The sequence below is a fragment of the Suillus subaureus genome, assembly GCF_016647635.1.
Source record: "Suillus subaureus strain MN1 chromosome Unknown BJ212scaffold_20, whole genome shotgun sequence".
NCBI lineage: Eukaryota > Fungi > Basidiomycota > Agaricomycetes > Boletales > Suillaceae > Suillus > Suillus subaureus.
In genome coordinates, this window is record NW_024538576.1 from 108074 (window position 1) to 246666 (window position 138593).

Here is a 138593-nt window from a genome sequence, read left to right on the forward strand (position 1 = left end):
ATAAAATATTGTACAATACCAGAAATGGTCAGATAATGAGAATAAACAAAAAGGGACTCACTAGGGGACTGGTTGGATGATGGATGGATGCTCTAGGATGCTGCATGACAAAGGGTGACCAAGTGCAGGAATGTGTTGCATAGTGTGGGAAAGTGTCGCGCCTCTGGTGTGTTTTGTGGGACAGTCATTGGAAGTGAGTCATGCACTATACCAATTGTCATGAGTCATAATATGCACGATATACGCCTAGAGGAATCTCATTCTCTACAGCATAATAGGTGATACTGGGTGTCTGGTGTAGTCAAATAGCATAAAGTCTGGGTGTGATGGCTCTGACACATTTCACATGCAATTACACAACACTGGAACAAATAGAGGGCCAGGTTTGATGGCAGCAGTGGCTTTGTCAAATGCAGCTATGGCTTCTTCTCTGGTTCTGTGGTGACTTGTGGGCCTGAGTACCCTGCCGGTTTTCTCAGAAGTGTCCCTTGTGGTGGGCTCCAGTTGAAGGTGAGGACTAGAAACTATGAGAGAAACTGACTACTACCAAGGGAACTCTACAGTAAGACCTGGATGTGAGACAGAACTTGACCCAAAGGACAGCTACTGAGAGAGAGTCCTTGAAATGTCTGAGGGAGACTCTGAAACTGAATGGGCACTAGAGGATGCATGAAGTGTGAACACTGGAAGAAGCATAATCAAGATGTGCATGAAAGTGCACTGGCGCAGTAGAAAGTGAGAGTGCATGCATGGAAACATGGCATGTGCGATGGGAGTCTAAGGCATAGAGGCTAAGGCTACCTGGAAACTAAATCCAGTGAAGAAGGGATCAAACTGGCGCAGAGTGGTCACATCTGGGCAGGTAGCATGCAAATTCAGACTTTTGGGACCTTTAAACTTGGTTCTAATGCACAAACTACTGCTAATACACAGAGGTGGGGAGTGCTAGGATAAGGTGCTCTAAAAAACTATAAGTCCCTTCTCTATATTGAGCACTAGGCGATACTTGTAGTGTGGGAGTGAAGTGAGTAGGGTAGTGATATCTGTATGTAATGGCGCCTAAGTGTGCATGTGTGCACTTACAGCACTGTAATTGGCCCAGAAGATATGTCAAAGTGATAAGAATACAATAAAAATGCACCAGTGGACTTTAGCGAGGACATGGACAGGTGGACAGACTGTAGCAGAGGACCTAGAGCAGGCGTGCAAGACATGCAAGTGCATTTGTGTGTGTGCGACAGTTGCATGATAGCACAAGTAACTTATCCTGAGGATCAGAGCTGGAGTATGTGTAGGAAGGGGTGGTGTATTGTCCTATAATGGCCATATAAAGGTGCAAGTCTCTACACCATGCTCAAGAGAGAGGGACTGATTCAGAGGGGCTTGGCCTCAGCTTATATGCTGTGCCCCTTACCCAAGTATGTGTCCTTCATTTCAAATGAAGTTTAGCAATGGTCCAATGAAATCCAAAGGACTTCCAGAGGCTGGCTACTCTGGTGGAATGCAGGAGGACTGCTGTAGTAGCATGGGAGAGTTCTAGCAGGAAATGCTTGGAGGAGTTCCCACTGCACAGGAAGTGGAGAGACCCCAAGGCAATACCTCTAGAGGAAAATAGATGGAAGGATAGGAGGTATGGACCACATGAGGACAGAGGACAGAGGACAGAGGACAGAGGACAGAGGACAGAGGACAGAGGACAGAGGACAGAGGACAGAGGACAGAGGACAGAGGACAGAGGACAGAGGACAGAGGACAGAGGACAGAGGACAGAGGACAGAGGACAGAGGACAGAGGACAGAGGACAGAGGACAGAAGGTCCAGAGGTCTGGAAGGAATATGGGCTACATTGGACAAAGTCCTATGTAGAAACAAACAGAGGTAGACTACCCTTAGGTAGAGTTGGAGGGACAGGAAGTGGACCAAAGTCCAGAGAGAGTAAGTGCTGCAAAGGTGTCTAGGGAAGCAATTCCTAGACTTGGGACAGAGACATAGGGGACAAATCTGAAGGTCCAGATTTCCAGCCTAGGGAATCCATCCCTAGGCCTTATGAAAAGAACAGAACTCAGATAGACCAAAGTCTGGAAGATGCAAGAGCAATTCTAAGATAATATTTAGACTGAGAACTCTACTGGAGTTGTACAGGGGTTATATACTAGAGAATATCTGAGAGGATCAGTAAGCAAAGGAGTAAGGCTATGTACAAGCATGTGGAAACATATTAGTAAGTGAGAAAACATAAGTAAATGAACTTGGAGATGAAACTAGTACAAGGATTAATCAACAAGACAGAAACAGAGATAACCAAGAACCAGAAAGGCAGAGATGCCTAAATGGGGATAGGTGCAGGATCTCAGACAGAGGGCAGGAATAGGTCTGGAGATCCAGAGATCCAGAAGGCAAGGTAGAAACAGGACTGAGATATGTGAGGAAGTGGATGTAGTCTGGAATCCAAGAGGAGGTAAAGTCCAGATGTCTTGCTGGATGGAATGTGCATAGGGTGGACAGGATAGGGGTATATGGATCAGGCTAGTAGTGAAGATCCAGAGGTCTGGAGCTCAGGGGTAAATCCATAGTGGAACTAATCCTACTGAGGTGTAAAGCACACAGTGAAAGAAGATCTGGGAATGAGTTAGATATGGGGTCCAGACATAGGCTTGGGAGGCATGGGAATATTATGAGATCTAGGTCTAGCATATGGGATATGACAAATGCACAGTGTGTGCAAATTATGTAATCTTTACTGCTCTTATCCTTCTGCAGGGATTGCATTAAGAAAGTATGCTCTACAGAGAGCCCTAGGTCCATAGTTACTAGTCATATGAAGAAGAATTTATGTACTCCAATATATGAGCTGTAAAAGAGTGATTGAAATGAAGAGTATGGTGCAATTCTTTTCAGGAAGTAGTAGGTCTAGGAAAAAAATAGATGTAATGAGTGTAAATCAAAAGATAATGCCATGAAACTTTCTAATACTTAGTATGTCCCCCTGTAGCATCAAGAAGAGCCTTAACACACTCCACTACACTGTCATATAACTTTGTGATGTACTCCTCAACATAACCTCATTCCTCCACTAAAGCCTCTCATAACTCAGTGTAGTTCTGTGGCAGTGGTGTGTGAGTGCAGACATGACAATCCAAATAGTCCCAAACATGCTTGATAATGCTCATATCTGGACTATTTGGAGGCCAGTTCAGTGTATTGACCTTTTTTTCTGGAACGATTCTTGTGCTAGTTTCAAAGTGTGCTTGGGATTGTTGTCTTGTTGAAAATAAATGTTTGTTTTGTTGATTTCAAGGTCAGTAAGGGTCCCAAGGAATGTGTCCTTGAGAATCTCAACATATAAGGCAGCATCCATATTGCCATCAATATAAGAAATTTAGCCCACACCCTCAGCAGTGATGCACTCCCAAACCATGACTCATCCACCATGTTTCACCACCTTTTTGTATGCTGTTGATCAAATTCCTCCTCTGGCCTTCTCCAACACCATGAATGGCCATCTGATTCAAAAAGATTAAATTTAGACTTGTCTAAGAAGATAACAGCCTTCCAGTGATCCACTGACCAATCAGCATGAGCTTTGGCTCACTCTAACTGCCTTGGCTTGTGAGCTGCCATCAAAAGGGATTTTGTACAGCAAATGTAAGCATTTAAGCCACATGTTTTAAGTCTTGTCCAGATTGTTTGGGCATTGATCTCAGGAAAATATTTCCTTTGTAAATTAGCAACATCATGTGCCTTAGTGCACACTAATGCATGGACTGCCACATGAATATCATAGAGTGTGAACTTACAAGGCTGGACTGATTTTGCCTTGATATCATAGTAACCTTCAGTTTAAGTGTACTGCTTGACAATATGGAGCACAGTAGTGTGATGTAGGCCAAAAATTTTGGTGATTTCTGTTTCAAATTGGCCTGCTACCTTGTTGTGGTAAATTAGAGCCTTTGTCATAGGAGTGGAATATCCTGGCATAGATGGGTAGTATGCAGGAGGTCTTTCAATAGATATGTGAGTGATGCAGGGGTGTTCGTAGTCAAGAAAATTGTGGTGGAGGCACTCTTTCATAATGCACAGCATTGTCCTTACAAAAGTCCATGTAGTTAATTCAAATAATCACATTATCTTGAAAAATCACATCTTGCTAATAACCAAGACATGAACCATTATATTGAAATACTCAGAACAGTGATTAATATAATGTTGCTGAAATATGAGGACAAATGGCAGTAATTTATGTTCTGTGCATTACCTTTTTGAGTCACTCTATTATCCAGATGAAAGAGAAGCTACTTGTTAGAGTTTGGTATTTTACCCTTTGTCATTGTTCATTATTTGGATAGTCCCAACTACATATATATACCTACATTGTAGACTGTCCTCTCCTTGTTGTCTCCTATCATGTCATAAATACTTCTTACAGTATTTTTCTTCAGCTCTAATACTATTGATCAGCACAAGTGTGCTTGGTAGACGGCAATAATGAGTATGACAATGGTAGGATGGAGAATAGCAGCACTGACTTGGAAGGAATATGTATGGTAATAGTGGGCAAGTTGAGGGTGATGACAAGCACACTGCAAATGATTACAAACATGCTGAGAATGATAACACTTTGTGGGAAAATTTATGTATTTGATAATGAACAAATAGAATAATACAACTAAAAAAAATCATATTGGTAAAAATCAACCTAATACACATGGTCAATTGTAATAGTAGTGATGTGGGGAGGGTGTGGGAGTGATTGATGTTATGGAGATTCCAAAAGTGGGTGATGTTTGTGGTGCAGTGGGGTACTATAGGTAGCCAAAAATGTGAAATAAAAGGTGTAAAATAAATGTGAGAAGGCCCTGATATGAGGAGCATTCCATTTTTAAGTGTTGTGAAGAAATTCCCACAGTAGGTGGCCAAAAAGTGACAATTAGGGATATGAGATTATTATGAGAATGCCCTGACAGAATCCTCCTCTAATATATTATAAGAAGTGCTTTAAACAGTTGGAATTAATATATACAGAGTTTGCTATAATGAAAGACTATAATACATTATAGTCCCAGGTTGGAAATCTAAGCTAGCTAAGAAACAAGGCTTTTAGAGAATATAGTCTATATATGAGAAAATGGTGTGAAATAATTCTCTTTGTTCTCACTCACATCCATCTGATATCTATCACCATAGATGACATTAGCAATCAGTTCTTATGTTAGACAACCCAAATGATGTAGTCTTGCCTGACTTTGCAACTGGTGAATATGAAGAAGCTAGGACTTGCCTAATTGACAAAGGTATCACAGATGAAGCTTTAGCAGCAGAAGCCCTAACAGCAATATGGACCATGAATAATAATACAGCAAGAGATACCTGGGCAGACTAATGTCAGAAATTTCGAAAATCCATTTAAAGCCATCATAATGGATTAAAATAGACAATTTTGGCAGCACTATTGTAATCCTGATGTAATAAGAGAGTCACATTAAAATGCAATTATTTATTACCATTATAATGTGATTTGTAATACACTGTGCACTCCTCACTCAGGGCTTATTCAAACATCACAAAGCTCATTACAATATCTGCTATAATAACCATTAAATTGGCAATGGAGATTGAGCTTGCATGTCCCACAAGGCTTGTTGTAATACTCCAAATTCAATTGCAACATTGTCTAGCAGATTGTAACTCAGATTATATTATAAATTTTATCATTGAAAGATTATTATTAGTATTAAGTTTTCCTTTCCTAAAGCTGATCATTATCCCAAACTTCATAAAGTGGCCAATGCCAATGAACCCATGATGGTGGGAGTCAAGTCAGCAGCAATGATATGGAGGGTAAACAATAGATAGCTACAGAAGGGGTTTATAATAAGAAGTGGGCAAATGCAATAATAAATAGGACAATGTACTTACTTTCTTGAAACTGAATGATGCAGGGCAGTGTCAGAATGTGGTGATTTAAAGTAACTAAGCTTGATGGTTGGCTGAATCTGACTGCAACCTCAATTATTTCTAAAGTGGATGCATCATTATTGTCATATGCCATTCCAGACTCTGAACTCTAAATCCACTTCTCAAGATATCTGGATCTCCAATGATCTAATCTATCTTTATCTTCCTTCCAGAATCCAAACCCTATATCAGCACCCAACCCCATTTAGACTTCCCCTGTCTCTGGACTCCAGCTAACTATGTTTCCCTTCTGATTATTGATCCATTACATACATTTCATTTCCAATATGCATTATTGGTGATCTGTTGTGACAATCATACTGGCACTAGGCGTGTATGATCACCAGCATGGTTCTTCTCACTACCAGGAAAGGAGATAAAGTGCTGATCATTAATCCATATATATTGACTCATCCACACTTTGGTCTGGTCTTAGGAATCCGTCCTCCCATGTCCTATCCATGTCCACCTATCTCTGCTGGTGTGTTATTTTCCCAAATGTCATTGCTAAATAAGCTACAGGTCTTATTACATGTTACTCACATTCTGCAGTGCATGATGTCTTATTACCTATAGACTCATCACGCGCCCGCTTACTGCACTACAATTCCTACCTACACATTCTGGACCTTCATGCACTATGATAAAATGACCACAGTACATACAATTGAGTAGTTCCCTTCCCCCCAGACTCAGTCCTATAGGAGAGTTGCTCTTGTATTATTTTTGTAGACATTGTGCAATCTAATCTGTTTGCCCATACTTGACAATCTCATGCAATTCAACCACTCTGAAGTTCTGTACCACTAGGACCTTATACTTAGGCTCTTGAACACTTGACCTGTGACTGGTAACTTAGCGCAGTCCATCTCTCACACTATCTCTCTTGTGCTCAGCTGCTCTATCAAGTGCAGTTGATTTTGTGCGTGTTATATCTACTGCACTGGTATCCAGCATTCACTGCACTTGCACATATCCTCTAGTATTCATCTCACACTTGTGATACTAATACTGGTCAATTTTTGCCCGCACTCATGGTCAATTCTCTGACATAGGAATTTGAAGGTATACATACATCCTGCGCTCTAGTTTCTTAGGCCACTATAGATTTTAACTCCTCTACTCACTTGCTTCCCTTGCACATATTCAAAGGAAGTGCTTCAATAGCAGTCCTCTCAGGCTGATCTACTGACTCGTGCCTCTTAGGATAAGTAGTGCTAGTTGCTAACAGCCTAGTACCTATTTCTACTTCACACTGTCCTACTTACTAATAGACTTTGCATATGCTTTGTACATAGCCTTTGTGTTTGCTAACTGATTCCTATATGATACCTACAGTATATAAACCTCCTGTAACTCTCAGAAATACTTTAGTTCAAATATCACCTTAGTTCCTGCTCATTCCTGTATCCTCTGGACTCAAGCCAAGTCTCTTGTCATATTCTGATGTGGGAATCTCAAAACTGCTGGCCAAGCTGCTGAGTAGAGAGCAGTATGTTCAGCCCATGGGATTCTGACTTGGCTTAGTGCTCAGAGGGTAGAAAATATCATCAAAAAGGACTGTCATTCTGACTGGTACTGACACTGGTGAAAGAGATACATGCTTAAGTAAGCAGCAAAAATGCAAACATAAGCTAAAGAAAGTGGGGGTAGGTAAAGGTAAGTAAAGTAAGTAAATCTAAGCCCAAGGAAAACTTGACTGTCACACCAAGTCTTAGGATTGTATCCTAGACTACATCTCTGGCTCTACCTTAGGGTAGTCTATCCCCTGTTAGTTTCTAGTCTGGACTTTGTCCAGATTAGCCTTATCCGCTTGTCTGAATAACATCCAGATGTCCATTGTCCGCCCTAGTCAAATCCCAGAAACTCTAGACGACTATTCTAGCCCTCAGAAATTAAGGGCACATATTTAGGAAAGGGGCACAGCATACAAGCTGAGGCCAAGCCCTCATGATCCGACCCCCTTGAGCACATGACCTTAACAGTTATTCAGTAAGTATGTGCCACTAATAGGCCAGTAATAACAATACTCACCACTAATATCTGAATCCTGTCAACATTGTTCCACTCCTGGAGGAGATGAAGACTGCAACTGTGAGGAAATAATAATTATTGACATGTCTGCATTGAAGTATGAATTGGAATCTCTCACTGTTTATCAATGGGCTTCAGCTTGTCCTGCCAGGGGGCATATTGGTGTCAACTCAGAGCTCATTGACACTTGTGGCAGATTCAGAGGGTTGCCTGGCAATGACAGTAGTAGGAATTTGTCTGATAGTAATAAGCATCAGAATGAAAAGCAAGTTCAAGTTGAACCATGTGAGAGACCTTTTAGTGGGTTGCAAAGCTGATGTAATCAATTGCAACTGCTGGGCCAATGAAAATTGGTGGTTTCAAAGTCATTAACAGATAGTAGACAAAATATAAGCATAAAATTTGTGACATCCTGACAAACTACTTTTTCCTGTGACAATCAGACTTGTGAGTTGCACCATCTGGAACATGCTTCTTCAACCTTTTCTTCGACTGAGATTTACTATTATTACCCTCATCAGCCAGTTCAATAGTTGAACTATTAGTTGATATACTGGCAGTATTAGGTAGTGCCAAACTGGCCACTTGAAGCTTGGTATGAATGAGCACATGTAAATCATCCTCAATTGTAGCCATTGAGGCAAATGGTGGAGTTGAGGGAGCACTAGGAGCTGCATCCAAAACTGTAGGCAATGGAGGAATGGACTGGTCATCTTGGACAGCAGTGATCATGCAAGAAACAGTGCTGATCTCTGAATCTAGAGCAGGGTCTAATAAGTCTGAGTCTTCAGCATCATTAGCTTGTAGACCAGCCATTGCGAGAGTGATCTGCACTGTAGGATCATTACCATCAAGTGTATTGACAGGTAGCTTTGCAGCTCCAAAGATGTGCCCTTCAATGTGTCACCTGGTTTTTGTAAGATATGGAGTACTTCAGCAACAAACCAATATTTTCTTGAAGCTGTAGAATAGATTCCTGTATTGAATCCCTAAGTTCTTCCCTTGGCTGTCTTGAGAGAACACAGTGTCAGGTAAGAGGAGGAAAATGGCCTGTTAATAGACCATGCTTGATGGTGACTCAAACAACAATATTAACCACTTACTATTGTTGCACTCCATGCCATTGGTCCTGGAGTAATTGTCAATACTCCCCAAATTTTCAAGTTCCTGGGTGGCCTGCCCTTCTTCACAGAGGTGAGAGATGCTTCGCTCATCAAAACAGCTTTCAAGATCTGCAATCACACAGTCAGTTATGTATCCACAATGACGCTAAATACACACCTGCACTAGCAGTCTCCAGTTGCTGAAAACAGTTGAATTAGTGGTGTTAGGGCATGTGTTAGGGAAGAGGATGGGTGGAAAGAGTGGATATGAATGGCTTTCAGGTGTGGTGCCCAGCAGATCACAAAGCTCTTTGATTGCATCCTGCTTTGTGGATATTACAAAGTAATCAGAATCCAGATTGAAAATGCAACTTCTGGCTTGTCTCAATTTGATGAGCTTGGATGACTGACCTGCTTCAAGTGATTGCTGCAGCTGGACAAGAGTCAGCATATAGAAGTTAGTAGTATGATAAAGATGTACAATCTTATGAAAATGATTTGAAGCAACAATGTGATGCAAGTGTTGAGGAAGCATACTATACAGCTTGGACAATAGTGCATCATCTTCAGCAGCAGAGTTTGCATATCAAGCAGCTTGTTCAAATGGTGGAGCAGATGCTGGCAAAGCCTCCTTGAGTAGTTCAGTATTTGGCAGGAACATCTCATACATAACACCATATTTCTTTGCAAATATCTTCACTTCTTCATCAAATGCAACAAGATCCAAGGGTGGCTTAGAAGATTTGTGAGTGGGCTGGTTAGCCTCCAGAATTGTGTTTTGTTCTTCCAAGATTTGGTTCTGCTACTTGATAGCATCTAACTGGAGCTGTACCTGCCTAAGAGTCTGTTGGGACAGATCAGTAACTCCTCAACATAATGGTACTGTTATTTAACTTACCACACTGACATGACCTTCTTTACAGGAGTGGCTAACATGGTTGGAGCCTGTTGTGTTAGTTCTGGGGGTTGGTTTGGAGATAGAGGGCTGAATATGACCACATTGGTGCAGTTGAGTGCTGCTCTCAAAGTCAGAGTCATTTGACTCAAGGTGACATGGTGCACTTATGATAGCAGGGTATGAGGTGTGAATGCGACACTGGCACAGAAGAATCTGAATTATCTGACAATGCTTCAAATTGTTGTCAATTTTATATATCTGAATCATTCACCCACCTGTGGTGCATTTCGGATCAAAGAGTCACAAAAAAGATGCACAATTACATCAACATCTTTTTAGAACAGTCTACGGGCCATGAGAAGCATCATGTTGAGGTCTGAATCAAGTGTTGAACTGAGTATTAATGAACCAGTCACCAATAGACACATCTGTGATTGCATTATTACTGTTTTTGAGTCCTATAATAACATAATACATCAGCATGTTGAACTAATAGAGAATTAAGGTGGAGATACATGTAATACAACAGGCTGCTATTACCTCAGAGGGCAACTGAACCATTGTCATCCTATGCTTGCAAATGAAGGGTTAAGAATCACAGGATAATGTTAGGAATACATATAACTTCTGCTGCCCTATTATGAGATACAGAAAAGTAAGGTGAGGTGAGGTCATGGTCTGCCATATTGGGGGAAATTTGAATTCAGAACTCCAGAGTATTGTTTGAGGAAGTTGTCATGGATTCATCAGAGGCATGTCAATGTAACAGTCCTGGACCTTGCATCAATATTATTACTTGATCAAGCACAAATAGTCATCTGAACCATCTCCCAATGATCAGACAAGGTCCAGGCTATTTGTATTGTTAGCCTTGGAGAGGTAATAGTCCTGCACAGCATCCTGCTTGCTTCAAAAAGACTTAAAATTCCCTCTGCTAAAACCCTGCACTAAATGCCAAGCTGCAAGCCTGACACAATTTTCCATCAATTTTCAGAAAAATAGTTATGCTGATGAGCTTTGAAATTGCCATACCCTGATGTGAACACTCCTGTGAACTGGCCATGTCACACAAAATAGAATTTTCAGGCAGTGTGAGACTCAGTGCTGGTGATTGATGACATACTAATAAGTGATTCTGAAGACCAATGTGCTGTGTGCAGCTGGGCCATTGCAACTTGAGTAGATGTGATGATATGATGTTGGGGCTCAGAGAACCCCTTCAATTTGGTTAATTGATTGAATGAGACCATGCATTATAATAAAGTAAATTGAGATACCTGCATATTTAAGCCGCTTCCCTGACCACTAGTGTGCTGATTCAGATGCATCTCAGATTCAGAAGAGGATGTTTTGACCTCAACATGAATGCCCTCCATACAAGGACCAGGCAACACTCTGTGTCTTTGTGACCATGGATTGACAGATTCATGATAGAATGGTCCAGGTGTAGTTAAGGATTGAATCAGGACAGGTCCAGAACTGTCAATGGAATATTGTGAGTTTGACTGATGATTTGTTGGCATCTGATTCAGAATCTGTCCAGTGGCACTGGGACCTGTCAATGGACCATCAGATGATCATATCAACAGGCTGCATGACTTCTATTATTATAATAATCAATACCTGTCAGACCAATGTCATCTATGTTATCCTCCAATCCCTGGGCCATCTGAATCTGTGCATCATTTCTTCTGAGAACCATCATTGTGCATTCTGAATGTCACTGGAGAGATATTGATATTTGAATGGTCTATTGATTCAGAATACAAGGGGAAAAGACATATTATTAAGAGTCCAAGAGTCATTGAAACAGTGTCACTATTGATATCAAACAAACACAAACATCACAACCAATCTGAATCAAAGTATAATACACATCAAAGAGTGATTCAGATAGCAATATTATGGTGAAGTTTCTGCATGCAAAGAAGCATATCAGTGTTGATGGAATAAACAAGAAGGAAATTGCCAGGCCAAGAGCCATCTTCAATCAACAGTGCTCCCCTGATTATTGAATCAACAAAAACAAACTCACTCTTATGCCGAGGCTGTGCCCTAACCCACCAGAAACCCAGGTGCCTATCCTTCAAGGGTTTATTTTGTACTGCAACATCACAAGCTTGAATGAGTGCAATGGGGTGACTTGCATCTCCTATGATGCATGTGAATATGAAGATTAACTAAGCAAACATGGTGCTGCCCTGCATCCTGATCATAATGGAATCGTATCATGGAGTGTTATGGAACATGGGGGAATGTTAAGTTCACATGCTCAAGGGGGTCGGATCACAAGGGCTTGGCCTCAGCTCATATGCTGTGCCCCTTTCCCAAGTATGTGCCCTTAATTTCCAGGGGCTAGAACAGTTGTCCTGGAGTTTCCGGGATTTGATTAGGGCAGACAATGGACATCCGGATCTGAAACATGAGATAAATCTGACAGATGTCCAGATGTTACCTGGGCAAGCAGATAAGACTAATCTGGACGAAGTCCAGACTAGAAACTAACAGAGGATGGACTACCTTAAGGTAGAGTCAGAAATGTAGTCTAGGATGCAATCCTAAGACTCGGAATATGACATGAGACTTATCTCGAGTCCAGAGGACACAGGAATGAGCAGGAACTAAGATGATATTTGAACTGGAGTATTTCCGAGAGTTACAGGAGGTTTATATACTGTAGGTATCATATAGGAATCAGTCAGCAAACATAAAGGCTATGTATGAAGCATATGCAGAGTCTATTAGTAAGTAGGACAGATCACAAATAATGAACACTGGAAATGAAATGTATGTAATGGATCAATGATCAGAAGGGAAACATGGTTAACTGGAGTCTGGAGACAGGGGCAGTCTAAATGGGGTTGGGCGCTGATATAGGGTTTGGATTCCAGAAGGGAGATAAAGATAGATCAGATCATTTGAGATCCGGATCTTGGATCTGGATATCCGGAGAAGTGGATTTAGAGTTGAGAGTCTGGAATGGCATATGACATCCTTGAAGCATCATTGAATTGAGTCTTGCCAGTTAGCCATCAATGTAACAGTTGCAGTGAAACATCAGGTGAATCAACCTGGTTGAACCCATGTCAGAAGCAATTGGACCAATTGGAACCTTGGCAAAAATATTATGTCAGCTTATTACATAATGGGCACGTGGTATAGTGCATGTGGGGGAATTGTGATATATGCAAACAAGAGAGTGCAATGACACATCTAGAAGTCCTCTTCCAGAGAAACATTCAAGGAAGCAGCACCTACTCACAACGTTTTGCTTGACACCTGGTGGTTGATTCAGATGCCCACCTTTGAGTATCAGTCTGACTCCGCTGTCTGAGGTGCTGTTGCTGCATTTGATGCTGTTCAGAGGTCACAGTCAGTACAATGCTAAGAACATTGCATCCCACATACCTGTGTATAGACAATTGCATCATCTGTTCCTGTTCCATTGTTTTTTGCTGTGAAAAGTACCCAAAAAATGCTCTGCCATCTGGAGTGCCACATATTGAGTTACCAAGCACTTAAGGAATAAGTCAAGTAGGATGTACTCAAAAAATAGACCCTGATGTGTGTTGATAGGAGGAGCAGAGTCTGGTGGTATGTCAGTCTCTACCAGCAGCTCACAAGCTATTTTACAGAATCTGCACTTATTGCAATAGTCATAAATGTAAATGTTGAACCTGGATGAGGAGCCAAGGAATTAAGTTGAGGCAATGGAATGAGATATGCAATGACAAACATCGTGTCCCCTTCCCAAGATGGATCTGATGATGGGGGAGAGGGTTCACCTGCAGGATGTTGTGCAGGCATTGATCCGGGAGGGCCAGAGGCCATGTATGACTCCAATACAGGTTAATGAAGGAAAGTAGAAGCACAAGAAGGGGTTTAAAAGATCAGCAAAAGAGAGCACACATATTGCATTTGATGAATGGAAAATAGAGGTGATGGCAGAGACTTGAGCTGTGTATACAAGACACACTTTTCAAAGAAGTTGGTCTTCCCCTGCAGTGAGATCATGTCCATGAAGTTGAAGGGGTTGGTGGCATTGTACACCTTCTCATTGCCTAGCGATACCAGCAAGCAGTCTACAACGAACTCGATGTGCTGACACATGAGCTTGGCATTCATGCCAATAACACCAACAGGGAGAGCATCTGGAAAGACAGTCAGTGTAAGAATAGTGAGATTGTGGTCATGATGAACCAGTCAGGAACAGGGTGTGGGTGATGCTTGAGGTGGCTAAAGAGCAAGCAAGCAAAAGTCAGTGTGCATATCCTCACCATGGCTGATGAGCTCATTGGAGAGTGTGAGACCAGGTATCAGACTGTGTTTCTTCAGCCAAAAGATGGACATGAAGGAGCCAGAGAAGAAGATGCCTTCAACAGCAGCAAATGTGACCAAGTGATCACCAAAGGTGGAACACTGATCAGATATCCACTTGAGTGCCCAGTCAGCCTTGTGCTTGAGCAAGGAATAGTCTCTGTGATGTCAAAGAGGTATTCATGCTGGGCAGAATCCTTGATGTAAGTGTCAATGAGGGGTGAGTAGGTCTCAGCCCAGGAGTGAATGCCCACAGTCGCCAATGAAAGTAGGAAGGGTGTCATTGTCAGATGGCTTGGTTGGCAAGTCTAGTGAGGTACCGAATGATTCAAGGTACGTTAGTTGGAACATTAAGTTGAAAATGCACAAACCTTCTTGCCTGGTGTTGGAGCAGGTGATGGTACACAGTGGTACATGAACTGGTGCAAGATAAAGGATCAGTGACAGTCAGCAGTCAGCCTCATTGCAGCAGTGCTGGGCCACATTGACAGCTGACATGTAGCTATTCCAGCTGTCACCTCTTCCTTTGGAGTTTGAGCTTGCTGTTCTGTCCATTGAGTGTATTATGAAGCACATTATTTGATGGAGTCATTGTAGAGACTCGCTCCTCTATATCACCACCATAGGATGATATACCATCCCTTCCCACTGATACTTTGGTTCTGATCCTCTGGATAAGTCACTCGTGCTATCGCAAGCTGATGTGCAACCGCTGCATGCATGTGAATGCACTTGCACATCCTGCGTGCCTGCTCTACATCCTCTGCTACAGTCCATCCACCCATCCATGTCCTCACTAAAGTCCACTGGTGCATTTTTATCATACTCTTATCACTCTGATGTACCTTCTGGGCCAATTATAGTGCTATAAACGTGCAAGCGTGTGTTTAAAACACTATTACATACAGATATTGCTACCTACTCACTTTGCCTCCATGCTAAAAGCGTCACCTAACGCCCAATATAGAGAAGGGAGGGGGAGTTTTTTAGAGTACCATATCCTAGCACCTCCTACCTCTGTGTAGTAGCAGTAGTTTGCGCATTTGAGCCAGTTTGAAAGCACTAAGAATTGGAACTTGCATGCTACCTTCCTAGACACAATTGCCTCTAGTCAGCTCAATTCTCTCTCCACTGGATTTCACTTCCAGATAGCTCTAGCACCTATGCTTTAGACCCCCATTGCACGCACTGCATTTCCACTGCGCGTGCTCTTGCTTTCTATCGTGTCAGCATGCTTTCGTGTGCATCTTCTTCATGCTTCTTCTAGTATTCACGCTTCATGCATCCTATAGTGCCTGTTTGGTTTCGGAGTCTCCCTCAGTCATTTCGAGGACCTTCTCTCAGTAGCTGTCCTTAGGGTCAAGTTCAGTCTCACATCCAGGTCTTGCTTTAGTTCCCCCCATAGTCCAAAGTCCTCACCTTCATCATGAACAAGCTAAATAAGTCAACCACAAGTAACCTACTAACCAGCTGCAGTATCAGTATGGATTTCCTTCATGTGAAGGAACATATCTGTATCAAGAGTGTCAATGACCAGAGCCTCATTAGGTCTGCTACTGTCCTTGACCAGTACACAACTGCAGATGATAGATTGCACCAAAAAGAATTCCGCAGAGACTCTAGGCTTTGCCTTAACTCACCAGAAGTTGAAATCTTTATCCTTCTGTGGACAAGCGCCAACAGGTTGATCATATGGGAGAGTTAGCATGATAGGATATTGAACATCCCTGACCATGTAGGTGAAGACCAACAACAATTGTGTGAAGATGACACAAGCTTCTGTCTGCAGGATAATGAAATCATATCAAGGTGATCCATGAAACATTGGACTGCATCAGAGATAGTCAGTGGATACCTGCCAGTCAACTAGTGATTCATAGTTGACTTTGACAAATCGGTACTCAGTGATCTGTCAATGGTTCAGATTAATGTGATATTAGTAATAATTTGCCAGTGCTGACACACAATGTCATCAGTGGCAAGTTGGATTTGTCTCCCATTGGGAAATGGTATGTTGTTGGCATTGAATGTGTGGTTTAAAAAATCATTCAGCTTGATCCAAAATTGAACGAAGGCTGGATTGCCTGTTTTACTTGCTTTGACATCCACAAATGACTGTGTTGCCTGCTGTGAGCCAAGGCTGAAATGTAGCCCATCTATTTGTTCAATTTCATCAGCCTCTGGATCAGGCAGATCTGACTCAGGTAGGCTGAGATTTTGCATGTCAAGAGAATGCAACTTCCCACGAATGTATTCCACTATAAGGCTGTCATGATTATATTGGAGAATCTTCGAATTCCATCAGCACTCCATCAATTGACACATATTGATATGCAGCATCATATTACCTGTTCAGTGAAGTTCTTGAAGTTTGTATGATCCTGATAAGCATCCTTCAGTGGGCTGTGCATTTTTTTGTTTGGTTTTGTGCTATAGTTTCAGGTGACACCTTTTGCCTCAATATTGTTAAAGAGATGTGCAGAAAGATGCTTCTTTGGGAAATTCCACAACTTGTCACTTAAGTCTAATGTGTCTTGAATGTATTTCTGACTCACAAAATTTCAATGTCATTGGTTGAGAATATAGTATACAATGAAACATACATCTATCAGTTTGGTCAGATTTGCCAGAGCTTTTCAGCCATCATTGATAGTGTCTTCAGTATGGACCTTGAACAAAGCATACATGTTGAATTCCACATAGCTGCGAACACAATGGAGCAGAAGATAAGCCTCCAGATCTTGATTGTGATCAAATACATTATGAGCTGCAAAGACAATAAGCTAGATTCACATTAATTGATCTAATGAAAAATAGTCTAGAGTAATATATAACCTGCCTTTGATATATCTTCATACTTTGTTCCATCAGAAAAAGATATTGATGTAACCTGGCTGAAATGATTGAGATTTCGCCATCATGGAAACAAGTCAAAGCTGGAAATCTAAATTAGTGTCTGAATCTCTGTAAAATAGACAAAAATTACGCACAAGCTATCAATCAGCACAGCAGCTTGTTGACCTGAACATTCAATCCACTTCTGTAGTTTGGTCCACTGGTGATCACTGAAAAGGCCCCCATCATTAAAGTGGAGTTTGTCATATGAGAGAGCCCAATGAACATCAGTATGCTCCATGATATCAAAAGAATTCTAATCACAAATTTTAAAATTTGAGTCAGAACCAAAGGAAAGACTTACATCAACATCATGAAGGCTCTCAGAGCTCAATATTTGTTCTCTTGCTTCCAATGTTGCAGACTCTTGGGTCTGAGCATGTAATGCCTTCACATCTGCAGATATGCAAAGAGGATAGACATTAGATGTCTTGAAAAGCTTGTCACGAGGTACAAGACATATAGGGCAAGGGAATTTTCCCATCAGACCCCGAATCAATGCCATCACAGACCTGTAAGGGTATCAGGGATATTACTGAGGGTTCATTAATTAGACTAAAATTGACACTAACTGTTCTTCATAGTCTGCAGAGAGTATGAGTATGATTAGGATAGAAGATATGAACAAGGTCATCCCAGCATTTAATGGTGGATCCAATCATCAACAGCGGTGCAAGGCAGGTGAGCATTTTCAGAACTGATTGATGCCATACCGTGTTTTTGAAGTTCACAAATGCTGGCTTTCCAGAGTGCTTCTTGTCCTCCTTCACCTGTCAAAGTGCTGTTAGTTAACAATGTTTGCAGTCATCAAGCGGAGTGCAGAATTAACAATTGGTAACCATCCCACTACTCACCCACCATCCAAGCCATCTCCATTATGAATCGCAACAGGAATATTAGTGCACCTGTGCAATGACAGGATAGCCTTTTGCCTGGCCAAACAACAATAATTTAGCCTTATCTGCATAAAGAATGAAGGCAAGAGGCTTGGCATCTGAGGGTATTTTTGACTATTATAGTACTAAATTTAATACATGACACAGACTTGTAAAACAATAGTGTTGCATACTTGATACTCCCAGAATGCATTGGTGGTCCAAGGCTCATGAATGAACTGAACAAATTTGTCACTGTCAAACTTTGAAAGTCATTCAGCATCAAAGACAAAGTGCAGACCAACTTGGGGATCTTGAAGGAGATCCACTGCCCAGTCCCATATCAAGCAATGGAATAGTTGAAATGTCTGATCATTACCCTGGAAAGGCACTACCACCTCTTCCCTTACAACTATTATTGTGGAGGGAAAAAAAAGACTTAGATTGGTTCACACTCAAAACAATTGAATACAAACAGGTGTTAATTTATATGAAGCAGCATCCCACGTATCTTGTACGTCTTTGTGGTTCCAAAGCATGACTTGTTCATACTTGCTGTGATGGATGAGGTTGAGAAGGCAATCCATCTGCTGGTGAGTCAGCACTGCTTCAAGGGCAAGTTCCACAACTTCGAAGTTGATCTGAGTTCGGAATGGATGCCATGGCTCAGGTTCAACTGGCAGGACTGCTGTGGGGGCACCAGGACCATGTCCATATTCCTCGAAATGATGAACCTGCATAGGGCACTAACTACTGGGATGATACTCCACTCAGATGTCATCCTCCTCAAATGGCTGAGGTGGTGGAGATTCTGAAACAAAGGTTGCAAGCTGAGTAGATGGGAAAAGTAGAGAAAAGAAATGTACCATTCATATGACTGATATCATCATCATCAGGATAGTCTGCAAGGCCATTGAAATCAACAGCACCATTATCCTGTGAACAATGGTAGGCAGTGGCTTGAATCAATGGTAGTCAATTTAAAGGCTGCAAGATATGTAAGCCACATGTGACCTACAAAGAACTGGGCTAGATGACAGTCATTTGCCAACAAATGCAGACTCAGACACATTATTTTCTCTTTCTGTGAGTTGGTTGATTAGTGACATCAACTGAAACTGTTGTCATGACATACCTTGGCAAATCTCTCAAGCAAGCTCAATATCCTCCCTTCACTGCTCTGATCACTTCTGGCATGCATTTTTGTGCGTCCGGAAACCTTGTCAATGGTAGGAACTGCCACAAAATGAACACAGGCGATACTGATCTACAGGCATATCATGAATCTGTGTAGACTTGAGCAAAAGATTTAATAGACATTAAGATTATTAGTACTGATAGGTGAGCAAGATGGAAAAGATACCTTCTGGGGGTCGTCATTGATGGAATTGTTGTAAGGGTTGTGTTGCAGGAGGCAGTGTTGACTCAATCAGACAGCACCGCAGTGCATGCTGGAATCAATGCTGCAGAAGATTATGTCAATGCAGTATCAATAATGTGACTCACCAAGAATGATGCAATGTCACTATCAATATGGCAACTTTGGTATACATGTTCCTACTAGGTATGAATAATGGAATATAGGTACAAATATCTCAACTCGGTATCAATACAGTTGATACCAAGTCTCAAATGCACGTGATTGCAACCCACTTAGGAAATTTCCGACACCAAACAAACAGGGCATGGAAATTTGCCCATGACTCCATAGATGAGCAACATAACACATCTGGGAATGTGTAAAGTTCATGTTAAGTATTAGTAAGAATATATGATGTTTGATGTTTGAATGCACTGCTCCTCATAGTCAGCAGACAATACTAGCTTTACACCCATTGTACCTTCAGCATAGGAAGCAAATGGAGTGCTTCACACTCCTTGTTGGCTTCCTGGCCTTGGCTGCATCCTAGCATGTGCAATAAATAATTGATGAAAAATTGAATGAGAGAATGGGGGAATGGGCCAAAGGTGTGAGCAGAGTGATTGGTCTGTTCCCCCATTCCCCTGTTCTCTCATTCAATTTTTCATCAATTATTTATTGACATGTGCTGCACTCAAATGGGCAACAGTATTAAGTTGGAGCTTGAAAACCCATGACCAGGCCATGTGGGAAAGCCACACAAGATTCCCAAAAAGAGGTTTAAGCAAGCTAAGTGAAAACACATGGCATTTAGCAAAAACCACATGCCCCTATGTAAAAGCCACATGAGCTGGCAAGACACTTCCCACACCATTGCACCTTACTTTATAGATTGGCACAAAGGGAAACAGATGACATTGAGATTTGTCCCAACATTCAACCCATCCACCATGTTTCCTTTTCGATCTAAGACACTTCAGCAAGATCTTGAAGGATTCATGCCAAACTGCTGCCTTGAAATCCATGAACTTCTGTTTTCCCAACTTTGCAGGATCATCTTTGACCTAGAGAAAAACCAGTATTAGTTCAGCATTAGTAGTGTCATAATACAATCAAGATAGTACAATTGGCAGCCATCCCACAACTTGACCACCACCAACTCCTTCACCATTTTGGACTGAGACTGGGAGGTTCATGATCCAAGCAATAACAGGGTAACCTTTGGCATGGCCAAAAGACAACAACTTCACTTTGTCTGTGTATAATATGAATGCAAGAGGCTTCCCATCTGCAGGCATGGCTGACTAGATGTGATAAATTTCAGTGCATTGTTCCAACTTGAACTTGTTTCATATTAATATTTACCTGAGTGTCCAAAAATGCATCTGCAGTCCAGGGCTCATCAACAAATCACACAAACTTCTCCCCATCATATTTCAACAGCTGTTGAGCATCAAATGTAAACTGTGGGCCAATATAAGGGTCCTGGAAAAGGTCACATGCCCAATCCCACAAGTCCCAGTAGTGAAGTGTGAATTCTTGATCAACTCTGTCATATGGCACTTTGATGATTTGTTGTTGAAACTGAGATTCACACATCAGAACAACAAAACTAAATCAACAAGATCCTTACCAGTGTGAGATGATGAGATACAGTATTCCATGTCTTGCAAATATTGTTGTAGTTTTGCAGTGTGAAGGACTCCTGCCTCAAGCAATGCAGGATGTTGATCAGTCATTCAATTTGAGGCTTGCTTAGGGCAGTTTCATGAGCAAGCTCAGCTACCTCAAAGTCCAGGTAGCTTTGAAATGGCTCCCAGGGTCACTTGTTGGGAGTTGGTGGGTCCTGTGAAATATTGCATTGAAATGCTGACAAATTTTTTGGCTGTGTTGGGATTTCAGAGTTGGGGTGATATTCTGTTTGGATGTCATCAACATTAAATGCAGTTTCATGCTGTCCAGATTCATCTAGAGATGATTCATGTGGTGGAATCACCCTATGAATACCTATCATGCTGTAAGCTATAGTGTTGGAGGCAGAAATGATTTATTGTGCACCATCTAAATCCTGATAATCATCCATATCTACCCACTTGTCAACATCTAAGTTTGGCTCTTCTAAAATTGTACACTTCAGGCTGATTCAGATCATTAGCATGATTGGTGCCATATGCATCGACTTGAACATCTAAATCAACCATGGCTGAGTGGTTCAGGAAGTTCAGCAACTGCTAAGAACCATGCTCAAAGGAGAGAGAGACTGACTTAGAGGGGCTTGGCCTCAGCTCATACACTGTGCCCCTTACCCAAGTATGTGCCCTTCATTTCATATGAGGTCCAATGATGGTCCAACAAAGTCTGGAGGACTTCCAGAGGCTGGCTACTCTGGTGGAGTGCTAGAGGACTTCCAGAGGAGCATGGGAAACATCCAGAGGAATGCAGGAAGTGCTCAGGAGAGTTCCCACTGCAAGGTAATACTTCTACAGGAAACAGGATAGAAGGATAGGAGGTCTGAAGGTCTGGAGGACAGGAGGACAGGAGGATGAGGATGAGGACAGAAGGACAGGAGGGCAGGAGGGCAGGATGATGGAGGACAGAAGGACAGGATGTCTGGAGGTACAAAGGACAGGATGTCCAAAGGTACAGAGGGCAAGATGTCCAAAGGACAGGAGGATAGGATGTCTGAGGGTTAGGAGGACAGGACATCTGAAGGTATGGAGGGCAGGATGTCTGAAGGACAGGACACCCAGAGGTCCGGAAGGAATAGGAACTACATTGGACAGAGTCTGATGTAGAAACAAACAGAGGTAGACTACCCTAAGGTAGAGTCAGAGAGAACAGGGATTGGACCTAAGTCCAGAAAGAGGGTAAGTGCCAGAAAGGCAAAGCTCTGGCCTAGGGAATCAATCCCTAGGCCTGATGGGTAGGACAGACTTAGGTGGACCAAAGTCTGAGAGAGGATTTGGCAAGTAAAGCAAAGTCTAAGATGATATTCAAACTAAGGAAACTACAGGAGTATGTACAGGGGTTATATACTGGAGAATATCTGAGGGGATCAGTAAGCAAAGGAGCAGGGCTATGTATGAGCATGTGGAAACACATTAGTAAGTAAGATGGAATGTAACTAAATGAACTCAGAGATGAAGACTCATACAAGGATCAATCAGCAAGACGGAACAGGAGGTAACCAAAAGCCAGAAAGGCAGAGATGCCTAAATGGGGATAGGCGCATGATATTGGACAGAGGGTGGGAATAGGTCCGGAGTTAATATCCGGAGGTCTGGAGATCTGGGATCTGGAAGACAGGGTGGATATAGGACTGGAATATGACAAGGTGAAGTCCAGATGTCTTGCTGGATGGAGTGTGCATAGGGTGGATGGGATAGGGTGGTACAGATCAGGCCAGCAGTGAGGATCCGGAGCTCCAAAGCTCAGGGGTAAATCCAGTGTAGGGATTTCATATTCTGTGGGCTTGTATAGGCAGATATTGCTTAGTGTTATGTTCGCACTTTTGGTGCTTATGTAATGATCATAGTTTTCACCACCTACCAGCACCAGTCTGAGACTGAGAGTTATTAGCATGATTTCCTACTCTCTCTGAGCACTGAGCTTAGTCCAGAAACCCTTTAGGGTTAAATAGCAGCTAGGCATAGCACATTTAGCCCAACATTAGAAGTCTACTTTCCAGTTCTCTTCTTGTTGTGTTTCCCACACTGGAGTGGAGTCAATCCTACTGAGGTGTGGAGCACACAGCGAAAGGGGATCTGACAATGAGTCAGATATGGGGTCTGGACATAGGCTCAGAAGGCATGGGAATATTATGGAATGTGAGTCCAGATTGTGGGATATGACAGCAACCAATACTTCAAAACAGATAGGAAACATACCTAAAAATCAAGTGTTCACAACATGAAGCAGATCCTCCTGCAAGTGCCTTGCATTTTTTACACAGGCAGTGTGGTGCATCTTGAAACCACATAATTTGAATGATCTACTGCAGTAGTCACAAGTTAATACATAACTCTGGCATGTTGTCGAATGAAGCTCCTTGGAAAGGCAGTTGATGGTAGAAAAGGCTGGCTGAATAATGAACAATTCAGAAATAATGGCAGTGTCAGACATGTGGCATGTGCAGCACCTCACAATGAATATTTATATAAGTTGTAGTGCCAGCTAAAGTGGCAAAGCCTGCTACCTTTCTTGGCAACATCACATATCTCGTTCTCACAGTGAAAGGACCAAGTCATGTTTGTTCAAGATTCAGGGCATGCAACATTGATGCAGCTGTCAGGACCTGAGTGGTCTGCTTGGTCTTCAGTGATTTCCATTGATACTTCAATATCCTCAATGCTTGTGATTCTCTATACTAGTCACTCCTGGCTCACAATTGGTGGCAACAAGCTTTAGTGCAACCAACTCACATTCTGAACCCTAAATTCATTCTAACCATGTGTCATGTTTGCATTCTGATTCTTCAGCAAATCACATGTCTGTTGGCTAGTGTCAACAGAATACTCAAAACTGTCTGGTGCACTTTCAGTGCAACACTCATCATTAACTTGAGAGCATGCCAAATGCTAATCTGGCAAGTACAATGCACACATAGCCCTAGATATATGATCAGTAATCTTGTCCAACAACTGATCCTTGGTGCCCACAAAACATAGACCATGCCATGATGCTATGGCTTCCAGAGAATATTTTGACATATGCTCTGCCTTAGAGAACATCAATTGTGATGACTTGTACACACTCATGTCCACACTGACCACAGAAGATGCTCAAAATGCCAATAGCTTTCCACTTGAGATGATCATTCTGACCAGAACTAGATGCCAAATCAGTACAAATGCTCTGTGCAATGACCCACAAATCAGCACCTGATATCACCAACACTTTTGCAGACATCTATTCATCCAAGATGAAATCAGCTAAATCAGAAGATGACCTGAAACCTACAGCAATCTCATGGCATGCTGTATAATGATAGTGCTTACAGTGTGCACCTAGAGCCACACACTCACCATGGAGCATATGTTGCAAAAACAAATTGCATAGCTTGAGGAGTGAATGTGGTTGCATGAGTGCTAAACCATGCAAAGCACATGCCTGACTTAGCAGGGCAATATTGGACAAGAAAAAACTAATGTGAACCCCAGAATGACACAAACCAAAAAAAGATATCATGGATAATAGATGCAGAATGTCTACATGACGATAGAACTGCCCTGCTGAAGGATGAAGACTGGGCTGAATCCCACTGAGTACTGCCAATAGCTTGAATATCCAGGTTGATGTTACCATTGAATATACATAAATTGTCCAGACAAGCAGAATGAAATGAGTGATGAGTGTGGAAAGAGAGAAAGAAGACAATATCACCTGGCAAAGCAGACATAGAATGAGAAGCAGGATTAGAGATGGGGGCATCATCTTTGTGACCAATAGTGCACCACACAGCAATCCAGTTCATGCTGATCACAACATCAGCCTGCCAATCAACAATACATGCAACCTTGAAATCAACATTGGTCATGAGTGAGTGACCTTGATAAGAAGTCATAAGTATTTTGGAAAATTGCAAGACTGACTCCAAATGGCTGAGCAAGCGAGCAACTGATGGGGAAACAACATAGAGACACAACTTGAGGTCAAAAGTGACAGATACAGGAAGGCATCTGGTAAACAAGGTCATGATGGCACCTAAGAACAATTCAACTACTATTATCATTGAATGCCAGTGTAGAGAATGAGATTCCTCCAGGCATAGATTGCACATATTTCAACTCATGACAGTTGGTATGGTGTATGACCCACTCTCTATGACTATCCTGTGAAACACGCCAGAGGCATGATGCTTTCCTGCACTATGTGACACATTCCCATGCATGCACTTTGTGCACTCTTCCTGTGCTTGGTTGCCCTATGTTGCGCAGCATCCTGGAGCTTACATCCATCATCTAGCCAGTTCCCTGGTGTGTCCTTTTCTGTTCATTCTCACTATCAGACCATATTTAGCATTTGTATGACATTATTTCATCATGGACCCTTTCTTTACATCATTTTACATACATATAGCACTCCCTATTCACTTCTGAGCCCTGGGAGCATGCCTAGGCACAGCTTACCTGTTGCCTAGGAAGTTTTCATACAACTACCACCATCAATTAACCACCATTATGTCAGTAGTTCTCTAGCAGTAAGAATTCATCATCATGAGTTAGCATCCATTAGTTGTCACCCTAGCCTTCAGCAGCAATCTACCATTATCAGTCACCATTCAGCAGTCCCAGTTCATGTCCTCATGCCATCTTTCAGTTTCTTACACATTCACACACAGCTTGTGCATTATTCCCATGCTTTGCGCACCTTCACACTGTATATTCCCACACATGCACTCGCTCATTACACTTCACCAGAGTTGACCTGGTATTACTGTGTGGATCTTTGCTTTCCTTGCTTCCCTTAAGGGTTGAATATATTGCTCAGTGCACTTTGACCAACAACCTAGAGAGTCAGTGGCTTTTCTCTCACCCCAGAGTGAGAGTCCTCTTTCTTTCTTTAGCTCTGCAAGCCAGCAGAGTTGTTGAACCTTCACCGGGATTGTTAAGGTTGCGTGCTCAAGGGGGTCAGATCACAAGGGCTTGGCCTCAACAGTCATCTGGAGTTTCTGGGATTTGACTAGGGCAGACAACAGATGTCCGGATGTTATTTGGATAAGCAGATAAGGCTAATCTGGATGAAGTCCAGACTAGAAACTAACAGGGGATAGACTACCCTAAGGTAGAGCTGGAGATGTGGTCTAGGATACAATCCTAAGACTTGGAATATGACAAGAGACTTGGCTCGAGTCCAGAGGACACAGGAATGAGGAGGAATATTAAGGTCATACTCAAGGGTTAATGGATCCTAAGGGCTTTAACCTCAGCTCGTGTACTGTGCCCCTTACTTGAGTATTGCCCCTTATTTCAGGAAGGCAAGACTAACGTGTCCAGAGGGTTGGACAGGTAGCGTAGCAGATCCAGATGACTTCCAGATGAGGGATAAGTATCGTAAGACTAATCTGGATGAGTCCAGACTAGAAACTAGCAGTAATGGCTGTCATAGACAGAGGCAGATGTGGATAGACTATAGGAATCAATCCTAAGTCTTGGAGGGTGATGAGAGTAGCAGTACTCAGGTCCAGAGGATGGGAATGAGCAGAACTAAGTTGATATTCAAACTGAGGTGTTACAGAGAGTTACAGGAGGTTATATACTATAGGTATCTAACAGAATGATCAATCAGCAGAGTCCAAGGCTATGTATGAAGCATATGGATAGTCTATTGGTAAGTAGGAACAGATCACAAATCATGAAATGGAAATGAAGCATAGGTAATGGATCAGGGAGCAGGATGGATATACAGATAGCCAAAATACCGGAGTTAGGGGATTACTGAAAGGAGATGAGCACTGGTTGTGGATTCGGATGAATTATGGACCAGACTGGATGAGTGGACAGATTGGATGACAAGATGTTGGAGGGAGATAAGATGTGGATAGGATCAGAGATAAGATGTGGATTGGATCTGAGATGAGATAAGGATTGGATCTGAGATCCAGATATGTGGATATGACAAGGAACTAAGATGATATTCAAACTGAAGTATTTCTGAGAGTTACAGGAGGTTTATATACTGTAGGTATCACATAGGAATCAGTCAGCAAACACAAAGGCTATGTACAAAGCATATGCAAAGTCTATTAGTAAGTAGGACAGATCACCAATAATGCATATCGGAAATGAAATGTATGTAACAGATCAATAATCAGAAGGGAAACATAGTTAACTGGAGTCTGGAGACAGGGGAAGTCTAAATGGGGTTGGGTGCTGATATAGGGTTTGGATTCCGGAAGGAAGATAAAGATAGATCAGATCATTGGAGATCTGGATCTCAGATCCAGATATCCAGAGAAGCAGATTTAGAGTTGAGAGTCCAGAATGGCATATGACAGGGATGGTTGATATTTGAGGGGCCTCTGATAAGAGGCATCATCAATGACCAATCAAGAGAGAAAAAAACAGCTGAGGCCTAGACTGATTGATCAGCACAGCATATAACCTTTTGAAGCAAAAACACAGCCATGACAAAATCAGAGGGATCTACTACAAAAACATGAAAATAGCATGTGACAAGACCCACTCCCTATGGTAGCAGGAATTAAGGTGAACATGTGGGGACAATACAAGAAACTCACAGGAAATCATGAAGACAACTTTAGGGAAGGTCCAGTGGCACAAACAGGGTACAAATCTGTAGAATTGATTGTGAATACATGGTGTCAACACCATATCTGGGAATACATTGAATGTCCAATTCAGAGTCTGCCTAGCTAATAGCATAGGGTTATCATGTAGTAATACCCAGGGGCTCTGTCCTTACAATACAGTGGCTCAAAAAACTGTCCGCATGTTTTGACATTTTTCACTATCTATGATATTGTGTGAGAATGAACAAATGCCTCAAGGACATGGTTATACCACATTGTAGTATGGCTTCAGGGCTTTCATTTGAGCCCTACACCGTGGGAATCGGTGGAGATATGGTGGAGACATAAGGCTTACAAAATCATGACTCATGTGGACAGTTTTTTGAGCACATATTAAAACTATATAAATCATCATTCATGACACCATAACAATCATGCCACCATTAAATAAATTATAAAGTGGTGTCATTATGTCATTTTAAAACCATATCTAACTATACAAACCAAAAATTTCCATATGTCATGGTTATATTCACCATGAAAGCCATCTCCTCTGCTCAAAGGGATAATATCCTCTCTCTGTCTTATGCTGGCCTCTCTGCTTGTCAAATTTCCTCTAGAACTGGAGTATCCAAGTCCACTGTGGCCAAGTTCATCAAAGAAAGTCACACAGACAAGGAAAACTTCTGTGAAGGGCATCCATCCAAGCTCACCTCTACTGATAGGAGGGCTATTATTCAGCATATCACTACAGGAAAGGCTGATAATGCTGTCCAGGTCACCTATTACATCAATTCCACCATCACATTCCCTGTCTCTTCACACACTATGAGAAATATTCTCAAGACAGCTCATCTCAGGTCAGTAACAAGGAAGAAAAGGCTCTCCTCTCTATCACACATCAACAGAGATGACTAACCTTTGCCTTAGCCCATCAGAATTGGATTACATGGACTGGAAGCATGTTATATGATCATATAAGACCACAATAAATAGGATTGGGTCAGATGGCAAGGTATATATGTGAAAAAAGAAGGGTGCTAGTCCTCTCTACATATGTGTGATAGAGAGGAGAGCCTTTTCTTCCTTGTTACTGACCTGAGATGAGCTGTCTTGAGAATATTTCTCATAGTGTGTGAAGAGACAGGGAATGTGATGGTGGAATTGATGTAATAGGTGACCTGGACAGCATTATCAGCCTTTCCTGTAGTGATATGCTGAATAATAGCCCTCCTATCAGTAGAGGTGAGCTTGGATGGATGCCCTTCACAGAAGTTTTCCTTGTCTGTGTGACTTTCTTTGATGAACTTGGCCACAGTGGACTTGGATACTCCAGTTCTAGAGGAAATTTGACAAGCAGAGAGGCCAGCATAAGACAGAGAGAGGATATTATCCCTTTGAGCAGAGGAGATGGCTTTCATGGTGAATATAACCATGACATATGGAAATTTTTGGTTTGTATAGTTAGATATGGTTTTAAAATGACATAATGACACCACTTTATAATTTATTTAATGGTGGCATGATTGTTATGGTGTCATGAATGATGATTTATATAGTTTTAATATGTGCTCAAAAAACTGTCCACATGAGTCATGATTTTGTAAGCCTTATGTCTCCACCATATCTCCACCGATTCCCACGGTGTAGGGCTCAAATGAAAGCCCTGAAGCCATACTACAATGTGGTATAACCATGTCCTTGAGGCATTTGTTCATTCTCACACAATATCATAGATAGTGAAAAATGTCAAAACATGTGGACAGTTTTTTGAGCCACTGTATGTAATCTCATTCAAGGTCTGCCCTAATAGTCTAGGGTTATGACCCAATAAGGGAAGCCATCCCAGGTTGGCCCTAGTCTAGGGTTAGAAAATGTGGCAATACAAAAACTCATACCTAGTGTAACACATAGTTGGCTGAGAGACAAAGTAAACAGGGATTGGTGCCAGGCATCAGATTGCCAAGTGGATATAGATAATGTGGGGAAGATTTTGTTTCTGGAACATGCATACAGAAATCTTGAGCTGTGGCAAGTGTGCAAGGAGGAAAAGTGGCATGCATGACTGAAGTGGAGCATGAAAGGAGCTCAACTGAGCAAAAACAGAGCATGAAAGGATTTTAAGTGGAGTGCACATATGACATCAATATGATATTGGAAATTGGTGCATTTGCAAAGCATCAAGTTGTGTTACAATTAGTCACACTTGAGTCACACACATTGCAATGTTCAATTCAAACTTTATCTCAATCATTAGTCATTGTAATGCAGGTGGGAAATTTCCAACAAAGAGGAAGCAGTAAGAAGACAAGCTCATGAGACCTAGCACCTTGCTGCTGAACAAGAGTGAGAACAGCAACAATCATTTGAAGATGAGTTGACCATGGCTTGCAAAGAAAAACACAAGAACAAATCCAAGTTTATCCCAGTCTCAACTGCTAAGATACCCACTGCACCCATTGTCATTCCTTTAAATTATGGTGTCCAAATGCTGAGGACAATAGTGAATTCTACTACTTTACTAGCAGAGGCTTCAGCAAAGTAAAGAAGAACCTTCTGTCAACAGAACTACAGGGTACAATTCTACTCCCAGGAGGGGATGGACAGTAGATATGGGTCAATGCTAATGAGACCTGCAACTCCAAAGCTATAATCACTAAAGATAGAAACCTCTCTTGGGAGAACTTTAATAAAGTTACTCCTTATGTGGTCATTGCTATGAAATACCAAAAGTGACCAAAGGATTATTATGTTAATATGCACATTGCCTTACAGACTGCTCTCTAGAACCATTGCTGGAGTCATGCCCTTGATATGCTAAAGCAGCATGTGCTCCTAGAATCCCAATGCAATTCTGACATTGGTATAGGCCCTGGTGTTTCTGTGCACCTCTGTATTTGCAAGTTTTCCAGTGTCAGATAACAGTCCAATGTAGAGATTATACTTACTGTGGGCTTATATAGGCAGATATTACTTAGTGTTATGTTCGCACTTTTGGTGCTTATGTAATCATCTTAGTTTTCACCTCTTACCAGTACCAGTCTGAGACTGAAAGTTATTATCATGATTTCCTATCCTCTCTGAGCACTGAGCTTAGTCTAGAAACCCTTTAGGGTCAAATAGCAGCTAATGTTAAGAACCAGTTTGCTCAAAGTGGAGAGAGAGACTGATTCTGAGGGGCTTGGCCTCAGCTTGTATGCTGTGCCCCTTACCCAAGTATATGCCCTTCATTTCAGATGAAGTCCAAAGATGGCCTGACAAAGTCCACAGGACTTCCAGAGGCTGGCTACTCTGGTGGAGTGCTAGAGGACTTCTGGATGAGTATGGGAAATGTCCAGAGGAGCACAGAGTTCTGGAGGAATGCAGGAAGTGCTCAGGAAAGTTCCCACTGCAAAATAATACTTCTACAGAAAACAGGATGAAAGGATAGGAGGACAGAAGGATGGGATGTCCAGAGGTATGAAGGACAGGAGGTATGGAGGTATGGAGGACAAGATGTCCAAGGGTTAGGAGGACAGGACCTCCAGAGGTCTGGAAGGAATAGGGGCTACATTGGACTTTGTCTGATGTAGAAACAAATGGAGGTAGACTACCCTGAGGTAGAGTTGAAGAGACAGGAATTGGACCTAGGTCTGGAAAGAGGGTAAGTGCTGGAAAGGCAAAGCTCCAGCATAGGGAATCAATCCCTAGGCCTGATGGATAGGACAGACTTAGGTGGACCAAAGTCCAAGAGAAGATTGGGCAAGTCTAAGTTGATATTCAAACTGAGGAAACTATAGGAGTATGTACAGGGGTTATATACTGGAGAATATCTGAGGGGATCAGTAAGCAAAGGAGCAAGGCTATGTACAAGCATGTGGAAGCACATTAGTAAGTAAGACAGAACATAAGTAAATGAACTCAGTGTCATATCCTATATGCCAGACATAGATCCCATCATATTCCCACACTTTCTAGACCTATTTCCAGACCCCATATCTGACTCATTCCCAGATCCCCTTCCACTGTGTGCTCCATATCTAAGCAGGATTAGATCTGCTATGGAATTACCCCTGAGCTCCAGACCTCTGGATCCTCACTACTAGCCTGATCCATGCACCCCTATCCTGTCCACCCTATGCACATTCTGTCCAGCAAGACATCCAGACTTTACCTCCTCTCAGATTCCGGACTACATCCACCACCTCACATATCTCAGTCCTGTTTTTGCCCTGCCTTCCAGATTCCTAGATCTCTGGACCTCTGGATATTAACTGTTACTATCTCTGGATCATTCCCACCCTCCATCCAAGATCCTGCGCCTATCCCCATTTAGGTATCTCTGCCTTTCTGGTTCTTGGTTATCTCTGTTTCCATCTTGCTGATTGATCCTTGTATAAGTCTTCATCTCTGAGTTCATTTAGTTATGTTCCGTCTTACTTACCAATGTGTTTCCACATGCTTGTACATAGCTTTACTCTGTTGCTTACTGATCCTCTTGGATATCCTCTAGTATATAACCCCTGTACAACTCCTGTAGAGTCCTCAGTCTGAATATCATCTTAGATCTGTCCTCATCACCTTAGATCTGCCCAATCATCTTCTGGACTTCAGTCCATCTGAGTCTCATCCTTTTCCATAAGGCCTAGGGATGGATTCCCTAGGCTGGAATTCTGGACCTTTGGATTTGTCCCCTATGTCCCTGTCCCAAGTCTAGGGATTGCTTCCCTAGGCTAAAGTCTTGCCTTTCTGGTACTTACCCTCTCTCCAGACTTTGGTCCACTTCCTGTCTCTCCAACTCTACCTAAGGGTAGTCTACCTCTATTTGCTTCTATATCAGACTTTGTCCAATGTAGCCCCTATTCCTTCCAGACCTCTGGACCTCCTGTCTTCTGTACCTCCAGACCTCCTGTCCCTCATACCTCTGGGCATTCTGTCCTTCAGATGTTCCATCCTCCTAACCCTCGGACATCCTGTCCTCCATACCTCCATGTCCTGTCCTGTGTACCTCTGGACATCCTGTCCTCCAGACCTCCTATCCTTCCATCTTATTTCCTGTAGAAGTATTACCTTGCAGTGGGAACTCTCCTGAGTACTTCCTGCATTCCTCCAGAACTCTCCCATGCTCCTCTGGAAGTCCTCCCACACTCTCCACCAGAGTAGCCAGCCTCCAGAAGTCCTCTGGACTTCATCAGACCATCATTGGATGTCATATCTGCATATCTGGATCTCAGATCCAATCCACATCTTATCTCTGATCCTATCCACATCTTATCCCCCTCCAACATCTTATCCCCCTCCAACATCTCATCATCCAATCTGTCCACTCATCCAGTCCAGTCCACAATTCATCTGAATCCACAACCAGCACTCATCTCCTTTCAGTAATCCCCTAACTCTGGTATTTCGGTTATCAGTATATCCATCCTGCTCACTGATCCATTACCTATGCTTCATTTCCATTTCATGATTTGTGATCTGTTTCTACTTACCAATAGACTATCCATATGCTTTGTACATAGCCTCGGACCCTGCTGATTGATCATTCCATTAGATACCTATAGTATATAACCTCCTGTAAATCTCTGTAACACCTCAGTTCAAATATCAACTTAGTTCTGCTCATTCCTGTCCTCTGGACCTGAGTATCTCTACTCTCGTCACCCTCTGAGACTTAGGATTGATTCCTATAGTCTATCCGTATCCACCTCTGTCTACAACAGTCCACTACTGTTAGTTTCTAGTCTGGACTCATCCAGATTAGCCCTACAATACTTATCCTGCATCCAGAAGTCATCCAGATCCACTATGCTACTTGTCCAACCCTCTGGATACATTAGTCTTGCCTTTCTGAAATAAGGGGCAATACTTGAGTAAGGGGCACAGCACACAAGCTGAGGCTGAAGCCCTTAGGATCCATTAGCCCTTGAGTATGACCTTAACATCGGACTTCCTCTGAAATGAAGGGCACATACTTGGGTAAGGGGCACAGCGTACAAGCTGAGGCCAAGCCCCTCTGAGTCAGTCTCTCTCTCCCTTGAGCATGGTCCTTAACACTCAGTGTGACAGTCAAGTTTTCCTTGGGCTTAGATTTACTTACTTTCATTACCTTTACCTACCCCCACTTTCTTTAGTTTATGTTCGCATTTTTGCAGCTTATATAAGCATTGGATCTTACCTTTCACTCTTTACCTGTAGTCTGAGACCAGCACTTTTATGATGATTTCTCTCCTCTCTGAGCTCTGAGTCTAGTACAGAAACCCTTGTGGGTCAAATAGCAGCTAGGTACAGCACTTGAGACCCAACATATTGGCTAGGTACTTTACCAAGTATCTAGCCAAGTTGTATTACTCACATCAGAGATGAAGACTTGTACAAGGATCAATAAGTGAGACAGAACAAGAGGTAACTGAAAGCTGGAAAGCCAGAGATGTCTAAATGGGGATAGGTGCAGGATGTTGGACAGAAGGTGGGAATAGGTCCAGAGATCTGGGGATCCAGAAGATGAGGTGAATACAGGACCAGTGTGCAAACACAACTTGGCTAGACACTTGTTAAAGTGCCTAACCAAAAATATTGTTGTAGGTCGATGCTCTGCCTAGCTGCTATACTTGCAAGCAAGAACATTCAACCCTAAAGGGAATTGCTACTGAGAATGGCCAATGATACTAAAGACCCGAAAGTGCGCAGAGCACGGGAACAAGAGCGCGGGAATGCGGAAGTGCGGTTGATGAGCAGTTGATGAGCAGTTGATGCAGATGCTAGGGTAAGGGGTAGGGAAGTCTTAAGGAATGGTGTGAGTAACAAGTGAGGGCAAGGGTATTGATTGCACAGGTAAGGAAAGTCAAGACAAGGTGTCCAGGTATAAGGTAACCAATAGGGGCTAAAAAGTGCGTACTAATGGTGACTGCTCCTAAGTAAAACCTAAGGGAAGGAATTACTGTAGAAGGGGAGTAAATATGAAGTAGTCACCCTAGGCACTTTATACTAGCTAAACCCTCTCAGAAACAGAAGGGACAGGACAGACAGGCAGTAGGAATATGTAAAGACATGTAATAAGACTGCAACACTTGTTACAACACATGAGGCAAGGCAAAATATGTACCAATGAGGTAGGATGGACAATGGACCGATGCAGACATCTGTAAGGTAGTCTGAAGGCGCAGGAAATTGACCACAGGTATGCACTCAGTGTGGGAGTGAATGCGCAGGTCCACAGAGCACAGGAATACATGTCCAGAGTGGGTTGAGTGCGGGAAAAGCGGTCAATGGTTTTGTAGCTTTCCATCACCTATATCAAAAGATGGCCATTGCAAGCCTAGCAGGAATATGATCGTCACACCAGGATATGAGGAGATGGATATAGTCTAGAATCCAAGATGAGGTGAAGTCCAGATGTCTTGCTAGATGGAGTGTGCATAGGGTGGACAGGATAGGGGGGTACAGATCAGGCTAGCAGTGGAGATCTGATGGTCTGGAGCTCAGGGGTAATTCCACAGTGGAGCTGATCCTGCTGAGGTGTAGGGCAGACAGTGGAGGGAGAACTGGGAATAAGTTGGATATGAGGTGGGGTCCAGATGTAGGCTCAGAAGGCATGTGAATATGATGGAATGTGGGTCCAGATTGTGGGATATGACAGCTAGGCATAGCACATTTGACCCAACATTTAGAAGGCTACTTCCCAGTTCTCTTTGCTATGTCTGTTTACATACTGTTTACATGGTGTTTTTGTACCCTTTCCAGATCTGATCAGTTTCTCACACCCACAGTGATTCAATGGTGAGGTGTATGTTCAATCTATTTTCTCACTGTTTCATATTACTTACCTTTCCTTTGCACAAAATCAATGCCCAGAGATATGAGCCAGTGTAGTCTTCAATCATGCAAGACTATTTGTCAATTATGGCATCATCCATCTCCAGCAAGCACACTTTTTCTCAAGGTGGGACAACTATTGGCAAATATCACAATCACCTTGAAGGTGACAACATTGAGACCCTTCAGTGTGTAAAATGTGCTATCTGCCACAACCTCCTTTTCTGTGAACCAGGGCCATCATCCCTTATTGAGGATGAACTTGATGAGTTCAAGATCAAAGAAGAGTCTGGTGAGAAGTTTGAGGTTGAAGGATGGTATGTTTCTTGAAGACACTCACAGTAATGACTCAGAATGCAATACTGACATTGATGAAACCTAGTATTTATGTCAAACACACATCTCACATAATATTTCATATTTTACATGCTTGGGCCATGGCTTGGGCCAGAGCCAGCCAATGCCAGCTGGCTTTGGTGGCTTTGGCCTGGCATGAATTTTTGACAAGCCAGGCCAGAACATCCCTATTTCAGAGTTATGATACCCCTTTGCAACAAAATCTTCAATGAATGGCCTGATAAGTTCATTTGGGGCTGTTGATTGAACATCAGGAATCAGTGACCATTCAAGTCATAGTGCAAACCTCCCACTCATAAGCTGGAGCTCAACCATTCTTACCAAGTGTATTCAACATCTGTCTCAAGTATGGAAGCAATCTGATAAGAGAGTGATAGGTGTGGCACCTTCATCTGCCCTTTTAAAAAGGGCACCTTAGCCTTATTGAGTGTTGCAACTGCAGAAATTAAACTCATTCATGTAAAGAAAAGTTATGATATTTGCCATTTAGTCTGCTCATGTCCACTCTTAGTAGACCTTAGAAAGTAGTGTGATCTGTGATGTTCATAATAACCTATATAAATACAATAATACATACAGTGGACTTTAAAAAATACTGGGGAAACATGAGAAAATGAACCATCACCAATCATCCACCATAAGTAGTGTTGTGGGCAGAAGTCTGCCATTCTGCCAATGGCAATTGCTGGCAGTAGGTTGAGGGCCTTTGGCAGAAGTCGGCAGAAATCAATATGAATCTTACTTGTACTACAAGTAAATAGCATATGATCAATGTTCAAAAAAGTGTATCTAGCCTCTCTGCACACCAGAATGTTGTCAAAAAAGTCCAAAGGCTGCCCCACTCAAAAAATCATCACCAACCATTTTGTCCAACAGCAAAAAGTCTCAAATTCATCCAATTGTTATTTTTATGAATGCAACTACTGTTCGACATCTATAGAAGGCTGTGACAACAAAGGTAGCTCTCAACATTGCCAAACAATTGCAATGGAGCAAACAGCTTTCAAAAATGCTTGTTGCTGACTTGAAAGAGTATCACAAATGCTCTGGAGTATTTTCCAGAGGGCAAGCTAATGCACTTGATTGGTGGGAAACCCTCCCAGTCAGTGCTGAGTGCTGTCCATTGAAGGCATTTGCAATCATAATCCACATGATTGTACCTTATGCTGCCAATGTCAAGTGTTATTTCTCAGGCCTGGGTGGGGTACAATCTGTGAAGTGCTGTAACCTATCAGTTCAGACTTTCAAGTCTCTTAGCAAACTCCAAGCAAGCTACACAAATTTCTTGCATAAGGTAGATCATGAAGCCGGCAAGGCAACACATCACAAACATGCCCATATGCACACTCAACCAGAGTGTGGACTTGACATAGCCTTAGCAAACAAACTTCAAAGGTCTTTCACATGGGTGCCTCCACTCACTGGTGACTCTCACAACTCAGACAATGAATTCCTTGCAGGCCTGGAGTCAATAATGGATGAAGAGCTGCTTGAAGAATTCACCAGGTTTGAAAACAAGATGCTGGATTCACACCATGGCTTGCAAGAACTTGAAGGTACTTGTGAAGTCCCAGATATTTTCAACAAAGGTGTTATTGATTGGAACAAGCTAGAGAAGGTTGATAAAGGAATCACACCTGCGGGATTTATTGAGGAAATTGATGTGGTTGGCCGTGGGTCACAAGGCATGGAGGCAGTCTGGAACATCAACACACTATTGTTGTCGGAGGGTGTAGCATCCATGCAATAGCTTAGATCATTTTTGCCGTCATCTTGAACCACTCTAGAAACACGCAAAAACACGCAAAACATTTCTGCCATTCTGTCAATTGCCACTCTGCCGTTTTTTTGGCAGAACTCGCCCTAAAATATTTCTGCCCCTGACACTAACCATAAGTACCAGTCAGCTAGTCGGGAATCGGCAATTTTTCTCAGGGTGCACCACTTCTTCAGATTACTGTTACGATCTCACAAACGGAATCAGGAAACAGGATATCAGAGATTGCGCGAGCATACTTTACGACGAACTACGTCTCTAAATTCATTGACACCTAAGACTAGATATACTTGGATTTGATTTGTTTGATTTACAGGTACGTGTAGCGAAGAAGAGAGAATGTACATGTATCCATGTGTACAGTGTAAAAGCAGATAAGTTGTGATGCAATGCTATAACCTGACAAAAAAAATAGATATTATATGTAGAGATCATTGAAGATAACAGGTCATATACGACGACACAGCTCACCGCCACCATGGAGGAGGACCAGATGTCCCAGGTCCTCCAGGCCTCACATAGCTGCTGCGAGTCGAACTGCTTCTTGAATCTAGTCCGCCATCCACGTTGAAAGATCCAAAGTGCGGTGCAGCTGCATTGTTGGCCGCGGTTCTGTGAGGCTGGCTCCCCAATGAGCCCACGTTGGTCCGTGTTGTACCATGGAATTCACCTGTCACCAGGGAGTATGAGTCTAGCATGTTAGATGCTATAGACGTAGATGATGACGAAGATGATGACGACGACGACGATGACGATGAGCCCGCAGTTTGAGGAAAAACTGCGCTAGACATGGCACTAGATGATGGAGGCGCTCCGAAGATGCTTCGTGGGGCTGGCGCAGGATCATGAAAGCCAGAAGTTACACCTATGAAACTCGTTCTTCCGATTTCATAATCGACTTCCATTGGAGAAGATAGGAAATGTGGACCGCTATCCCGTGTTGTTTCAGGCACTCGACGAGCACTGGCTCGATTTGTCATTGACCCAAACCAGGAAGTCGGGCGAGAAAGTGCTGGGCGACTTGACGCATTAGGACGAGGTCCGCTGACGTTCTGGACAGATGGGAAAGTGCGGGGTGCCGTACTACTCTGAGCTGTACTGGCAGTTGAGCTGGGAAGTTGATGATAAGGATCTAGGAACTGTGAACCGTGGGATTGCTCTGGACGTGGTGGGTGGATGTGGAGATAGTGGTGGTGATGATGATGGAAATGAGTCCCACTGCCATTAAACCTTGTCGCCGCCACCGGCTCGGCAGGAGTACCAACAACCGTTTGGACACGGGACAATGGCTGTTGCTGGGTACCACTCCCTGATTGGGCATTGGACCCTCGGCGAGCGCGATTGAGGAAATCACCAAAACGCATGGCAACAACCCCAGAGGTAGAGTCTGAGCTTGATGCCCGGCCGTGATTGCCGCTTGCTCCCACTTCAGGTTCTCTTGACCCCGACCCACCAGCTCCCGCACTTGTCATTATGCTTGCCTTATACGGGCATTTCGGAGAATCCTTGACCTTTTTGCGACATACAGGGCAAGTATTCGCTGTCTTGAGCCATTGCTGGAAGGGTAACTCGTCAGCAAGCGAAAAAAAATACAGAAGAAGACAAGTATACCTCCAAACAAGCCTTATGTAGCCAATGGGTACATTCAATAAGTTTTGTGACAGGATCGTCGCGCCCATACTGCAGAAGAAAGATAAGTATGATACGTCACTGAATAAATTTAACAGACACGTGCATCATCCAAACATATTGGACACCGTGTCTCGCTGTCTTCCTTGGCCCATGCTTGATAGGTCCCGGTTGGAAGCGAAGCAATGACGTCGGCAGGCGTGGCTTTCGATCTAACTTCCCCAAGCGTTTCGCCTAGCGACAACAATCCCTCATACGACGAGTCAAATAACTCATCCGGCTTCATACGAAAAGACAAACATGAGGAACATCCCAGTAAACACAACATAGCATACACACCATATAATCCCCCATATTTCTCCTTGCCATCGTCCGAAACATCGAACGAATACGAGTACCCTCTGCTCGGGACGTTCCGCGTGTGAGGCCAGCCCGCTGCCTCAAGGTACGAATGGGTGTCCGTTCTTCTGGTGGCGCTGCTTCTTGTCGTTCTCGAGGCCGGTCTGTAGTGTTTCGGTATGGATTGTGGGTGATGGTAGCGGAACCACTGGAGGTGGATGACGATCCGGAGCTGGTTGGAGTAGATGAACCTTGAAGCAGTGGAGACCGCCATGGAAGTAATGTGAGGCGATTAGCATTTCCAAGTCTTCCGGAGGGCCCCTGGTGAGGCTGAGAAACGTTGCGCCTGGAAGCCAAGTCAGATCGTTCGTTGTTGGGACCATATCGCTCCATCATGTCACGCATTGTTCTCATTCTTTCATAGTCGCGATCCTGGGCTTGTATGAATGACTCCCATGAAGCGTTGGAGGTAGTGTTGTGTGCGGGGGCATCCCGCCTGGCGCTAGACCAGAATGGATCAAGAGGCAAACTTTGAACGCCTCTCTCTGCTTCATTCAATCGGTGCCTCGTAAGATGTTCGTCGCTGGACTGCCCTCTCGATGGAGGGACGCGGCCCCGTGTACCAGTGAAGGCGCTATTACCCTGCGTGGATGTGTTGTGAGAGTCGACGCCAAAAGCCAAGGATGTTGCTGAAGCAGCAGGCTCCGGCATCATATGCCTCGATGTAAACCGTGCACTACAGTGTCAAGGAACATTCAGCAAGTGTTCGATGGAAGTTATACATAACACTGACCTCGCGGCTGCTGTGCGTTCCCTTCCACGCCTTGGCTGCACAAATATGTCAGTGCTAAATACGTCATGTGATTTGTTGACGGGGACACACCAAGATACCAAAGTAAGAATCCATGTCATCGCTATCGTTATCCTCATCCGAGTTCCCAAATGAAAACATAGTGGAAGGTTCGTGAGTGGGAGGCGTAGGCTCTGGTTCTGGCACACGGGAATCACCGCGTCCTTGGTTCGCTTGTATCGCCCGCCGCAAAGAATCGCGGTATATTCCAGGCGTGAACATATCCAAGTTAACGCTGGTAAAAGGATGAGATCTCGCAAATGTGTCACCATTAGACACCTGTGATCGTTCCGAAAATATGCGCGGTGGAGAGCGCGAGTGAGCAGTACGCAAGTTGTGAAGAGGTGGTGTGGGCGGACGATAAACATACGGTGGCTGCGCGTCTCCCTCCACTGAGCGTGTTAAACCGGGAATAGCGTTGATTGTGGCGAACACAGGGTCAAAGATGCTGTCGGGTGAGTCTTCCGAAGAAAGATGATTGCGGTCTCTTGACAAAGATCTGTCATTCCCACTTCTTGTCTGGGGATGTCTGTGTTCGGATGAAATCTCTGAAAATCGGACACTCTCCCATTCGTTCAAGCCTCCTCGTGGAAACTGAGAAGCTGACCCAGAACCGCTTGACGCGAATGGTCTTGAAGGAAGATCGCTTGTTCGACCAGACGACAAGGGGTGGGAAGATGTGTTCGATGAGGAGTCTTCTTGACTGGCCATAAGACGCCTCAAGCGAGTAGCGGCAGCCAAACTTGAAGTGTTTGGACTGTCCCGAGGAGGCTCGTCAGAGTTGGGACGTGAATCAGACAATTGGGAGCGAAGATGCGCCCTGGCATTGGTACGGCGATGTTCCGCGGCACTCTCTGATACCAACGAGTTGCTGGACACTGTAGTAGCGGAGGCATGCAAGCGAGAATGAAAGCGGTAACGAGCTGAAGGAGGATTGGGCGGTTCATGTCGGGAAGGCGACCCAGACAATGAACGGGCTGGTTGAGAAAGATCAGTGAATATGATTTGGATAAATGCGTTGCGCCTTACCAGTTTCTACACCACGCTCGAGTAGACCGCGGGCATTATGAAGACCTTGGATGATCTCGCGCACACTGTCTGGATGGGAGGGGTCGTCATCGTCTTCATCATTTTCGCCGACAAGATCGTAACGGTTATGAGCCGTCACCCTGCGCCTTCTCTCGTGATCGGTAGAGTCCTCTTCACCGAGACCCACTAAGTAACGGTCAAATGACAATTCTGCTTCTTCGGAATCTTCGACTGCCTGCTCTCTGGAAAACGAAGGGAAAGCCTCCGAGAGAGGGCGAACTGGCGATATTTGTGAACAACAGGAATGAATAAACATAAAAACCATACTTAGGTTACGTGAACGTTCGATGACTGTTCTAGCACGCGCAGCAACATCTTGGTATCTGTCAGCAGAGCGAGAAGGTGATGAATTATAGTCCTGGGTTGTATTCAAAGTATCCCGGTATCGTTCCTCATCAGCAGTGTAGAAGTGAGAAATGGAGTCTCCAAGCACTGGAACAATAGTAGCTCTTAGTCAACATGATCATCACATGTGTGGGACAGAGCACCGACCAGAGGATGACGCAGAAGTGCTTGTTGACGTACGCGCAGAACTCGTAGATCTCCAGCCTGCATCTGAGTGTGTAGTACGTCTTGCGGCCTGCGGCCTAGCAGCCAGATCAGACGTTGGCGACTCGAATACGCTGTCGAGTAATCCTGGACGTGTGACCACGTCTGGCGACGGCGCAACTGGCGGTGAAGAACGGGGGAGAGCAAGAGCAGCCCATGTCAAATTGGATGAGCCAGAGCTTGGCACACGATGGACGCCTTGCCTGCTGACTACATCTGGCGACGATGCAACAGGTGGTGGTGGACGGGAAGAGGCGAGAGCAGCCCATGACACATTTGATGGCCCAGAACTTGATCCATGATGGACACTTTGACTGCTGTCGGGTCCATTTAAGGTATCAGTATTGTTTCTTTCAGTTTGCAGGACTAACGGTACGGAGGCGAGTGATCGGCTGGGAAACTCATCAGATTCTCGGATAGATGCGTTCGTCCTCGCTGATGAAGAGATTGATGGGGATGGGCGGTTTGAAGGATAAGGAGGGGTGTTCGACGAACGTGTAGAATTGGAGGTATTACTCGATGAGGCAGTATAGCCGGGACGTGATGATAAGCCTGTCAGCGGGTAGTATGTAATCAGTGCTGATGTGTATGTAACAGATCAAAGAGACGCCAACCATCTGGTGCTTGGTAAGATAACGAGCCAGCCTGTCTGGGAGCCGCAGTGTGTGTGCGCCCAGACCCAATTGAAGCAGTTGCATCGGTGAAATATTGACCTCGGCGATCCTCCCCAGATGTGTGCGATGAGTCCGGTGAAGCTCCAAAATGAGTCCAGTCCCAGTTGTCAAATGCTTCGGTGGTATCATTTGAGGATTCGCGTGGGGACAGAACGGGAGATGCGGTAGGGTGCCAAGATGGAGTACGTGAGTGTGAACGCCGGAGGGCTGCGATGTGACTATCAAATTCGTTGAAACGTTCTATGGAGCTTCTAAGAGCGTCATGTACAGTAGAAGATACTACTTCTGGCGGAGGTGCGGGACGTGGGATGTCCACGGAAAAACCAGAGCTATCTGACATGTCCTCATCCTGAGGTTCGGTCTCGGTACTCGGTAGCACAGGCGTTGGTGAGACAAAAGTACTCGAAGTAGAGGCAACGGCGGGAGATGGATAAGCTGTGGATCTCCTGTTTTGGTCAAGAGAGAGGTTATGGTCGTCGGTAGTCGAGCCCTCGCTCAGCGAGGCGCTCGATCGTGCAGAAACATACTCGGAGGATCTGGAAGAGTCTGCAGAACGATTGCTGACAGAGGAGCTGCTGGTACTCCTTGCCCTCTTGTTTCTTTCATTGCCACTATTGCTGCTACTGGAGCCTGTCGGAACATTGTGGGTTGCTGTGCCACTCCCGTTGGCTTGGAGAGCGCTAGTCATTGGAGAGCCTGAATCGTAGCCGAACTGTTCAAACGTCCGTTTGAACGAGGTTGCATTTGGTGCGAAGGAGACATGAAGATGAGAGGGATACTCTGAAGACATGAATGCAGACCACAAGGTCCACAGAGAAGAACAAAGGAAAGGGGGTCCTAGTCACGTAGTGATGGTAATTACAAGTCCCACCCTTAATGGGCCTATGTATGGCTGAGTCAATTGCAAACCCTTGGTTTCAACTCTCCGATTCCGATCATCGTCTTCTCCTCATCAAAATCGCTCTTCGTCGAGCGATGGTCTGAGCTCATCACAGGATCCGGTGCACAATACGTGTTTCTGTCAACGGGTAACAACTCAATTCGCATGATTGCAACGAGGAGCCATTTCCTAGAATAGCTCTGGTCCGACGTGTAGGGACTCAACTTACAAGGTATGATGCATTGGTGCTCCATTGCCGTGCGCAACGTTATCACGTCCGACGGCCTACCGTAACATTATTCCATTCGAAATGCTTTCACCCTTAGCTGCACAAATTGGACGTTCGGCATTACAGGCGGCCGTTAGCATCACCATACTTTGGGGTTCCAAGCAGTTCTGGGCAGCAGTGCGGGCATTCTATATGGGATTTCTTACATGCTGGTAGTATCGCTGCACAGGATCTGGAGTGTTCGAAAGAGAACACGGTGCGGTGTCAACGTTCAATATCACAGCTGGCTACACTTCGCCTGTTGATTGATTTATATTCAATGCACCGTCCTCGGCCCTGGCAGTGATTAAGTGCATAGTCACTCGCTATGCGTGTTGCAATTATCGTAAGTCCGACGTATCAGTGTCACGGTGTTCCATCACGGCTAACTTCAAGCAGCTCCTACAGCATGGTTCAGCTGGCAAAATGGAATCACTCGTTGCATATTATGATACAGCTTCGTCACTGACTTAGGGTATGTATGACACAAAGTTATAGTAATCTCGAAATATAACTTTAATTTACCAACACAGTTACTGTTCATTTTAATTAGAAACCCAGTGACCCACACTGCTGTTGCATTTCACTAGGACATGCCAACTTGGCAGCATCACGCATGCAGAGAGGCGCAGCTCTGCTACGCCTTAAGTTAGACTACTCGATGAATACACTGAATTTTTTCGAGTAGCCACAGTTCTTCGAGTCTTGCACGCGAACTGTATGGTATTGCTGTTAAATTTTTGAATTTTTGAAAATTATTACGTCAGCACAACCCTCTATGTCCGGAATTCAGACAACTCACTTTTATACATCTGCCCACAGAACAGGTAAGCACGCTGACAATGGTAAGTGCTACGCCTGCAAAAGAAGCCGCTAGGATTATTCCGACCATATATACTTTCAGAGAGGTTTCGTCGATATTGAACGTCCTGAACGTGCAAGTATTGGATAATTCATCGTTTGCTGTAGGTGCCGTCACCAAGGTTCCGGTCGGCGCAGTCATTATTACTGGACACCGGACATGAAGTTTACGCAAAGATTTAAGCAGGGCAGACTCACGGCTGGTCACCGATCCTGTGGCGGTCGCAGCTACAGAAGCCATGCATCCAGACTCCAGCAAAGTCGAGGAAATAAAATTACAACTGCTTCCTGTAGAGGAAGAATCCGAGCAAGTCCCCTCAGTCCTAGAAAGCAAATCCGTGTTAATTTACGAATACACGATGGACGCGGGATGACATACGTGATGACAGAGGACCCGGCAATGGATGCCCGTCGTGCCGTATTAGATCCTGCAGGTGCGGCCCAGATGATGATGAGGGTATGAAGTAACAAGAACATCATCAAAAGTTTCATGCAGGGCAGGCCAAGGGATCTGGGGTGTGATCTTAGGCGTGTTCAATGGTTGCCATTTGTCTGGCTTTTGAACCCGTAAACGATCATACAACGACAACGCTATGTGGATGGCACGTACGGAGCAGGACTTGATAAGCATTCCACGGTGTCAGTGACATGGCATATCGGTTAGCTGTCGTAGTAGCTGTCGCGCTCCGAAGCACTCGTACAACGTGTACTTGGTCGTATTAGTGGTTGGTGAACGTGCAAGATTATTTGAGGTAATTCTGCCACCCTATGCTGACGGTCCTATACCTTATCTGATATCATTCCTAACATGAAACTTGCTGTACATCCAGGCTCTCCGGAACTCCGGAATCAAAACACAGATCCACTTGGTGGGGAATTTCCTTGATCTGACATCTAGGCCCGTAGAACATTCTATCATAAGACGCCAAAGACGCCACCAAGTATCAGCATTCCAAAGTCGACCAGCCGTGGACATCGGCGCAATACACTTAAACCGCGGACTCGGACTCCTCACAAGCAAGGTTCCGAATACTTACGCAGTACCGAGAATGTGATGCCACAGCTCGCTTGTGTTTGCTGCCTTCCTAATCTGACATGGTTTCCTGATGTCACGATCAAATGTTTTCCAAGACACTCCGCAAAACATAAAGACGGTATAAGGCTTTTATCGCCCTGCTTGACCTGATGTGAAGTCGAACCTTTGGTTCCTTATCATTAGCGCTCAAACATTAGGTTACGCAGTCAAGTTATCTAGGTGACACCACAAGATCAACGGGTGCTCAGCACTGCAAGACTCCGTCGCGGGAGCATGTCAATGGAATTGGCACACGTCTGGAGGACGCCCGGGGGAGCTAGGCTTTCGGTTGCATTACCGCCATTCCACCGGATCGACAACTGGTCCTTACAATTACTATAACCTGACCCTTGGCTGACTTTGCTACTGAATTCAAATCTCTCCGGCGCGCAGTATTGATGACAGATACATTCCCACTATGCAATAACAAGATACCAAAGCTATATCTCTCGGCAGCAAGTCTAGAGACGTGTATACAAATATATCTATGTACACTATGTGTGTGGATACCGATGCCAATGTGAGAAACCATATGTGCCGCTAGACAACCAAGCCAAGACGAGCTCAGCCACATCGAGACGTTCCGTGTAAGATTACAATGCCCATGAGAAAGAAAACACATGCATACTTGCAAGAAAGCAGTACCCTCCATTGCGCCAAAAAACTCATCCTCAATCAAAACGGCGACCGTGATGACTCCCACACCTCGGGGAACGGGTACCACATAGCTGGCAGCTGGCACAGCTCGACAGCCCCTCCTTTGCTCCGACTGATTTCGAAGTCCAGCCACGCATCCTGGTAACGGTGGGTCCCTGCGCGTTTCCTATACTCAAAACCGACTTTGCCGAGCAGCTTGAGGCCCATCGCGAGGGCCCTGGCACAGTCTTTGCGTACTATACGCCATGACTCAAATTCGTCAACATCATCGTACTCTGGGAATTGCATGCAGATGCGCAGGTCTTGAAGGGCAGATAGAGGGGACAGTGCTTCGAGGAACTCTTCCTGCGGCGATCATACACGTCAAGATCAGTTTAGTATTGAATTTTGATCAGGCCAGAGGGGATACACGTACCCAGCTTGATACCGATTTACCATCGTGGTAACCACATCGCTCAATCTCTAGCGTCTGAAGGTGAGGGCAGTTGGAGGTGATGGACCAACACACGTTGGGCGTGAGCTTGTCCTCGATGATAATGCGCAAATGATTGAGCTCACAGCCGCTCGCGGCAACATCCATGAGCACACGGTCAACCTCTGCCTGGCCAAGCGCAATGGGCCAACGAGGAAGATCTACGATGGCGAGAATGGCGAGTCGCTGGAGAGATGACATGTGATTGAGAATTCCGTCGAGCTTGCAAGCGTTTGATATGGCGAAATCAGTAAGAGTTGCTAGCTTTGCTGTGTGCACCGGATCAGGAGGATCATTCTGTCCAAGGACGTGAAACTCCCGTGCTTTGCTTTGTGCGAAGAGTAGACGCAAATCCCGCAACGCATCCATACGTGCAAGCACGTTGAAAAGCTGCACGTGCGCTGGCGGCTCATACGGCTGCGTAACCGGAACATTACCGGTGAGCACAAAGGTTTTCAAGAACGGCCAATCTATTCTGGATAGAGCACCAAAAGAGCATAGACTACCAGACAGCTCGAGATGTGTGATGTGTGCTGCGTGCGTCTTGACAAATGCGATGGAAGCTTGTGTTTCTTGGACTTGCCTCCAGCTGGCCTGCGAGCGATACTTCCTCCTCCAGTCACGTATGAAGTACGTGATGTCAGAAAACCTTGGGTCTGTCGGTCCATCACCAACGCGAAGCGTCTGCCCAACAGTTGTAAGGGAAATCTGCTTGAACGCAGCGGGGGAGATGGACGTTATGCCTATTTGAAGCGGCGTGTCGATGAATGTGATGGCGTTGAGGGATCGCGAGAGACCCAAGGATTGAAAGAGGGACCGGGGTACGACGAAGGGGCAGCTCAGTGTCACCTTCGACAGCTTGGGCATTTTTGCAATCGCCGAATTGAATTTGACCAGATCGCAAGGGACATAATTACCATCTTTGTCCATTGTTCCCCACTTGAGGCGACTGGGTTCCGTCCATTCGTCAAACCATTCTAGCCGAAAATGCCTTGGCGCCGAAAATCACGGTGAATCCTGATGCTATGGGAGGGGGGGACGACGGCGATGGGCTTACCTGATATATGGCCAGAGGCCCTCAGGGAAGAAATGAAGGCCAGATTCCTCGTCAGCCTTGGACTTATGAGGCCACCGCACCTCAGAGAAGAGGTAGGGGAGGCACGACTCGCGGAAAGATCGAGTTGTGCTGGCAAGGGTCAGCAGCGCAGATGGCGCACCTCCATTACTAGACAACAGATCGTTGATGAGGATGTGCGTTATGTCCGCGTTCAAGATCGACATGACGGGACGAGAAGGATATATCCTATACACGGTGTAAAAATTGGGGGAGGTATTTGGACTGATTATGTTGGGTGCGCAAGGTGATTAGAAGCCTTGTAACCTCGAGCAAAAATTTCTAGGTGCAGTGAGGCAAGAAGACAGGTGGTCAGCACCGTGCATTCTGAAGCCTTGTATGGTGCTGTAACGTACAGACGAGTATCGCGGAAAGCGCGAACTTAAAGCGCACGTCCTGGCTAGGACCCCGTCGCCTTTGAGGACAACTCTAGCTATGTTGGTGGTTGATCTTCAGGCTGTGCCATCTCTTGCCTGTAAATATGGCGAAGTTAGTCTGAGAAACGCCCAAATGACTGTCAGATCAATCGTGCCGAATTCACAGGCTCTAGACTTAACCGAGACTTCGCGGTCTAGATCAACACCCAAGCCCAATTTCGGAACCATTCGTCGGACAAATACAAATTATGCTGCCTTTACAAGCGACTTACGAAAATATGAATCAGTGGGTGACCACATCAGGTCCCCTTTTTTGGAGGCCACGTCTAATTTGATCTAGGTGAACGAAACCCGCATCCACGCCGGAATCAGAATTAGAAGCCTGAGGTTGAAGTCCTCACTTCATGTACAAATTAACTGCCAAGGTTCATGCTTTGCTATACTCAGCTTACAATACTCATGCCTCCACACCGTCATGATTTCCAGATACTCCACCTGATTCCAGTATCATCAATTGGACGCATACTTCTCCGTCCACTCCCTGCTGACTCTTTGTGCGTCCTTCTCATCCTCCTTGTAGTGCTTGGCGACATCGGTAGCCAATGGGTCGTCAGGGTTGGGCGCACTCAGCAAAGCTTGTATCGACAACAGGACTGTCCGAATTTGCAATGCAGGGGACCATTTGTCTACAAGACAGTACATAATGTTCAAATCGGCAGGGACCAGCGCGAGGTACCCGAACGCACCTTTCAAAATATCTAAACAGATTCTACCCAGTTTGTCTGCAGTAGCGAAGCATATTTAGATTGTGCAGGCACTATGGCAACCTAAGAGCTCACCGATGTTTGGGTGGTATATCTTTGTGAGAAATCGCACCTTCGGGGGACTCATGGGATATTCCTCCGGAAGGAATAGTTCCAGGTGAAACACGCCCTCTTACCGGACGCTTCAGCATTCCGACAATGCATCATCTATAATCTCGGCAGCTCACGTTGGAAAGGACTGCCATCGGGCCCTTGAATCGTTACATCAAAGTAACGCAGGTTGTCCTCATGCGGCGCAGCAGTGATTCCAGGTGCGGGGTCTGCGACGAGGCGCTCAGTTTCCTATGCGGAACAATGGAGAATAGATGAAAGAGACATGGTCAGGGATGGCTGACTACTGGGAAGATGCTGTAAACATGATCGAACACACCTTGATGATCCGCTAGATAAGTACCAGATCATGTTCAAAATATGTTATTTCGGACAATGATAATGAACACCTGCCTTGGGTAGAGCCATATCTAGGGCTCAAGTGCAGGTCGTGCACGGTGGTAGATAATGAATGAGATGGAAACGAGATTACTTGGCGGACCTACTTTAGAGTCCATATACAGTAGTTTATTCTCACACTATATGTCCAAGAATCAGCTTTGGTCCTAGCATGGCCTTCGCCACACACAAGAGTGAGCTCATAATGTCCAACGATGTTCAGATGGATGTAAAATGATGTATCAAACATCACGAACTTGTGCTGATTGTTAGCATTCTAGGATGCAGGCGCTGAAAAGCGGGATGACTGGGTAAAGATCACCAGTTCAGACGGCTACTCCTTTCTCGTGAAGCGAAATGTCGCTGCGATCAGTGGCACACTCAAAAACATGCTTAGCGAGGACAGTGAGCTCTCGTTCCTTTTGGAAGCTTTGCTATGGTATCCGAACTATTACGCACTACAGGTAGTTTCAGGGAGGCAATTGCCAACACATGTCCGATCAGCGAACGGTAGGTGGCGACCGACCCGTTTAGGAACCTCGCTTTGTCTTCTAATAGCCGAAATAGCGCTGCTGTGGTCGAGAAGGTTTGTGAGTATATGTCCTTCAAGGCCTACTACGAGGGGCCTGGATCCAAGGAGGGTGTTGATGTGAATGAGTTCACCGAACGCATACCACCCGAGGTGGCGCTGGAACTGTGTGTCACATCGTTACCTGTTCCATTATGATCTGAACCAACGTGCGTCGATTAGGCTCCTCGCGGCTGATTATTTAGAAGGTGTGCTTGATTGCTCTATATGGAGTTTGCTGACCGTCGAGCACCATTCAGTATAAACTCTTTCAGACATTCATCGACATCTCAAGTGGTTGCACAACACCCTGTAGGCTATTTGTGGTCAAGCTGCCTGTATTGCATTTCATTCGTTAAGTGATGTACCAGTGCGGGTGTCGAAACAGGAATCAGAGGTATCCTCCTTGGGCGTCGCAGTCTAGATCATCATGTCGTACATAGATCGTCACGCAGTCTCAAATCTCTTCAAAGGCATTGGTTTCCCTGTTACTTTCCTCCCGATCGCGACACGCTCAGCAATTCGTTCCACCGTTCCGCCCTGAAGACCGTCTTCATCGGGTTCCTCTAGTGCCCGGCGGATCAATTCCTCCATACTCACCCCGTCAATGTCGCCGCTGCCGCGACGCCGCATACTCGGTGCTGGTACCACAGGGAAGTCAGTCACCGAATCCGTTGGTTGGAATATCGGCAAACGCTCATTCAGCAGATCTGAGCGGCGACTATACGAGTGTAGCAGATAAGAAAATGACCACGACGGAAGAATTGACAATAGTGCTTACGCGTCGGCGAAGTTGCGAATATAGTGCCTCATCTGCGTGCCTTGCGCTGTAAGCAAATCTGACCCGACACGGCCCAAACCAGCAATAGCCTCTTCGCCTGCGACTGTAGCCAATTCCGATGCGTTCTCGGCCTCCTCGCTGCAACCAGCCAAGTGAGTATCCCGCACTAAATCAAATTGCAGAAATCACGGACCGAAGAAGCTGGAAGACCCGTTGCATCTTTCCAACCGCAAGAATCTTGTTCTTAATCGCCTGCCTACGTGCTGCAACTTCGGAAGGCGGCAGGGCAAGGTCCGTAACGGCCCTGCTGGCTTCATCTCCCTCTTCGATAGAAACTTCGGTGTCTTCTAGCTCTTCTGGGCTGCATGTTGCCAAGATCGCGAGCAACATCTCTGTGACTGTAAACTCTACCGTAAACGGACCCTGATTTGTGAATTCATTCTAGCTTACTTTTAGCACCGACGAAAGGCAAGCTCCACGTAAATCCATCCATGAAATTGGGAAGCCAGTATGGATGAGAACTCGAGTTGTACTGACGGATAGTGATGTTCTTGTTTGCATACTTAATCACTGCTCCGCGGTTGTGATATACATCCAGGTAGTTCGGCGCAGAAAATACTGTAATGACAGAGGGAAACTTCTTCGTCGGTGTCTTTCTATACATCATGTACCTGAAATTATTGTTTCAGTAGAGAGCGATACAGCACACCCTAATCAAAGAACACCTTACCCTGCATCCTGAGCTTCGTGCCCACGCACAATCCCCAGCAAGTTATTACGCTCCAGAAATTTGCATGCCGCCTCGTATCTTCAGTTAATTCAGACTAGGAAATGACCTGTTGCACATGACACCACTTACGTGAAGAAGTATGAGCACCCTCGCACCCCGTTATGCTCGAACGTGGTGCCAGGAGGCAGGGGCGGACCCTGCTGTGAATGCTCGTGTTCATATCCAAAGTTAACTACAGGATCGGACCATAACAGGTCACACAATAAGCCACTCGACCCAGGCTCCTGGAACCGGTCGAGCTACGCCTTGGGTGAGTCTGGAACGCACTCAAGTGAATCACAGGAATAAACAGACCCTACGCAGATCCTCCAAAGTCACCAACTCTGGCGAAAGGCCCCCGTGGACGCAGAAAAAGCGGTTATCTACGAGCGCTGAGACTGGAAGAGCGCAGAATGAAGCTATACAGGCATCGTACACTGCTGGTGAATATTTATGGAGACCTATGATCGCATTGTAAGCAGCATATGACGCAGGCCGCCGCATGAGAGCTTACACTCTCGTTTGAAAGTAAAGTATTCCGTTAGATGTCGGCATTCGTGATTTCCTCGTAGTAGCGTGATGCGCTTTGGGTGTTGGAGTTTGAGCGCATATAGATAAAGCAGACACTAGGCCAGGATCAGAACACAGATTCTGCAAAGGATCTGAATACTTACTTCGATTCCAAAATTTCCACGATCAACATAATCACCGAGGAACAGATAGGCATTATCAGAAAAATTTCCACCGATCTCCAGCAATTTCATCAAATCATACTGTCCCCACCCCAAAACCTTAGTGCAGGCAAGCAGAATAGAAACGTGGATAACGCACGTATTGCCCGTGGATATCCCCGCATACTTGAATCATTCAGCTCACACGCCCACTTGCGACCCAGGCCGGACTCACTTGTCACAGGACTCTCTACGTTTACAAGGTTAGGTTCTTGAGTCAATAGCGAGATCGCCTGTTGGAGAATATACAAAGCCTGGGCCTCAGTTAGACGACCCTCGTGGAAGAAGTGCTGCTTCAGAAAATCTGCATTGGGGAGCAATTCTCCGTATGTAGTGCGCATGAAAAGTTGCTCGTCTGTGGGCTGGTATCCCACAGGTTGTGTTACCTGTGAAAGAATGAGAAGATCAAATTTTCTGTATTCTGTTCGTAGTTCGACTCAGACACTGACGTTTGGTACTGCGCGATCTTTGTAACTTACTCCGGGCGCGTTGCTCCACTGGGGAGTTCCCCCAGGAATGACTGGATCCTGCTCTGGGATCTGGTATAAGGCAGACTGGAAGTATTCTTGGTTGCTGCCGGCCATAGGTTGCGGAGGAATCTATGCGCTAAAGTAGTGCACAGAGGTGGAGTCAGTAGTGCTCGTACTACGCGGTCGACTAGTACAATGCACAAGCCTGAGACGGATCTAATTATGGACAGACGCCCAACTGTCAACTGCAAGCGTCAAACCCTGAAGACATTAATAATATTAATATTGCGCGTACACCGCGCCCGTGCGCTGGTCGTCTGGGGGAATGATGCAGTTGATAAGATATCGGTTAATAAGCTGCACCCCGGCAGACATAGAACACCTGTGTCTGAAGGCGCAGAATGATTTCAATCACTGATATTACATAGTTTTTACTAGATCATGCAACGTTCTACATGCCCGAAGAATGCCGCAGAAATACAAGAGCAAACCCTGTTGATATGTTTAATCAATGGGTATCCCGTCATACTCGTCGTAACCGAGAGTAAGGTTCAAATTCTGTCAAGAAATCAGATTGCTGACACCTCCCGGGTTATCTTGGCAGAACGTACCTGCAAGCACTGCGTTGCGGCGCCCTTGAGAAGATTGTCCAAGCCACCCTGAACTCAGTCAGCCACATGTGACATATCCTAGGATACAGGAAAGACAAACATACCACGACAACAGCTCGATCGCCTTCGCTGTGGACTTGGAAACCTCCTACACTCCAGCCGTGCTTATTCTCAATATCTGACAGACCTGGAACGCCCACTTTGACATGTATCAATTTCTCTCCACCATACTTCTCTTCATACAGGGCCTTGATATCCCGTGCAGTAACCTTCTCACTAAGTGGTACGGACAATGTCGAAATGATACCGCTGAACCAAGGTGCGACAGAGGGTATGAAGGCAACTTTCATGGGGTTGGTGGGATCTGCGAGCAGACTAGTTAGGTGACGGCCAGCTTCACGCTCGTGGATGTGGTCTGTGAGCGAGTACGGACGGAAACCACCAGCGAGGCTCTCTGGTGTGACCTTGGGCACCGTCGTCGGCTTGCCATCTACGTCGTTCGTGCCTGCGACAGTCCCAGCACCGCTGTACCCTGAGATGCCAAACACCATAGGCTCGCACGAATTCTTTACGTACTTCAGCAATGGTGCGATAAGTAGTTGTGTGGAGGTGGCATAGCATCCAGGATTGGATATTCTCTTCGACTTTCGGATGTCATCACGCCCGTAGAGCTCTGAGAGAACCATGGAAAGAAAATGGGAGCAAAAATACATGTAAATTTGGGAGTTCAACAGGGTATTTACACAGACACCTCACCAGGCAACCCATACTTCCACCCGGATTCAAAACGGTAGTCCGCACTCAAGTCGACAATGACACTTGATTCACCGGAGCTGCGCACCCTTGCGCCACGGTCAATTGCATCAACAAATGGCTTGCAGATGCCATTGGGGAGCGCCATGACCCACGCATCAACCTCCCCATCCTTTTCCATACGCTCAACGTCCTCAACGGACAGGTTGCTGTGCGTGATTGAGGACTTTGTGTATCCCTGCAGAGGGTATCCTGCCAGCTGTCGAGATGATACATGTGTGAGATCGATGTAAGGATGGCCGGAAAGAAGGCTTGCAAGGGCCTGTCCTGTGTATCCGCGCGCTCCGATCAAGGCGAGGCGCTTGGGCTCAGTAGATGTGGGCTGCGAAGTGACAGCAGTTGCATACCCCCGAGAACCGGAAGGCACTTGACGACGAGCAAGGGTAGAATAAGACCTAGTGGCACCAGAAAACCCACGTTGAGGGGGAGCAGACGGTCCTACAGGTAAGTATGCCCTTTCAAGCCTGTCTTTGGCTTCGAAATCCTTGACAATCTCTGCACCTCAGCAACATCCTGCACACCATACCAGAACAAGCTCTTGCCAGCACGCGTGAAGCTTCCATCAGCGCGCTCAAAGTGCCAGGACCGGTTGTCATCAGTCGACCTTCGCAGTCCAGAAGAGCTTGCGATGATCTTTCTTGATAGCGTTGAAAACGTTATCAACGACATTGTTGAGAACTCCGCTGCGAGAGGCGAGAAGCTTCGTCATGATGGGCACTTCACCTTCAGGGTGTGTGACAATGGCGACTACGTCCAGGGGTTCGTCACCGTAAATGGTGTACGGTGTCTTTTGGAGGACGCTGAGGACGCTAGTGACGCTTGAGACGCCAGATTGCACCTCAGGATCACGATCGTGAATGACTTGGCGGAAGCGATCTGCGCCGAGACTTTCGATGCTATTGTGTTTGAAGAGCCGGTAACCGCGGCGGATTAGGGTACCAGCACCGCTGTCGGTAAACAGCTCCCTCTGCAAATTGTCGGCAGAGATGACAGCAACAGACGAGGAGCGGGGTAGGTGGTCAAGGAGCTCCTTGAATTCACGCAACTTGAGCTTTGTGCCGTACTTGACCCACGGCTCCTTCATGAGCTGTTCATACTCCTACAAATAGAGCAATCAGTGTACTGGTGACATTGTAATGCCAGATAGAATTTACCTCGTCCAGATTGATGACGTCCAACTTTTCGCCTGTAATGCCGTGGAACATGCCACCCTTCTCATTCAGGAAGACGATCTTCATAGGCTCAAGCTCCTTGGCGAGTTCTCCAGCGGCAATGTCAGCGTTAACATTCAGGATCTGGCCGTCAGGTGTCTCGGCTAAGCTGGTCAGAATGGGCAATGCGCCTGCTCTGATGGATGCCTCGATAGGACGCTTATCAACGCGAGTGATATTTCCAACAAGTCTGTATTTCTCTTTGTCAAGATAATCGGCAGTGAATACGCCAGAGGTGATAGGGCGGGCACGAGTGCCTAGCTTCTCGAGTGCACCGACAAGCTTTAGGTTTTGTTCGAGGAACACTCGACGGGCGATCTGCAAGGTTTTCGCATCTAAAAAGATATTGGCCATCAAAACCTAACAATATTGGCTCAAAGGTCGTACCAGTGACACGAATTCCATCAATATAATCTGGAATGACGCCTTCGGACTCAATGATACCGTTCAGTTGCGGTCCTGCACCGTGGAGTACTACAGGGTAGAGGCCAACACGATACAAGAAACTCAGGCTGAGGGCCAGTTCATCTATTTGATCCAACACAGCTCCTCCGACCTTGATGACGGCGAACTTGGCAGGTTGCGACGGGTGCGAGGAGGAGGAGAATATACGAAGGTGTCGCTCGACCTCTCGCTTAGTTCCAATGGAGTATAAAAGTCTAGTTATTGTATCCTGTATATATAGTACAATCAAGAAACCACATTGCGCACTCAAATTTTCAACGTACCCTATCAGTCTGGGCTACCGACTGGATAGACCTAACAGACACATTTCCGCGGCGTCTGACAGCGGTAAGGGCAGCTTGACGTTGACCAGCGACCCGAACAGCCTGTTTGGCGACCTGTGAGGTGAGGGCTGAAACACGAGAGGTAGCCAACATGTCTTGGCAGTCGATTTGCTCGGTTGCTGAGCAGCAAAACCAAAAAAAAAAAGTGTAAGCAGGAGAGTAGTCACAAAGTTGAACTCGGTTCAGGGTTACCAACGACTTAATGTTCACTCCTATAGGCCTAGACTACTGCTCATTCAAAGTCCGACGCGAAAGAAGATAATGGTTCGTAGATGCGGGATTGTAATACTTAGATGGGGTCCACAATTAAAACCTTTTAGGTGATTTTTTCACCCCTAGTGTATCACTTGACAGCGGCCTGAGTCACTCAGCACGCAGTGGACCTGTTTTGCTGTTGGTTGCTGTGTATAGAACGTTCCTCTCAATCTCGACTTGCTCACCCGGATCCCGGCTACTTATCACCAATCTATCGCCTACAACGCTGCAATGCATGCATCATCCAATGACATCCATCGCGATTGTATTGCAGGCCTTGCTGTATTTCTAGCGGTTCCAAACAGATCCGAAATTCTATTATAATATTTAGAGGTCTTCGTGCTGAAGCAGCTACGTAGCACGGGTCCAAGTTTGCGTGTCATGCTCCAATTTTAGTCGTTCCAAAATCGACGACGCCAGTAGTGAATGTTTCTTGTAATCACGCACTGCGCGATCTGTCCAGTGGTTGAATATGCCGTAGAAAAACTATCTCCACACCAAAGTCGCCTGCCCATTAAGGTTGGCAGAGGTGTTCGACACCACTAGCTCTTCAGTGGCCTCCTTATAAGTCCACCCGTCAACCGGCGATCCCTGGAATGAGACCTGGGTAGGCTTCTGCACCCCAAGCACAGTGATCGTCTCCAACATCTGCAGAATCTCATATTCTCCCTTGCTATCAATCGTAAGCGTGCCTTCGGCAGCCTGGAACGTGAGTCTCCGGCTTGGTCCAGGCGGGAAACTGATCCCATCGTCCACATATGCAGTACCGAATGCTGTGCCTGCTGCGTTGAGAGACACGAGCAGTGAATAGGGGCCTTCGCGAGTCTCGTAGATCGTGTACCCGGGCTCTTGGTGCAATAATAGAGCGGAGTTGTCGCGGATGTGGACGTTGATGTGACTAATGGGAGCATCTAGCGTCGTGTTTTGTCCAGACGTAGCGTTTACGACGGCGTGCGTGTACCAGTCGCGCCAGATCACGCTACCGCGGCCCGGGAAGATACCTGTAAGATAGTATGTTAATCAGGGATGTCATTGGTGAGGTTTGGACTGTTACCGTCGACGGTCGTAGCTCCTGGTGTCAGTACCGGAGTCACGAGAATGTCACTTCCAATGAGCCATTGCCTGTCTACTGTGAAAAGTTCAGGTTCATCAGGGAACTCGTAAAACAACGCCCTGACAGGCGGAAGACCAGCCATAGAGGAGTTGGCAAAAAGCGTGTACTTTTGTATGTGTACTGTCAACCTCATGAACACTTGAAAGCGGACACACTTACCCAGTACGGCAGCATCGCGTATCTAGCAGCGATGGCGATGCGGGATGCATCTGCTACGCTTTCCCAGCGGTAAGGCTCTTGAGGGAGTGCACCATTGGTGTTGTGGTTTCTGTAGAAGGGTGTGAATGCCGAGAGCTGCATCCAACGGTTGCACAACTCCTCATCGGTGTTGTCGTCTGTTCAGATAGTTAATCGGACGCCAATCTACATGCGGAAGATACTTACTGAATCCACATGTGTCAGCGCCAACCATCGGAATTTGGTAGATTTGGAACTGCAGAACGCCCTGAATGTTGAGGTACATGTACTGCCACTTGCTGAAGTTGTCACCAAGCTATTTAAAAAGTTAACATCACGCCCCATTCAGTCAAGTGGATTCAAAATACCCAATGTCCAGTCCATTTTCCAGCAGAGGGGAAGGTTGATCTACTGATCAGGAATGGACGCTTTTCAGGCAAGATCGACTGAATAGCAAGGTGCGTCGCCTTTTCCTCCATCAGCCCGAACATATTATGTACGTCGAGGTCCACATATCCGCCGGAGTGCGTGGCATTGGTCGCCAGGGAGTGCTGGTTAAGAGATCCGGCCGCTGCGTTCCAGGGAATTCATAGTCGTATCGCAATAATGGTATATAAAGATTGAATCTTACCATTATGGATAGCGTATGGCGGGTTGTTGAGATCAACATCTTCCTCGCTACTTGCGCCAACACCCCGCTTTGCTATCATCGTCATAGTGGTCGAGTTGGCGGCACATGAGTATGTAGAGGTACCATTGATGGTCATATTCCCACTAGGTCCCCAGAGTGTTTCATTGTAACTTTATCAAAGATTGTTAGCAGGATTCAGCGTCTTGAAAACCCTCCAATTGACATACCATTCAGGATATCCGATAACCACCGAGCTGACATCGGTCAGGGGACCGACGGAAGAGAAGTTCGCACCAGTCCCGCTTCTCACCAATCAGCTTAAAGCGACGCACGAACAAAAACTTTCCGTACCAGGAGTAGCTACAAAATGTGCTTGGCTCATTCATGTCGAGCCAAATACCGGAGAATTCCACACCCATGTCCGACCAGTTTTTGAGACTGTCGGTCCATACAGAGAGCATATTTTCGCTGAACCAGTCCGGGAAAACCTAGAAAAGCATGTAAATTAATCGATTGAAGAGAGATTCCACAAATCAGGAATGACGGACAGTGTAGCCGGGCCAGACTTCGGCGATGTATAGAGACCCATCTGGATTCTTGATCCACACATCCCTGCAGCGCATTCATAGCTAGGGATCGCTACTAGAACAGTAAAACTCACTCTTCAACACCCCGTGTGTAAGGATCATACTGAACCGACATATGGTCAGAAGCGTCCAACCACAGCATGTCTAGAGACTCACGACGTCAGTTGAATTCCTCGTGACAGCGATAGCCGCGTCGACAATAGGGATATCTAAAGGGCTGTTCGATCAACCCTGGCAGTGGAATATCACAAGCTTATTCACAATGTTGATGATTTGCGGCCTGTCACGCAAGTCAGAACTAGCTGCGCCCAGCAGGAAATACTCACCAATTCTTGGATGAACTCACGAACTTCATCACCAGGGAAACTTACTGGGTCGGTAGTGAAGTCGCGGTAAGCGTGGTACAAGTCAATATCGTTCCACTGGACTGCATTGCCAAGTGAGGATTATGAGCGATGAGTCTCACCAAGACATGACAAACCTTCCAGGGGAATACCCGCAGCGCGCATCTGCGCAACGTTTTCTCTGTCGTCACTGATATTGTGGTATCCCCATCTGCATGACTTCAACGAGTCTTCTCGAGGTCACTCACATAATAGAGAACATTACCTGCAAAGGTGGAATCCAAAGCCCCACGCTGGCTGCCACATAGGGTACCCAATGATTGAGCCGTACTGGGCAATGACTTCTGCATCCGAAGGACCAGAGAAGAAGTAAAAGTCCAGGATACCACCAATCATGCGGTACTCGATTAATGATACCTTGGAGCTTGGGGGCGTCTGCAAGAAGATATCTGAACCGCGGAACTAAGGAATGTTATTAACAGATAGAATCGGGATTCAAGTACAATTGAATACCTAAGGAGAAGAACACCAGAGGCAGACGCCTTTCCGGTAGTCGCATTGTACCGATGTTCGATGTAGATTGGATGAGAACCATACCTGACCAGCCCGCATATCGCCACGTGAAGAATGATTTCTAGTCATGAAACTTACAAGTTCTGATCAATAGGATCCGAAACCCCGAGATTCCAATGCGTTTGAATGGTGCCCACGCCCCCATCTGTTCCAATGTCGCGTCTAAATCCACTGCTGGCAATGACTTCACCTAAACCGTAGATGTTGGTGCCATATGGCAGAGCAGAAGTAAGCTGGTAATTATAAGTCGGATTTACATCAGGGGTGACAGACACAGACCTGGAGATACTGATCTTCGAATACAAGAGGAAAACCATCGAATGCCGTGCTTGGGTCAGATGCATTGAAAGGTGGAATAGGAGTCGGTGGCAGCGATGAAGTTCTCGTGTCGAACAATGGCATTGCGTCCGAGTCAGAGCGTCTCGTGATCCAAAATGCGAAAGGCGTTGTATCGTAGTTGAATATCAGGTCGGAGCCGTTCGTGTAAGATGTCGTTGGCGGGGCAGGCCGTGCGATCACCGACTCGGGGATTGTGAATTGTTGGTTGGCAGTGTCGTAAATCTTGACATGTAAACTAAAACCAACCGTTAGCGTTGCATCGAAAAGGCTCTGGAATCAATATACGTGGATTGTGACTGGTACGTGACTTCGATGGTTAGGTCTGAGATATCGAGTCCAAAAGCATTGCATGCCGGTCCAGCGAGTGTGAGCTGAGCAGTGAGACCAATGTCAGACTCCCGAAGCAACCCTAGAGTGTATCCTAGACCCCGCCATTGTCAATGTCAACTCCCAAGACATTAAAACACACTCCAACCTGGGCAGTCTGTGACATTCGCTGTGTAAGGCGTTGCGGTGCGCCGAACAGTAGTTGAGGCTACTCCTGAAACCGTAGAGGCCAGGGCGTACAGGGCACCCAACAGCAAGGAAAACATGAGGTCAACCTGAGAGAAAGAATCCGCTGCAGATGGGGAATGTATGGTGGGTTTGTATTTATACTTATATACGCGAGCTCTTGCATCTTACGTGTGGCCATTGAATGGAACTTCGGACGTTAAAACCCCCTACTTGCCCCCGCGAAATTAAATCTTGGTCACCCTGCCGCATAGCGAACGCTTTACGAATGCTTACGACTGTATCAGTGGTTCAAGAGGTGAAGGTGAGAGATGAACAATAATTGTGGCGCCGTTGTGATAACTAGTATTATAGTGATATATATGAGACTCGACGTAATGAGACGCGATCGAAAGAGAAAAGTTTCAGAAATGAATCAAACGCAGGGCTTCTGGACCGAGCACGTGATTCGAGAAAAGTCGCGCGATCCCAGGATTCTGACATCACCGAGCTCTCTATCATGTGACATGATGATCTCCAAAATCTGACTCTGGGAAACCAGAGCTCTGGCCAGTTTCCTTTAGCAGTCATGTTACAATTCTTGTGCATAGAACTTATTAGACCCAACAAGGTTCCTCGACAGTAGTAAGAGCCCGCTGACACGGAAGAGTAGAAAAGGCCACGACTGGCTCCCGCAACCGACCAAATCGACATTCACATTCGGTTCTGTCAGGGTAGCGCACTCTACTTCTCTGTCAAACTGAGTGGCGTTGTTGATGGCATTCCCACCATCAGGTTTGAAAAATTGGACTCGCGTGGATCAATCACGAACTTCATTATAAATGATGACCTCGAGAAAACATCCTTGTAGAACACCGAGGTTCGAACGCATCAAACTGCTATGACCCGACTAATTCTGCCTAAAAGACGCACTTGCTCGTTTATGGATTCTTCTCTGGTACACTTCACTTCGTCTCGGACCAAATGTTCCCGGACTCATAGAATAAGCCAACCGCGGTCACGGTCATTGTGTACCGCTCCATGTTGTGGCCTTGCACCATGCGCCCTCCTGCTCTTCAGGCCGTCACAGGCAAATATCATGCAATTGGTGTTCAGCTGGAGACTGCGTCGACACGCGCGCAGGCACTCTGTTTAAATCTCCAAAATGAACTCGGCCAAGACACTCAAACATCCAACACTGCTCCTCCGAGCCCTCCCGTTTTCGCTGGCCATGGTGATGCTGTTCTATGCCAGGCAACATCTCGCTGCGAGTACCATGCCATATTCGAAATATGGCCCTCCCGGACAGTGCATATTCGATACCTGCCTGCAAACTTGCTACGCCGTTTTTCTTGTTATCACACTTGCACATCTATACATGACTGTTCTTTTGTGATCCATCTTAACTAGTCCTAGCCAAGTGGTCAGCGTAAACAGATTCAAAATCTGCTCCGCTTGCATGACGCAGGTTCGAAACCTGCCAACACATTCATTTTTCTATAATCACACCTTGGACATTGACTCGTGGATAGATCATCGAGGGTCTAACTTAACTTGAAGGACGCGAAGTGGTTGTTACCAGATTGTAAATCTGTTTTCGTGGAGGGTGCAGGTTTGAAACCTGCTGATGACAGTCTTTTTGCTCTTATCACACCCTAAAAATTCGCTCATGATAGTTTCGACGGCCATAGCCAAGCAGGTATTATAACAGATTCGAAATCCATTCCTTCGGAAGCGTTGGTATGAAACCTGTTGACAACAATTTTTTTTTTCGATTCACGAAATCTGTTTCTCTTACAGTGCACTACCTCAGCCGGGGCACATCTGCTGAGATTTATTTGTGAGAGTCGCCGACTGATTGTCCGTGACAAGCAATCCACCTTCAGGCCTTGTCAAGATGATCTCGGTAACGTAGTATGCACATACTTGCCTTAGGGAGTCGGAAGTTGATACAGACTGCATTCAACATTCCTCGTAAATTCTGTTCTGCTAGTCTCCCCTAGACAGACCGCCGATGAGTGAATATAATCGTTCTTTACACACCCAACCTCTGCATGATTCGGACATGTGAACTTACAGGACCTTCTCATCCCCTTCCGCCTCCAAGTCAGACATACCGAGGATGGACCACTCAATGACGTTGTGCAACTATCCGAAACCAATGGTGGTCTAATAATGCACTTGCACAACATGTCCATGCGAGAGAACAACTACTTCCACGCTAAGGTAAACTGTCCATTGAGGTCGACAGACGCATTCGACACCACCAACTCTTCAGTGGCCTCATTATAAGTCCAACCGTCAGTCGATGATCCCTGGAGTTCAACCTGGGCAGGCTTCTGCACCCCAAGCACAGTGATTGTCTCCAACTTTTGCGCAATCCCATATGCACCCTCGCTCTGAATCTTGAGTGTGCTTTCTGCAGCCTGGAATGTGAGGTTCCGACTCGGTCCAGGCGGGAAACTGATCCCATCGTCCACATATGCAGTACCGAATGCTGTGCCTGCTGCGTTGAGAGACACAAGCAGTGAATAGGGGCCTTCGCGAGTCTCATAGATCGTGTACCCGGGCTCTTGGTGCAGCAATAGAACGGAGTTGTCGCGGATGTGGACGTTGATATGACTGATGGGAGCGTCCAGTGTTGTGTTCCCTCCAGACGTAGCATTCACAGCGCCGTGCGTGTACCAGTCGCGCCAGATTACGCTACCGCGGCCGGGAAGATACCTGTAAGATAGTATGTCAATCAGGGATGTCATTGGTGAGGTTTGGACTGTTACCGTCGACGGTCGTAGCTCCTGGTGTCAGTACTGGAGTCACGAGAATGTCACTTCCAACGAGCCATTGCCTGTCTACTGTGAAAAGTTCAGGTTCGTCAGGGAACTCGTAAAACAACGCCCTGACAGGCGGAAGGCCGGCCATAGAGGCGTTGGCAAAAAGCGTATACTTTTGTATGTCTATTGTCAACCTCTTGATCACTGGAAAACGTACACACTTACCCAGTACGGCAGTAGGGAGTATCTAGCAGCGATGGCGATGCGGGATGCATTTGCCACACTTTCCCAGCGGTAAGGCTCTTGAGGAAGGGCAGCATACGTATTGTGGTTCCTGTAGAAGGGAACGAATGCCGAGAGCTGCATCCAACGGTTGCATAACTCCTCGTCAGTGTTATCGTCTGTTTAGATAGTTAACAGGACGCCAATCTACATGCGGAAGATACTTACTGAATCCACATGTGTCAGCGCCAACCATCGGAATTTGGTAGATTTGGAACTGCAGAACGCCCTGAATGTTGAGGTACATGTACTGCCATTTGCTGTAGTTGTCACCGAGCTATTTAAAAAGTCAACATCACTCTCAATTCAGCCGAGTGGATTCAAAATACCCAATGTCCAGTCCATTTTCCAGCAGATGGGAAGGTTGATCTGCTGATCAAGAACGGACGTTTTCCGGGGATGATAGATTGAATCGCAAGGTGCGTTGTCTTTTCCTCCATGAATCCAAACATATTGTGCACGTCGAGCTCTGCATATCCGCCGGAGTGGGTCGCGTTCGTCGCCAGAGTGTTGCGGTAAAGGGATCCGATAGCTTTATTCCGAGTCAGATCAAAACCGTAGTATAGGACAAATAAAACTTGCCATTATGGATAGCATATGGCGGGCTGTTGAGATCGACGCCTTGCTCGCCACCAGCACCGACGCCGCGTCTTTCAACACCACGTCCTTCAACGTCACGTCTTTCAACCAGAGTCGTAGTAGAGCTTGTTGTGCATGAATTTGTATAGGTGCCATTGATAGTCATGTTCCCACTAGGTCCCCATATCGTCTCATTGTAGCTTCATCAATTATCGTTAGTAGCATTCAGTACATTAGCTCAAAACAGTTGCTTTACCATTCAGGGTACCCGGTGACGACCGTACCGGCCACGCTCAGGGGAGCAAGGGCAGAGTAGTTCGCACCGGTCCCGCTTCTCGTCAGTCAGCTTCAAACCAAACACACACAAGCTCGCCTTACCAGGAGTCACTACAGAATGAACTTGCTTCGTTCATGTCGAGCCAAATACCAGAGAATTCGACACCCATTTCAGTCCAGTTTCTGAGAGCTTCAGTCCATACAGAGAGTATGTTTTCACTGAACCAGTCTGGGAAGACCTAGAAAAGCACGTTCAATTGTTAGTGTTCCACGAGCCATAAGTGACTGACGGTGTATCCAGGCCAGACTTGACCGAGGTACAGAGACCCATCTGGATTCTTGATCCACACATCTCTGTAATGCATTCAGCACTTTAGCCTGTTACCAGGCACAAAGAACTGACTCTTCAACGCCCCGTGTGAAAGGATCATACTGAATTACGATACGGTCAGGAAGCATGGGACCATAGTAGCATGTCAACTTACGACGTCGGTTGAATTTACCGTGATAGCGACACCCACATCCACAATGGGAATATCTGACGACAAGTTCGATCAAATTTGGGAGGGAAAAGGTACAAGCGCATTTACAATGTTGGTTATTCGCGGCCTTTCACTGGAATGAGGACCGGGCGAACCTATGTGGATGATTGAATACTCACCAATTCTTGAATGAACGCGCGAAGTTCATCCCCGGGGAAACTCACTGGGTCAGTGGTAAAGTCGCGGTAAGCGTGGTACAAGTCGATATCGTTCCATTGAACTAGCGTGAAGTGAGGATCACGAGTAACGGGTGTCCAAAATATGGCAGACCTTCCAGGGGGATGCCCGCCGCGCGCATCTGCGCAACATTTTCGATGTCATCGCTGACATTGTGGTACCCCCATCTGTATGACTCAAGTGAGTCTATTCCACGCCAATCGCAATGCAGAGAACATCACCTGCAAAGGTGGAACCCGAAGCCCCACGCTGGCTGCCACATAGGGTATCCGATGACTGAACCATACTGGGCAATGACTTCTGCATCCGAGGGACCAGAGAAGAAGTAAAAGTCCAGGATACCACCAATCATGCGGTACTCGATTAATGATACCTTGGAGTTCGGGGGCGTCTGCAGGAAGGTATCTGAACCCGCGGAACTAAGGAATGCTATTAACAGATTGCATTGAGATTCAGTTGCAGTTGAATACCTAAGGAGAAGAACACCAGAGGCAGACGCCTTTCCGGTAGTCGCATTGTACCGATGTTCGACGTAGATTGGATGGGAGCCATACCTAAACACGATTATGAATCGCCACGAGAGCATCATTTCTAACCATGTGACCTACATGTTCTGATCAATGGGATCTGCAACATCGCGAGCCCAATGCGTCTGAATGGTGCCTACGCCCCCATCTGTCCCAATGTCGCGTCTAAATCCACTGCTAGCAATTACCTCGCCCAATCCGTAGATATTGGTGCCGTACGGCAGAGCGGAAGCAACCTGGTGACTGTAAGCCATATTCGCAACCTCAGCGGGAATGATGGATGCACACCTGGAGGTATTGATCTTCAAATACAAGAGGGAAACCATCAAACGCCGTGCTTGGGTCAGATGCATTGAAAGGCGGGATAGGTGTTGGTGGCAACGATGAAGTTCTCGTGTCGAACAATGGCATTGCGTCCGGGTCAGAGCGTCTCGTGATCCAAAATGCGAAAGGCGCTGCATCGAAGTTGAATACAAGATCGGAGTTGCCCGTGTAAGATGTCGTTGGTGCGGCAGGTCGTTCGATCACCGACTCGGGGATTGTGAATTGTTGGTTGGCAGTATCATAAATCTTAACATGTAAACTGAAACCAGCCATTAGCGCTGCACCTAAAAGACTCGGAAAATGATATACGTGGACTGTGATTGGTAAGTGACTTCGATTGTGAGGTTTGCGATATCGAGTCCAAAAGCATTGCATGCCGGTCCAGCGAGTGTGAGCTGAGCAGTGAGACCAATGTCAGACTCTTGAAGTGATCCTAGAGTGTATCCTGAAACCCGCCATCATGTCAGTGGCAACTCTACAAAGCTTGAACTTCTGTCCTACCTGGACAGTCTGTGACATTCATCGAGTAAGGCGTTCCGGTGCCATTGGAAGCGAGCTTGTTTCCTAGGGTAGCACGCTGAGAAACCTCTCCCCAGACTGTAGGCACTAGGGTGTACAGGACACTCAAGAGCAAGGTGAACATGACAGCGGACCTGAGAGGACGACAGTACTGTTGCTGGTGATGAACCTCATCTGATGGGATTGCATTTATACTTATGGCCCGAATATACTCCCCCTTACGATCGCAGCGGGATTTCGGAAGGGATAATTTAAATCACCTGTGAGAGATAAATGAAAAGAATCAGGTCAGTAACGTACAGACTCGTGTTGACAAGTCCTCGTGCCACATCATGAGCATCATCATGATGATCATACGGACGAGCTCGCAAGACCAGCTGACTACCGCGCTTGGGAAAAGATCACTAATCACTTTCAAGGTCTCAGCAATAAGTCGGCCTTAACTTTGTAGTCCCATCCGTTGGAACAGGAGTCACATGGGTAGTAGTATGAGTACTCACTTGATTGAGTCAGAGCGGAAATTGAGTACATACTGGCCACCAAATGGTGCCCGACAGCGAGGCACAGTCTCAGATTGTGGGAGAGAATTCTACCGAAACTCGATTTACAGTCGAGTCTATGATTTTAAGCGCTGGTACACTTTCATGATGTGCAGTTTATCCCCGACACCTGGCCATGACCAAATAAGAATTTCACAAAAGGACCCGAATCACCGAAACGACTTGCTGAAAAGCTGTGCTGAATGTACGGCAATTCCCATACTACTTGGTCTATTTTGAAGTTTCAATGTTTGGTCACTGACGTCCAGCTATCACTGTATATCAAGTGCTTGCAATGCACCTAAGTAAGGAGCCCTTTAACGCCTATTACAACTGTTTGCAGAACACTTAGCCAGTCCCAAAACAAAAGTCAAATCACCTTCCGACAATCAACTACCATTGGATGGTTGCTCAGGGCGTTGCATAACCAGAACTCGTGGTATCAGATCGGACATTACAATTCCAACAACACTCAGTACTCAGCGCTGTTTTATTTTTGACGATTGGCCTAGTCTTCTGCAAACGGCATTTGTGCTTGTACTTTCCTGTGGCCTCAGGTACTGCGATCATCAGACTGTCTCGAATTCTGATTTGACTGCTTTAGCACGATAATGAATTAAATAGCTCCGTAGCGTAGGGCGTGAGTCTACGATAAGTATCGTATGTACTTAGTTCAGGCTTTTGCGGATATGATATCACCTTGACCGAACAAAGCGCGCCACAACGTTGCTGTCGACAACTCACACCAAGGATGTTTGTTTGGCACAAGCTTTGATATAAGTTCAAGTCTGTTCATTCTGTGAATGAACAGCTCAAATCCTCCTCTTTCTTCGTCATTCTGTTTTCGACATGTCTAAGAAGAGCAGCATCGCAATTGACCACGAGATTGAAGTCTTGCAAGCTCAAATCGCTATCCTGCAGCGTCGTGAGGATGACTTCGTCCGTATTTTGGAGGACATGGCCCGTCTTAGAGACTCAGTCAAGGCCGAGCAAGTGGCACTCGCATCTCAAATAATGGAGCTAGAGAGTCAGAGACATCCGATCAACTGGCTGCCCTCGGAGCTGCTTATCCAAATCTTTGTCTCTGTGACGGAGGACAACGACTCAGACACCTCAGCAGGTCTCGCGTATAATTCATCGCCCGTCATTATAACACACGTATGCCGGGAATGGCGCAAACTCGCATTTGCCACTTCTATACTGTGGTCGCGCGTTTCTTACAGGAGCAGAAAGTGGTCCACGTCTCCGGTATGCGCGTTCATAAATCGCTCAGGTTCTAGTCTGCTCGATCTCACTTTCTCTCCCCCACCGTACCATGTTGATGACAATGACGCTGCCGAGGACGAGCGGCTAGCGTCTGAAGGTCTACTCCACATGCTGAGTTCTCACCTCTCTCGCGTGCGCTCTATCACCTTCGAGTGCACATCCTCTGCGAGTATGCGACTCATTGTCGAAGTACTCATAGATAACCTTCACGAATTAAAGTCATTACGCTCCTTGGATCTGTCCTTCGCAAGCCTTGCCCCATGCTTTGCGGGCACACCACTACTCGTACTGGATGAACTGGATGGACAGAGTCTCTCCGACACACCGAGCGTCCTCACCTACCTCCGTCTTCAACAACTACCACCGCGTGTCATTTCGCCATCTCTTTTACGGTCTGTGCAAACTCTCGAGCTCTCCTTCCCTCAGCGAAGATCCCATCGTGCTCCTCAGTACATCCTACGAATGTCCCATGTGCACCATTTCCTGAGTTTTATTCCAGAGCTCCAAGATTTAGTTCTTACGGAAACCACACCGCTTCGTGATGTTGTGCTTGAGGAACACAGCGAGGGACAGACAGCCGACAATCGGTTCACCGTCGTGGCCCCCCTTGAACTACCTAAACTCAGAAGCCTCACATGGAAGTTCGCATACCCTCGCGATGTGTACACCTTCATGTCTTTCTTTGGTATGCCTGCATTGGAACGATGGGAAATTCTAATCGCCAACTCCCCAACGAGGAGGAATGACGTCAGCTCGCTTCGCGGTAATCATTGGGACGAACCAGATTCCTTCATCCAGGCAGAGCCTCTCGGAGGCGTCCTATTCATGACCGCGCTCAAGGAGCTGTGCATCAGCTGTCAAGATGGTGACTCCCTCATTTCTTCGCTGCGCCAATTCTTCTTCCCTGTGCTCGAGCAACTCGAATTTGCATACGCCGGAAAGTGCCCACCAAATTGTGACCACAAACATCCTCTCCCGCGCCTTGATTATGTATTTCGCGATCCCCGTCTCCCTCACCTTACGCATTTCACGCTGTCACATCTTGATGTCTTTGCCGGGCACGGGAAGCTCATGCTTGGTTACATGCCGGGCCTCGTATCATTGACGCTGATATCGTGCACTGGTGTGGACGGCATGCTAGAAGCGCTTGCTGAGGCATACGGTCTCGCGATGGATGCGGAACGCAAAGCAACGCGTGGATGTGGCGTTAGAGTCTGTCCAAAGTTAGAAAGGATAACACTCTGGGGCTGCTCCGACTTCAAATTTAAAAGCTTGTTTGCAGCTGTATTTGCGCGTGCGCAGCCGGCAGGCAACAGCATGCTCATGAAGGCTCAGAAGGACGCGCCTAGCGTTGTTTCTACGGTTCTAGGCCGTAAGATACGGCCCTTGAAAAAACCGCGCGTGGCGTCTCCACGGGGAGGCCCGTCTTCTCCCGCGAAGCCACATATAACGCAAAATTCCCACGGAGCACCGTCGACGTTGATTCCTATCGAGGAGGCTTTGCGCCCTGTTCCCATCGCCTGCGTTAATGTCGATGATTGTCCCCAGATCAGTGAGGACGAAGCGTTATTGCTTGAGGAATTTGGTACAGTTGTTGTATATCGGTGATCACATTTCCGCGAAGCACGGTGATGAAGCTGAACCTGTAAGTCCCTCATGTTTGATTTTTGATGCACTCACTCACCTCGACGATCATCGCGGAAGGTCGTCACAGAACTAACATAATAGCCGGTCTAGCAATGTATCCTTTAAAGTAACTCCAAGCTCCGCATGCTATTCTTGAGGCTAGCGTCATCATGGTTGCCACAAGTCTTGCCACGCTATTTCAAGTCGAATTTGGGAACTCAGAAGGCATATGCAGGCCTGTTATTTGACAAGAGACGGTAGTGGGATAATGTGCCTTGCGCGTTCATCCCGTTTCACTGTGCGATAGGCGCTAACAGAAAAAAGGGTTTGACATCATGTAATTTGTCTAATTGGCCGCAGGCTGTAGGGTTTAGCCAGTAAAAGGATCTCCCTGTTTGACACGATTTCGCGGTGTGCAAGCGGTGCACATCCCTGTGGTATTAAAGACGATTCGGAGCTGGATTGTTACAACAACGCCCTCGGTGGGTTGGAAGGTTCTATTAGACTCCATACACTTCCAGAAACAGGGTGCAGTTTCTATCAAAGAACTCGAATCTGAGCATTGCAGACCATACAAAGATCGATATACGTACTTCAGGGGCTACATCGAATTTGACAAGGGCTTCGAGCACGCCTTGGCCACTCCATTTTTCGAGCTCGTTCACCTGGTCTGGACTGATAAACGCTTGAGAGCTTCGTGAAGCGAATACCATTTGGGCGGCCGCAGCCCTAATCACCGGTCTGGAAGAAGTATCTTCATCGAGACTAGGAAGGAGCACTTCCACCTTCTCTGATGTCCCGCTGGGTATTCCCGAGAATGCTGGTACGACTGGAACCGTAGCTAATGGCGGATTGACAGCCGAACTCGACTGTTTAACTCCACGCCAGCTGGCCGCAAGATGGAATATCCAAAACGTTTCCATCTATGGAGGAAGTCCCCGTCTATCGAAGACAAGGTCCATGATTTCGGTGAAGAAACACGTACCTCTAGCGTTGTCAGACCAGATACAGCGGCTTTGAGGTGATCGATCAAAGAAGCATTGTGGTCTTGAAAGGACGTCTGTCTCCCTTGAGATGAGTAGAAACTTCTTTCATATCAGTGATGGAATGCGGCGAGGGTATGTAAATTAACATCTACCTGTCGGTCGATGCGTTGACAGCGTTCGAAACCACAGGGTTTTTGAGCGAAGATGGCCGTGTTGCTTCAAGGGCATCATACAGCTACCTTGGGAATGAGCGATGGCTTCATAAAGTAGTACCTTATTCAACTTACGGCTCTATGAAGGTCTGGATCTGCTGGGACCTGATAGGGGTGGTTACGTTCCGTGAGTAAACGGATGTGAAAGTAGCAATGATAATGCGGACGGGCTTGCTCAACCTGTATGGAACCTCCCAAGGATCGCAGGAAGCAAAATCGAAGTCCACGTTTCGGGTGCAAGCGACGCTCGATACGGGCAGGACGAGCGATCCTACGGGAAGGTCAGTCAAGCAACCACATGACCCCAGCCTTCCGATACAGCCCGTTAGTCCGACAATTCAGCGTGATTGTGATGACTGTTCCGACCTTATTACAAGCATGTCTCCACGCAAGCATTCTCTGACTTCGCGGATGAAAAAATCTGCATTAGGTGCGCCCATACCTATGCATACTATGGATACTGGTACACTCTTGTAGCAACCTGTGATGGTAAGGAAACCGCGTTCCGAGTACAGGGAAAATAACTTTGGGGAGGCGTCCAGCATCTTTGCGATACCCTCTGCTCGTGACATAGACCCAACAGTAATCTCATACACTTATGAGCTGCTGGAAGAGGCGGGAAACACCTCTGACTTACAATTCGGTTAGCTACCTCTCCTGCTCGTATACCCAAGTGGTAAACTCGACCATCCTCTGTCTTGGGAAAATCTGGATGGACAGTCACGTCAATATTTAAGGGAAACCGATATTTTACTCACTTGCATCCTGTACGCGATCTTTCATGATGTAGCTCGCAGTGGTGAGCACTTGCCACTGACTCCGATGGAGCATGACATGTTAGACCGAATAACCAATGTCACACTCTTGTCACCTCACGTGATGCTCGTACAAACTCGACAATATTAATCTACGCACGGGGATACATAAATACGGAATTACTGAAACAATTGGGCTATCCTCATCACGAGTAGCTTACCCTGAGGAGTGAGATATACTGGTTAAAACGTGGCACTATAATTTAACAGTGTTGACGGTAAGTTAAGATTTGCTGTTCATCGATGCATCGGGCGCGAACAAGTAGCATTACGGTTACAGGAATCCAGGACTCATGTGGCTATCATATTAGCAGGCCATAGAAACGAGCGGCGCATCACCCGCGGGCCGTGACACAGCAAGGATGTTGGAAATCACGCAAGATAAGCATGAACGGTAGACATTGATATTGAAACAAAATTTTATTTCAGGGACCGGAGCCTCAAGCCTGATCGTGGCTTCGGAACGTCTCAAGGGGAATCATTCGAACGTCAAATCGGTATGTTGCTGGTCAGTTGCCGCACACCTCTAACATTCAATGCATGAATGCATGACGTCTGACAACCCGACTTCCGACAGAACATTCTGTGCTTCTGCAAGGGGATATTCGGATGACTGTTTCGAAATCCCGCATGGAGATCAAAGGCATTACCCGTACCTCCGATTGGTGTTTCATACTTTAAAACCTTGTTGTCCCTTTGCATGTCCCCCCCCTTTTTTACTTCCTTTGACACGCTTTCGTGATATCATTGCCAGGACAATTACGTAGATCTGGGCTTTGATCCGGAACTTTCGAGCCCAACTTTCTGGCGGTCGCACCTTGTGCCCTCCTTACTGTCTCAACATGAACTCTATCCTTTACATAAGTGATGCCGGGGAACCACGTGGGGCGACGACGGATTAGCTGACAGTCTAGTTTGTTCGTTTATGTATGCCGCAATCGGTGGCGTTGTCCTACGGTCTCCGAGGTTGTTTGTGCTGTACCATAATCATCGAAGTTGGAATTGCAGTGCTTTCGCCACTCTTCACTGGAAAAATATATCGTCATCGCGAGTGGCTGCAACCAGGTGTAACTTTAAATTTCGATGACTTGGGAAGTCGGCGTAAATCAAGGATGACGCCGGAATACAGCTACCCGGCGATCTGCACAGCTAATTCTGCTGACTGCACCATGTTTCACATCCCACAATGGTGCCACGAGAGATGAAGGAGAGCAATCCCCTCTCGGCAGATACGTGGAAAGTTGTCCAACTCATTGCGTGTCGTCGTCCTGGAGTACCTTCAGAAGAAGAAAAGGTAAGAGCACATTGTGATATGTGCCTTCTTGCAAGATCACCTTGTCCCCACTTGGACTAACACGGTGACTGATAACGAGATGATATTCTCTTGGACAGCGATTACCGGGGGTTCTTCAGCGTCTGCATCGAGCATCGTGCCGTCCAGCGGGTGCTATCTATCAGTGGCACGGGCCCCGGGGAACTTTGGGAGTCAGATAACTGGGGACTGGGAAGTCCTCGAGAAGAGAATGTAATCGCTGCCCCTTCCTCAGAGACATACATACAATCCCTCTATTGTGCAGTATTAGAAAAGTAAACCATTAAGACAACAATAGCATCGACGTAGATCATCGATAGCGCAGTCCATCTTTGGCTCCCTTGTTGCCTTTACATTCAATGCCATGAAGGCGATAACTCGAGTGATCGGATGCACTAGCAGTCGACTCGGAAGAATTCCAGGCACATCTACAACTTTCTTGGATCGTGTTGAGATCTTCTCTTGCTACGAAGCGATATTAATGAACAACCACCGAAAGTCTGGGTGCTACCGAATTTCGAGTCTGCCTGAGAGGAATCATAACGGTGTGATCAAAAGTCATTGAGCAAGTTATTGCAAACCTGGTAGCTGTGCCACGACGAGGCCAAATTCGTTGATCCTGGACTCCCGGCGGCAGTACCCAGCGCGCGTATCATAGGTACTGAAGCTGAAGCGCTGAAGGGTCACACCACATGAGAAAAGGTTTTGCTATTTCAAATTTGTCTTCGCGCAGATCTGGCGATAACTGCAACATGTGGATCTGAACGAGATCGCCAGACGACGCGTCTCGAGATTGCCGATATGACGAAATCCCGCGCAGCCGACGGGAAGTGCCAATCAGCTTCTCAATCTAGTCACTGATCAACAGTTGCTCGCAGCCTTTCCACCAATCAAACACAGAAAAATTGTTTCAGTGTCAGGAAATCTCCAATGCAACAATTCAGCTTCAGAAAATTAGTGCTTAAATTGTTCTATAAGTTTTTTTCGCGCCACACCCGGATTGACCCTGAACTGTCTTCATGTTGACCCTTAAGGCTTTCCTGAGCAGAAAGACCACGAGTACGCCTTGTTCCTTGGACTCGTCCCGAAAGAGCATTCACAAAGCAAACTATCCCAAGTGTGGACCATTAGTAGGCTTGCTGCAAGATGTCATGATCTTGATCGGAGTCAGAAGATGCGCAGCAAGTGATACATAATATACCTGTGCAAGAACTTTAAGCAGGCAAGGAATTAGGGTGCTCCCTGAACCTAGGGTCCATGTCGACAAGTTCAGCAGAAAGAAGCATGCAGCGTGCAATGAGAGGAAGCAAGAAAGAGATAACTTCGTGGCTGGCCTAGAGCAGATGCGGCGGAAATGTCCGAACCGAGAATGGAAAGTGTGCAGTTGTACATGCAACCTAGAGCCCATCTCCGAGTAAGCACAGCGGCGCCTGTCGGAGTAACGGGACTGACCTGTACACCCCACAACACTGTGTCAAATAATCACATTGAACCTGTGCTTCACCGGCACCTGTGATCTAGTAGTGGAAGCTTTACTTCCGCGTAGCGTGAAAATCATTTCTCAGCAATCTCCGCCGGAGCAGAATGATCAAATGGTCCTCACTCATAAAACAATCGGAGGTATGATAGTAAAAAAGTCTTACTGGCAGACCAACCTGGGTTAACCCAAGTCGTAATATTTGGCCTCGCGCTCGGCACGAGTCACCTAGTGTCGAAAAAGAGTTTTTGGCCATGACTATAGCTATCCTTGGACAAGCCCTGACAAGCTTCTGAGTCGGTAACAACACCACACGAGTCTACTTTTTGGGGATTGAGCGCCAAAAAATTAAGGGCCTTCAACGTTCGATTCGCACAGATCTAGCCTGAATGGGCATTCGGTTTTCTGGACGCATAATTAATGGGAAATGCTGGAATCAGGTTTGACAACCACGATTTTGGATATTTCGAAGCGGAGAAATATTTGAGCAGTCGCCAGTGCTCATGATGGCAAGGTTGCTATAGCCAGCGGCGTTCGGCCTCAGTAATTGCGAGCCAAGTACCCGAGGAAACGAGCTCCGCGAATTCCGAAGGCACCACTTTACTAGGTTCACTCTACTTTCACGATCAGACTTAATGATTCTGCCTGTTCCGGTTCACTTCACCATGCGTTATTCCTTGATTTCAGTACGTCAAAAAACCTCTTCAAAACTCACCGTGTCAGGAGCGAACAGGTCACTGATTCCAGGACTGTCAAGCAGTCTCAGTCTAGTTTTCAATCCCGTCTGGAACATCACTTGCGCTTAAAAAAGCGGGAGTTTGTTCTTTGATACTATTCGAGCTTGAAACCTTTCACTCGTTCCCCACCGCTATTGTTGACATGAACCGCTTCATTCGAGAAGGAAGGCATGGAATGGTAGCGGAATATTCCGGCCCTTTCAATGTCTCCTTCAATGAAGGACTCGGAAGGGTCGAAGACCAGGGGTCTCTCTCAGGTTCGGAGGACGACGCTGGGGTCTATATGTCAGTATCTGGATGCAAACAAGGTGGACGCAGATACCGACGGTGAGCTATCTTTTCTATTTTCATAATGATACATCTCACTCCAATAACTTCAGACGACACAAGCACCTCCCTGACATCCCAAACTTTGAATGCGGATGGCACGCCTAAGCGTCCCATGAATGCATTCATGATTTTTGCTCGCAGGAGACGTCCCCAAGTCTCCGCAGGAAAATCAAGCAATGCGGACGGGGGATGTCAGCAAAGTCTTAAGTCGAGAATGGAATGCTATGGACATGGTAACTTATTTTCCCCACGCTCGCGACGGTAGTTCTGATCTTGAGATCATTCAGCCCGAGAAGCAGTTCTACCTTGATCAAGCCAAACACCTGAAGGATAATTTCAATCTCAAGTACCCGGATTACGTTTACAGACGGAGACCGAACAACAGCCGCAAAAAGCGAAGAGCAGATTCCACAGGCGCTGGAGACTCTGCTTCGACCACAGACTCAGTCGACGATCAGTCTTCCAATCCAGAGTATGGCGAGATATCTCCTATCGAATACCATCATGATTCTCAAGAAAGATATGAGAGCAGCGGACCAGAAGTCTCTACATCCACGGAAGCCACATATGATACTTCCTACTTGCCTCCGGCGCCAGCGTCGAGTTATCAACCGGCTGATTCGTTGCCATATCATGCCCATAATGCAAATGACAGACGGGCACCGTACCCGTCCTCTCACGAGCGCATCACACCTGATGCCGTTATGGGCACATCCACATCCGCACCTCACGGATCAGCGAATACTGTTTATTTTTCCTCCTTCGGTCACAATGTAGCCCATGCCCAGTCAGCTTACCTGCCAAGTCAGAGTGGAAGTGAAGCGCAATGGCACCCCTCCAGTCGCTCTAGTCGAGACGATTTAGCGCGCATACCTGTCCAATCTTGGTTGCAGAGTGGTTCGGAACCGTCCTTACACTCTGGGGACGACATGCATCGTCAGTACCAAGTAGCTCAGACATCACCGTCATCATGGGGTGCTGACTCCTCGGAGCCACCAGCTTCGAACAATCCATCGGTCCATTCCTCGAGCTATGGCTTTCCCACGTTAAACTCTCCTTTCTATCCGTCTCAGAGCAGCTCTCACAACGCTTATACAGCCCAACAATCTCCGTCGCAGATATCTGACATTTCTCATCACTACGGTGCTGTCGACCACATTCAAGGGAGCTCAGCGGCACCCAGGCAAGAGGATACATACCATAGTCGTCAATATTCCACAGCCCCAGCATTGCCAGCGGGATATCCGCAAAGTAGTGGTTCAACCATCCATCAATACCACACGCAATCTCGGAATATTCTTGCCCCGGTACCGTTTACACCCGTGCAGCCAATCTCGGTGTACTCGCACACGCCGTCAATGAACACAACTTGCCCCGCTGGATCGGAAACAGATTCTGCCTCTCAACTCCAGTAGTGTGATGAACCTTGTCGAATACCAGTAGAATTTAACGAATACTTCTCTGCAGTGTAGATGCCTAATCATAGTACGGGATTTCATATATCTTAGTTCATCATTCACGCTACACGCTCAGCTTTTCTGCTATCGCCCTGACACTGTTCTCGCGCTCTTCTCATATCGTATGTTTTTGCTTTGCTTCGCTTTCTAGTACCTGCATCGTACACTGTCAAGTATCTGAACATCTATCATGACCCTGCAACTCAAACGGTGGATTGACGATCTCCGTCTAGCCCGAAAAGAACTGGGATGATCGCTTAGTGATCACCCATGCTCGCGAGTGCCAACCTCCAGGAGAAGCGATCCTGGATGAGTTTGTTTATTCATGGAGGCAATGATTTCACACCTGACCGAGCGGCGCCACGATCCTGGATTCAGCTAAAAGTGCTGCATTCCATTGTAGAATGCATCGTCAGGAACTTCGTACAAATGAATCTGTATCACGATTAATAAGTATAGGCATAGGATGAACTTGGCATAACAAATGTATATAATCCAAATATTTATTTAGACCGCGATACATGATTCATGATGATCTTGCTGACACTGAGCCGCAAAAAAAAAGAACAGAGATACGTGGTGCTCCGCAGCTGTATTATTCCAATTCCCCGCCACTCCCATCAGAAGACAACATGCTGGCATATGGTCACCAAGGTCCTGGGCTGTTCTGGTTCAACGGCAGGGCGGATGGGGCTAAAGGGAAGCGGCGGTAACAAAGTACATGCTTAGGTCAACGTAGTTGCAGAAAATAGAATAGGACGAACATGTGTCGAACACATCTTCAGATAATTAGGCTGGTGACTAACTGTGACTTTCCAATCCCGGTCTTCACATCATAGCAATGGCGTAGGTTGTTCATAAATCTGCCGGAGATGGCCCAGAATCAATGGCATCAACCCGAACCGTGAATAGAGGAAGCACGACTTAGGCCTGTCGGCGATATGTGGGACTTCGGTGGTCAATTTCCTGATAGCACAGCGCCGGCGCGTTCCTGTCACCGTGCCGCAGGTCGGATGGTAGCGAGTGACCAGGTACGGTGGTGCTCTGGATGTGGCTAGGGTCTTGCTAGTGTCAATTCAGGGTAAGTAGTTCAAACTGTAAAGTGTGGCACTACTCACGCGTGGTTCCAGATCCAGTTAACGCAGGGCACACTTCGACAAGGACATTGTCCGAGTTTTCCCCAGAAAGGTAGAAAGCCGCAGGTACATTTCAGGTGTTCGCTATGTGTCCCCCGGCACACCTATTTCCCTGATGAGGCTGGGGGTGTTTTTTTAAATAAAAATGTACATAAAGCGCAATACTGATTTACAAACGGGTAGTCTCGACCACGAATCTTGCTGGCGCATGGACGTGAGTGGCGACAGTTACGTCGTAGGGAGATCGCTCACAAGGTGGGAGGGGGTGCCGTGGCAAACAGAACTAACTGCCCACGGTAGTTATAGAAAACAATCGGAAACGATCAACACTCTTCTGAGCTTGAAACTATGGGCCGAGCGCGGGAAACCGAACTCTTGTGGCCCACTAGCACAAGCGCTTTCCCCCCTCCATTCCGTAAAGTGAAATAGAATAAATTCAATAAAATAATAAGACCAGACCATGGTGCAAATATTTTCTGCAGCAACGTTAGACTACATCATGCCACCAGATCGCGTTGTGGAGATACGCATGCACGCACCCTGATACAGGTTCCGATCGGTTGTCAATATTTCCGGAAAATGACCTATTTTGTCGGTGTTCTTTGCCGCGGATTGGAAGGTGAACACTTATCACGCATGTCAGTTATTTGACCAACGTTCCATACAAAACTGATTTTGAGAACTTGCGATAATATGGGTTGCTTCTTGTGCGAATAACTTTATGAATCATAGCCAGCAGTGGTTGCAATGCACGTGGCCCATCTTTCGGCCTAACATTGCTGTAACCAGCATTCAGGTGACCTGATGGGACGCAATCACAATAAATGGCCATATGCATTGGGAACAACCTATCCAACTCTCTAGGACTGGATGAAATTATGGGTGAGCTAGCTATTACGTTCGGTCATGGAAGGATCAAGGTGGAGATATGCAGGTGCAACGTGATGTGTCAACAGCTTTCTAAGTGGTCGATAAGTCAGGAGTCCCTATCCACACTACAAACAACTGACTTACCAAGCCATTTTTGGGGTAGTGACGGCCACCGCAGGAGAACACCGCCAAACTCATCCTGCTATTTGTTTCTGCCTCGCTCACGCAGGTACCAACATGTCTCCCCATGTCCTAGCGACAAATATGCCAGCTACGAACACACTCATTCCCGTCACGATGCTGATGTTTCCGGGTAATTTTTCTGGAGCAGTGATTTGCTCTCGAATGAAGCGGGATAAAGCAGACTCGTTTGGATCAACGATTTGACGGCGTGCAGGCGCTGCGAAGAATGCAGGTGTTGCGTTTGCTGGTGCTGCCCGACGAGCCATGCTGTGTTTCTGTGGTGTGGTGCTTTGGGAATGAAAAAAGGTCGAGTGCACAGACGTTCCCAGCGGCAAGGGCATCGCGGAGTTTGAGATACTGCACTTAGTCAGCATGGCATCAAATCGTATAGTTAAACCATCGATTTGCGACTCGACGATTCAGGCGCACCAAGGGCTAGCTAGTAAGTAGGTAAATCGTCTCCTCCAGTACTTGTCCTGTTGATCCTGTTAAGTAGCTCTCCGACACCACAAATAAGCTACTCGCTTTCCACCAGATTTCATTCTCGGCATGTTCTCGGCATCAGAAGCTGCGCTTTGCTCGGAAGGCCCCTATGACTTTCCGATCATGGGGGGCGAAGTGAATAGAGAGATCTGAAGTGCGCTGCGCATTGCATCATGATTCTTACAAATGGTGGGTGAATCATATATCTTCAAGAACACCCCGAAATCACTGTCCTTCCGAACATTCATCATATCATTATCATGTTGTTTACATCGCTTGTTCTTCTCACTCTTCTCCCTGCTGTTTTCGGGCAGTCTTGGCAGCAATACCTTAATGGCCTTGTCCAGGCCTTAAACACTTATGGGCTTACAACGTTGGCGTCTGCGAGTGCTGCATTAAACAGCTCATCTATTGGGCAGCAGGTGGCGCAGTCACTCTCTACAGGTAACTGGACATTGTTTGCACCCAGCAATCAGGCATGTGAGTACTCCAATATGCGACCGAAGGATAGCACTCCATCCTTGTTTTACAGTCAGTTCCGCTCCTATCAATCTCACAAGTGACCCAACATCTGTTCTGAATCTCCTTTCATACCATATCGTCCACGGCAATTTTACCGAACAAACCTCGCCATATCCCAACATCACTCTTGGGCGAACACTGCTTAACGATTCCTCACTTGTCCAGCTGGAGGGTAATAAATCGCAGGTTTTAGCGTGGTCAAACGGAAGTGACGGCATATTTGTGCTCAACAATGGGTGAGACTTTCGATGTCTATCGATTAATTGCTTCTAAGTGGCATTTAGTACAACGGTTTCGGTCGTGAACAAGACGGTCTATCAAAACCTCCAAGTCCTTGTCATCGACTCCGTCCTTAAGATCCCTCAAAACTTGTCTGATACTCTCTCTAATAGTACTTACGACGTCACCACCCTTGCTGGTGCGCTTTCATCCATCAATGTCCCTACCAATGATTCGACCACACTGCTCAATGTGCTCAACAATGCTAGCGGTATTACACTTTTTGCACCCAATAATTCTGCTATTGCGACAGCAAGCTGTATTGGCGGTCTGCTGCCAAATACTACTGCACTGATCGCTCTTTTCGGAAATCACGTCTGTCCTTTCATGTAGCTCATTTTACTTGGTTTGACTCCCGACCCAGGTTATCAACGGCACGACTGTTTACTCGCCAGCGTTTACAAACGGAAATAATTATACTTCGGCCTCTGGAGAACCCTTCGTCTTCAAGACCAACTCCTCTGGAGTGTACGTGTCTAGTGCTGGCTCTAATTGGGCGCACATCATGCGATCAGACGTTTTGACGTCCAATGGAGTTGTCCATGTCATTGATAGTGTTCTTCTCGATAAGAAAGTCAACACTTCGGCTGCAAACTCTACGTGAGTATCGTGTGCCAGTACAGTATCGCCCAAATATTGATATCTTCCTTTCCGTCATGTAGCTACCAATCGGCTACTTCAGTTGCCGCCTCAATGACCATTGAGACCGGCCCAGTGGGCGTTGCGCCTACTACTTCTACTGGCCATTGAAAGAATCATCGATTCAGATGGGCCTCTGAGATTGTAATATTACTGTCGAGACCAATACATATTTTCAGTGGCATAGTTACTCGTTAAACATATGCCTCTTGCTTGTTTTGTTTCGTTTATCTACTCATTTATCTGCGCTTTTTTCATCTCATATTTTAATATTTAGCCTGCTCTCTAATGTCATAGTAATCTTGTCATCAATTGCTGAGAATGATCGAATATAGGTAGGTTTTTTTTCTTTATCAGATAACTAATGTAGGAGCAAGCGCCATGGCGATGCCCTGAGAACGTTCAATAGGGCTTGCTTCACAGCCTACCATACAGGTTTCTGGGCATTCCTGCACTATTTCTTTGCTGCTGAACGCTGGACACATTCCCTCTACGTTGAACGCGCCATCAATCCCCACCGTATCTGCCATGAAACACTTATCACTGAAAGAAGCCTTGCTTCCTCAGCCTCCCAGTTTCATGAAAAAACAATCATATGAAATTCACGAAATTCTTGGATCAGGGACATTTGGAAAAGTCATGGTGAGTTTTTGGATTACCGACCCGTACGGTATGGCTCTGAGGCATATCTCCCTCCTGCGTGGTTGTCACATCAATACTCCAATTACACAACCATGCACCTTAGAGAGCGACATGGCAAGTTCCCCCTGAGCTAGCCGATGTTTCGCGGAAGGGGGCGTTCCCAACATCGCCATCATCTCCGACCGACCACACTCCCGGTCGATCTTCCATTCCTCTTCTCCATCCGCATCACATAAAGAGGACCATTTCTCGAGCGTCTAACTCTTCCGTCCCTCCATCACCAGGGGGACATAACCACGTCACGGTAGTAAAAGAGGTTGCACTGAAGGTCATTCCGAAGAAGAAAGTAAAGGGCAACGAAGCTGCTGTGTGGGGTGAGATGGATGTCCTAAGAGGTCTTGACCACCCCAATATTGTTCGTATTTTGCGGCCGGCTTTTCTCGTGCGTGTCTGACCTCCAAGATCAATGCAGGTCAAGTTTTATGAATGGTTCGAGTCCCGATCCAAATACTATCTTGCTTTTGAGCTAGCTGTCGGTGGCGAGCTCTTTGACCGTATTTTGCAAAAAGGAAAATTTACCGAAAATGACGCCGTTACAGTTATTCGGTATGTTACACGAATTGTACACTGTTTGCAAGCTGACGAATCGTCTCAGGTCCATCTTGTCGGGAGTGACGTACCTACACGATCATGATATCGTGCATAGGGACTTGAAGTATGTTCTTTTGAATTGAGGAAGTCGAATCATTGATCTAATACGTGTACAGACCTGAGAATATTTTATACCGAACAAAGGACCCGGATAGCGATATTGTGATCGCCGACTTCGGAATGTGAGGGCCCACCCTTTCTGAACTTACGTCTCAATAATGCCTTCTTCGAAGTGCAAAACATTTGCATTCTCCGGAAGAACAGCTTCATTCGCTGGCTGGGAGCTTTGGCTACGTCGCTCCCGAGGTTCTTAACAAACAAGGGCACGGGAAAGCGGTTGATATTTGGTCAACGGGGTAAGCGCTTGTTTATTATATCAAACCCGTGATTGAAATCTGACCGCGCTAACACTGTGACCTCCTTGCAGTATCATCGCTTATGTTCTGCTCTGCGGTTACTCGCCGTTCAGAGGAGACGATACACACGAGATGATTCAGGAGACCACAGAAGCCAAGATCGAGTTTCACGAGCAATACTGGTCCAAAGTCTCCAGCGAGGGTACGCTGATGGTTGATAACGTTAGCTGTATGTGTGCTAATATCAACCCATACAGCGAAGACATTTATTAAACTTTTATTGAACACCCGTCCATCGCAACGACCTACTGCACAACAAGCTCTGAATAATCATGTAAGTCACGAGTTTGCCATCTACATAATTCCGTGCTGATGGCGTTGATAGTGGTTGACGACGCATAAGGCTTCTACCGAACACGATGTCATCTCTGGTCTCAGGGAAAATTTCGATGCCCGCAAGAGGTGGCGCACCGCTATCATGTCAGCGCGCGTTATCAACCGGTTCGGCAGACGGCCAAGTACGGTTTCAAGTACGGCTTCAAGTGCAGGCAGCGGCGGCTGGGGAGAAGACCATGTGCACGTTGACAAAGGCGAGGAAGACGGCGAAGAAGATACCGCAGACTGCGAGTTCCACGACCTGTCCGACCAAATTCAGGCATCGCTCTCATTAGGTGGGATCGATCCAGGGTCAAACGAGAATGTGAAAGTCATAGGGCCGGATGATAAAGGTGACCAGCTGGGTAAGGGGGATGTTTCCAGTGCCCCTGATGTTTCTTTGACCGGTACCAGTGAGTCCAGTGTGAAAAGCGACACGGCCTTTTCATCACTTGCCGCCTCTCTCTTGAAAGAGAAAGCAGTTCACGTGGTGGAACAAGTGGATACCTCAAACTCCTATGTTGCAGCTGATGACGAGTCAGAGCTGAATGTTCCGGGATACTTACATGGAGGGAAGGTTCCGTGGCAGAGTTTTCCCCCCGTTTCTGGCCGGCACACGTGGTTTGATGTGCCGAGGAAGTTCTTTGGATTGTAAAGGTTATCCCGTGGATCCCGAAGTCAGCCGTAAGTTATATGTGATGTAACACTACAAACAGCTTAATAACCTAGCTGTTTCATTTGCTACTTGATTCTGGCCGTTGTACATACATATTTCTCACTCACTCATGAAAAGATAGTGGTCAGCACAGGGTTGATATGCCGTTAGACTAAAGGTTCATCCGTCCATCACGACAGTGATGTATATGTCCTTATGTGATCAATACAATGTATACATTGTTGAACTGAACCTAAATCTTTCATTTACCTGAGTTAAGACGTTGTGCTTATCTTGCCCATAAAAAAACGGTCACTCGGATCTATTGTTCACCATGGGCATTCTGTCACTGTCAGACATCAAAGACTGACATGTGTCAATTGGGGTCATGTTCGTATTTCAATACAAGGGGATCGTGAGATCATCTAAGAGCTGACGAAACAAAGCTACCTAGCCCGAGTCAGAGTCAGACTTATGTAGTCACCCATGTCCTCGTACCGAGCCATTTCCTTTGGCAGTAGGGGCGGTGGGTGACTTAGGGCTAGAGAACATCAGCATTCGAAAACAATACAATCAGTTCGTGCCCCGCGCTATCAAAATGGTCGAACGCACAGGCATTTTCAATGACCGGTACGTAAACTTCTACCTCAGCTGGGCGCGACATATCTTTGCCCGCAAGAGAGGTAGCTCCAATTGATAATTGCGATGTCCAATATGGCAATACCCGACATCATAGTGCGCTGTTGTCAATCCCACCTGGTTGATTGACTCTACTTTGCATGTCTGGTCAAAGACATCTTAGACACCCATGTGCCGACAGAATGAGGGGCCAATGGACTTTATAAAATAAAGTGAGAGCAGCCAAGCAAATTAATGGCGTTCACGATGACGGATGTTTGTTTTGTTTGATGCCAAAGAGTGGACCGACCAACGGCCAAAGGGGCAGAACCACCTGGTGGTGGGCCATCATTAGCTGATATGAGGTTGGTATCGTGTGATGTTAACCATGTCTTACACTTCTCTTGCACAGCTGCCGGACGGGTCACAGATGCGTCGAGGTTGCTAAGAAAGACCTAACGTCATGGTTGACTGGAACTGCAATGAGGCATTGCTAAGTAGCAAGGTGTCAGACCGTTCATTCGCATGCCAAAGTCAAAGAATCTCACGCATGAATCGGTGCTGCTATGTGTTCGATAGCCTTGCTGCACATAGACACTCCCACCTGGCATCGATCCCTCTTCCTTTCCATGAAGGTTCGGCCTACGACTCCACGCCTTCTACGCCCCCAAAGCCAAGAGTTCCTCGTTCTGCGCTTCCATGACACGCCTACCAACTATGTGCCAAAGATCACTAGTGTAGATGGGACCCATGAGCAAGAAGTAGACAAGGTATAATTCAGTCCGGAGCTGCGTGAAAAACCTTCAGGATGCACAAATATACGCATCAGAAATCATGGACTGACCATCTCTGTTGGCAAGAGTCTTATGTAGAAATCCAACCATTCAGGGCCAGTGTTCGAGAGTTCAAACATGCCATTGCAAGCAGCTGAGAGATCGAACGGTGCAAGACTGGAGGGGGTTGATATTTTCTTATGATCATTGCCGATTGTGGGGGTATTGTGAATTTCTTAATCTGATTTACATTTAATTGTGCCGGTGATAACTGAGCGTCATTGCTGGACATGCAAAGAAATTGATCGAGGGATGCCTGAAGTCGATGTCAGAGCCGCGGTTGTCCAAAATTTACAGCCTTTTCCCGTGACAATGATCAACACAGCAGGGCTCTGCTGGCCAATGGCCATGGGTCGGGAGCCCTGAGAACCACGGACTGCCCATAGTCATGGACAGCATGAAATGAAGGTGAAAGCGAACACCCGAATAGGCATGATCCCCGTCCTCCGTGAGCGCAGCCACACCAGCAATTCTTGCTTCCAGGGAGTGAATACAAGAACGTTTGAAGCTTGAAAGGTAAAATTGGGAAAGCGATCCGCTCTTGATGTACCAGTAGCCATGATCAACGACTTAAAAGTTAATGAAAGATTGGAGGTCTCTGCTGAGTTCCGACAGACTCCTTACAAGGAACGACCTTCCTTTTATGATAGTACATACATAGCCTGACTATTACAGCGAAGTACTACCAGCTTGTATCATAAGGTGAGATTAGACACAACTCAACTTTGCTCCGATTGGCAGTGATCGATGATCCAGCATTGAACAGATTCCAAAAAAATTGCTCATTATATCTCCACCTAGTAGTACTGCGGGGACATTCGCCCAAGTCCAGGTCGTCGAAACATTGGCAACGTCTAATGTATGTCCATGGACTATCACAAATCACTTCTGAGGGTATTCGCGCTGGTCCACCCTCGCATACCCCGGACCCGTGTGATACCCGAGTTTCCTTCTTCTCAGAGCACCTTTTCGGATTTCCAGTGTATCACAGAGAACATCAGTCATTCCCGAGTTCGCGGAGTCTCCCTCAAGGCGCTGAGCGCGCTCGTTTATCGAAAGCGGGCATATTCGTCCGAGCCTCAACGTCATCGGAGTGGAAGAGATGTAGGGCAGATGGACGCTGAGTTCTCCAAGACCGCGGACCCGGACTAGATCTGCCTGATCTGATGGGGCTCTGCGCTGTTAAATCAATATCGTCGCCGTCGGTAGAATTCACTGTTCAATGCTCGGGCATTACTCCTTCTTGAACGTTTTCGGTCGAACCACGGCTGAATTTGAGGCATAGTTTGTCCAAAATCACAATCAGTGACGTGGTCATCGTACTTGACACTATTGATGAACAAGGGGCGACTCGCTGTGGATCAAAAGGGCGCTCCTCCACTGGCAAGAAAACTTGCCGAGACTTGCCGAGAACTACCCAAACACGGAGGAAATTGGGATGTTGGGCAGACGAAAAATGGGACAACGAAACATGGTGATTATTTTTATTTTGCTCGTGATCTATGAGCTTGGTACGTAGCATTTCGATGGTTTTCTATCGGCTACTACCCTCCGCCAGCGCTGATGTCCCTGACACTCCACATTTTGCCGGTTGGAGAATAGTCCATCAGTTGTTGCTGTATATCACAATGATGTAATATAGATGCTGTGCGTTGTTCCGGGTGGCTTGCCCTAGCTCATAACATAAGCTTCTGATCAGGTTGCCCAATGATTATATTCTCATCTTTTCTACGGGTAAACCTTATGTTTAGGTCGATATTCAATGCTGAGTCGTGCACAGGGTTCTTGCCTCATGCATCACACGGGTCGATTGCCTCGAGGGCGGTTTTTACTCAGCCGATACAAACCATCCCGCGCGGGCCACGGATCATTTAACGCTGTTGAATATTACAGACTTGTGGTTTCTGAAACACATAAGCACGCATTTTCGGCAGCTTGGTATCAATCGAGCCTGTCATGCTGTGCTGCGCATTTGTAATCCATTCACGTTCAGACTTCCCAACATCAGCCGCACGATAGCAACAATTACGACGGCCACATCACCTCGCTTGACGATGACTTAGATGAGTTAACGCAGACTCTGTGGAGGACGGCATTGATTTGCTGGCATGTCTAGGGCCTAAGTCCCTGTACGTTTTGCTCTGTATCCTCCCGCCTCTCTCCCCTACTCAAGATCGTGAACGAGGCAACACTAGCTCAGATCCGATTCTTACGTCACTGCCAGAAGCATCTTTGATACTTCACAGCAGTTGCCGTCCCTACTTAACGACGTTAACTCCGACACTTCCTTCCGCTTCTGAGCTCATAACTTCTATCACGGAAATGGATCTTACCTCCAACTGCTCGACGACTCATGTATCACCTTTTTGTTTGATCCCTACCACTACAGCTATTCAGTGACTTAACTACAAGCCTTGAAGCTCGCTTACACAATCCCTTTCGACCACTGCTGAGGTACTTTCTCGGACACCGTTGTCGATCTTTGAACCCACTATTTCTCCAACGGTCACCTAATACCGCTTTGTCCTACGTTCAAAGTCGTCGTGGTACGCTGTGCTCATCTTTCTTCACCAACGAACCGCAATGATAAAAATATATTGTGTACCCAGACCTCCTATAAACTACACTATTGCACCATACAACAACCAAAATCAATACATAGTCAGCATTCATCAGTCTACTCAACCACGTATTCTGCCCCATCCAAAATAATACACACAACGTAGAATAGCAATATGTTTGAGATCATACAATGTCAGCAGTATTCCACTTGTTGGAATTTGAGGCTGAAGGCCAGTCGGCATGCTCGGAAACCGGACTGCTACTCATGAGACTTTGGGCATCTGAGATTCTGGTACCGGAGATTGTTGGAGTCTCTGCGAAAGTGATGACTCGCACAGGGGGGGAAAGAGAACTCGTCGAGCCAGATCGCGCACGGCTGCTCAACTCAGCGCGCGCCGCGGAGTGTGATCGTATTCGGCTGAGAGGGAAAACTTCTCCTGAGGGTGTTGATATGACGTGATGACATGTAGACATGATAGCACTTTCTGCTTGCAAGTGAAGGTGACTAGGTCCGTAATACGCTTCCTTCTTGAGGTTGAGAGTGATCCTTGACATCATTGTGACCTGTTGACCGGAAATGGTCAGGATATGTCAAATACACACTTCAATTCGTGCTCACGGTGAGGCTGTAATGGAATAATGTTAGTCGATGATTGTTACTCGTGGTTTACAATAAAGACTTACAGAAGCTCGAGCCTGTGCACAGTGTATTGTAAGCAAACAAGATCTGAGCAAACACGAAGATGTGCGTACTGTGCGGCAATATTTTTCACCCCATCGTCAGATTTAATGATCATGATTGTCAACACCAGATTTACGGTGCAGATGACGCTGGATGCTTGGTGAGCTCTGCTACCAGGAGAGTATGGTTCACGCACCTGTAATATAGTAACCCATCTGCGAAGAGAGTACGAATAATATGACCCGCTTCCCGATTGCGGATCGAAGAAAACGTGCGTTTAAACGTCAACCCGAAGACATACGTGTCGTAAAGGAGAGGTAACCAAGCTGAAGCCGAGGCAATATGGCCGCTAGAAAGTGTTTCAGAACTTACATCTGCATATCAGTCGTATATAAGGACACACGAATTGAACACCATGGTGCAAGCTGTGAAAACGTGAATAAGGTTGTCGTGTGCGAAAAAATAAGTATCTCACAGTGAATGTTGTTTACGTGAGTAACGGCTGGGGGCTTTATCATGAAATCATGCATGGCGTGGTGAAGGTGAAAACATACGTCCGCCATTACTCAATAGCCATGCAGTCACTACAATCCAAGCTAACAGTAAGAATACCGCCGGTACAATGACAGCCCTATGATATCTATATATTGCAACGACCCTGTGTGCTCCATCATTAGTGGATGCTTTCTGAAAAGGGAATAGTAAATTTCACCGTATCAGCATCATTAGCCCGACTATCTCAATTCCTAGAGCTACCATAACCCCTTCGTATCGGACAAAATGCTGGTAACTTGGATAATGTTAACTGAGTCCAGAAGTACAGTGCAATACTGACCTCTGCAGTTGAGTTCGTAAGATTCATGACTGGCAGTGGGTATAAAACATCAAAACTCACTGTGTAGCTCCATGAAGAGAGGTTGTAGGCTGGCAGTAGAGGTCACGGATAAGATTGTAAGCCGAAAATGATGTACTCACCAACCAGATTAACGATAAAACCGAGAGGAGTAAGATATCGGTTCTGGGACATAGACCCACATATGTGAGGTTTTAACTGGCAGATATTGCCAATCATATGCATACCAGTAGAAACAAGTATACAACTAAGCAGGTTCAGATACTAATGCATGTTCATATCGGTGACGCCACTCACGGATCCCCTTGGGGCCATTCCAGATAAATTCGATCTGAGTACTGTGTTGAGTTTCACTGATTTCTGGTGCAATTGCTAATGTCGCACCTCATCTCCGCTGGTCACGAGGTGGTCCCAAACCAATATGGTGAAACCTGCGAACCCAACATACTAAATCATAGGATATGTATATCAGTCACTGCAACAGTAGACTATGGAGGACAACGTACAATCGTTTGGCGCCTGAAAAGACGGGCATCAAGTATGCGAAGACGAACAGTAGGGAAGCATGACTCACGTTTCTGTATAGTCCTTGATCTGACTGATCGCTATCTGCATTGTTCCATTTGCTGGTGAGAACGCCATCTATCTACGGAAACGGCAGTCCAAGATGAGTCAGTAAGGGGTGTGCTTCAGGGAAGGTTTCAAAATTGTCAACCCTAGGCCTAAAAGGTTGTCCGAATTGAACTGTGGAGGACTGTGACGAAGAAAACGTTGTGATTAACGCATTTATAATATGCAGCACTGGCATGGGCGTTTATGAGCATTCACAAGTACGCCCGCCCGAGTCATGGCTACTATTGGTAAGTACATAGGCGACTTGGCCGGGTAACTTAATCATGTTGTTACCCCGTTCACGTAAGTAACGTCACAATGAGAGGCCTATGGCCTAGCCCTCCCCACGACATCAGGCTACATGCCAAGCGCCCGCACAGGTTGAGTCTAATATTAAACATTGTCAATGTGGATACATATTCAACGGTTAATGGTTGCTTATCATCTGACGTTAACTTGCAACGTTGAACCGGCCAACCTGTGATTCATCAAGGTGGCACACTGCCAGTGCATTTCCAATTCTATTCATCCATCGATGCGACTTTTCCGAGATACAAACAATGGCGAGCGTCTGCCTTGACGCCGGGACGGAACTGGAGGGACGGGATTGACATATGTGCCTCTGTGTCGGAAATCTCCAGGCGTGCCATTTGGGTACTGAAGTACAAGACTGCATTACATCCAGGGGGCTCGGCTTATTTTGACGCGCTTGCAAGCACGAGTCCATACCCGTTGTTCGGCACAGGAAGTGGAGGGCCTCGCGCTCCTTTGAGGTGTCTGTGTCACGTAGTGTTGTGAGCAGAACCAGTCCTGCCGTCAGAGCTGGCAGAACTTGGCAGGACCTTGGCAAAGATGCTGATGGCACTCCAACATTGATGATGAGACTACGTGCACTAGCCGGATAGTGGATCAGTGGTGGTCCATTCTCATTCAACCACTCCTGCCGGCATTAGTCTCACACAGCAGGTTCGCAAACTCAAATGCTCTCCCTTCTAGTGAAATTAATCTCGAGCTGTTTGGCAACCTGTATCAACATCACCGCTGGAGCCCTCGAGAGATCAAAGATTACAAACGACCAAGGTTCTAGTGTGGCGGGCATCATCTCAGGAGTCTACGATCATCAAGAAGCTGCGCATGATGTCGATGAATGCCGGCAAGATCAATCGTCGATCATCAGCGATGTTCATATCTGCACGGATCTTGCTGAGTTTCGACAACGTCTGTTGACGTTCTGTCTATAGACTTAACGGAAGTAGGATCCCCCTTTATCAGAACCTACTTCCGACAAGTGAATTGAGAGGATGACATCCGGACTTAGACATTGCAGAGAGCCTGGAGTACATCTCGAGTTCTGCTACATTCTGTCCAGGAGGTTCTATCATCTGCCTGGCAGTACTAGCGCCAGTTCTGCCCACAACACTACGGGCCGTGTGTAGCGCCTTGACACTTGTATATATACGTGTTCAAATCATTTTTCGTCAATTATTCAACCGTGTGTGAAATTAATGATTGGCCGTGCAGTTTAGCAGGTGAAACGCACAACTGACTCATTCAGGTGGTGATACTAACCTCCTAGTTTCATAGTGGCTGGAGACTGGATTTCCTGTATTCACGTCCCATTGCAGTTGTTAAAAACATTACTCCAACTTGCCAGGCCTATGCATGACTCACCCAAGGTTCACCTTCGAATTTATCCATGCGGCACGTTCTTCCCGAGCAAAAAAAGCCAATCTTTCTGGCCAGACCAAAGCATCAAAACATCGGGATTATGCCAAGATCTAACCTGCCGGAGTAGGTAGGTCCTCTCTGCGAGTGACGTCCCCAAAGACATGCAGAATAGATGTACCTAACCACTTTGATTTTTGAATTTCACCGGATCCTCTAGCGCTTGCGCTTGATGTTCACATGAGATGAATGAGATATAATTCAAGTCTTCCACACAGGATCATGACAAAAAGCGTGAAGCTACACTCTCCCGTAGCAACAGGAACGGGACGTATTTGTGATTAACAGCCTCCAAGTTGACGCCCCCCAGGCTGGGTGACCTTTCAGGCCTGGTAGGTGTAACCGTTCGTGAACTTTGAACGGTGGCGTTCGTACCTCGAAGTAACATATGACTGCAATATCCGGGAACCAGGGAATCCCAGACGAGTAACAAGAGGTGGTAGACTTTATGGCCAGATCCAGCAGGTTGACGGAGCTGGATAGTTGCTTTAGTGATACCAAAGCGTGTAGCCATGAAATTATATTGTCTGGTGCGGTTTTCTATGTGGTCGTGTCCTGGCTATTTTCGGAAGTCTAAGTATTTGTCTCGAAACGAGCTGTAAGTACCGACTCGGCCGAGAGTACCTCAAAGGCGAGCATACCAAGGCATTTCGATCAAAGAGGTCGACTGTGCCGAGGTCCTTATTGTTCGCCTGCACAGCAGTGCATCGCTTGCGGTTTAACGTGGCGTTGGGATCTGGGAAACACGTGCTTCAGAAATGCACTTGTAAACGATCTGATTCCCCTCATGACGGGTCTGCACGCAAAAGAATATCGACCATCGATTACAGCAAGCATGATGGTGTAATAATAGTAGATATACAGGACACGTTGTACCTCCATTCTGGCCGATACGCATTATATGAGTAGCTCCGTGGCGACTCCAAAACGGGAAGAGAACAAACGCGTGCCGCCAGTATGAATACCGGATATATTGGTGAGTATGGTGTGCAACGAACAATTGTCAACTGGGAGAATATGAGTTTGGTTGAATAAGATGAATCCAGGAATGTAGTGAATCTCACCATCATTGAGAAGTTGATCTTTGAGAATAAATCGGGGGTAGAGTGGTGATTCGAACGAAGCTGATTATGCCATACCTCGCTGGAGTCATTTTGCTGGGCATATAAAAATACGGAGATACGGTGATGTTGATGTTGTCGAAGTCACAATCATGTCTTACCTCCAAAGCCAATTTATGAACTGTTTCGGAGGGAAGAACCTCAAGGCAGCGCTTGACACCGGAAAAGGATGCGAGTCCAACGCAGTCACAAACTTCAACGGTTACAGCACGAAACGAAGAAGAGTGATTGAGGAGCGCGACATCAGCACATTCATAGTTACTTGTCTTCGTTTCGTGACCATCTGCAGAGTAATCAGTACTGCAACGTCCTTGAGCGCAGGTCCACTCCGGCCCGGGAGGAAGTATGAAGGAAAGCTGTCGAAAGCGATGAAAACTTTAAACCATCTTAACATGTATTCGCTGAGTCAGCAAACACCTTCAAATGACTCTCCAACCAAAGAACCTGCTCATCATCGGTGGAGGACCATGCGGGCTCATAACGCTCCGCAACTGTCTCCATCGCGGAACGTTTTCCAAAGTCCAGCTTGTCGAAAGACGTGACGATGTTGGCGGTGTCTGGTACGTCCACCAAGTACTCTAGCTCACCTAAAGCCTACAGTACAAAACAAGGTATCAAAATCACACCCCTGACCATCGCTCGCGATGGTCCACACCCGCATACCCTGGACTCATAGGCAACGTAATACCCGAGTTTCTCTCCTTCTCAGAACATCCTTTTCCAGCACCTCCCAGAGAACATCAGCCATTCCCTACGTTAGCAGAGACAAACGCCTACCTCAAGGAATTTGCGCACCCGTTCATCGAGAACGGGCATATACGTTTGAGCTTCGAGGTCACTGGAGTGGAAGAGGTGGAGGGCGGTGGATGGACAGTCCGCATGAAGAATTGGAATAAAGGCGGTGTGGTATTGGAGGAGATTTGGGATGCGGTGGTTATCACTACCGTTTGGTTTGATAACCCGCATTTTCCAGATATACCGGGTCTTCGAGAGTTGCAACAGCAACAACCCAACAAAATCCAGCATGCCATAAACTGGACAGGTCCACTTGGTGATTACGAGGCAAAAGTAAATTTTTCCTCCTTACATCTCATGAAGAACTCACATTCCTGCAGCGTGTTCTCGTCATCGGAAATGCAAACTCTGCAAACGAAATGGCCGCTCAGCTCGCTCCCGTAGCCCAAACACCAATATACAGATCCACCCGCCGAATTTCTGTATTTCCCTCCTTACCCGACACCCGCATTGAGGACATTGGCCCCGTAAGTCGCTACACCACCAATGACAACAACAAAATCACCGCTCATGTCCAAGATGGAACCACCATTGAAAATATCGACATAGTCTTATTCGGAACAGGCTACTATCCGCACGTACCCTATCTCCGCGTCCTTCGCCCAGAACCAGACCCCCAGATCCGCGCTCGCACACTCGTACCATTAACATCACGCACTACAGTACCCTCCCGCATCCCCTCCCTCCACAATCAAATCCTTTACGCCTACAACCCCACCCTCGCATTCATAGGCGCGCCCACCTCCTTCATCCCCTTCACCCTCGCAGACCTCACCAGCACCTGGCTCTCCCTTGCATGGTCAGGGCTCATCCAAATACCCCGTACTCCCAAAGCCAGACTCATATACGAGCAAGGCCGCCTCCGCACCCTAGCAGAACAGCGCTCAGAATCCGACAACCCTTCTGACCTGATCAATTTCCATTTCTTGGGTCGCTATGAGATGGAGTATGCGAGGGGTCTTAGGGAGGATGTTATAAGGGTGAGTGAGGGGTTGGGCGGGGTGCTTGCAAGGTGGGATGATGAGCAGGATGGGAGACGGTTTGCGATGTATGCAAAGAAGATGGAGAGTCTGCGAGCGTCGAAAGACTGATGCCGATGGATGTCGATGTGACGTAGACCGAACTACCGATGCGATATAAGGAGCTCTCAACTCGACAGAACATGTGGTGTCAATGCGTCTCACGTTTCTGGTCCGTCGATATCAAGCACATGCTCATACTTCCGCATCCCTGCTGCTCATTCCCACCGATGCGACCGGTTCATTAATGTGACCATTGGCAGGATTGTGTGCATTCGGCAAGAACGATTATAACACGCATCCTCACTGGTGGATTTGGAAAGCTGGTATCGTATCAACCGCCAGTGGCTGCAGATTCCAGAATAGTTGATGGTGTTGTGTTGTTATAGAATGAGAATGCTGTAAAAGACGGACCGCAGGATTAAGAGAGGATCATTAGAGTCCGAGGTCGTCGTCAAAAATCACCAAGTAGTTTATTATATCAAATTTATGCGATCAGGAGGAACGATATTTCACAGGTGGTAACCAAATGGATCGTCTACAGTCGTTAATATGCATTTGCAAAGTCCTGAGAACACATACACCTGGGTAATGAAGTGGCTTACCACCGGAACGGAAGACGTGACAAAGAGATACTAGGAGATGAGCAATTCATAGTCAGCAAACTCAAACGACAAATGCTATCCATGCAACCCTCAAAATTATTAGCAAGTCTAAGCTTGATCTGGCTGGCCAGCAGGAGTAAATATCTCCCTGCTTTCGTGCCGCGCTTGAAGCTCATCTGGAAGCGATTGCATCTCCGGCACAATCGTCGATAGGAATGTAGGGACGATCGATTGCTCCTTGTTCGCTTGAAGATTGAATAGTATTCGAGAAGCAAGAACGCTGTGCGCAACAATCTGGGGTCTAAAATGAGGAATATGAGCTTTTGACAATATACATATTTGACCAGGCTAACGTGTTTAACATCTCGCTGTACGAGAGCTAGGGATCTGCTCAGTTCTTCGAGAGCAATGTAAACAGGGAAGAACTCACAGGTAGCACGGTGGTGACAATCACATTAACAGTGGATATCACTATAGAGATGTCAGCACGCAACTAATGATAACAATGGCGTTAATACTTGTGATGCAGAACATGTATAAGAGTCCATCACGATAGATATCCCTTATTAATTTATTATGAAAACCAAAATAGTGCCGATATCTCAAAAACGCGGTGGTGAACATGAGAACTAGAAATGAATTGTCAGGTAAGGATCTTGGAATTAGTTGCCGTCTCACCAATCTCGAAGAACATTAAGAGTCCATATGGAAGGGCACTACTACGAGCTCCCTCAAATACGCAAGGCGGACCAGCTGAAAAAGAATGAATACTAAGACTAAGAGGTAAACCTTACGACCTTGCCTCCTGGGATGTTGAAATTGATGGGGGCGGCACTTAGAATCACAGACGCTACCAAGATGACCTGCACCATAGGAGTTAGTGATGCACAGAGAAATAGAGATATCATTGTACCAAACCAAAAGATAAAAGTGCAATAAGATAAGCCTTTTTATTACCGGAAAAGGCGTAGACCCTGGCAATCAACAAACCTGTCGTGGGTGTGAATGCCTGTTGTAACGTGGTATGCCAAAGCCAACCTTCCGAGGCAATGATGCCCAAGAAATGTATGCCTGTGAAATGTCATTGCGAAGTCATGTCACGAAAACCGTCTGGACCAACCATTTACAGCGTCGTTAAAGGGTGCGCACTGTATTTCAATCTGAGTTGCAGTCGACGCTGCACTGATGAAGGGTGTACCCACATCTTGGTTGCCCCACGCCTTGACAGCGGCTGGTTAGGAATCAGCTTTGCATTGTAGTGCGCACTGGCATATCTCACAATACGAAGTCATAAGTGCACCAGCAAAAGGTGCATATCGTGAAACCGCGAAAGTGGTATGAATGATTCCCCACTTCCGTCCCCAGGCCCATTGGACCTAAAATAATATTAGCGCCGAGATACGGGTGGCTGCTTTTACTGACTTCAGAATGTAACGTGACAAAATAATCATAAATCTGGTGATACATTAGATCCGTTGTAACAAAACTGAAACGACACAACTTACTAGGATTGTTGATGCAGCGACTTCGGAGTGAAAGAGAGTTGTGAATAACAATACGCATTATCATCGGCCGACCTTACCGTTAGTATACTTCAATGATTAGAGGCATTAGAGAAGAAGTCGGACTATTAAAGCACAAGTAAATTACCTTGGCTAGCTGTAGACCGAAGGTGTCTGAGACTGACATTCTCGAGTGACAGAACGGGTGAATATTAGTCTGCAGCCTCATGAGCAAGCTGTTGAAAATAAGTATTGCAATGTGCAATGCAGCACCGCTGTGAACGTGGACGGCATGTAGCAACGGTTGTGAGTATGAAGAAAAATAAGCTTATGCTGATGATGCGTTACGCTATGCAGTGATCGTAGCACTATCATGTGACTGGAGCACAGGATGTATGACGGTCTGAGACTTGGAGATTGCTGATAGCATAATGATATATGGAGTCTTGAAAGAGCATTAATATCCTTCTAGTGTGGATGACCTGTAGTCCTGCTGAGCACTCGCCGGTGCCACCGAGAGGAATTTGGCTTAGAAGATAGAGCACGTTGTCTCGGACGCGCAAGGACAACCGGTTGACAACTGATCGATGATCGGCACTGGCACGCGGCAAGTCCCCGACTCCGGTTGCCTTGCCTTGCTTGTTTTGGGGCGTCAGAGGTTGTTTCGGAATCACTCCCGTAAGTAACCTGTAGTGCTGTTTCATGTAGCCCAAAAAACTCTCAAGGACCGTTCCATCATCGAGTCGATCTTCGAGAGCTTGTCGGATGACATAATATTGTCCTGAACGACAGAGTTAACACTAATGGTGTAGTGGTACACCTTAGCAGGTGTAGTCGAGTCGGGCGTAGAGCAGAGCAGAGGCAGGCCGGTGACAAAGACAGAGGTGCCAGGGGGCTCGGCAGTTCCCGAGAGGTCCTGGTTGTAGGCAGTAGCAGGTGCACATGCTGTTCAGTAGTAGAGTTAGCATCTTCCTCCATTCTAGAGAGCAGTGCTGGCGTGTCCATCTGGTGATGAGAGTGGGGCAGTGACCCAGTTCACCATCTAACAACATAGAAAGCTCAAACTCAGGACAAATCAACATAGAGACTTGTGCAAGAATTTGCAGGCTCACACCTATAGGAAACAGCAGGAACCTAAGTCTATCCCCTACTCATTCCATATTATTTCCAACACATTCAGATAACCAAACACTGATTACTCCATGATGTCATATCATCTCACTACCCTGTCATTTGAAGGGGTACATCAGTAAACTACAGTGCAAGTCACTAAGAGCCAACAACTCTCCTGTGGCAGCAATTTTGCTCAGTGCACTCTAGAATTAAAATTTCAATAGGAAACATGATTGAAATAAGCATAAATATGATTTCCCGAAAATTACAGATATTACATAAGTGTTCACTTTTGAGTTGAAACTAAACAAATTGAAGTCACCCTCCCCAAATGCCTCCTCTGACAAAAAGGCAGAAGCAGGCAAAGTACTGTTGCATCTTAAATGCTCACTGTTGTCCTTCAGTGCCATTCACTTATTTAACTACCTAGAAATTTTCCTTCACTCTTCACTTGCCTGCTTTCCTCAGTTGACTCTGTCTGTCACTGAGGTCAGTATCTGTCATATCCCACAATCTGGACCCATGTTCCATCATATTCCCACGCCTTCCAAGCCTACATCCAGACCCCACTTCATATCCAGCTCATTCCCAGATCCCCTTCCACTGTGCTCCACACCTCAGCAGGATCGACTATGCTCTGGATTTACCCCTGAGCTCTGGACCATTGGATCTCCACTGCTAGCCTGATCCATACCCCCCTGTCCCATCCACCCTATGCACACTCCATCCAGCAAGACATCCAGACTTCACCTCAGTCTTGGATTCTGGACTATATCCACCTTCTCAGTATTCCGGTCCTGTATCCACCTTGTCTTCCGGATCCCCAGATATTAACGCTGGACCTATTCCCACCCTCTGTCCGAGATCCTGTGCCTATCCCCATTTAGGCATCTCTACCTTTCCAGCTTTCAGTTACCTCATCTTCCGTCTTGCTTATTGATCCTTGTATGAGTCTTCATCTCTGAGTTCATTTACTTATGTTCCATCTTACTTACTAATGTGTTTCCACATGCTCGTACATAGCCCTGCTCCTTTACTTATTGATCCCCTCAGATATTCTCCAGTATATAACCCCTGTAGATACTCCTGTAGTTCCTCAGTTTGAATATCAACTTAGAGTTGCCCAATCCTCTCTCGGACTTTGGTCCACCTAAGCCTGTCCTACCCATCAGGCCTAGGGATTGATTCCCTAGGCCGGAGCTCTGCCTTTCCAGCACTTACCCTCTTTCTGGACTTAGGTCCAATCCCTGTCTCTCCAACTCTACCTTAGGGTAGTCCACCTCTGTTTGTTTCTACATTGGACGAAGTCCGATGTAGCCCCTATTCCTTCCGGACCTCCGGACCTCCTGTCCCTCATACCTCCAGGCATCCTGTCCTTTGGACGTTCTGCCCTCTGTACCTTTGGACATTCTGTCCTCCTAACCCTCAGACATCCTATCCTCCTGTCCTTCGGACATCCTGCCCTCTGTACCTTCGGACATCCTGCCCTCTGTACCTTCGGACATCCTGCCCTCTGTACCTTCGGACATCCTGCCCTCTGTACCTTCGGACATCCTGCCCTCTGTACCTTCGGACATCCTGCCCTCTGTACCTTCGGACATCCTGCCCTCTGTACCTTCGGACATCCTGCCCTCTGTACCTTCGGACATCCTGTCCTCCTGTCCTCCTGTCCTCCTGTCCTCCTGCCCTCCGGACCTTTGGACCTCCTATCCCTCCATCCTGTTTCCTGTAGAAGTATTACCTTGCAGTGGGAACTCTCCTGAGCACTTCCTGCATTCCTCCGGAACTCTCCCATGCTCCTCCAGACATTTCCTGTGCTCCTCCGGAAGTCCTCTAGTGCTCTCCAGCAGAGTAGCCAGCCTCCGGAAGTCCTCCAGACTTTGTTGGACCATCATTGGACCTCATACTAAATGAAGGGCACATACTCGGGTAAGGGGCACAGTGTATGAGCTGAGGCCAAGCCCCTCTGAGTCAGTCTCTCCCCCTTGAGCAATATGGTTCTTAACAGTATCATTCTCATATATATCACACATGTAACTCACATCCTATGCAGCTATACTTGCTGCAAGTACTTCAATAATGCACTTATGGAAGACCTTTTAGAGGTCTACCTTGACCCAAATTATGTGCCAGAAACAAATGGTAAAAGTGACAATGACTCTAACTCCTCTGAGTCAGACTCAGACTCTGGAACACTCATTCAGTCTCATCAACAAGGTAGAAGAGGTATCAGACTCAGACTCAGAGAGCATTTCAGATTGCAAAGCATCCATGGAAACTGTGGTCACTGATGGAACATTCCTTACTGTGAAATGCATTGTACCTGAACTTCTTAATACCTGTTCAATCAAAATAATATGTGCATTTTTCTGAAAAAGTTGGCAGTATGTGGATGTTTACAGGTGCTCACCTATTTACTATCTTAACATTAAGCATGCAGTCTATGTGATAACACCAAGATGTTGTATTCCATAAAGGGAAACTCTGACAAACTCCACATGAAGTTCACTTTTAGGTGACCAAATTTTCTACATCTTAGGTTTTTCAAAAAAAGATTGAGATAGTCTCAATGTACTACTCTATTGCAGCCTGTCTGTAATATTTTGAAGGTGAAAGAGGGCCCTGTGGAGGTGTAGATAGACTTGCAATTTTCATGCTCACTAGTTGCTGATTTTGAGGGACCCACACTGTACAACTTTCTCACAGAGGTCACACACTTGGGGTCTTGTGACAGTAAGCCACAGGACTCACGGGTTGCTCACAGGCTCACAGTTAATTGTAGTACAGTAACTACAGTTCCACAGGAGTTACAGGACTGACAAGCAATGAGGTTCCTACTACACCTTAAGTATATCACTAAGTATTGTATTTCAAGTAGCAGCATAAATTACTATGGCAAAGTGTTATGATACTCTTACAACTAAGTGCTCAAACTTAAGTTACACTGGTTATTACTTGATACTTGCAACTCAAACTGACTTGAATGAAAGTAGGATGAAAATAGATCACATACTACAGTGTACAAAGCACTTTTCCAGCCTCTCGGATTAGCCTGAACTTGAAAATGTATCTAGTCCTCGAAATTTGACTGCTTTGTACCGTAGAGTAGTGCAAATGCAGTCTTTTGACTTGTAGATTAAGGCTACCTCATTAGAATTTTGAAAATTGAAGGGTTGAAAAAATTTCTGATAAAATTTGAAACATGTTGCAAGAAATAGTATTTATGGGTAACTGGGCAGGTATACAAGCAAGCAGATGGTAAATACAATCTACAGAAGCCCTCTGCTTGCAGTTTTGGCATCCAGTGCAGCCAAAATCTCTGTTGCAAGCCCAACATGATGGTGAGAACAGTACTTCTTAACTGTGAAGGCTGCTTGTTGGGCATCGAGTCCTTTACTGTTCAAACTTCAGCACTGCATGATCACTTGAAAGCAATGACAAACATACTGGTAGGCATCCATATAATGCCAAGCTTTGTGGAAGAAATGGCAGATAGTCAAAACATCACACATGTTGAGACATTGTGGAACCAGTGTTTTTGCCATTGAGAATTTGCCATCAGTGACATTTCAATAGCCTGTGCCACACAGGAATATCAATGAATCAAAATCATGACAGAAAACTGAGAAAAACTGATGGTACTTGGCATATCCCCAAAGCATCTCAATGGGGTTCAGTTCACAATGGAACTTTGGAAGAAAAAGGCAAATGTGCCTGCAGCTCTTGATGTAATGCTGGATAAGTGGTTTTTCATTGATGAAATCATCTTGAAGTGAGAGTATGTAGTACATGCAGCATCAATCATTGTCTTCTGAGTCTGTTTCTGGCTCATCCTCTGCCTGCAGCTCACCTGTTTTGGGTGCTTCTTGTCTGAGTGCCTCCACTAATGCAAGTCTCTATTCTGCATCCCTTTTTGCCTGTGACTTCTGGCAATGCTGGCACTTCCCAACCACCTTCCCTTTGTGCCATTCCATCAGCACACCCCAAACTGATTGCCATTCTTGAAGAATGACTTTCATCCCTTTCAGTCTCCCAGCCAACTTGGGATCAGAATATGTTGCCAGGTATACCATTTACTGTGGCATTCCACATGTGTCAGGTTGTCCAGGTTTTGGAGGTGGATTATTGAGTGGGATGATGGTATCACATAGGTGGCTTTGCTTACCACCATCTTTCATGTTCATGTTGTTCACATTCAATGCATTTGCAGCAAGACCTTCATGAGTGGAAGAGCAGTCAAAAATGAAGACAGCAACCTTGTTTGGGTACAAGAACTCGAATATGTTGATGGCATGAACCATTTTGGTCTGAAGCTGAGGAAGATCCCAATTTGCATTGTGGTTTTTTCCTGGATAGATATTTTTTTGGGCATCCATGACCTTGAGCTGTTGGTCAGGTGGAAGGGTGGCTTGTTGTGCAAGATGTTCTTCTGATAAAGTGAGCTGACCAGTTGTTTTGCAAATGAAATCAGAAACATGAATTGCATGACCATTCCCCTTCCCCTTCAAAGGCTGTTCATCACCACAAAGCCAAGAGTGACATTGGTATTCATTTGTATGAAAAATTGACTCATCCTGGGTAATGAGGACATGCTCTTGCTCATCAGGAGTGAGGGACGGTGGGATGGGTATGAGAGTTTCATTGTTATATTTCATCATCAATCTGGTATGAGATGTGGTAAGTGACACATATACAGTGGCTCAAAAAACTGTCCGCATGTTTTGACATTTTTCACTATCTATGATATTGTGTGAGAATGAACAAATGCCTCAAGGACATGCTTATAGCACATTGTAGTATGGCTTCAGGGCTTTCATTTGAGCCCTACACCGTGGGAATCGGTGGAGATATGGTGGAGATACAAGGCTTACAAAATCATGACTCATGTGGACAGTTTTTTGAGCACATATTAAAACTATATAAATCATCATTTATGACACCATAACAATCATGCCACCATTAAATAAATTATAAAGTGGTGTCATTATGTCATTTTAAAACCATATCTAACTATACAAACCAAAAATTTCCATATGTCATGGTTATATTCACCATGAAAGCCACCCCCCCTGCTCAAAGGGATAATATCCTCTCTCTTTCCTATTCTGGCCTCTCTGCTTGTCAAATTTCCTCTAGAACTGGAGTATCCAAGTCCACTGTGGCCAAGTTCATCAAAGAAAGTCACACAGACAAGGAGAACTTCTGTGAAGGGCGTCCATCCAAGCTCACCTCTACTGATAGGAGGGCTATTATTCAACATATCACTACAGGAAAGGCTGATAATGCTGTCCAGGTCACCTATTACATCAATTCCACCATCACATTCCCTGTCTCTTCACACACTGTGAGAAACATTCTCAAGACAGCTCATCTCAGGTCAGTAACAAGGAAGAAAAGGCTCTCCTCTCTATCACACATATGCAGAGAGGACTAGCACCCTTCATTTTTCACATATATACCTTGCCATCTGACCCAATCCTATTTATTGTGGTCTTATATGATCATATAACATGCTTCCAGTCCATGTAATCCAATTCTGATGGGCTAAGGCAAAGGTTAGTTATCTCTGTTTATGTGTGATGGAGAGGAAAGCCTTTTCTTCCTTGTTACTGACCTGAGATGAGCTGTCTTGAGAATGTTTCTCACAGTGTGTGAAGAGACAGGGAATGTGATGGTGGAATTGATGTAATAGGTGACCTGGACAGCATTATCAGCCTTTCCTGTAGTGATATGTTGAATAATAGCCCTCCTATCAGTAGAGGTGAGCTTGGATGGACGCCCTTCACAGAAGTTCTCCTTGTCTGTGTGACTTTCTTTGATGAACTTGGCCACAGTGGACTTGGATACTCCAGTTCTAGAGGAAATTTGACAAGCAGAGAGGCCAGAATAGGAAAGAGAGAGGATATTATCCCTTTGAGCAGGGGGGGTGGCTTTCATGGTGAATATAACCATGACATATGGAAATTTTTGGTTTGTATAGTTAGATATGGTTTTAAAATGACATAATGACACCACTTTATAATTTATTTAATGGTGGCATGATTGTTATGGTGTCATAAATGATGATTTATATAGTTTTAATATGTGCTCAAAAAACTGTCCACATGAGTCATGATTTTGTAAGCCTTGTATCTCCACCATATCTCCACCGATTCCCACGGTGTAGGGCTCAAATGAAAGCCCTGAAGCCATACTACAATGTGCTATAAGCATGTCCTTGAGGCATTTGTTCATTCTCACACAATATCATAGATAGTGAAAAATGTCAAAACATGCGGACAGTTTTTTGAGCCACTGTATAAGACCATTCATGCAGGTTCACGCTCTACAGTGCAGGATATGCATTCGAAGCACCCTCGCCACAAAATACCTTCCACATTGGTCACATCTTTCAAAAAGCCCGTCCCAGTCCCAAATACTCACACCAGTCTTGCCAGAGAGGTCAGCCAGGAGACCTGTTTCATATGCCATGAGTCTATTCATCACAACCACACCATCCTGGTCTTGTCCAACCAGGAGACAGGTGGACACGCGTCAGCATCCATGATGACTTGCTGATCCTCGAGTAGTAGTAGCAGTCCCTTGAGCAGATACTTTGTATTAATTAGTTGCATGCTAAATTGTATCTGTACTGAGCTACAACTCACAAGTGCGACGCTGATGGACCAGTTGAATAAATGGTTGCGGGTTTGCTGAGGTAGTACCAACCAAACCATGGAGTTGCTGAAAATCAGGCCAGACAGAGACGTGGGATCCAAGATAGCTGTTGAAGTAGGGTGCAATGTCATGCAGGTTGGGAGGAAGGCAGCGAAAGGCAGCATAAATCAGGGTCATATCAGGTTGGGGGTTTGCAACTGCAAACAGGCCATCAGCACTAACAACTGTATCTAGGAGAAAACCATACCAAGTGTTGGAAGTTCCTTGTAGGTAGAAGTAAAAAATGAAGTGTGGTAGATGTCTGTGAGATCTGCTGTTGTGAAACATGCACTATTTAGCATTAATACAAAGAGTGAAAATGTACTGACCTCTAAATCCACAATGCTCATTAGTGCACTGCATCAGGATGTGGCCATTTATGGCAGAATCCATGATCCTGGTGGAACAAGGCATGTCTGAAAGGATACCACAAAAACACCCGACAAAAAGCCTGCGTTGCTGTAAGTAATCTGTGAGGCCATAGGGATGGATACGAAAACGTCCTGATGCTATTGGGCTGCACAAGTCTGTCATTAATAGCAGCAAAGTGAACTGGTAGTACACACTATGCAATGGTAACAATTTGCTTGACCTCGTGTGAAAAAATGATGAGTTCTGTGCTTCCCCACTGATACTCAATACATGGGCGAAAAATCGCATTGACTGAGTCATTGACTGACTCGGGGAGAGGAAGCATGGCTATGATGAGTGAGAAAAATTCACGGACCTTTATACAAAGGGCCTTGCAGGTTTTTTTCTGATTCCGTCAGTTGGCATACTATTCAAAGGTAAATAAATTGAACTCAAGTCCCCATTCACATCTAAAAGTGAGATTGACAGTCTGACTGACCTATGACAGTTGAGGTTAGTCTGCACTTAGTACATCGCTTGCAGCACTTGACAAGCAACCCACATCCATGGAGTAACAGAATAATGTGTACATGGCCCAATAGTTGATGGAAAATGCAAGGACAGAGGTTTGAAAATGACAGTATGGTGCGCAACATTGAACCACCATAACACAATTTAGAAATTGATGAGCGAGTGGTCGGCATGCCCATGTCATTTGCAAGCCATTGACAAGAGCCTGTGATTGTCACATATACAGGCATGAATTGAATTCAATGAGATGAGTCCCCCCAACTATTCACTCAATCTCTATCTAAAGCATGAGTCTCAGTCATTCACAGATTGCAGCACTCGAACAAGTGCAACATATACTTGATAATGTTGGTTTATCCCCTATCTCTGTGACAACCTCATCCCCATCTCTGCACCCATGTCCATCACTACACCCAACAACTACTAGTACACCAGGAATTACAGACTCAGCCCTATGTCCAAGATACCAGTCTCCAGCCCCTTATTATTTTATGACTAATGATATATCATGGAGAGCCAACTACGTGAATCGAGCCACCAAAGTCTGTTACAGTTATGCCTGCCCCTATTCATTTTTCCCTTCTCCTTTGTATTACATCATGACCGCGCCACCCCGCACCATCACTAGACTTGCCTTCTGCTATATTTGTACTACATCACAATCGCCATTGCCGTCACTAGATGACTCATTCTTATCTCTGACTCATTCTTATCTTTGACTCACTCTTGTCTTTGACTCATCGCTGACATATACGTACCTGCCCTAAAGCACCTACGTTCTATATATACTCAGTCATGTACTTAGTAGAACTTCACTTTAATCTTACTGGGTTTTAACCTGGAACTTCCTTCACTTAAGACCTCCAATCTTAAGACATCTGAATTGATATTCAAGTCAGAGACACTCTCTCTGCCTTGTCTTACAACCCTTGCATTTGCAAGGTCTTGACTATAACATCAGCCGTTGCTCTTATTGAGCTGCTGTTGTTACAACTATCCTAGTCTGTAACAAAAGATTAAAGTGCACATTGACCCTCTCCATCAGAGAGGTCCCAGAACCCAGAAACAGAACAAGGCAGAGAGAGACGAAATGTCCCCTGCAAGATAGAAACATTACTAGACCAGAACGATCAGGATGTCCACTGTCACCAACACCCCAGAACTTAAAGCCAGAGCCCCCTCCACTTACGATGGGAGCCCTCAGCAGGCTTTGCGATGGTTGTATGCGATCAAGGCATATTTTGCACTTAATGCTACGATCTATAACACTGACGAAAAGAAAGTCATCACCACCCTCACATACATGACTGAAGATAGTGCCATGGGCTGGGCACTTACCTTTTATACTGAAGTTGACAACTCCGCCTCCAAGTCTTATGGAACTTTTGCAAACTTTGAAACCAAGTTCAAAGAAGCTTTCATACTGGCCGATGCCATCGGCACAGCCATGAATAAACTCTGAACCTTGAAACAAATGAGCAACCTCACCTCCTACATCACTAGTTTTAAGACCCTTGCTGCGCAGGCCTCTGTAAAGCAAGATGCCGTCCTGATCACGTTTTTCAATGATGGATTAAAGAAGGGGATCGTTAATTCCATTTTCCAGATGGAAACCATTCCCACAGATTTCAACAAATACGTCACTGCAGCCATTAGGCTCAATAGCAATTGGCAGAGAGGCACTGTATTTCGACAGAACCATCGCACTACCACTAAACCAACGGGACAGTGATATGTGCCTAGACGGTCCATTGACCAGCACGATCCAAATGCCATGGAGGTAGACCAGCTGACTGAAGCCAAAAGAAGTGATCATATGAAGAAAGGATTATGCTTCACATGTCATCAGAAGGGACACATGACAAGAGCATGTCCATAGAAGAAGAAAACCCCAGTCCATCGTGAAGAATTAGAAGATAGCGATAAAGAGGATGAAGATACAACGATCCATCGCCTTGCCGAGGATTTTTGATGTGGAAGACTGGATCGACGTCAGTATCTTCTGATGTACCTATCAGACTTGTATGAAGTATTGGAATCAGAAAGGAGCTTCATGTTCCTATTTTGCTCATCTCCAAAACTCATCTGAAAACTGTTGAAACAACAGCTGTTGTTGACTCCAGCGCCACCGGAACCTTTATTTCCAAAGACTTTGTCAAAACCCACAGAATTCAAACACATAAACTAATAAAACCATTCCAAGTTACTACTGTGGATGGAAGTTATGCAAAGGGGGGTGCTATCACTTGGTATTGCGTCCTCATCGTAAAGATTGATGAATGATCCATGATTGGAAAGTTTAACATCACACAGCTTGGCCATCATGATCAGATTCTACTTGGAATTCCCTGGCTACGTGCCATGGACCCAGTAATCCGATGGAAAGCAGAAACACTAGAACTCCCTAGAACAGAGAAAAGCGATCAAATTGAGGAAGAGGTCAATATCAAACGGAAGAAGAACAGCCTTCCACCTCTCTTCCAGAAAAACAGTTTGAGATCAGAACCGATTCCAGTTGTAGTGCTGCCAAAGGTGCCTCCTGCAAAATTGGTCATAGCTGCATCACCTAAAGAACTGATACCCTGGGCTACCATTGAGGAAATCCCGGATGAAGAAGCACCCCTGGTACTCCCCAACCTTGATCCCATCCCCGATGATGACAACAACTCCTTTGATACCAAAGATGATGTATGGACCGCAGACTATGCACCACCCATACGCGAAATCGCTATGTACCACCCTGAGGATGATGAATTTTTGGTTGAGTACCCCACTGATGCTTCTGAGCTTTGGGTTATCACCAACGCCTCTATGATACTCCGTTAACTAAAGATGGTACTAGCATTGCGGAACAATGACCCATGGTTACACCACTGTCATGGCCAACAGAATCAGAATACATCAAGACCAGTAATAAGGCACAGCAGTTTGCATTAGCAGCTGGGCTTGAGCAGAAGAAGAAGTCATTCGAAGAACTTGTCCCCTCTTACCTTCACGATTTCGCCAATATCTTTGCAAAGGATGGCCTCAACCAGCTACCACCTGAACGACCTGGTATAGACCATTGTATTGAAACCAAACCCAGTTTTATTCCCAAAACATCCAAGGTGTACCCATTGTTGGAAGCTGAATGTACTGCAGTCAAGGCTTTTATTGACGAGAATGTAAAGAAGGGATTTATTTCAGAATCAAAATCGCCACAAGCGAGCGGTTTCTTCTTCGTAGGAAAGAAAAGCGGAGACCTTCGCCCCTGTCAAGACTACCGGTACATCAACGACTGGACAGTTAAAAATGCTTACCCTCTCCCATTACCACTTTCATTGGTTGCTCAGTTGCACGGTGCTAAATACTTCACAAAGATGGACATCTGTTCTGGATACAATAACATCCGTATCCATCCTGATGATAGATGGAAGGCTGCTTTTACCACGGAATATGGTCTCTTTGAGCCAAATGTCATGTTTTTCAGTCTCTGCAATTCCCCCACTACTTTCAAAGTGTATATGAACCGGACGTTCCAACAAGAGATTAATGAAGGGTAGCTCGTCATATACATGGATGACATTTTGATCTTCTCAAATGACCCCACTTCTCATCATGAATGAACCTGGCATGTCCTTGAAAGGATTCATCAAGAAAAACTGTTCCTAAAACCAGAGAAATGCACATTTGACACGCAAGAAGTGGAATATCTAGGAATGAATATACATCCTGGATGTGTTGCAATGGATGTCGCCAAAACAGATGGTATTCACGATTGGCCTATCCCTACAACGGTGAAAGAAGTTCAGTCGTTTCTAGGATTCTGTAACTTCTACTGAAACTTCATCCCTCACTACTCTGACATTGCTAGACCATTGATTGACCTTACGAAAAAGGCCACCATATTCCTATGGTCAGAACCTTGCGCTACCACTTTTGCCGTGCTCAAAGACTGCTTTCTGAAACAACCTGTCCTTCGTAACCCGGATCCCAGTCGTCAGTTCGCTGTAGCAACTGACACTTCATTAGTTGCCACCGGTGCAGTATTGCTGCAGACCAATGAAAATGGAATGTACCATCCATGCGGTTATTTATTGCAGACCTTGAACCCAGCTGAATGAAACTATCAGATCTTTGATTGTGAGCTTTTGGTGGTCATCCATGCCCTAACTGAATGGCATCATTACCTGGAAGGAAACCCTCATCCCATCATCATCTTCACTGACCATAAAAACCTGTTATACTTCTGCACTGCTCAGAAATTAACTTGCAGACAAGCCTGCTGGCAGTTAATTTTATCATGCTATGATATAGAACTCCACCACATTGCCAGAACCAAACTCGCCGCTCCTGATGCACTCTCCTGGCGCCCTGACCATGGTGCTGACTCCGATGCTGATAATGAAGACATTACTCTTCTTCCTGACTCTATGTTTGTCCATCTTCTTGATGTAGAACTTATGACCTCCCTTGCGAATCCCGACCCATTGGATCCCAACCCCATCTTCAAGGCTGCTTCCGATGCCTTAGACAGCCTTTCCCTTCCCCCCATGAAATCCGCTCTCATGGATTGGACAATCAAAGATGATATTCTTTTCTATAAAGATTGTGCTCACGTCCGTCCTGCTGGCCGATGCCTTATTTTGGAATAATGCCATGATCACGCCACTGCTGGTCACCCTGGGCGTTTTAAGACTGAAGAACTGGTCAAGCAGGACTTTTGGTGGCCCTCTATGGGAACCTATATCCATAAATACATTGAAGGTTGCGCTCTCTGCCAACAGATGAAATCTGATACTCATCCTACGACTCTACTGCTTGTCCCCATCCCATCTGTCACTGTGGCTCCTTTCACCCAAGTCTCCGTTGACCTCATCACTGATCTCCCTCCTTGTGCCAGTTTTGATTCTGTTATGGTTGTGGTAGACCATGGGCTTACGAAGGGGGTAATTCTTATCCCATGCACTAAAACCATCACTTCTGAAGGGGTCGCCAAGAAATTTTTCAAATACATCTACTGCCGATTCGGCCTGCATGAGAAAGTCATTTCTGACTGTGGACTGCAATTCATATCCAAATTCTCAAAAGCCCTTGCCAAGCTCTTGAAATACAATATAGCTGCATCTACTGCTTATCACCCTCAGACTGATGGTCAAACTGAACGACTCAATCAGGAACTTGAAACTTACCTCCAAATCTATTGCTGAAACCACCCCGAAGATTGGGTAGAACATCTTCCTATGGCAGAATTCGTGCACAATCATCAAAAGCACAATTCTCATAACGCTTCACCATTCTTCCTAATGATGGGATATGAACCACAAGCCCTTCCCCACATACTCCCCTAATTCTACTGTCCCTGCAGCAGAAGATAGACTCTGCTCACTCCAGAAATCAAGAGAGGAGGCACTCTCTTGTCATAACCTCGCTATGCAGCAAATGGCAGAACGAACTCATGGGCAGAAGTATCACCCATGGAAGATAGGAGATAAGGTTTGGTTATCTGGAAAGAATCTAATCACTGCAGTTACCATCATGGAAGCTTGCACCAAAGCAATACGGCCCTTTCCCGATCACCGCCATTCTCTCCCCTATCACATTCACACTCCAACTACCACCACAGTGGAAAGTTCACCCCACGTTCCATGCTTCGGAATTATCATCCTATCACAAGACAGAGGTCCGTGGTCCAAACTTCCATGATCCTCCCCCAGACATCATTGATAATGAAGAAGAATACAAAATCAATGCGATCTTATTGCACAAGGGCATGGGTAAACGAAGACACTACCTTCTGTCCTGGAAAGGTTACTCTTCTGCCAGTAATGAATGGGTCCCAGAAGAAAACCTTAGCAATGCCACCAACATCCTTGCTGTGTATAAGAAGGCTCATAAACTATAGACCCAGAACAATGTCTCTTGAATGCCTATGCCTCTGTATCCAAAGAATTGAAGAACTCACCACTGCTATGAACAACATATCTGAAAACATCGCCCACCCACTATCCTTGATAGACTACCAAACCACAACCACTGCTGATCTTGTTGCCAACACATCCTCCCCAGTCATCTCTCCACCTTCATCCGACTCTACCTTCACCAACAACTCTATCCTCACTGACTACTTCTCAATCATTGATCAAGTTGAAACCAGTGCTCTGTTCGAATCCGCTATCATGTCCCAGCAATACGCTATAGAAATAGATCGTCTCCTGGGAGAAAGAGGAGTGATATCTAGTGGGCTCATCATCTGAATCATTAGAGACACTAGCCTCATTGAGTGCACCGCTAATCTTCTTGATGATGAACATCACAAGACCATCTTCCATCATCTTCATATACACATTCGTAATACTGCAATCCATCTGTTGCCTGATGATACTAGAGAGGCTATCAGAGAAGCTATTCATATCATCACAGAACAGATCGCTCTTGACCCAGTCGCACGTCCCCCTTCTTCACATGTTGCCATTCCAATCCCACCACTGATCCCTGCAACAACTACCATTGAGCATCAGGATAACAATATCCCTCATATTGCTGTACTTGACTGTACCAGCTTCTCCGTCTCCTACCCCCATCGCGCCCACCACACGTCGATACCCTTTCAGATGCCAATCCTCCCTGCATTGCTACCAAATGAGCTGCATTGGTTTCTCCACACAAGATGCACAAGCAATCAAGGTCCCCCTCTCCCCCAGACCAGTCAGCCACCATCACAATTGTAAAAATGGCACCAGTTGATAATGTCAGTATGTCATAACTGCCGCGCTGCTGGACATCACCACAAGAACTGCCCTGCGTACTACTGTTGGGTTTGCAAAGAGTATGCACCCGGACACCTATCGGTCTTTTGTAAAGATTTGAAAGGAGAAGTGGTCATTCCACTGGTTTGGACTGATCCTGGTTTCTATGAAGCCCTTGCTCATTGGGAGATTGAGCAAGATGCCATTTATCACGCTGCTGAGCTAGCTGATAGGTCGCTCCCTATCACTGAAGAGCAGAACAATTTGCTGGATTCAAACTATGATGCCAACCCTATTTACTGGGCTAACCAGGATAACTGAAGTCAGTGACTTCATTCCTAAACAAGGGGTAATGTTACAGTTATGCCTGCCCCTATTCATTTTTCCCTTCTCCTTTGTATTACGTCATGACCATGTCACCCTGCACCATCACTAGACTTGCCTTCTGCTATATTTGTACTACATCACGATCGCCATTGCTGTCACTAGATGACTCATTCTTATCTCTGACTCACTCTTGTCTTTGACTAATTGCTGATGTATACGTACCTGCCCTAAAGCACCTACGTTCTATATATACTCAGTCATGTACTTAGTAGAACTTCACTTTAATCTTACTAGGTTTTAACCTGGAACTTCCTTCGCTTAAGACCTCCAATCTTAAGACGTCTGAATTGATATTCAAGTCAGAGACACTCTCTCTGCCTTGTCTTACAACCCTTGCATTTGCAAGGTCTTGACTATAACATCAGCCGTTGCTCTTATTGAGCTGCTGCTTGTTATGACTATCCTAGTCTGTAACAAAGTCAGTGCTGTTGTCAATCATCCCGTTCATGCTATCCTCGAGTATCCCATGACAGCACCTAATGGCATTGCACACCTGTTTTGTTGTTAATCCTGCATCCTTCACGGAGCCTCAATCAGCATTCCAATATTCTCTTGGTGGAGGTCATGGTGGGCAAGAAAATGCAGTGTGCCAGCTTCTCTGAGATGGTGCAGGTAATGCTGTCTGTTGTCACCAGCTTAAGTCATCATGTATGTACATTGGTGTTCCATTCCATTGATTTTATCATGCTAAGTACAAGAACACATACTACTAGGCAATGGCCTCAAGGTATGTACATTCAACAAGGCCAGTTCTAGCAGTGATTATGCTGCATCTCTGACTTCAAGTGGGAGTCCCCCTGGATCCAGTGATGACTCTGCAGAGGCAGAGGTTTTCAACAAGACTCTTGCTTTCTTTTGTGCTGTTATGGAACGGGGATGTCACGGTGGCTTCGATGTGAGTCCTGACTCAGAGATAGATGACTTCAACATTTACTCTGAGTTTGAGAATTTCCATGGAGCTGTGGGGCTCCACTTGTGATATCAGTGAATAATCTTGGCCATCCATATATCCAGTAAGTTTGATAACTTGCATGCAGTGTGCACTGAGTACTAAAATCACACAACATAGCTGCAAAAATTTTGATGCATCAGTCTCTTAAACTCACTCCCATCTTGTCCTCCGAAATTTGGATGAATTCAATACTGAGTATTTGCAGGCACTTGTGGAGAACGATGCAAAGACAATTTCCTTTTATGAAAAATGAGCCCAGGACAATGGATATGGCCCTCTTGTACCATGTTCCTTTGTTGCCTCCCCCACTGAGCAGAAGCAATGCTGTCGTGAGTCATTCTATCAGTGTCACTCAAATTATCATTGATCCTCATCTATTGGGTAGCATATTGGCATTGAAATGGTGAAGGAAAATTGGCTCGTGGGACACTTCACAGCTGGCCCATTCCATGCAAGGCGAAGTTTGACATATATACCCCATATGATCTTGCTGCCTGCCCACAAGTTCTTGTTATCTGCTCCAATATTCACAGTCACCCTCTGCCTGCACCTGTCAAAACTCCCAAAGCCATTCAAGTCATTTTTCACAAGTTACTACTCACACTCAGCTGGAAACTCGCTGATGCAACACCACGTCGGATTCTACTCAACTCTGCATTTATACAAGCTTTAAGAGCCCAGCTTGACTGGAAGGAAACTCGAAATCCCTCACTTTCAGACCTCCACCCATCACTTGGGAACTCCAACCATGCTCAGCGTCTCATCAATAGCTTGCAATTTGATGAATTTCCAAGTGGAACAGGATTTGAAGGTGCAATACACTTAGCAACAAAACACGATCTTTTACCTGTCAATGAGTGCTATATTCGTTGTGCAGAGACACATCAACTACCTACCCAATCAGTAACATTGACTTCATCTCTTCAGTTGGTCATTTGCATGACACAGCGGATGTTGTGGCATCTGATGCAAGCCAAACAGCTTTTGATTGACACTTCATTCAAATGTGTACATGGCTGGCAGGAATTTGAACTTGAGTCTTGGGACATTGCCCACATGAAGTGTGAGTTGTACAAAGTTGTCCAAGCTGGTTCACTGATGACCATGAAAATTTATTGTAGCCATTATTGGTGCTCGAGCATTCACAACATCTCAATCAGCACAAGCACACTTCATCCTCTTCCAACAAATATTCGAGATTGCCAGTGCAGACACAGGTTGTACTGTCCAGTTTCACTACATGCATGGGGAAGGAATTCAAACCATCATTGCTGATGGACATAAAGGCCAAGGTCTCGGTAAGTATATTTTCTTGCATTCCGAGTCAACGTTAATTGGGATTTAACTATATTCAACAGGCCTAGGCATGTATTGTGTATACTTGTGTAAAGACTCAATCAAGGCCTGCCACTATGACACAACCACTCTCCTTCGCAACCTGGATCCATATGGCCACCTGCAGCCAATTCTACTGTCTATGCCTCGCCCACTATAAATGCAATATACATAGTCTCCGCAGTCAGGTACTGAAGGACATGGAAATAGCCATGTTGACCATTGCATCAGCGGAGCCTCATCCCGACTTGCAGGGAACATTAACAAAGATCAAGAAAGGTGGAAAAAAGGCTGCAGCATGGCTTAAAGATAAAATTGAAGGCACAAAGTTCACACTCCCAGCACTCTATCAGCCCAACAGTCTTATTCCACTTGAAATCTGGAAGGCCTTGCCGACTACTACAAACAGCAATGAGCAAGCACACAGGAATGTCAACCGTGATGGTGTGGGTCTTACACTATTGGGAGGAATCATGCGAGGATTTCACTATGATGAAAATATCAGCACTGGTCTGGACCTTTTCAATGCATTTGGCATCAACTCCAGTGACTGTCTATCTACCCATGCTTACCGCACAAAATGTGCTCTTGCTCAACATGGTAAGTGATACCAGTATATTCGAGTTTTTTCCAGAATACTCAAACAGTTTTCAGTGAGACATGCAAAGTCCTTGCCCTCACAGGGCAATGCAAGCTTTGCATGCATTCATCTCACCTCTCTGTCTGTCGAGCCTCAACCCAAACTCATTCCTGACTCAATGCTGATGTCCAGTTCTGCTGTCAGTCCAGTATCAACGTTCAGCACTCTCACTTCTGCACTAACTGTGGGTGCACATGTTGCAGATTATTGAGCATGTTCCCCATCTTTTAGTGCCGCACTTCCCCTGGTGTCCGCAGTACATCTGCATATCTCTCCCACCTGACAACAACTAAGCACTTTCAGTACACTGCATGGAGCTGTAGACTTGGAGTAGTGGAGCATGAATGATACAATGGCCAGCAGGGCAATTTTTATTGATAACGAGACTACATGTGTGATGTGACGATGTAAGTATGTGATGCAGGTCGACAGTCCTTCATAGGCAGGTGGCATCGTAAGTGTTCGCATAGTTGATATTGAATGAGTGAATGAGGAGGCCAGAGTATTGTGGCGACAGTGAGTTTGTGATAGTACTGTGGATAAGTTAGAAATTGAACAACGAGGACATTGATAACATACATGGAGAACATTGAGATGCAGTGTTGGCCATGGAGGCAAGACATTGCCAGATGGCCATGTCAGTGCAGGAATAACTGTTGGAACAGAGATTAGTAATGAAGATGGGCTCCTCAGGGTCTTGCATAGGCTTGAAGGAGCGATGCTCATACCTTGAAGTGACGCAACTTCTGAGAACTGAAATTTTTCGGATGAGTAACAGGGGACTGGTCACTCATTCCTATGGTATGACCGCAATTTTGACATCCAAAAGCGGAAATTCACAAAAACACATCCTATTTTGGTCACTTCCTCATATCAGGGCTTCCCCACATTATTCCCACACTCCGCACTTTCGCATTTTTCAGCCACACAGTGTGGGAATTACACCACAACACCCAAAACATCACCCAATATGGTATACCCCACAATTTCAATTATTCCCACACCCTCCCCACCTCACTGCAGCTTCACCACCACACCACAATAGCTCCCCCTTCATATATAAGTAGTAGTTTGGCATATATGTGTATAATATAATATAATAGACCACTTTTTTGATTATTTGTGTGCCTGCTCCTCCTCCAGGGCCCTTCTAACATAGCCTAGAGTACAGAACATTTTCGCACTTTTGCCCCTTTGATAGGGAAGTTTTCTAGGGTATTTAGAACATATTTTAGAGTATATATGAAGAGACTCTCATCTTTATTTGACCCCCTGAAGCGCCCTACATCAATAGATATAGTATATATACATGAAAACACAAAATATGTTACCATGTGATTATTTATAGCTGAATAGACTTGGAAAAATGACTCCCAGCATCTATTCAACAATAGGAACAATCTAGTAGGAGCCCAGGACCATAGGAGAATACCTTGTTGCATAGTGCACCCCCCCTCTCCTGGTGGTTTACCCCCTGTGAAATTTTTTCCTGTAGAACCGGATCTCAAAGAGAGTTCTGGGTCTATTCCTAAGCATATTTAAAGCATATCTATCACCTAGCTACCACAGGAAACCTATAGGATCCTTCAACAGGCACAAAAATATGGAAAATCGCATTTTTGACATTCTTGATGTTTTTAAGTATTTCACCATTGCACATATGATCCAGCCTGCTCATATATCATCAGTTATACATATATATATGCTTTGTATACCAAAGATCAGCTCAAAATAGGCCAGAGATTTGAGCTAGTGTGTATACTTGCTATTTCTGCTGATAATGGGCCCATACCTTCAAAACATCGAAATTTAATAATCAGACACCTGGAATACACTTCAAATGTATTAAGTATCATAGATCTTAATTTTCTAAATGATAAAACAAGAACTGAGTGCTGAGGAAGTGAAATAGATAAGAAATTGAGTGTGGGAAACTCAGAGACCCAAAACATCGAAAATGGTCAGTTCAGTTAGTTATAGGACTTTAATGCTACATCAACTTACTTTACCACCACATCCCTTCCACATATCTGCCACCCTCAGGGCGAAGTGTAGTATAGGTTCCTTGTGTAGTCTAACATATATCCTATTAAAATTTAATGAAATCTTTGACCTGCAACATATGTAAATGTGACTTTGTGTGAAATGTGTCAATTGTCACTTTTCACACATATGTTCCTTTGCTCCCCTTTCACTCAATGCTGAATGGATCTTTCTTAAACTTGAGATCTATGATACTTAATACATTAGAAGTGTATTCCAGGTGTCTGATTATTAAAGTTCGATGTTTTGAAGGTATGAGCCCCTTATCAGTAGAAATAGCAAGTATGCACACTAGCTCAAACCTCCGGCCTATTTTGAACTGATCTTTGGCATAAAAAGCATATATATATATGCACAACTGATTATATATAAGCAGGTTGGATCATATGTGCAATGGTAAGATACTAAAAAACATCCAAAAAGTCAAAAATGCGATTTTCCATATTTTTGTTCCTGTTGAAGGACCCTATAGATTTCCTGTGGTAGCTAGGTGACAGATATACTCTAAATATGCATAGAAATAAACCCCTTACCATCCTTGAGGTCCGGTCCTACAGGAAAATTTTTCACAGGGGGTAAACCACCAGGAGAGGGTGGATATACTGCATCACAGGGTTTTGTCCTATGGTCCTGGACTCCTGATACATTGTTCCTACTGATGAATAGATGTTGTGGATACATTTTACAAGTATATCCACTCAGAAATAAATAAATGGGAACATATTTTGTGTTTTCCTATATATAGGCTATATCTATTGATGTAGGGTGCTTCAGGGGGTCAAGCAAGTGAGGGAATCTATTCATATGCACTATTAAATATGTCTTGAATATCATAGAACATCTCCTCATCAAAGGGGCAAAAGTGCGAAAATGTTCTGTACTCTAGGCTATGTTAGAAGGGCCCTGGAGGAGGAGCAGGCACACAAATAATCAAAAAAGTGGTCTATTATATTATATTATACACATATATGCCAAACTACTACTTATATATGAAGGGGGAGCTATTGTGGTGTGGTGGTGAAGCTGCAGTGAGGTGGGGAGGGTGTGGGAATAATTGAAATTGTGGGGTATACCATATTGGGTGATGTTTTGGGTGTTGTGGTGTAATTCCCACACTGTGTGGCTGAAAAATGCGAAAGTGCGGAGTGTGGGAATAATGTGGGGAAGCCCTGATATGAGGAAGTGACCAAAATAGGATGTGTTTTGTGAATTTCCGCTTTTGGATGTCAAAATTGCGGTCATACCATAGGAATATATCCCCTACCAAATCTGGAATGTATCCTGACATTTGAAAAATAGCTGAGTTTCAAAAATGCGAAAAATGCGGCTGTGATATCTGGTGAGAATGGATATATCCCAGCTGGGTGGATAACTAGACTTAAAGATGTATCGGACTTTTAGGGCTATAGTCCATTTAGATATATCCTTCTACCTGTATCCTGTGCAGATAGTGGGCGAGGGTGTGGATGTATCGAGGAGTGGATAGGCAGGATGGAAAGAGGTGATCAACATGGTCAGAATGAGTATAGGGTTGAGGGGTGCATGATGAGAAATGGGCTGGTGAGAGCAGAATTATGGGAGGAGTGCACTAAGGGAGGAGGAGGAGGAGGAGGAGGGGGTATGGTGCAGGACAACAAGGGCTGGGCCTATCAAAAAGCTGATTGGGGTGATGGATAGAGCCACTGAGTGAAGGTGGATGGCCAGGAGAGCTAGATGAGACAGGCCTTGGTACTCCCAGAAAGTCCTTATCTCTCCTCAACTTCTCAAAATGCGAAAAACTCGATATCTCCACAACTACTGCTCCAAAACTGATGACCCAGGGCTCAAAATGACGGCCTGGACGAGGGGAATACAGCTCTAAGTTTGCGAGAGGCTTGGTCCAGACGTGCGTGGGAAAAGGGCCTATCAGTGCGATGGTAGGAGGAGAGGCTGAAAACTGGGGGAATATGGGAGAAGCTGGTAATGAATGACTATGGTTGGGTAAAAGGTGACTTTGGGGGATTGTTGGTGAGCATAAAGAGCCTAGAAACACAAGAAACCCTTGCGGTGGGCTCCAGTTGTGGGTGAGGACTTTGGACTATGGGGGAAACTAAAGCAAGACCTGGATGCAAGACAGAACTTGACCCTAAGGACAGCTACTGAGAGAAGGTCCTCAAAATGACTGAGGGAGACTTCGAAACTGAACAGGCACTATAGGATGTGTGAAGTGCGAATACTGGAATAAGCACGAAGAAGACACGCATGAAAGCATGCTGATGTGATAGAAAGTGAGAGTGGATGCGATGGGGGTCTAAAGTGTAGGTGCTAGAGCTATCTGGAAATGAAATCCAGTGGAGAGAGAATTGAGCTGACTAGAGGCAATCATGTCTATGAAGGTAGCACGCGAGTTCCAATTCTTAGTGCTTTCAAACTGGCTCAAATGTGCAAACTACTGCTACTACACAGAGGTGGGAGGTACTAGGATAAGGTACTCTAAAAAACTCTCAGTCCCTTCTCTATATTGGGCACTAGGCAACGCTTGTAGCGTGGAGGTGAAGCAAGTAGGTAGCAATATCTGTATGTAATAGTGTTTTGAGTGTGTGCTTGCACATTTATAGCACTATAATCAGCCCGGAAGGTATGTCAGAGCGATAAGAGTATGATAAAAACACACCAGTGGACTTTAGTGAGGACATGGATGGGTGGATGGACTGTAGTGGAGGACCTAGAGCAGGTGCACAGGACGTGCAAGCGCATTCACATGCACACAGTGGTCACACATCAGCGTGCGATAGTGCGAGTGTCTTATCCAGAGGATCAGAACCAGAGTATCAGTGGAAAGGGGTGGTATATTGTCCAGTAGCGGTGATATAGAGGAGTGAGTCTCTACACTGTTTCTACTTACTAATAGATTATCCATATGCTTCATACATAGCCTCAGACCCTGCTGATTGATCATTCCATTAGATACCTATAGTATATAACCTCCTGTAAATCTCTGTAACACCTCAGTTTGAATATCAACTTAGTTCTGCTCATTCCTGTCCTCCAGACCTGAGTACCACTACTCTCATCACCCTCTGAGACTTAGGATTGATTCCTAAAGTCTATCTGCATCCACCTCTGTCTATGACAGTCCACTACCATTATTTTCTAGTCTGGACTTGTCCAGATTAGCCCTATGATACTTATCCTGCATCTGGAAGTCATCTGGATCCACTATGCTACTCATCCAACCCTCCAGATGTGTTAGTCTTGTCCTTCTGAAATAAGGGGCAATACTCAGGTAAGGGGCACAGCACATGAGCTGAGGCCAAAGCCCTTGGGATCCATTAGCCCTTGAGTATAACCTTAACACTCTCCTTATCAGTCTCACCAATATCCACATGGCTATGTGGCTCAAATCATCATCAAACACTTTCCTTCTCACTGCCTTACTACCAGTCTCAAAATTCATTCACAAGAACAAATGAATGAGAGGCATGTTGCAAGATTGACTTGTTCATCATTGCTTGAATGTCATACTAGAACTGCTCAAGTTGGCTGCTCAATATGGTGTCATGTTGTCAGATCCCATTGGTCGCAGTCATTACTGCTTTACCATACTTGCTAGTTATATTGCCAACACTCCTGAAGCCATGATGCTAGCATGCATTGGTGGAAAGATGTCCCCAGTGACCATAGCAATGTACAAACAATTCGGGGACACCTTCCACCATGAACCCTGGACATGGTCAAAGACTCTTGGGCAACTGGAAATTGTATGTTCACATGCTCATCCAGATGATCTCAAGGAATTCTTCCATGAAGTGCAGAAGTTTTGCCTAAATGGTGTGGATAAATCATTTTGGTGGGACTGGCTGTTAGCAGAACCCTTCCATTTTTTATGCCTGAATCACTGCACCACATTCACAAGGAGTTTTTGGACCATGATGTGCAGTGGATTATCCTTGCAGTGGGAGGGCCTGAGATTGATTTCCAATTTTCAATTACACAGCCAACTACTGGTTATTGGCACTTCTATGCAGGCATCTCAAAACTCAAGCAGGTTACCAGACATTGCCACCAAGACATCCAGCACTCAATCATCACAGTCAGCATGGATGCAGCACCTCCCAGTGTTATTGTTGCTGTATGCACACTCATGCACTTTTGTTACCTTGTACAATCACCATGCATTGATGATGAGGATCTCAGTCACATCACAGCCACACTAGATGAGTTCCATGCGAACAAGGATGCAATCATCACTGCTGGTGTTTATCAAGGAAAAGGTGGTAAAGTCATTGACAACTGGCAGATTACCAAACTCAAGCTTATGCAGAGTGTTGTCCCCAGCATCTGCAATTCTGGCATTATAGCACAGTGGTTTGCAGATGTTACCGAGCATGCACACATCACTGAGGTCAAGGACCCTGCAAGGGCTAGCAATAACAATGACTATGATCCACAAATCTGTCACTATCTTGATTGTGCTAATAAGTGCAATTGATTTGACCTCACTACTAGCCTGTTAGATCGTTCAGAGGACTCAGGAGTTGTTTGGGAGGACAATGCTGAGGAGGATGAGGAGATTGATGAAGACATGAATGACTTTCCTGTGGAGCTACTGTCCCTGAGTCAAAGACCTGGACAACCACATCCTATCACAAATTACTTTTTGATCGCCAAAATACTCCAAGAGAAGGAAATTGGATCGGTACCTGTCCCACTTTGTTCTTTTGTCATTAGGCACACTGCTCTCAATCTTGCTTACCATCCATCTATCAAGTATGCTACTGTTGATGAAATTGCTATTATGTTTGGCCTGCCTGACTTGTAACTGGCTCTTGCTGATTTTCTTCACCATGAGGTGACCTATGGCAATCACATCCACTCAATAGGTGGTCCTAGAAGGGCTGTACATGACAATGAGCTTCCATTTGACCAAGTTCAAGTGTGGTTTAAAACTTGTTTGCAGGAGACTGAGTTTCATGATCCCCATGGTATTCAACCTGCTCAGATGCTTAATTGTGCACCACCTAGTGGTCCTGGGACCTTAGGTCATTATGATATGGTTATTATTCAGACTAGCTCAGGGCACTCCTGGCCTGCCAGCAGCCTTTCAGGTACATTCTTCCTGTTTTAAATAACAATATTCAAACTAAGCTAAAGAATGATCCCCTGCATGGCACTCCATTGCCCAGATTAGCCTCATCATTTGGCCTCTTGGCAGATGTGGGACACAATTGGCATGGGAAGATCAATTCTTAGTCTATATCCAATTGTTCAATATCTCCAGTGAGTGTGATCCGACCACTCAGTTGCATACACTGAAAAGAGTGAAGTGCTCTAATGGTACACAGATGGGCAACATTATTCCAGTGTCTCAACTTAGAGCACCCATCCACCTTGTTCCATATCTTGGTGCTACTGCAGACATGCATCTCATGGTGTATAATAGCATGGAGCATGCAATGGAGTTTTGGTTAAATTATTTTTGGGACAAACAAACCTTTTTTGCCTTATCTGAGTAGCAGTACTGGTATGAAGTTTATACTTGATAAGAATCATTTTTGTAGCCTAAAAGATACACTATGTACTTGGGGACTCTGTTGTAGAATACCATTGACATCTCAGTTATGGCACCCATAGAACACAGCAAAACCATAGACTTTTGGATAAAGTTGGCATCATTGATGCTGGCTCCCCATGTCAGTGATGTGCCTATGCTGGACAAACTCACTGATCTCAAGCTAAATCATTTAATCATGGAAGAGGAAGAACCAGCTGATGCTGTCTAGCCTCTCAGTCATATGTTGGCATGGATTTTCAAGACATTTACCCTTGAAGTCCCAGATGCTACAGAGCTCCAGGTGCCATTACATAAAATTTGTTATTGTGACACCAGACTTCACAATAAATTTGCTCACCTCAATGAACATTCCATGGTTCCATTGTATGACAAAGAGAACTGTAGATGGAACTGGGCCCTTCCAAAATCACATCATGAACCCAGCATCATTTAGTTACCTGATCTTGAAGAGGGTGGAGACAGGGAGGAGAATAGTGGGGCAAATGAGGAGTCTGGAAGTGGAGGTACTAGTGGTGGTGAGGGCCCTGCAGAGGTCAGCACTACCAGCAGCAATACCAGCCCCAAACTGCACATATTGGAAGACATCTTCTCATTGTTTTTTAACACCACATGTGGTGCTGTTGCCCAGAGGAAGTGAGATAAAGTTATGGCAGCAAACAGTGGAGCAGTGGTTTGCACTTGGAGTGCTCACAACTCCACACACCCCATAAAGGATCTGTCATATCCGCATATCTGGATCTCAGATCCGACCCTTATCTCATCTCAGATCCACATCTTATCTCCCTCCAACATCTCGTCATCCAATCTGTTCCACTCGTCCAGTCCAGTCCACAACTCATCTGAATCCACAACCAGTGCTCATCTCCTTTCAGTAACCCCCTAACTCTGGTAGTTCAGTTATCTGTATATCCATCCTGCTCCCTTATCCACTACCTATGTTTCATTTCTGTTTCATGATTTGTGATCCGTTTCTACTTACCAATAGACTATCCACATGCTTCGTACATAGCCTCGGACTCTGCTGATTGATCATTCCATTAGATACCTATAGTATATAACCTCCTGTAACTTTCTGTAGTACCTCAGTTCAAATATCATCTTAGTTCTGCTCATTCCTGTCCTCCAGACTTGAGTACCTCTACTCTCGTCACCCTCCGAGACTTAGGATTGATTCCTATAGTCTATCCGTATCCGCCTCTGTCCCCGACAGTCCATTACCATTAGTTTCTAGTCTAGACTCATCCGGATTAGCCCTACGATACTTATCCCTTATCCGGAAGTCATCTGGATCCGTTACGCTACTTGTCCGACCTTCCGGACATGCTAGTCTTGCCTTCCTGAAATAAGGGGCAATACTTGGGTAAGGGGCACAGCGCATGAGCTGAGGCTGAAGCCCTTCAGATCCAGTTACCTTTGAGTACGACCTTAACAGGATCAAGAAGTCTTGTGGAAGCTGGACCTTGCATTGTTGGATGACATGGAGGCTCGGTGGGACACCATTAAGGTGGTTTGCGAGTTGACTTCGCAACTGTACACAACTACAGGCACAATTGGAAAAACAATCAACAGCAAGGCTTACTTGAGATGCCAACCTTGGAGGCAGTTTGTTTTGCTCTTGTCATATCCCACAATCTAGACCCATGTTCCATCATATTCCCATGCCTTCCGAACCTACATCCGGACCCCACATCATATCTAGCTCATTCCAAGATCCTCTTCCACTGTGCTCCACACCTCAGCAGGATCGACTACACTCCGGATTTACCCCTGAGCTCTGGACCATTGGATCCTCACTGCTAGCCTGATCCGTACAACCCTATCCTGTCCATGTTCCATCTTACTTACTAATGTGTTTCCACATGCTCATACATAGCCTTGCTCCTTTGCTTACTGATCCCCTCAGATATTGTTCAGTATATAACCCCTGTAGATACTCCTGTAGTTCCCTAGTTTGAATATCAACTTAGAGTTGCCCAATCCTCTCTTGGACTTTGGTCCACCTAAGTCTGTCCTACCCATCAGGCCTAGGGATTGATTCCCTAGGCCGGAGCTCCATCTTTCCAGCACTTTCCCTCTTTCTGGACTTAGGTCCAATCCCTGTCTCTCCAACTCTACCTTAGGGTAGTCTACCTCTGTTTGCTTCTACATCAGATGAAGTCCGATGTAGCCCCTATTCCTTCTGGACCTCCAGACCTCCTGTCCCTCGTACCTCTGGGCATCCTGTCCTTCAGACGTTCCGCCCTCTGTACCTTTGGACATTCCGTCCTCCTAACCCTCAGACATCCTATCCTCTGGTCCTTCGGACATCCTGCCCTCTTGTCATATCCTGTATGCCAGACATAGATCCCATCATATTCCCACGCTTTCTGGACCTGTTTCCAGACCCCATATCCAACTCATTCCTGGATCCCCTATCCTGTCCACCCTACACACATTCCATCCAGCAAGACATCTGGACTTTACCTCCTCTCAGATTCCGGACTACATCCACCACCTCACATATCTCAGTCCTGTTTCCACCCTGCCTTCCAGATCCCCAGATCTCCGGACCTCCAGATATTAACTGTTACTATCTCCGGACCTATTCCTGCCCTCTATCCGAGATCCTGCACCTATCCCCATTTAGGCATCTCCACCTTTCCGGTTCTCGGTTATCTCTGTTTCCATCTTGCTGATTGATCCTTGTACTAGTTTCATCTCCGAGTTCATTTAGTTATGTTCCATCTTACTTACCAATGTGTTTCCACATGCTCGTACATAGCCTTACTCCTTTGCTTACAGATCCTCTCAGATAGCCTCTAGTATATAACCCCTGTACAACTACAGTAGAGTCCACAGTCTGAATATCATCTTAGATCCTGTTCCACTTGCCAATCATCTTCTGGACTTCAGTCTGTCTGAGTCTCGTCCTTTTCCATAAGGCCTAGGGAAGGATTCCCTAGGCCGGAATTCCAGACCTTCGGATTTGTCCCCTATGTCTCTGTCCCAAGTCTAGGGATTGCTTCCCTAGGCTAGAGTCTTGCCTTTCCAGCACTTACCCTCTTTCCAGACTTAAATCCACCAACTCTACCTTAGGGTAGTCTACCTCTGTTTGCTTCTACATCAGACTTTGTCCAATGTAGCCCCTATTCCTTCTGGACCTCCGGACATCCTGTCCCTCATACCTCCGGGTATCCTGTCCTTCGGATGTTCCGCCCTCCGTACCTTTGGACATCCTGTCCTCCTGTCCTCCGGACCTCCTATCCTTCCATCCTGTTTTCCTGTAGAAGTATTACCTTGCAGTGGGAACTCTCCTGAGCATTTCCTGCATTCCTCCGGAACTCTCCCACGCTCTTCCGGACGTTTCCCGTGCTCCTCTGGACTTCGTCAGACCATCATTGGACTTCCTCTGAAATGAAGGGCACATACTTGGGTAAGGGGCACAGCGTACAAGCTGAGGCCAAGCCCCTCTGAGTCAGTCTCTCTCTCCTTTGAGCATGGTTCTTAACACCTCTGTACCTTTGGACATCCTGTCCTTCTGTCCTCCGTCATCCTGCCCTCCTATCCTCCTGTCCTCCTGTCCTCCTGTCCTCCTGTCCTCCTGTCCTCCTGTCCTCCTGTCCTCCAGACCTTTAGACCTCCTATCCTTCCATCCTGTTTCCTGTAGAAGTCTTACCTTGCAGTGGGAACTCTCCTGAGCACTTCCTGCATTCCTCCAGAACTCTCCCGTGCTCCTCCGGATGTTTCCCATGCTTCACCAGAAGTCCTCTAGCGCTCTCCAGCAGAGTAGCCAGCCTCTGGAAGTCCTCCGGACTTCATTGGACCATCATCAGACCTCATCTGAAATGAAGGGCACATACTCGGGTAAGGGGCACAGCATATGAGCTGAGGCTAAGCCCCTCTGAGTCAGTCTCTCTCCCCCTTGAGCAACATGGTTCTTAACAGCTCTTCTCCCTCACTCATGAATATCATGAAGTGCAAGTTCACATGTACAATCATGCAGGGGGTGTCATAACGCCACCCATCCATATTGACAAGGCTCCAAACCATTACCTGTACATCTTATCCAGTGTTGTTTTCGGTAGCCTCAAGTGTATCAGCTATGATCCTTCAATCAGCATATTCATGAAGATGCTTCACCCTGCTCAACTCAAAAATCTGTCTTTTTGCCCTTCTACAAGCAAACAACCTACATGAGATCAAGTGAGCAAGAAGTGTGCAAGGGATGCAGATATTGCAAGGTTCAAAGCCCAAAGCACTCAATGGCTCAGCACACTGACTTATTGAGTAGCAACACAAACACCCATACCACCCAACTTGACAACAACAAACACCATGGGAACCACATACCCACCCTTCTATTCAGCTCTACCAGTCCCTACCACAAAAAACCCTGCAATATCAACATGAGGAGGATTCAACACGAGAGGAATGCCCTTCATGTACATGCAACTAACTAGAGCACAAGTCCTAGAGAAGTTGGCAATAATGCCCCAATGAGTCAATATGGAAGCAGGTATATGGCAATACAAGGCAGATGTCAAGCTATGGCATGACATGCATGGCATAGAAGGATTTCTGACCCTAGAAAAGCCTTACCCCCTGCATCTGTCATATTCACATATCCAGATCTCAGATCTGATCCACATCTTATCTCCAATCCTTTCCACATCTTATCTCCCTCCAACATCTCATCATCCAATCTGCCACTCATCCGGTCTGGTCCACAATTCATCTGAATCCACAATCAGTGCTCATCTCTTTTCGGTAATCCCCTAACTCCAGTATTTTGGTTATCTATATATCCATCCTACTCATTGATCTGTTACCTATGCTTCATTTCCATTTCATTATTTGTGATCCATTTCTACTTACCAATAGACTATCCATATGCTTCATATATAGCCTTGGACCCTGCTTATTGATCATTCTGTTAGATACCTATAGTATATATAACCTCCTGTAACTCTCTGTAGCACCTCAGTTCAAATATCAACTTAGTTCTGCTCATTCCTGTCCTCTGGACCTGAGTACCACTACTCTTGTCACCCTCCAAGACTTAGGATTAATTCCTATAGTCTATCCACATCCACCTCTGTCTACAACAGCCCACTACTGCTAGTTTCTAGTCTGGACTCATCCAGATTAGCCTTATGATACTTATCCTGCATCCAGAAGTCATCTGGATCTGCTACACTACTTGTCCGACCCTTCAGACACATTAGTCTTGCCTTCCTGAAATAAGGGGCAATACTTGGGTAAGGGGCACAGTGCACAAGCTGAGGCTGAAGCCCTTCGGATCCATTTAGCCTTGAGTATGACCTTAATAGCATCCAGGAACAGCAGTCCTTGGGTCAGGAGAGTGCTACAATTGTGACATGGTCACAGAACCAATGCATGTCAGTATGCAATGCATCACTCAAGAACTGTCAAGGCTACAAGAATCATGTTGGTGACAGCAAGTTGTGGGACTAATCAGAAGGACAGCATCACCAATGAATTGGCCAAACTACACACCTACTCCAGTCCAGCACATCATGACTGCCATATACCCTCAACACTGTGCATATGGAGCAACAGGAATGACACTGGTATATGGTAGCACCACAGGAGGAGTCAGGAGGATGGAATGGGCAAGATAATTGGGTTGCACGAGAACCAGGATATGATTGGACACCAGAAACCTATATGGAACTACTGCCAATGCTGGACTAGCAGTAGTTCCCATAGTACCAAGTCTGCTTTCTACTTCACTCTCTAACCAAATGAACAGTCTCACATCTCATCACATGCATCAAGAAGTGCCTCAAGCACAAAGTACTGTAGACACCATTTCTTCTTCCTCTTCTTCTTCACCAGCAAGCATAGAGTTGCCATCCCTTAAATCATTATTGCACACTGACTCAATTGTACCTTCATTTATGCCAGACAATGCTATTACTGATGTCTATCAGTTGGATGCCTCAGGCAAACCAGCAACCTCTTGAACAAGCAACCCATTTTTGACAGTACCCCATCTGCAGGGACCTCAAGGAGAGAAAATATGATTCCTGGCCATCATAGACAATGGCACAATGATCAATGCCATCAACACAGCAGCATATCAATGCATAGCAAGATGCTTCTCTTTGCTGAGTCCTTCAACTAGAACCCTGTGCATGGCTAACAAAACACTAGTACCATCAACAGGAGTATGGACAGGAACACTATCATGGGGGCCAGTGCAAGTGCAAACAACCTTCGAAGTTTTTCCAAGTGGGGGATCATGGAGAATGCTCATTGGTAAACTGCTACTAGAACAGGTATGTGCAATACATGAGTATAGCACTGATACCATCATGTTGCCTTATAGAACATCACATTACCACATCCCCAATTTCTCTACTTATTGTCCTCTCCTGACACTGTGTCTACCAATGGCCATCCAATTTCCATCCTTGGCAAAATTTGTAACACCGGTACTGCCTCAGCCAGAATCGCAGACAAAAGAGCCTCCAGAATTAATACCTGCAGTCCAACATGTAAGTAATGAAGATGAGAATGATGATAAGCAAATATTAGGTGAAGTACCAGATCTTGTAGACTCAATGCTACCTGACAACATCTTTACTAGACTTACTGCATGGGAACCATTTCACCCACCTCATGTAAGTGCAATCACTGATGCTGTCCACTTTGGAAACCATCTTAGTCAAGAACAATTGCAGAAGGCAAAAGCTCTAGTTGTAGAATTCACAGATGTATTCACACTATCAAATTGAGAAGTAAAACCAGTAGACTTTACTCAATTCCATCTACAGATACCTCAAGACACAATATTCTCAATGAAAGTCCATCAAAGGCCGCTAACACAGCCTCAACACAAGTACTTATTCCCAGTCTTAGATGACATGAGGTGAGCAGGAATCACACAGTCTATCCCAGCAGACAAAGTCAAAGCAGTAGCCTCAACAGTCTTAGTACAGAAGACTCACTCAGGGACCAGCCTATCACTTGATGACATCTGACAGATCATTAACAAACAATGTGTTGCACTTGGTAAGCTTCCGGATCATACCATTGACATGGAATCAACACCAGTTATTAGTCCAAAACATGTGGACCCATCTAAGGTCAAATGGAGAATATGTCAGAATTTCAGGGATGTAAACAGGGTATCTAACATAGCACCAATGCCTCAAGGAGATATAGCAGCAAAACAACAACACTTAGTGGGGCATGAATTTATTTGCATCTTGGACTTTGCAGCAGGTTTCTATGCAATTCCTATGGAAGAGGAGAGTCAACTGTACCTATGTTTCTACACTGAAGGATGAGGATATGAAGCCTATCAACAAATGCCAATGGGAGTACAAGGTGCACTGTCATGTTTCAGTGATCTTACAGCCCAAGCACTACATGACATAATAGTACAGTTGCTCCTTGAACTATATGTTGACAATGGAGCAATGGCAGGTAATAGCTTTTACAAACTATTATCAAGGTTATGGCCTTTTTTCCTAAGATGTTGGGAACAAGGGTTATCAATCTTACCAATGAAGACACAACTCTTCATGAGAGAAGTTGTCTTTGGTGGATCACATGTAGGGTATGACAGTATATGGCCAGATCTAACAAAAATCACAGCTATAGCAGAATGGCCAGTGCCCACTAACTTGCTAGAACTAATGCACTTTCTAGGTCTTACAGGATATTTTCGGTTGCTCATCAAAGACTACACATGCATAGTACTACCACTAATGGATCTTCTACAAAATCTAGATCTACCTCTGCTCAGCATGAAAGGAGGGAAATGGAAGTACAGGCAATACCTACATGAAGGCAAACTAGACACATATTGGGAACAGTGACACACAAAGACATTTGTAAAGCTCAAGCAAATATTAGTGTCAGAACCTATCCTGTGAGCACCTAACTTCAATGGGACATCCTTCATCATCATGAGTGATGGGTACAAAGACAGCTTTGGAGCTGTATTAGCACAACAGTTCACAACACAGCAACCATCTGTTAAGGTCACATGCTCAAGGGGGTTGGATCACAAGGGCTTGGCCTCAGCTCATACGCTGTGCCCCTTTCCCAAGTATGTGCCCTTAATTTCCGGGGGCTAGAACAGTTGTCTGGAGTTTCTGGGATTTGACTAGGGCAGATAATGGACATCCAGATGAAGTCCAGACTAGAAACTAACAGAGGATGGACTACCTTTAAGGTAGAGTCAGAAATATAGTCTAGGATGCAATCCTAAGACTCGGAATATGACAAGAGACTTTATCTCAAGTCCGGAGGACACAGGAATGAGCAGGAACTAAGATGATATTTGAACTGGAGTATTTCTGAGAGTTACAGGAGGTTTATATACTGTAGGTATCATATAGGAATCAGTCAGCAAACATAAAGGCTATGTATGAAGCATATGCAGAGTCTATTAGTAAGTAGGACGGATCACAAATAATGAACACCGGAAATGAAATGTATGTAATGGATCAATAATCAAAAGGGAAACATGGTTAACCAGAGTCTGGAGACAGGGGCAGTCTAAATGGAGTTGGGCGCTGATATAGGGTTTGGATTCCAGAAGGGAGATAAAGATAGATCAGATCTCAGATCCAGATATCCAGAGAAGCGGATTTAGAGTTGAGAGTCCGGAATGGCATATGACACCATCAGGTGAAACCACCTACCCAATTGGATACACATCAAAACATACCTCACTGTCAGAAGAACACTACAAACCTTACCTACTCAAATTCACAGCCCTGAAGTTCACATTTGACCAGTTTGGATCAACAGTATGGGGCTTTCCTGTAGAAGTGGAGATGGACTGCATAGCACTGCAAGACACACAGATCAGTGACAAGCTATCAGTTGTACATGCATGTTGGTGTGATGGGATACTAGTGTATCAAATAACTATGGTCCAGCATTGTCCAAGTATCACTAACACAGCAGCAGATGCTTTAAGTCACTGCATGTCTAGGCAACCATGTAGAGATGGAGATGGGAGTTCTTGGTCAGTTAGTGAAGACTGGGAAATGGCACACAGCTTAGTAAATGATCTCTTGCTAGTACAACCTACTGACACAATGATTCTAGACTTGTGAGAATGATTTAAGCAAGAGCCTCTCTTCTTAGAGGTCATAGAAGTGCTCCTTGACCTTGACAGTAACAAACCAGAATGCAAATGCCACAGAGCATATTACTGTGCTCTAGGATATATGATTGAAGAAGGACGATTATGGTGTATAGTGGACAGCAAGTCAACTTGAGTGCAAGCACAACTAGAGTGTGTCTCCCAAACTGAAGCAGTAGAACTGGCACATCAAGTACATGCAAGCAATGGACATTGGGGTCGAGACCTCACCAAACTGCAGTTGATGGATCACATTGTTAGTGTTAAGGTTGTACTCAAAGGTAACTGGATCTGAAGGGCTTCGGCCTCAGCTTGTACGCTGTGCCCCTTACCCAAGTATGTGCCCTTCATTTTGTATGAGGTCCGATGATGGTCCGATGAAGTCCGGAGGACTTCCAGAGGCTGGCTACTCTGCTGGAGAGCACTAGAGGACTTCTGGAGGAGTGTGGGAAACGTCTGGAGGAGCGCAGGAGAGTTCTGGAGGAATGCAGGAAGTGCTCAGGAGAGTTCCCACTGCAAGGTAATACTTCTACAGGAAACAGGATGGAGGGATAGGATGCCTGAGGGTTAGGAGGACGGAATGTCCAAAGGTATGGAGGGCAGAACATCCAAAGGTATGGAGGGCGGAATGTCCAAAGGTACAGAGGGTGGAACGTCCGAAGGAACAGGATGCCTGGAGGTACGAGGGACAGGAGGTCCGGAGGTCCGGAAGGAATAGGGGCTACATCGGACTTCATCCAATGTAGAAACAAACAGAGGTAGACTACCCTAAGGTAGAGTTGGAGAGACAGGGATTGGACCTAAGTCTGGAAAGAGGGTAAGTGCTGGAAAGGCAGAGCTCTGGCCTAGGGAATCAATCCCTAGGCCTGATGGGTAGGACAGGCTTAGGTGGACCAAAGTCCGAGAGAGGATTGGGCAACTCTAAGTTGATATTCAAACTGAGGAACTACAGGAGTATCTACAGGGGTTATATACTGAACAATATCTGAGGGGATCAGTAAGCAAAGGAGCAAGGCTATGTATGAGCATGTGGAAACACATTAGTAAGTAAGATGGAACATAAGTAAATGAACTCGGAGATGAAGACTTGTACAAGGATCAATAAGCAAGACGGAACAAGAGGTAACCGAAAGCTGGAAAGGTAGAGATGCCTAAATGGAGATAGGCACAGGATCTCAGACAGAGGGTGGGAATAGGTCTGGTGTTAATATCCAGAGGTCCGAAGATCTGGGGATCCGGAAGACAAGGTAGATACAGGACTGGAATATGGGAAGGTGGATATAGTCCGGAATCCAAGACAAGGTGAAGTCTGGATGTCTTGCTGGATGGAGTGTGCATAGGGTGGATGGGACAGGGGGGTATGGATCAGGCTAGCAGTGGAGATCCGATGGTCCGGAGCTCAGGGGTAAATCCGGAGCATAGTCAATCCTGCTGAGGTGTGGAGCACACAGCGGAAGGGGATCTGGGAATGAGTTGGATATGAAGTGGGGTCCGGATGTAGGCTTGGAAGGCATGGGAATATGATGGAACGTGGGTCCAGATTGTGGGATATGACAGTTAGCCCACACCTAGACAAATCCATCATCACAGCATTACTTGACTGCCCCCAGTACAAAAACTTCAGTCCCACACAGCTACATGCCCTCATGTACCCCATCACTTGACATCACCCCTTCAAACTCCTAGTGGCTGATTATCTAGCCCTTCCAAAAGGCAAAAATGGGCATCATAACACCCTGTTGATCCTAGACACATACTCACAATATGTCTGGGGGATCAAATTGAGGAAATGTGGTAACACACAGATCACAGTTGAAGAACTAGGGGTTATTGCAAACATCTCCTTGGAAACTTAAATCTGAGTATTTGTGAGAATAGAAAATATCATGTCACATTGCAACATCAATTAACTATCTTTCTACATTGATAACCAAGCTTTGTGCCTTTCTTAAATAATAACTGCACAACTGATTTGTAGGAGATTTATCAAGGAGGGAGTTAAGAACTCAGAATTTCTTCATCATGGCCTCTGCATGTTTGCTGCATTCCTGAAGACTGGAGTTGAGGGGTGTGTGGAATCATGCTATCTGGGTCCAGATGAGAGTCCTGTGTTATTGTAGCAACTCTATGGTGTGGCACTGTCATATCCCACAATCTGGACCCACATTTCATCATATTCCCACACCTTCCAAGCCTACATCCAGACCCCACCTCATATCCAACTCATTTCCTGTTCTCCATCCACTGCCTGCTCTATACCTCAGCAGGATCAGCTCCACTACAGAATTACCCCTGAGCTCTGGACCATCGGATCTCCATGACTAGCCTGATCCATACCCCCTATCCTGTCCACCCTATACACACTCTATCTAGCAAGACATCCAAACTTCACCTCATCTCAGATTCCAGACTATGTCCACCTCCTCATATCCCAGTCCTGTGTCTACCTCATTTTCCAGATCCCCAGATCTCCAAACCTCCAGATATTAACTCCAGACCTATTCCCACCTTCTGTCCTATATCCTGTGCCTATCCCCATTTAGACATCTCCACCTTTCTGCCTTTTGGTTACCTCTTATTCCATCTTGCATATTGATCCTTAAGTCTTCATCTCTGAGTTCATTTACTTATATTCCATCTTACTTACTAATGTGCTTCCATATGCTTGTACATAGCCTTGCTCCTTTGCTTACTGATCCCCTCAGATATTCTCCAGTATATAACCCCTGTACATACTCCTGTAGTTTTCTCAGTTTGAATATTAACTTAGACTTGCCCAATCTTCTCTTGGACTTTGGTCCACCTAAGTCTGTGCTATCCATCAGGCCTAGGGATTAATTCCCTAGGCTAGAGCTTTGCCTTTCCAGCACTTACCCTCTTTCTGGACTTAGGTCCAACCCTTGTCTCTCTGATTCTACCTTTGTTTGTTTCTATATTGGACTCTGTCTGATGTAGCTCCTATTCCTTCCAGACCTCCAGGTGTCCTGTCCTTCAGACATCCTGCCCTCCATACCTTCAGATGTCCCATCCTCCAAACCCTCAGATACCCTGTCCTCTGGACCTCCTATTCTTCCATCCTGTTTCCTGTAGAAGTATTACTTTGCAGTGGAAACTCTCCTGAGCACTTCCTGCATTCCTCCAGAACTCTCCCACACTCCTCCGGACTTCATCTGAAATGAAGGGCACATACTCAGGTAAGGGGCACAGTGCATGAGCTGAGGCCAAGCCCCTCAGAATCAGTCCCTCTCTCCACTTTGAGCAAACCAGTTCTTAATAGGCACACATCACCACCATGAAGAGCACATGATGCAGCATCAACTACAAGTGCAGAAGACCTTTATGGCATCATCACAACATGACACCAAAGCTGTGGCAGACACATGGGCATCCAGAAGGTTCATAGAAGTTTGCATAAGCCTCCAATATGCTGCAGTGCATATATTGCATCAGCAAGGCAGACCCAATGAACACTTACTTGTAGGCAAGTAGCAAACCTCCAGAGCCAACATTTGCTGCTATCCTCAGATAATGTATGACAGCATTTAGACTGTCCATGCCTTTACCAGTGCCATCAAGTGCTGGTTGATAATTATGGAATGGCAGATAGATACTAGCTAGTCCACAATAAATGTTTGATCAATGAGGATCATATAGTGTCAATCAATTTAATGCACAGCCAAGGCTCTCTAGGGCATCACTGAAGTCTTCTACATTGTGTTAAGGTCGCGTGCTCAAGGGGGTCAGATCACAAGGGCTTGGCCTCAGCTCGTACGCTGTGCCCCTTTCCCAAGTATGTGCCCTTAATTTCTGGGGGCTAGAACAGTTGTCCAGAGTTTCTGGGATTTGACTAGGGCAGACAATGGATGTCCGGATCTGAAATGTGAGATAAATCTGATGGATGTCCAGATGTTACTTGGACAAGCAGATAAGACTAATCTGGATGAAGTCCAGACTAGAAACTAACAGAGGATAGACTACCTTAAGGTAGAGTCGGAAATGTAGTCTAGGATGCAATCCTAAGACTTGGAATATGACAAGAGACTTATCTTAAGTCCGGAGGACACAGGAATGAGCAGGAACTAAGATGATATTTGAACTGGAGTATTTCTGAGAGTTACAGGAGGTTTATATACTGTAGGTATCATATAAGAATCAATCAGCAAACATAAAGGCTATGTACGAAGCATATGCAAAGTCTATTAGTAAGTAGGACGGATCACAAATAATGAACACCAGAAATGAAATGTATGTAACAGATCAATAATCAGAAGGGAAACATAGTTAACCAGAGTCTGGAGACAGGGGGAGTCTAAATGGGGTTGGGTGCTGATATAGGGTTTGGATTCTGGAAGGAAGATAAAGATAGATCAGATCATTTGAGATCCAGATCTCAGATCCAGATATCTGGAGAAGCAGATTTAGAGTTGAGAGTCTGGAATGGCATATGACACATTGCCTCAGTGCATGGAGCAGATCACAAGTTGATTCACAAGGTTATTGTTAAGAACCATGTTGCTCAAGGGGGAGAGAGACTGACTCAGAGGGGCTTGGCCTCAGCTCGTACACTGTGCCCCTTACCCAAGTATGTGCCCTTCATTTCGTATGAGGTCCAATGATGGTCTGATGAAGTCCAGAGGGCTTCCGGAGGCTGGCTACTCTGCTGGAGAGCACTAGAGGACTTCCAGAGGAGCGCAGAGAGTTCCGGAGGAATGCAGGAAGTGCTCAGGAGAGTTCCCACTGCAAGGTAATACTTCTACAGGAAACAGGATGGAAGGATAGGAGGTCTGAAGGTCCGGAGGACAGGAGGACAGGAGGACAGGAGGACAGGATGATGGAGGACAGAAGGACAGGATGTCTGAAGGCACAGAGGGCAGGATGTCTGAAGGACAGGAGGATAGGATGTCTGAGGGTTAGGAGGGTGGAATGTCTGAAGGACAGGATGCCTGGAGGTACGAGGGACAGGAGGTCTGGAAGGAATAGGGGCTACATCAGATGAAGTCCGATGTAGAAACTAACAGAGGTAGACTACCCTAAGGTAGAGTTGGAGAGACAAGGGTTGGACCTAAGTCCAGAAAGAGGGTAAGTGCCAGAAAGGCGGAGCTCTGGCCTAGGGAATAAATCCCTAGGCCTGATGGGTAGGACAGACTCAGGTGGACCAAAGTCCGAGAGAGGACTGGGCAAGTCTAAGTTGATATTCAAACTGAGGAACTACAGGAGTATCTACAGGGGTTATATACTGGACAATATCTGAGGGGGTCAGTAAGCAAAGGAGCAGGACTATGTACAAGCATGCAGAAACACATTAGTAAGTAAGATGGAACATAAGTAAATGAACTCAGAGATGAAGACTTGTACAAGGATCAATAAGCAAGATGGAACAAGAGGTAACCGAAAGCCGGAAGGCAGAGAATGCCTAAATGGGGATAGGCGCAGGATCTCAGACAGAGGGTGGGAATAGGTCCAGAGTTAATATCCAGAGGTCCAGAGATCTGGGGATCTGGAAGACAAGGTGGATACAGGACCGGGATATGAGAAGGTGGATAGAGCCTGGAATCTGAGATGAGGTGAAGTCTGGATGTCTTGCTGGATGGAGTGTGCATAGGGTGGATGGGACAGGGGGTTATGGTTCAGGCTAGCAGTGGAGCACACAGCAGAAGGAGATCTGGGAATGAGTTGGATATGAAGTGTGGTCCGGACATAGGCTCAGAAGGCGTGGGAATATGAT

At 45.7% G+C, this 138593-nt stretch overlaps 28 protein-coding genes across 28 annotated transcripts; 10 read left to right on the top strand and 18 right to left on the bottom strand.

Annotated features, from left to right (window-relative positions):
* Window positions 1-8409: 8409 nt before the first annotated feature.
* BJ212DRAFT_1300417 (uncharacterized protein) lies at window positions 8410-10028 on the bottom strand (the record flags this gene model as incomplete). Its single annotated transcript, XM_041332985.1, has 6 exons — window positions 8410-8817; window positions 8935-9039; window positions 9093-9221; window positions 9271-9414; window positions 9504-9525; window positions 9991-10028. The coding sequence occupies 6 exons, from the start codon at window positions 10026-10028 to the stop codon at window positions 8410-8412; spliced, it is 846 nt and encodes a 281-aa protein (XP_041191936.1).
* A 1851-nt stretch (window positions 10029-11879) lies between these two features.
* Window positions 11880-12164, bottom strand: BJ212DRAFT_1273871 (uncharacterized protein; the record flags this gene model as incomplete). Its single annotated transcript, XM_041331121.1, has 1 exon — window positions 11880-12164. A coding segment is annotated over one exon (285 nt), but the record flags the coding sequence as incomplete, so codon positions are not given.
* Window positions 12165-13203: 1039 nt separating this feature from the next.
* BJ212DRAFT_1300418 (uncharacterized protein) lies at window positions 13204-18078 on the bottom strand (the record flags this gene model as incomplete). The annotated part of the gene is made up of 26 exons (XM_041332986.1): window positions 13204-13244; window positions 13294-13346; window positions 13399-13507; window positions 13549-13628; window positions 13967-14141; window positions 14268-14467; window positions 14679-14726; window positions 14944-15103; window positions 15153-15172; window positions 15234-15258; window positions 15323-15398; window positions 15683-15726; window positions 15775-15884; window positions 15948-16090; window positions 16163-16216; window positions 16273-16596; window positions 16656-16710; window positions 16863-16912; window positions 16977-17074; window positions 17143-17201; window positions 17298-17458; window positions 17507-17598; window positions 17715-17737; window positions 17775-17787; window positions 17916-17972; window positions 18057-18078. 26 exons carry the CDS (start codon window positions 18076-18078, stop codon window positions 13204-13206), a joined length of 2292 nt encoding a protein of 763 aa, XP_041191938.1.
* Window positions 18079-18349: 271 nt separating this feature from the next.
* BJ212DRAFT_1273779 (uncharacterized protein) lies at window positions 18350-18820 on the bottom strand (the record flags this gene model as incomplete). The annotated part of the gene is made up of 2 exons (XM_041331115.1): window positions 18350-18489; window positions 18550-18820. Coding segments are annotated over 2 exons (411 nt in total), but the record flags the coding sequence as incomplete, so codon positions are not given.
* Window positions 18821-20217: 1397 nt separating this feature from the next.
* BJ212DRAFT_1300419 (uncharacterized protein) lies at window positions 20218-20735 on the bottom strand (the record flags this gene model as incomplete). The annotated part of the gene is made up of 3 exons (XM_041332987.1): window positions 20218-20226; window positions 20322-20501; window positions 20562-20735. 3 exons carry the CDS (start codon window positions 20733-20735, stop codon window positions 20218-20220), a joined length of 363 nt encoding a protein of 120 aa, XP_041191940.1.
* A 16059-nt stretch (window positions 20736-36794) lies between these two features.
* On the top strand, window positions 36795-37361 carry BJ212DRAFT_1240629 (uncharacterized protein; the record flags this gene model as incomplete). The annotated part of the gene is made up of 1 exon (XM_041329585.1): window positions 36795-37361. A coding segment is annotated over one exon (567 nt), but the record flags the coding sequence as incomplete, so codon positions are not given.
* A 1754-nt stretch (window positions 37362-39115) lies between these two features.
* Window positions 39116-39531, bottom strand: BJ212DRAFT_1274020 (uncharacterized protein; the record flags this gene model as incomplete). The annotated part of the gene is made up of 3 exons (XM_041331133.1): window positions 39116-39172; window positions 39228-39296; window positions 39346-39531. Coding segments are annotated over 3 exons (312 nt in total), but the record flags the coding sequence as incomplete, so codon positions are not given.
* A 5017-nt stretch (window positions 39532-44548) lies between these two features.
* BJ212DRAFT_1300422 (uncharacterized protein) lies at window positions 44549-45247 on the bottom strand (the record flags this gene model as incomplete). Its single annotated transcript, XM_041332988.1, has 4 exons — window positions 44549-44623; window positions 44697-44902; window positions 44954-45078; window positions 45135-45247. 4 exons carry the CDS (start codon window positions 45245-45247, stop codon window positions 44549-44551), a joined length of 519 nt encoding a protein of 172 aa, XP_041191943.1.
* A 1258-nt stretch (window positions 45248-46505) lies between these two features.
* Window positions 46506-48240, bottom strand: BJ212DRAFT_1273981 (uncharacterized protein; the record flags this gene model as incomplete). The annotated part of the gene is made up of 3 exons (XM_041331129.1): window positions 46506-46832; window positions 46903-47950; window positions 48017-48240. 3 exons carry the CDS (start codon window positions 48238-48240, stop codon window positions 46506-46508), a joined length of 1599 nt encoding a protein of 532 aa, XP_041191944.1.
* A 720-nt stretch (window positions 48241-48960) lies between these two features.
* Window positions 48961-49733, bottom strand: BJ212DRAFT_1447482 (ubiquitin-conjugating enzyme/RWD-like protein; the record flags this gene model as incomplete). The annotated part of the gene is made up of 5 exons (XM_041338404.1): window positions 48961-49136; window positions 49197-49232; window positions 49290-49385; window positions 49442-49556; window positions 49713-49733. The coding sequence occupies 5 exons, from the start codon at window positions 49731-49733 to the stop codon at window positions 48961-48963; spliced, it is 444 nt and encodes a 147-aa protein (XP_041191945.1).
* A 175-nt stretch (window positions 49734-49908) lies between these two features.
* BJ212DRAFT_1300425 (uncharacterized protein) lies at window positions 49909-50430 on the top strand (the record flags this gene model as incomplete). Its single annotated transcript, XM_041332989.1, has 5 exons — window positions 49909-49932; window positions 49985-50108; window positions 50168-50213; window positions 50262-50289; window positions 50314-50430. 5 exons carry the CDS (start codon window positions 49909-49911, stop codon window positions 50428-50430), a joined length of 339 nt encoding a protein of 112 aa, XP_041191946.1.
* Window positions 50431-50718: 288 nt separating this feature from the next.
* Window positions 50719-53136, bottom strand: BJ212DRAFT_1447484 (Metallo-dependent phosphatase; the record flags this gene model as incomplete). The annotated part of the gene is made up of 12 exons (XM_041338405.1): window positions 50719-50992; window positions 51053-51190; window positions 51246-51450; window positions 51503-51723; window positions 51783-51860; window positions 51912-52081; window positions 52137-52282; window positions 52336-52447; window positions 52496-52594; window positions 52653-52678; window positions 52728-52938; window positions 53002-53136. 12 exons carry the CDS (start codon window positions 53134-53136, stop codon window positions 50719-50721), a joined length of 1815 nt encoding a protein of 604 aa, XP_041191947.1.
* Window positions 53137-53311: 175 nt separating this feature from the next.
* On the bottom strand, window positions 53312-56732 carry BJ212DRAFT_1569065 (uncharacterized protein). The gene is made up of 9 exons (XM_041342019.1): window positions 56386-56732; window positions 56045-56330; window positions 55601-55992; window positions 55051-55545; window positions 54973-55002; window positions 54390-54939; window positions 53738-54306; window positions 53634-53681; window positions 53312-53580 (listed from the first exon to the last, which is right to left on the bottom strand). Exons 1-9 carry the CDS (start codon window positions 56536-56538, stop codon window positions 53527-53529), a joined length of 2577 nt encoding a protein of 858 aa, XP_041191948.1. The 5' UTR covers window positions 56539-56732; the 3' UTR covers window positions 53312-53526.
* On the bottom strand, window positions 56733-61379 carry BJ212DRAFT_1360885 (glycoside hydrolase family 31 protein). The gene is made up of 22 exons (XM_041335894.1): window positions 61255-61379; window positions 60941-61190; window positions 60751-60886; window positions 60406-60700; window positions 60205-60359; window positions 60081-60150; window positions 59819-60015; window positions 59691-59764; window positions 59536-59636; window positions 59471-59489; window positions 59366-59418; window positions 59284-59312; window positions 59171-59234; window positions 58974-59110; window positions 58850-58924; window positions 58623-58792; window positions 58360-58562; window positions 58199-58307; window positions 57974-58149; window positions 57755-57920; window positions 56817-57701; window positions 56733-56765 (listed from the first exon to the last, which is right to left on the bottom strand). The coding sequence occupies exons 2-21, from the start codon at window positions 61056-61058 to the stop codon at window positions 57187-57189; spliced, it is 2862 nt and encodes a 953-aa protein (XP_041191949.1). The 5' UTR covers window positions 61059-61190; window positions 61255-61379; the 3' UTR covers window positions 56733-56765; window positions 56817-57186.
* Window positions 61380-63167: 1788 nt separating this feature from the next.
* On the bottom strand, window positions 63168-67078 carry BJ212DRAFT_1481816 (glycoside hydrolase family 31 protein; the record flags this gene model as incomplete). The annotated part of the gene is made up of 20 exons (XM_041340318.1): window positions 63168-63752; window positions 63793-63900; window positions 63954-64129; window positions 64179-64287; window positions 64340-64587; window positions 64644-64789; window positions 64846-64920; window positions 64968-65104; window positions 65156-65219; window positions 65269-65297; window positions 65351-65403; window positions 65456-65474; window positions 65527-65627; window positions 65678-65751; window positions 65806-66003; window positions 66055-66138; window positions 66193-66347; window positions 66400-66694; window positions 66745-66880; window positions 66937-67078. 20 exons carry the CDS (start codon window positions 67076-67078, stop codon window positions 63168-63170), a joined length of 2934 nt encoding a protein of 977 aa, XP_041191950.1.
* A 1264-nt stretch (window positions 67079-68342) lies between these two features.
* Window positions 68343-70367, top strand: BJ212DRAFT_1300429 (uncharacterized protein; the record flags this gene model as incomplete). The annotated part of the gene is made up of 1 exon (XM_041332990.1): window positions 68343-70367. The coding sequence occupies one exon, from the start codon at window positions 68343-68345 to the stop codon at window positions 70365-70367; it is 2025 nt and encodes a 674-aa protein (XP_041191951.1).
* A 483-nt stretch (window positions 70368-70850) lies between these two features.
* BJ212DRAFT_1273980 (nucleoside phosphorylase domain-containing protein) lies at window positions 70851-72310 on the bottom strand (the record flags this gene model as incomplete). The annotated part of the gene is made up of 8 exons (XM_041331128.1): window positions 70851-70922; window positions 70979-71308; window positions 71371-71470; window positions 71524-71606; window positions 71659-71688; window positions 71751-71892; window positions 71950-72170; window positions 72221-72310. Coding segments are annotated over 8 exons (1068 nt in total), but the record flags the coding sequence as incomplete, so codon positions are not given.
* Window positions 72311-76127: 3817 nt separating this feature from the next.
* Window positions 76128-77805, top strand: BJ212DRAFT_1577778 (uncharacterized protein; the record flags this gene model as incomplete). The annotated part of the gene is made up of 4 exons (XM_041342202.1): window positions 76128-76251; window positions 76305-76361; window positions 76396-76487; window positions 76542-77805. The coding sequence occupies 4 exons, from the start codon at window positions 76128-76130 to the stop codon at window positions 77667-77669; spliced, it is 1401 nt and encodes a 466-aa protein (XP_041191953.1). The 3' UTR covers window positions 77670-77805.
* Window positions 77806-79784: 1979 nt separating this feature from the next.
* On the bottom strand, window positions 79785-80421 carry BJ212DRAFT_342449 (uncharacterized protein). Its single transcript, XM_041342959.1, has 2 exons — window positions 79862-80421; window positions 79785-79807 (listed from the first exon to the last, which is right to left on the bottom strand). The coding sequence occupies exon 1, from the start codon at window positions 80272-80274 to the stop codon at window positions 79939-79941; it is 336 nt and encodes a 111-aa protein (XP_041191954.1). The 5' UTR covers window positions 80275-80421; the 3' UTR covers window positions 79785-79807; window positions 79862-79938.
* BJ212DRAFT_1512225 (FAS1 domain-containing protein) lies at window positions 80337-81934 on the top strand (the record flags this gene model as incomplete). The annotated part of the gene is made up of 5 exons (XM_041341654.1): window positions 80337-80863; window positions 80916-81141; window positions 81190-81499; window positions 81549-81784; window positions 81847-81934. Exons 1-5 carry the CDS (start codon window positions 80644-80646, stop codon window positions 81932-81934), a joined length of 1080 nt encoding a protein of 359 aa, XP_041191955.1. The 5' UTR covers window positions 80337-80643.
* A 209-nt stretch (window positions 81935-82143) lies between these two features.
* On the top strand, window positions 82144-84755 carry BJ212DRAFT_342439 (kinase-like domain-containing protein). The gene is made up of 10 exons (XM_041342958.1): window positions 82144-82465; window positions 82569-82880; window positions 82938-83071; window positions 83121-83180; window positions 83233-83298; window positions 83350-83472; window positions 83544-83674; window positions 83730-83806; window positions 83858-84212; window positions 84262-84755. Exons 1-10 carry the CDS (start codon window positions 82352-82354, stop codon window positions 84273-84275), a joined length of 1386 nt encoding a protein of 461 aa, XP_041191956.1. The 5' UTR covers window positions 82144-82351; the 3' UTR covers window positions 84276-84755.
* A 3559-nt stretch (window positions 84756-88314) lies between these two features.
* Window positions 88315-90910, bottom strand: BJ212DRAFT_342673 (uncharacterized protein). The gene is made up of 16 exons (XM_041342960.1): window positions 90625-90910; window positions 90557-90569; window positions 90435-90497; window positions 90348-90381; window positions 90278-90297; window positions 90173-90215; window positions 90093-90121; window positions 89910-89980; window positions 89752-89855; window positions 89673-89699; window positions 89601-89622; window positions 89394-89546; window positions 89269-89346; window positions 89200-89211; window positions 89135-89141; window positions 88315-89079 (listed from the first exon to the last, which is right to left on the bottom strand). The coding sequence occupies exons 1-16, from the start codon at window positions 90690-90692 to the stop codon at window positions 88699-88701; spliced, it is 1125 nt and encodes a 374-aa protein (XP_041191957.1). The 5' UTR covers window positions 90693-90910; the 3' UTR covers window positions 88315-88698.
* Window positions 90911-91209: 299 nt separating this feature from the next.
* Window positions 91210-92073, top strand: BJ212DRAFT_1360960 (uncharacterized protein). The gene has a single exon (XM_041335895.1). It carries the CDS (start codon window positions 91643-91645, stop codon window positions 91901-91903), a length of 261 nt encoding a protein of 86 aa, XP_041191958.1. The 5' UTR covers window positions 91210-91642; the 3' UTR covers window positions 91904-92073.
* Window positions 92074-93931: 1858 nt separating this feature from the next.
* BJ212DRAFT_1273992 (uncharacterized protein) lies at window positions 93932-95394 on the top strand (the record flags this gene model as incomplete). The annotated part of the gene is made up of 3 exons (XM_041331130.1): window positions 93932-94072; window positions 94109-94576; window positions 94624-95394. The coding sequence occupies 3 exons, from the start codon at window positions 93932-93934 to the stop codon at window positions 95392-95394; spliced, it is 1380 nt and encodes a 459-aa protein (XP_041191959.1).
* A 320-nt stretch (window positions 95395-95714) lies between these two features.
* Window positions 95715-97938, bottom strand: BJ212DRAFT_342847 (uncharacterized protein). Its single transcript, XM_041342961.1, has 15 exons — window positions 97578-97938; window positions 97510-97519; window positions 97433-97452; window positions 97350-97382; window positions 97207-97303; window positions 97130-97158; window positions 97048-97075; window positions 96966-96998; window positions 96841-96917; window positions 96730-96790; window positions 96606-96680; window positions 96446-96556; window positions 96358-96398; window positions 96281-96306; window positions 95715-96228 (listed from the first exon to the last, which is right to left on the bottom strand). Exons 1-15 carry the CDS (start codon window positions 97656-97658, stop codon window positions 96036-96038), a joined length of 915 nt encoding a protein of 304 aa, XP_041191960.1. The 5' UTR covers window positions 97659-97938; the 3' UTR covers window positions 95715-96035.
* A 7086-nt stretch (window positions 97939-105024) lies between these two features.
* On the bottom strand, window positions 105025-105652 carry BJ212DRAFT_1300436 (uncharacterized protein; the record flags this gene model as incomplete). The annotated part of the gene is made up of 3 exons (XM_041332991.1): window positions 105025-105135; window positions 105190-105305; window positions 105568-105652. 3 exons carry the CDS (start codon window positions 105650-105652, stop codon window positions 105025-105027), a joined length of 312 nt encoding a protein of 103 aa, XP_041191961.1.
* An 8940-nt stretch (window positions 105653-114592) lies between these two features.
* On the top strand, window positions 114593-116016 carry BJ212DRAFT_1242882 (uncharacterized protein; the record flags this gene model as incomplete). The annotated part of the gene is made up of 3 exons (XM_041329613.1): window positions 114593-115250; window positions 115309-115510; window positions 115590-116016. Coding segments are annotated over 3 exons (1287 nt in total), but the record flags the coding sequence as incomplete, so codon positions are not given.
* A 5671-nt stretch (window positions 116017-121687) lies between these two features.
* Window positions 121688-122676, top strand: BJ212DRAFT_1273959 (uncharacterized protein; the record flags this gene model as incomplete). Its single annotated transcript, XM_041331125.1, has 2 exons — window positions 121688-121949; window positions 122213-122676. Coding segments are annotated over 2 exons (726 nt in total), but the record flags the coding sequence as incomplete, so codon positions are not given.
* Between the last annotated feature and the right edge of the window lie 15917 nt (window positions 122677-138593).

Excerpts from the sequence above, each read along its gene's own strand:
- BJ212DRAFT_1569065 (XM_041342019.1), bottom strand. The coding sequence starts at position 56,538 with ATGTTGGCTACCTCTCGTGTTTCAGCCCTCACCTCACAGGTCGCCAAA. Across the intron at positions 54,307-54,389 it reads GTGGAAGTATGGGTTGCCTG|AGCTCTACGGGCGTGATGAC; the intron begins GTGAGGTGTCTG and ends TGGTTCTCTCAG. Across the intron at positions 53,682-53,737 it reads GCGATCGAGCTGTTGTCGTG|GGTGGCTTGGACAATCTTCT; the intron begins GTATGTTTGTCT and ends GACTGAGTTCAG.
- BJ212DRAFT_1360885 (XM_041335894.1), bottom strand. The coding sequence starts at position 61,058 with ATGTTTTCCTTGCTGTTGGGTGCCCTGTACGCCCTGGCCTCTACGGTT. Across the intron at positions 60,887-60,940 it reads GAATGTCACAGACTGCCCAG|GATACACTCTAGGGTTGCTT; the intron begins GTTGGAGTGTGT and ends GGCGGGGTCTAG. Across the intron at positions 59,235-59,283 it reads TACACACGGGGTGTTGAAGA|GGATGTGTGGATCAAGAATC; the intron begins GTGAGTTTTACT and ends AATGCGCTGCAG.
- BJ212DRAFT_342449 (XM_041342959.1), bottom strand. The coding sequence starts at position 80,274 with ATGCTGACTAAGTGCAGTATCTCAAACTCCGCGATGCCCTTGCCGCTG.
- BJ212DRAFT_342439 (XM_041342958.1), top strand. The coding sequence starts at position 82,352 with ATGAAACACTTATCACTGAAAGAAGCCTTGCTTCCTCAGCCTCCCAGT. Across the intron at positions 82,466-82,568 it reads GGACATTTGGAAAAGTCATG|AGAGCGACATGGCAAGTTCC; the intron begins GTGAGTTTTTGG and ends CATGCACCTTAG. Across the intron at positions 83,072-83,120 it reads GACGCCGTTACAGTTATTCG|GTCCATCTTGTCGGGAGTGA; the intron begins GTATGTTACACG and ends GAATCGTCTCAG.
- BJ212DRAFT_342673 (XM_041342960.1), bottom strand. The coding sequence starts at position 90,692 with ATGGCGTTCTCACCAGCAAATGGAACAATGCAGATAGCGATCAGTCAG. Across the intron at positions 90,298-90,347 it reads GAATGGCCCCAAGGGGATCC|TTGTATACTTGTTTCTACTG; the intron begins GTGAGTGGCGTC and ends GAACCTGCTTAG. Across the intron at positions 89,623-89,672 it reads TCACGTAAACAACATTCACT|CTTGCACCATGGTGTTCAAT; the intron begins GTGAGATACTTA and ends ACGTTTTCACAG.
- BJ212DRAFT_1360960 (XM_041335895.1), top strand. The coding sequence starts at position 91,643 with ATGCTCTCCCTTCTAGTGAAATTAATCTCGAGCTGTTTGGCAACCTGT.
- BJ212DRAFT_342847 (XM_041342961.1), bottom strand. The coding sequence starts at position 97,658 with ATGAGGCTGCAGACTAATATTCACCCGTTCTGTCACTCGAGAATGTCA. Across the intron at positions 97,076-97,129 it reads AGGCGTGGGGCAACCAAGAT|TGCGCACCCTTTAACGACGC; the intron begins GTGGGTACACCC and ends ATTGAAATACAG. Across the intron at positions 96,399-96,445 it reads ATACATGTTCTGCATCACAA|TGATATCCACTGTTAATGTG; the intron begins GTATTAACGCCA and ends ACATCTCTATAG.